The 110145-nt window shown below is 39.2% G+C and overlaps 7 protein-coding genes, 3 long non-coding RNA genes, 1 other non-coding gene and 1 pseudogene across 15 annotated transcripts; 9 read left to right on the top strand and 3 right to left on the bottom strand.

The window, feature by feature from the left end:
- The first annotated feature begins 2157 nt into the window (after positions 1 to 2157).
- LOC115584606 (taste receptor type 1 member 1-like) lies at positions 2158 to 6561 on the top strand. Its single transcript, XM_030422145.1, has 6 exons — positions 2158 to 2339; positions 2665 to 2962; positions 3091 to 3816; positions 4768 to 4974; positions 5298 to 5418; positions 5633 to 6561. Exons 1-6 carry the CDS (start codon positions 2158 to 2160, stop codon positions 6559 to 6561), a joined length of 2463 nt encoding a protein of 820 aa, XP_030278005.1.
- Positions 6562 to 11395: 4834 nt separating this feature from the next.
- On the top strand, positions 11396 to 15228 carry LOC115584607 (taste receptor type 1 member 1-like). Its single transcript, XM_030422146.1, has 6 exons — positions 11396 to 11568; positions 11880 to 12186; positions 12311 to 13036; positions 13344 to 13550; positions 13940 to 14060; positions 14300 to 15228. Exons 1-6 carry the CDS (start codon positions 11396 to 11398, stop codon positions 15226 to 15228), a joined length of 2463 nt encoding a protein of 820 aa, XP_030278006.1.
- A 4918-nt stretch (positions 15229 to 20146) lies between these two features.
- On the top strand, positions 20147 to 24181 carry LOC115584605 (taste receptor type 1 member 1-like). Its single transcript, XM_030422144.1, has 6 exons — positions 20147 to 20328; positions 20639 to 20945; positions 21079 to 21804; positions 22353 to 22559; positions 22892 to 23012; positions 23253 to 24181. Exons 1-6 carry the CDS (start codon positions 20147 to 20149, stop codon positions 24179 to 24181), a joined length of 2472 nt encoding a protein of 823 aa, XP_030278004.1.
- Positions 24182 to 28491: 4310 nt separating this feature from the next.
- LOC115584313 (taste receptor type 1 member 2-like) lies at positions 28492 to 31183 on the top strand (annotated as a pseudogene).
- A 6272-nt stretch (positions 31184 to 37455) lies between these two features.
- LOC115584610 (taste receptor type 1 member 1-like) lies at positions 37456 to 43515 on the top strand. Its single transcript, XM_030422154.1, has 5 exons — positions 37456 to 37755; positions 38284 to 39009; positions 39153 to 39359; positions 42180 to 42300; positions 42587 to 43515. The coding sequence occupies exons 1-5, from the start codon at positions 37471 to 37473 to the stop codon at positions 43513 to 43515; spliced, it is 2268 nt and encodes a 755-aa protein (XP_030278014.1). The 5' UTR covers positions 37456 to 37470.
- A 4886-nt stretch (positions 43516 to 48401) lies between these two features.
- Positions 48402 to 54800, top strand: LOC115584604 (taste receptor type 1 member 1-like). The gene is made up of 6 exons (XM_030422143.1): positions 48402 to 48583; positions 48907 to 49219; positions 49823 to 50548; positions 50694 to 50900; positions 53346 to 53466; positions 53751 to 54800. The coding sequence occupies exons 1-6, from the start codon at positions 48402 to 48404 to the stop codon at positions 54677 to 54679; spliced, it is 2478 nt and encodes an 825-aa protein (XP_030278003.1). The 3' UTR covers positions 54680 to 54800.
- A 1869-nt stretch (positions 54801 to 56669) lies between these two features.
- Positions 56670 to 63704, top strand: her3 (hairy-related 3). Its single transcript, XM_030422157.1, has 5 exons — positions 56670 to 56823; positions 62418 to 62538; positions 62677 to 62772; positions 62919 to 63000; positions 63153 to 63704. The coding sequence occupies exons 2-5, from the start codon at positions 62485 to 62487 to the stop codon at positions 63629 to 63631; spliced, it is 711 nt and encodes a 236-aa protein (XP_030278017.1). The 5' UTR covers positions 56670 to 56823; positions 62418 to 62484; the 3' UTR covers positions 63632 to 63704.
- LOC115584614 (uncharacterized) lies at positions 62793 to 66862 on the bottom strand. 2 transcript variants are annotated; one of them, XR_003984568.1, is made up of 4 exons: positions 66793 to 66862; positions 65709 to 65833; positions 63126 to 63398; positions 62793 to 62972 (listed from the first exon to the last, which is right to left on the bottom strand). It is a non-coding gene; the product is annotated as an uncharacterized LOC115584614 (long non-coding RNA). The 2 variants fall into 2 exon arrangements; XR_003984567.1 differs by having other exon boundaries at positions 62793 to 62981.
- On the bottom strand, positions 66169 to 66240 carry trnam-cau (transfer RNA methionine (anticodon CAU)). The gene has a single exon. It is a non-coding gene; the product is annotated as a tRNA-Met (tRNA).
- On the top strand, positions 66815 to 68067 carry LOC115584615 (uncharacterized). The gene is made up of 3 exons (XR_003984569.1): positions 66815 to 66937; positions 67024 to 67165; positions 67975 to 68067. It is a non-coding gene; the product is annotated as an uncharacterized LOC115584615 (long non-coding RNA).
- Positions 68068 to 68212: 145 nt separating this feature from the next.
- Positions 68213 to 109601, bottom strand: gpr153 (G protein-coupled receptor 153). Of its 4 annotated transcripts, none has more exons than XM_030422206.1 (7): positions 109351 to 109601; positions 108991 to 109227; positions 87646 to 88275; positions 83176 to 83605; positions 77474 to 77663; positions 73410 to 73594; positions 68213 to 71284 (listed from the first exon to the last, which is right to left on the bottom strand). In XM_030422206.1, exons 3-7 carry the CDS (start codon positions 88017 to 88019, stop codon positions 70439 to 70441), a joined length of 2025 nt encoding a protein of 674 aa, XP_030278066.1. In that variant the 5' UTR covers positions 88020 to 88275; positions 108991 to 109227; positions 109351 to 109601; the 3' UTR covers positions 68213 to 70438. The 4 variants fall into 4 exon arrangements, with proteins under 4 accessions (XP_030278066.1, XP_030278067.1, XP_030278065.1 ...); XM_030422207.1 differs by lacking the exon at positions 73410 to 73594 and adding exons at positions 71795 to 71814; positions 74139 to 74168 and having other exon boundaries at positions 108991 to 109601; XM_030422205.1 differs by adding an exon at positions 104335 to 104423 and having other exon boundaries at positions 108991 to 109601.
- LOC115584654 (uncharacterized) lies at positions 73588 to 81692 on the top strand. The gene is made up of 2 exons (XR_003984588.1): positions 73588 to 75006; positions 77414 to 81692. It is a non-coding gene; the product is annotated as an uncharacterized LOC115584654 (long non-coding RNA).
- Positions 109602 to 110145: the final 544 nt, after the last annotated feature.

The following is a 110145-nucleotide window of genomic DNA, read 5'->3' on the forward strand; positions in this document are numbered from 1 at the left end:
AGTTTTCTTCACACAATATTGTTCAAATATGAATTAAACAGTATCCTACGATAAAGACAAACATTGCTTGGCCCTACTGTATATTCCAATTTTTCTCAGTTCCTGTATGAGTGTGTTTCTGTATCTTGAAGGACACATAAAATCTAAATTTTAAAAAATGTATCATGTGATTATTTGAGCGAAATCTTATTATTGTAACCCTTAACCATATGTCTGTAGTCTGCATGGATGTCAATTGTCTCTTATACAACTGGTGACAGTTTGTGTACCTGAGAGATACAGGTATAATATTACCAAATTTGAATTTTCCCAATCATTATTGATAGACACAATGTTGTTTTTTTGGGCCTTTGTATGGCTTTACTGACAGGGCAGCTTCAGTGATGACAGGAAACAGGATGAGATAGAAAGGGTGACATGCAGCAAAGGGCCCCAGGCTGGGACTCAAACCCGGGGCCACTGCAGCGAGGACAAGGCCTCTGTTCGCCTGCTCTACCAACTGTGTTAATGGGCACTTGATGCACATGTTGACACCAGATTCTGTATAGCTCCACACTATACATGGTACATTTAATCCTTAACCAATGTGCCTGTGGTTTTTTGGACGAATTATGTCTCAGTATCTTGAGTTTGAACCAGGAAGACATTGACATTGTTTCCACGTGGATGTAAATGTTCATGCCCTATTTGTTTTGTCATCTCTCCTTGTGACTACTTTTAACATACAACACTAATTATTAGTAGGAGAAAAGAAGCAGATACTGAATACATTATTACTAATTAGCATCGATGAGGTCTCCTTAAAAAGTACAGGAAGTGATTTTTGTCATTGATGGCCAATTTCTTCCAGTAATACAGGGGTAACACATGGTGTTACCTATTGTAACCTTTTTTTATGAGAGCACTACACCAAAAAAGTAAAAACAGTACTGACCACTCTAGTGGTTAGAACGTGATCTTATGGAAGTGAAATGCTCACATTTCACAGCAACTGATTTGAAAAACTTTTACAGTGAAATCTAACACCAGCACTTTAAGACATGTCGACATGACAGTTTGTGTGAAAGCCTGCCTGACTGTCAGGTGTTTATGCAAACTCTGTCTGTTTGTGTGCTAAAGCAGGAAGAGAGGAAACAGGTTTTGCATTGGCCAACATACCAATAGGTTTGTCATTTGCCTACAATCTTTACAATCAACACATTTTGGTTCCCCTTTCCATGTTGTCCATCTCTGCATCTATATACATACATACATACATACATACATATACATACAATGAAATAAAAATGAAATGGCAACTGAATCTGTGTATACTACCTGATTCTCAGTAGCATATTCAGGGGAGCAAGATCAATATGGTTGACGATCAGTGAGTTCATTTGAAGCTTGAGCCACCCACCACATCACCTAATGCATTCAAAGCACCACAAGTGTCACAAACTCAATCCATTTAGTCACCTGTTGCCTGTATGTCTGCTTCTTTGGCACCTTTGTACAATGTACTATAACAGATCAGATACTGTGTCATTGACCACATTTTGTGAAAATGAATCTAAAGGGCATCTTGAATAGCAATTTGCTTATCCTCATTTTTTTTTAAAACTATGTTGTGGATAATTAGTGATGAGTGAACTAGCATATCTACATTTTAGTTTTTTATAACATACTTGTGTTCTGACACTGACACTGACACCATTAACTTCTTTCCTACATAGTTTATTTTGGGATATATAATATTGTGTAATATGCTGGTGTGGTTTAGATTCCACAAATTGTTTACATAAGCAATCACAAAATTCCACTTTGGTTGACTCTTCTTGCCAGTCACTAGACCTATTGTGGTTTGAAACCAGTCAGCATTTTCCTTTTGTGACATTTTACTTTGATGTTCCTGACTAAGAAAGGCTTTTCAAGCATATGCTCAAAGCATATGTTTTGTCTATTCGTCACGGGGAGCACACAGGAGCAGTTTAAATGATTTTTGCATGCTGATTTGTGTATCGTTTTTAATCCATGTATAGCAATCTGCATCTATACCCTCCCAATTTCATGGAAATGATCATAGAGCCTCAGCCTTCTTCAGTCTCTCATGACATTTAAAAGGCAAAGGCAGTCCCATTAGAGCAAACTTCTGATTGGTAAAAAACAAAAACAACAATGAAATATTTTTTTGCTTCTCTGTGTCTCCTGGGATCTTTTCTACATGCCTTGGCTCAATGCACTGTCCCAGCCTCTGAGTTTCAGCTGGAAGGAGATTATTTGATTGGTGGACTTTTTGACATTCATCATGTCGACAGCCCCGACTATCACGACAGACCAAAAATGACTGACTGCTCCAGGTGAGTTCTAAAATAAATCTGGGTGGATATTTTCTTGAGGTGAAAGTATTGTGTAAGCAAAGATTGCCTGATATAATAGATGTTGTTATACATTCAAGAATTTTGCCTCAAACTTCTTTTCAATGGATATAGCTAAAAACAAAATTCCCCCCCAAATCAAGTAAATTAAGTGCTATATTATCAAAGTTAAAGGACATTACAGCTGAATTTCTGATCTCAGTTCTTCTACAATGAATAAGTAATATCCGTGTTTGTAAGGCCTCGACAAACACCTTAATCAAGCACCTTGTTCCTACACTCTCTCTCCCTGCCCCTCTGTCCACAGTAAACCCTTCATTCTGTCAAGCTATCGAAGGTTTCAGTTGATGAGATTTTCTGTAGAGGAAATCAATAACTTGACCAACCTACTGCCAAATGTATCTCTCGGCTATGAAATATTTGACCACTGCTCAGATACACAGAACTTCCCAGGAATTTTGAAACTCATCTCATCCAATGGCATGATCCAACCATGGGGTGAATCACACAAGGATCTGTCTAAAATAATAGCAGTGGTCGGCACTTATACAAGCACTAACACGCTGACTTTAGCTCCACTGCTTATGATGAATCTCATTCCTATGGTAAATTTGCCAATTGCTGTTTTTTTTAACATCTTTTTTACCTGATTGATCAAGTAATAAAAACAGTTTAGATTAGGCCTGACATTATTGAGACTTTACTGAATTGTCTCTATTTGCTTTTCTAACAGGTCAGTTACGGAGCTGCTAGTTCAGTCTTTTCAAGAAAACAGAATTTCCCCTCTTTCCTGCGAACAGTGCATCCAAATAAAGACATCATAGAAGTGATTGTTAGGATTCTGCAGCACTTCAACTGGCGCTGGGTTGCATTCCTTAACATCAATGATGATTATGGCAATGACGGACGGGAATTGTTCATAAAGATGATTAAGGACACTGAGATTTGCCTGGCATACACCAAAGGACTCAATCATGAAACAGATTATTCGCTAATATTTAAACAGATAGAGGCACAGAGGATACGTATTCTTATAGTTTTTGCTGCTGAATGGACTGCTGAAGCTCTCATTGAGTCTGCAATAGAACTTAATATCACAGACAAGGTGTGGATAGCAGGAGATGCATGGTCCCTAAACAAGAGGCTCCCCAAGGTGAAAGGAATCAAAAATATTGGAACTGTACTCGGGGTGTCTCAGCCAGTAGTGAAAATACCTGGTTTCAATGATTTTATCTACGCTTCCAAAAGCAAGAATCCTTGTGAAAATTCAGAACAACAGATGTTTTGCAATCAGGTTTGCAACTGCAGTAGCCTGACGGCAAAAGATGTCATTCTTGCAGACCCATCTTTTAATTTTCCTGTTTATTCAGCTGTATATGCTGTTGCTCATGCCTTACACAATGTCTTGCAATGTGGATCTGGCAGATGTAATGGCAATATCACAGTGTTTCCATACATGGTAAGTATAGAAGTTATTATAAAAAATGTATTTGATTCTTTGTTAGTGTGTTACTGTGTTATTCTTGGACAATTATGTTTCCGACAATATTTTCTTACATAAAAACTTATTTGAAAGTGACCTATAATACCATAAAACTCTGGTCTGTGTTGCTATCACATATAAGAGATATACAAATATTTTAAGTCCTCACACTACAATCTAAACTGATTTTTCATTTGAAACATTAGTACATTTGAATGTACAGATAATAGATCTGTACATTCTACAGTGGGCTTCTAGTAGGATACTTAGAGCAGTGTTCTAGTCTTAAAAAGATATTTTTTTCTTACTTCATGCTGTGTCACTAAAGCTGGGTTTATACTACAGAGGTGTTAATTGCAAATCAGTTTTGAATTCTGGTTGCATCACACACACAAGGAGAATCTTCACAGATGTTCTTTCCTCAAATCTCAAACATGTGCACACTTTGAAAATAATAGTGCATCACATACTAAATATTATCAGGGTTGTCATGCCAGAAGAAGTGACACATTACCTCACATGATCTCATGGGGGAACTGATGCAAACAAATGGAGACTGTTGCGCAACAACTTGCTGTAGTAATGTTAATACGCTGCAGTGAGAGAAAACAAAAGTAGAAAAAACAATGCAGTCAACATTGGTTGTCTATTCTGGATGTAACTGTTGTTATCGTGAAGTGATTTGGTCTATACTGGCCCAGATTTTTAATGCCCTGTCATGTAGAATGCTTCGCCTCACTCTCCAGCATTACTGTAATCAGGCTTTTTTGTTCAGATCTATCTCAAGTATTTACAGTAAGTCTTGGTCAAGCCTTGAGAGACAATGTCATTAAATCTCTTTGATGGTGAAAATTGATATCTAATCAATGCCTCATAAATTAATTGTGAACACATGTAAGTAATCTGAACTTTGTGTACCCTCATCAGGTTCTAGCAGAGCTGAAAAAGTCAAACTTTACACTTCTAAACCAGAGTATTGAGTTTGATGAAAATGGTGACCCCAAGCATGGATCCTATTCTATACTATTCTGGAACCATAGTGGGGATGCAGAGGTGGTCGGTTTTTATAATTTTCGCCCAGCGTTACATTTCTTCATCAACAACAGCAAAATTCAGTGGTACACAAAGGACAAAGTGAGTGGTTTGATCTTACCAAAACTTTATACAGTACATTTCAATTTGAAAATACTGTTTTGTTTTCCACTTCTGTGTGTATTGACAAGTGCACAAGTGCACAAAGATATGTATGATGAATAATAGCTGTGACATGGAACAAACCCAACATCAGCAACATAAACCAGTGGTTCATCCTGTCATTTGCTGGGACTTCTGGATATCATACTTAATGTTGATTACATATAACAATTACTGTTTAGAATGTGAATTACTGCTACCATCCCTTACATTAAAATAATGCATTTACATTTACTTTTCTGCTAAATAATTTTCTTGTACAGGTGCCTACTTCAGTGTGCTCCCAGGAATGTCCTACAGGACATGCAAAAAAGTATGATGGAATCCATGAATGCTGCTTCAAGTGTGAAATCTGTCCAAATGGAACTTATGTCAACAGCTCAGGTAAATTATGATATATGAGAGAAAGAAAATAAGCGAAGGCAGTGCTGTCAGTTTTACTTGATGGGGGATAATCTTGCTTATTAGCATATTTATGGGAAAGAGGGTTTCATTTTATGCTGATTGGACAAATCTTTATGCTTGAAGTAGAAGCTCATCTTAGGAGAACATACACAATAACTTTATTGACAAATTGTATGTCTTTGTTGTAAAACAGCGGATCCCTACAAATGCTTCAAATGTAAGGAGACAGAGTGGTCTGAAGAAGCAAGCACATCATGCAGTCTGCGGGTGGTGGAATACATCCCATTCACAGACAGTGGAGCTATAGTGATCATGGTCTTGGCCTGTGTCTTGGTGGGTCTCACAGCAGCCATGTCTGTTCTCTTTGCCATCAACTACAACACACCTATTGTCAGATCTGCTGGGGGACCAATGTGCTTCTTAATTTTAGGCTGTCTCAGTCTGTGTAGTATAAGTGTGTTCTTTTACTTTGATAAGCCAACAACTTCCTTTTGTATCTTAAGGTTCTTGCCATTTCTTTTGTTCTACAATGTTTGTTTGGCATGTTTTGTTGTGCGTTCTTTTCAGATTGTCTGCATTTTCAAAATAGGTGCCAAATTCCCCAAGCTCCACATTTGGTGGAGAAAATATCATGGACAATGGCTGGTCATCACTGTGGCATTTCTCACTCAGGCACTCTTACTTCTTATTGGCTATTCTTGTGCCCCACCAAAGCCCTACAATGAAACAGTTTGGTACCCAGACAAAATAATACTTAGTTGTGACATTAATCTCACAGCAACCTCTAGTCCTGTGGTTTTACTTTTGTCCTTGTGTTGCTTTTGCTTCATTTTCTCCTACATGGGAAAAGATCTCCCAAAAAATTATAATGAGGCCAAAGCAATAACCTTCTGCCTGCTCCTGCTGATCTTCACCTGGATCATCTTTGCCACTGTGCGTGTACTTTATCGTGGCAAGTACATTGAAACTCTTAACGCTCTGGCAGTACTCTCCAGTCTCTACTCCTTTCTGTTGTGGTATTTCTTCCCAAAATGTTACATCATCATTTTTCAATCGTACAAAAACACCCAGCAGTACTTCCAAGGTATCATTCAGGATTATACCAAAACAATGAGCCAGTAGCAGCTTATCATAAATATGTTACGGTATACATAATAACTGATGCACTTCGAGCACCATACTACTAAAGTGTCCATATAAAATGTTGGTATGAGTGAGTCTCAGAATTGTTTTCTAAGAATTTTGCCTTAAAGTTAAGACTTGATCCTGGTAGAGATATAAGTTATTCACAAAGAACAAAAGCCCTTCAGGTGAAAATCGGTCAATATTAGAGAGGAGGACTTTTAAGAGCCATAAGAGTGTCTTAAGCAAAGGAGAGAGTGGTGGAAAGACAAAGATGAAGAAGAAAAATTCTCCAAATGCTGAATTAGAATGAGTTAATGAAATTCTATGGTTTAGGTCTTCTCACATCTCCCACCAATTGTAATGATGTTATAATGCCAGAAATAACAATCCCCATTTCTCCTCCTTTCAGGCTGCATTTTAGACCAAAGCCAATGTTGCAGCGATAACGCAGGTCCTCCCATTTATTTGAATGAGAGAAGCGATTAGGCTGCAGCAGTGCGGACTGCAGGGGTTTCCGGAAAAAAATGCCGGCTGTCATTGCCTAACTGTCTATTATATGCCCATAATCACTTAGAGTGCATTTTTTTCTTTTTTGATCAATCAGTTACTGCGTATTAAAGAATGTGTCTTACCAAACAATGGAGTCAAGATAAAGGTTTCTGGCTCTTCCTTGCTCAGAGTTGCTCTTAGAAGTTTCCTCTGAAGCTACACTCCTGGCTAGAAAGATTTAGGCTAAATAAGGAGCTGTTTGAGAGTATTTCCAGAATGCTTGTGAATATGGATCAGCAGTTCTTTCAATAAAATAATGATTTTATTTTGAAAATAATTCTGATAATTTTAGTGGACGGTCATAAAATGTAAGCAGTTGTTGTGTAACAGGTTTTTGTGCAGGTGTTGTACAGGTTCAGCTTCTGTAGAGTTTGTGTGCACAGTTTGGTTAAATATAAATTATGAATTAATCAGGATTAACTCATCACTGATACAGTCTCCCTTTTTGAAAATATAATGTGATAATATCTTAGTTGAATGGCAACTGTTTGATTATTGTTGCATTGTTTTAAATATTTGTTTTTTTTTTTTAAATATAATTTCATTAAAGAGCATACAGCTTTGAAATTGATTTCTCCAGTAAGATTCAGTCCATTACCACTATCGATCCACCTCAGATCACTTCATTTATATCTCAGCTACAAACATGTTAAATTTCATGAGAGCATCTTGCATGGTTGGGACACTATCACACCGACAAAAGTCAGGCCACATAGAGATAGACAGTCAGACAAATAAACACTTGGGAAAAATACTCAAAACTATCCTCTCTTTTGTTGGAAGGAGGACTTGAACTGTCAAAATAAAACAAAAGAAATAAATGGCTCACGAACAACAGCCCCCCCCCCCCCCCCCCCCCCCCACACACACACACAATTTTTTTTTTTCCATTAAATATGATTCATATCAAAGTTATGAACCCTCCCCTACCACCACTGTAGGGGAGGGTAAGGCAACGTTTTCATTCCACCTTCAACCTCATCACTACACACTGGACCTTTTGTTCAAATTACATTGTTAAGGGTAGAGACAGTACAGATTGCATGTCCCTCCAGTGCTGTTGTGGGTTTCCTCCAGGTTCTCCGGTTTCCTCCCACATTCAAACACATGCATTTCCATTAAGCCCCTAATTTGCCGACAAATCTGGTCTTAATCTGCCGTTCAATAAATGCTGATTAAATGTTATTAATGTTTGTGCATCTTTTTTGTCACCATTTCCTATCAAGTGTGGAATCAGAGTCAGTCAGAACATTTTCACTAGAACATTTTTTAGGGTAAATTAGCAAATTGATCTTCAGCAAATCAGTAACACTTTTCAAGAACGTACACAAACATTTGAGTAGTCACTGAGGAATGAGTGAGGGACGAATCAGGAATTGTTTGATAATAAATTAGTCATTAATACGTAATTCCTGAATAATTGTGATTGTGGGAAGACAATACGCCTGATAAAGACGAGTTACTAGAGAACATACTGGGTGATACTACATTAATGAATCATAAGGTAAGGATTAGTTACTAAATATATGTGAATCAACACTTTCTTTATGAGTTGTTCCTGATTAACGATCAACCACCCGCTTGCTTGATTGCCGGCACAAACCAGTGATGACTCATGAAATACTAATTACTTAATTCTTTTTTTACTCTTTTTGTATACCTTTGAGTGGGTTCAAGTACAGTGAAACATCATGCTGAGAGGTTACCCACTAGACTCATTAAATACTAATTATTTAATTAATAATTACTGTTTCATGTACCTTCAAGCATAGTGAGACACCATACTGAGTAGTAACCCAATAGACTAATTAAATACTGTTTGTGTACCTTACATATACATGTTATGCAGTTCCCTGTCTGAGTTTACCAAATCACAACTGAAAGACAACTTTACACAAAGCTGACACCACATACTTTATAGCTCCAAACTCTTGGCTGTTGTTCGTGAGTGCTTCTCAGTTCTCTGCATCTATTGCTGTCATCCACAGAGTCATTGCAAATGATGTCCTTTCAAAAGACCTCTGTGACCTCTGTGGCCAAGTCATGCAGAGCTCATTTGTAAGAGGATGTAGCATTTTAGCATAAACCAAAGATACCTGGTTGAATTAATTGATTAATTTGTGTGTATTTGCTTGTGACCTCAAGCGATCTTCTAACCTCATCTGTACTTCACCTCAACTCATCCCTAGCATCCATAGAAATCCCTGTAGCAAAAGTTTCATTCAATTTTGAAACATTTCGTTAAGCTTCTAAAACTTTCCCTCTCTCTATAGAATCGTATGTGGTTTAGGCATTGCAAAAAAAAAAAACGCATTGTCTCTGGTGTACAAAAGCAGAAAGAAAGGAAAGTGGTTAACAAGCAGTGGGTATTTGCCTAGTGAATGAAAAAAATCTATTCTTTGGTTGTTCTTCCTTTTTCATATGTGCACAAAGTAGCTACATGATTGGTAAGAAGAGTTGAGGATGCTGTTGACTTGTGTTTCCTCAATGTTACAAATATACAGTTTTAACTGAAGTTAAGTGACTTTTGTTGACAGGCATTCAGCATCATTATTTAGCTTTAACTTGACAGTGTTCTGGCCTAAACTATAATTGAAAGGTTCCTTCTGGAATACAGTGAGAAAACAGATCAAGGTAAACTTTAAACTTGGATGTACTGTCATCGCAGTGTTACACAAACATTACAGTTAAAGGTACCCCGTGGAGTTTTACAGTACTACTAGCACTATGGAGTAACGTTTTCAAAAGCGCATGTGGGCAATTATTTCTGGTAGCTAGCAGAAATGTATACAATACTGGGGCGCTGTTTAGCTCAGTTGGTAGAGTGGGCGTCCCATTGCTGAGGCTCTTGAGCGGAACCGGTTCAACTCCCGGCCTGGTTCCCTTTGCTGCGTGTCACTACCCCTCTCTCTCCCTGTTTCCTGTCATTCTCTTCAGCTGCACTATCAGTTAAGTCATAAAAAGGCCAAAAAAATACCTAAAAAAAAAAAAAAATGTATACAATCCTGCTGGGTGGTTCACACTATACTACTAGTTGACAGCTGGTGGTGGTAATACACAAATAAGCTGAGCAATGTGCCCTCAAAATTTTCTACAAGGAAAGAAATTAAGGGTGCACTCAATATGTTTTGGTGAGAAACACAGAATATAAACATAACTTTTGTTTGATTTGAAGAAAACTCAACAGGGTCTTAGAATGAAAAACTGCTCTTTGGATTATATGAATTATTCAGCAGTTAGAAGAGAATAAATCTGACAAAGCCATATCCAAAACATCATCAACACTTTAGATTTACTTCATTCAATTAAACTTTTTGACACATGTGGTCTGTAATTATATAGCCTTCCCCTTATTACACAGCTAGACATCCTGAAACACTTACTTCCTGGACTGATTTTTTTTTTAAAAATGGCGAATATAATCACAACGTTGCAACGTTTATTCACAAAACTCTGCAATTGTGTTGTTGAGATCAAAAATCAAGTTTGAAGATGGGTGTCATCCGAGCAATGGCAACAGAAGAAAGGGGGGAAAGAAATAGGGAAAGGGAGTATTGGACATGAGGTTGTGCATGGTTTGGATTTCAACAATTTGGATTTGAATTCTGCTTATCAATTCCGGTTCTTATTGATTACGACTCTTTGAGCGGCATGGTCAAAACAGGTCACGTGGTTATTTCACTGTTGCAGCTGGTAGCAATACCAGTGACAGTGTTGCAGCCGGTAAAAACAGAATAATGAGAACTCATGGCTCGGAACGTCAACATGTTAATGGTGTCATGGCTGCTGCTATCCGAACGCAAGATGGTCTGTAGTTCTGGTCTGCAAACTAATTAATTAAGTCTTTCCCTGTCCATGTTCCCTGCAGAGGTCACTCAATTAATGCACCTCCTCATTTTAACATGATGTCAGCTTTGTTATTTTAACAACTAACTTTCCATTCAGTCTAGGCAGTTTTCTGCAGGTAAGACAAAACTTGCCCTGTAAACTTCTCTTAAACCATTAGGGAGTACTGCTTACATGAGGGATAAGCATGGATAACCAGGTTAACTCATGGTAGTTGACTATTGTTTGGACTCTGTAAACATTCAACAGATAGTGGGTGCAGTTAAGATGCTTTTTGCATACTGATTTGAGTATTCTCCTCCAACCATTTACAGGCATGTATTTATGATAATACATGACACTGGAGGTTTGCCGTTACTAGCATGACATTGCTTAATAAAGGTAGAGCCTAATCTAATAAGAGTTCAAATTAGATTGGTAAATGGTAACTACAGCAATGAAAACATTTCTTGCTTCTCTGTGTCTCCTGGGATCTCTTCTACATACCTTGGCTCAATGCACCTCGGAGTTCCACCTGGAAGGAGATTATCTAATAGGTGGACTTTTTGATATTCATCATGTCAGAGACAGTGTTTATCTTTACAGACCAGAAGCCATCGACTGCTCCAGGTGAGTAAGGAGTAAATCCCCTCTTGAGATGAAATTAATGACAAGTTTAGTGTATCAGATTAGACCCTTTTAAAAAACACTGAAGAGCTTCAATAGCTGCTGCTTAGCAGCACATTGAACCCTAAACCATTCCAGTTAATTGCTACATTAAAGCTACATTATCAAAGTTGCTGTATATCATTAAATCTGACCCCTGTTCTTGATCCATAAAACCCACTTTTGCAACATCCATATCTGTGTAGAGGTCTCAAGACTAATAATATTAACTGAAATGTTATCCTTCTCTCCTGCTGTGTTTTCTCTGTTCACAGTCAACTCTTCATTCTGTCGAGTTATCGGCGATTTCAGTTGATGAGATTCTCTGTAGAGGAAATCAATAACTCTACCAACCTACTGCCAAATGTATCTCTCGGCTATGACATATTTGACCACTGCTCTGATACACAGATTTTTCCTGCAATTTTGAAACTGGTCTCATTCAGCGGTACGATTCAATCTTGGGGTGAACCACACAAGAACCTGTCCAAAGTGTCTAAAGTAACAGCAGTTGTCGGCCCTTTTTCAAGCACAAACACCCTGACTATAGCCCCACTGTTCATGCCGGACCTCATTCCTGTGGTAAGTTTGCCAGCTACTTTGTTTTTCCCAGTTATAAAATCAGTCAGTTAATATATGTAGTAAAATTGTAAAACTTAAATTGCAACAGTTTTTAATGTCAATTTCTTTATTATTATTTTATCAGGTCAGTTATGGAGCTGCTTCATCCACTTTTACAAAGAAACTGAAATATCCTTCTTTCCTACGAACTGTGCATTCCAATAAAGAAATCATAGGAGTGATTGTTGAGATCATTCTGCACTTCAATTGGCGCTGGGTTGCTTTCCTTAACAGTGACAATGATTTTGGCAAAGATGGCCTGGAATTGTTCATAAAGAGGATTGAGAACACTAACATCTGCCTAGCATACACCAAAGGCATCAACGATAATACGAATACTTTCCAAATGTTCAAACAAATACAGGCACAGAAGATCGGTGTCATTATTGTTTTTACTACAAAATTGACTGCTGAAGCTCTCATTGAGTCAGCAATACAAGTTAATATCACAGACAAGGTGTGGATAGCTGGGGACACATGGTCCTTAAACAAGAGGCTCCCCAAGGTGAAAGGAATAAAAAATATTGGAACTGTAATTGGCGTGTCTCAGCCAGTTGTGACAATACCCGGTTTCGATGATTTCATATATGATTCCAAAAGCCAGACTCACTGTGAAAAAAAAGAACAGAATATGTTTTGTAATCAGGTTTGCAACTGCAGTAGCCTGACCCCAGAAGATATCCTTGCTGTGGACCCATCTTTCTCTTTTTCTGTCTATTCTGCTGTATATGCCATCGCTCATGCCTTACACAATACATTGCAATGCGGATCTGGCAGATGTAATGGAAATATTACAGTGTACCCATATATGGTAAGTATACAAATTCAATAATAATAATGATTAGATCAAATCCACTATCTGATTTTCACATTTACTATTGTGACAGCTTTAACCCTTTAGATAATCCTGTAATGACTCAAAACACTGGTCTAACGTGTTTTGTCATCACAGAAATATCATCTTTAACATGTCATACAAAACAATTTCTGATACAAAGTCTACTATGTTAAAAAAGAAAAAAAGTTGCATCATACAGCAATGTTTCCCTCCCAATAGTAATATTTTAAGTAAGTAAGAAGTAAGAAGAACTGGTCTGAACTTTGTGTTCCCCCACCAGGTTCTAGCAGAGCTGAAGAAGTCAAACTTCACACTTTTAAACCGGAGTATCAAATTTGATGAGAATGGTGAGCCCAAGTTTGGATCCTATTCTATTGTTTTCTGGAACCACAGTGGTGATGCAGAGGAGATTGGGTTTTATCATTTTTACCCACAGCGAAATTTTTTCATCAATGGCACCAAAATTCAGTGGTACACAAAGGGACAAGTAAGTTGTTTTTTGTTTTTTTTTCATAAAACTGTGTGGTTTAAAGCAGTATATTAATACCTAAAACAGTATGTTCATCAAAAATGCCTTCTTTTTTCTTCTTTTGTTTGTATGCGTTTATAAAGAGACATTGCTTTGGTAATAGCAGTGGCAGTGACACACATTAGTAGGAAAATAAACCGATGTTGAATGTTTTTGGTGTCATTTCAGGGGATATCTGAACATAATAGTCAGTGTTATATAGAATGTTTACATTTTGCAAATCTTGTTGTAAAATTTGACAGCAGTATATGCTATAATGACCTCCTTCCCATTTGCCTTCCAGCCCTGAAAGTATTGCCCTTGTTTCACTTACATTTTATTTTATGCTAAATAATTGTCTTCTACAGGTGCCTACTTCAATATGTTCAAAGGAATGTACTATAGGACATGCAAAGAAGCAAAATGGGATCCATGAATGCTGCTTCAATTGTATTATCTGTCCAAGTGGAACTTACATCAACAGCTCAGGTAAATTATTACCCAACTAGTAAAATAAATCCTGCGCTTCTGGCTTTTTTCAGATCTTAGAATGTTTTTAAGCATTGTTTCATGTTTGCATGGGTTTAACAGTCACTTTGTGTTGACTGGACACAGCTACAAAGCTAGCTTCCAACTTCCACAATTAATTTGATTGGTTATCGACATTCTGTTCCTTTCTCGTGTAAAACACATGTTCCCTAAATAATCTATTTTTTTGTGTAAAACAGTGGATCCTTACAAATGCCTCAAATGTAAGGAGACAGAGTGGTCTGAAGAAGCAAGCACATCATGCAGTCTGCGGGTGGTGGAATACATCCAATTCACAGACAGTGGAGCTATAGTGATCATGGTCGGGGCCTGGTTCTTGGTGGGTCTCACAGCAGCCATGTCTGTTCTCTTTGCCATCAACTACAACACACCTATTGTCAGATCTGCTGGGGGACCAATGTGCTTCTTAATTCTAGGCTGTCTCAGTCTGTGTAGTATAAGTGTGTTCTTTCAGTTCGACAAGCCAACAACTTCCTTTTGTATCTTAAGGTTCTTGCCGTTTTTTTTGTTCTACACTGTTTGTTTGGCATGTTTTGTTGTGCGCTCATTTCAAATTGTCTGCATTTTCAAAATAGCTGCCAAGTTCCCAAATCTGCACAGTTGGTGGATGAAATATCATGGACAATGGCTGGTCATCACTGTGGCATTTCTCACTCAGGCACTCTTACTTCTTATTGGCTATTCTTGTGCCCCACCAAAGCCCTACAATGAAACAGTTTGGTACCCAGACAAAATAATACTTAGTTGTGACATTAATCTCACAGCAACCTCTAGTCCTGTGGTTTTACTTTTGTCCTTGTGCTGCTTTTGCTTCATTTTCTCCTACATGGGAAAAGATCTCCCAAAAAATTATAATGAGGCCAAAGCAATAACCTTCTGCCTGCTTCTGCTGATCTTCACCTGGATCATCTTTGCCACTGAGTACATGCTTTACCGTGGCAAGCATATCCAAACTCTTAACGCTCTGGCAGTACTCTCCAGTCTCTACTCCTTTCTGTTGTGGTATTTCCTCCCAAAATGTTACATAATAATTCTCCAACCCCACAAAAACACGCAGCAGTACTTTCAAGGTCTAATTCAGAATTATACCAAAACAATTAGCCAGTAGTAGCTTCAGGTAAATATGTGGATCTGCAGGCAGGAAAGATGATGTGCCGCAGGCCTTTTGCTAATTACTCTTTGAATAACTTTTAGAGAACATTGGAATCTAAACAATTGTATGTTCGCTTGCCTTTTTTCAAAAGTTCTGAATTAATGTTTTATGCATCTTTGTACTTTAGTTTGTTTATTTTTGTGGAATATAACAATAATCAAACAATATCACCTTTTGTCAAAGAGAGGCTTTTGCTAAAAAAGAAATTGAGATTTTCTTGCCTTCCAATGATTGTGACACTTTTTTTTTTTTTTTTAAGTATTTTTTGGGCCTTTTATGGCTTTATTGATAGTACAGCTGAAGATTGACAGGAAACAGGGGGAGAGAGAGGGGGAGTGACATGCAGCATGGGGACCTGGGCTGGGAGTCGAACCCGGGTCTGTGCAGGGCCTCAGCACATGGGATGCGCGCTCTACCAACTGAGCTAAACGGCGCCCCCCAATGATTGTGACACTTATTCTGATATTATAAGTCACATTTGATGACACACTTGTGCTTATTGAAGGAATTATTTGACATTTTGGGGAGTACGCTTCTTTGTTCTCCTGTGGAGGGTTATCAATACAACTTTCACATGTCTTTTAAATATGACACTGGAGATCATATTACCCTTATGAACTCACTTGTGTGCTTCTGAGGTGCTGGTTGGCCATTCTTTTGTGCTTTTTATCAGAACCAGGCTAGCTGTTTCCCCCTGCTTTAAGTCTTTATGCTAAACTAAGCTACCTATCTATTGGCTGTATTCTCATACTTAATCAACAGATGGGAGAGTAGCCCTCTCATCTAACTCGCATCAAGAAAATAACAAGCACTTTGAGTGCTGAGTGGATAGTATGCGAAATAGTTTTCTTTGAAATTATTTAGACAATTATTTAGCTAAATTAGCGAATATATTACAGATACAAAAACATGAATAAATTAATAAATAAAACAAAACATACTTCATACAACTCTAAGATTCATTGGACACTATACTCCATATCAGGTTGTGCTATTTAACAGCCTCAAGACATTAAATGGAAAATCACATGTGTTTACTCATTCAAAATGCCAAATCAATAAAGATATATTATAGAATGTGTGTTTTTGGGTGTTACACAGATCTCAACACATGACGGTAACAATAAACTGTGGTGCTGTCTACATGAGAGACCACTGCTGGACTTTGAATATACTTTAACTTTAATACTTTAATCCCTCAAATGTCAATACTGATTAATGTATTACTACTGGAGCTAAGAATAAGATCTTGAAATAAGAGCAAAGTATAAAGTGATGATTAACTGCCAAATACATTTTGGAAAAATGTTGCATAAGAATTGTGTTTGTGACAAATAAAGATTGATTTGATTTACTTTTTTGTCTTAATGTCGATTCATGGTAAAGGGTTATAGCTGATTCACCTTTCATATTCACTGTTTTTCACATCATGGAGGCCAATCCTATCCTACCAACAGAATGACAAGTTCGGCCCAGGTTGCTTGAATTCAGCTCGTGCTGGCCATTTATCATTTCATCTGCTGATAATGACAAATGTTCCTGTTTAAATTACCTGTGTTATCCTTTGTAAGGTAAATGGTCTTTAAGAATAAATCCAAAGATACTGGGTTGAATAATTTAATAAAATGATGAAACAGTTACGAATATACACTACTCACAATAAGTTAGGGATATTGTTATTTACATGAGTGCTTTTCCTATTTGGTCTGAATTTTAATGAAATAAGTAAAAGTTCCCTTTGATATTACTAATAATGAATGAGAAGAAACACCATTTTCATTAGTTTAATATTTATTACCCCAAAAATTTTGACAATAACAAGGAATACCCCAAAAAACAAAAATTGACAATGTCAATAGCGGGTATTTCCACCATTTGCCGCAACGACAGCTTGACAGCGACGTCTCATGCTCCTCACTAGCCTCATGATGTTGTTCTGAGGCAATGCATTCCACTCCTCCACAAGTGCTACACGCAGTTCTGCCAGGTCACGTGGGGGTGGGGTACGATCATCCAGTCTCTGCTTCAGCTGGTCCCAGACGTGCTCTATGGGGTTCAGGTCAGGGGACATTGCTGGCCATACCATATGAGGCGCTCCGACTTCCTGAAGTCGAGCTGTGACAATTCTGGCACGATGTGGTGGAGCATTATCATCCATGAACGGAAAGTTGGGGGTGTGCTGGCGGAATTGGGGGATGATGATGGGTTCTATGATGTCTCTGAGGTAAGAACGTGCAGTGACTGAGCCATCTACAATAACCAAATCTGTTTTGCGCTGACTAGTGATGCCTGCCCAGACTGTTGCACCTCCTCCACCAAAGGGAACCTTGGGGACCATGTTGACCTCGGCGTATCGCTCACCTCGCCTTCTCCAGCAACGCTGACGACCATCATTTCTGTGCAGGGTGACCCGACACTCATCAGTGAACAGGACGGTAGACCACTGCTGCATTGTCCAGGTCACATGGTCTTGTGCCCACTGCAAACGTTCACAGCGGTGTCTTGGTGTCAGTGGAGTCACCTGCAACGGTCGTCTGGCATTCAAGCCAAAGCGGTGGAGTCGGTTTCGAATGGTTTGTCTGGAAACCCTAGTACCCCTAACATCTCGTAACTGGGCCTGCAGCTGTGTGGCAGTTGCATAACGATGTCTGAGTGCATAGGTCGTTAGGTACTGGTCATCGTTGCGGTCTGTCACTCGTGGGGCTCCACTCCTGGGTCTGTCACGAACTCTGCCAGGAGTTCTGTGTCTTGATGCAAGTCTGCTGATGACACTTTGAGATACACCAAGTTCACGAGCAACATCTGACTGCCTGCCACCGAGCCGAAGGCGCTCTATGGCCAGGTGGCGCTGCTCGTCCGTTAAGTGACGTCGCGTGTTCATGGCTGTTTAAATGATGAACTTGGAATGACTTGCTGACAATACCAGCTTTTTACACCCACAGAATGTTGAACTTGATGCCACATTGAAAAGGGTTGTCTTTTAGTTTTTTGGTATTGGCCCCAATATGTAAGGCACACTGTACACAGTGAGACCATTACATGGAAAACACAAAATGAGGTGTGTCTATCACCCCAATACAATTGTCTCCCTATCCCAAAACTCTCTGAAGTGAAACAAACACCGTATGTATGAAATCCACTGAGTCTCTCACAATATCCCTAACTTATTGTGAGTAGTGTATATATAATAATGCCATCAGGGAAATTGGCAATATACCTAAACAATGTCTTACTTAAAGATTCAAGTTCATCCTTTTATCCACAATGTATTTGCTTTGCACTAACCACTATTGTCAAGCGCTTCACCCAACTTATTGACCGTTACCCCTTCCAAACAACAAAACAATCTAGTTAAGATTGTGAGCATTGTCAGACTGAAGTCAAGTTTACAGTAATTGGTTATTTTCTAGAGCATAAAACATTAACTCACATACTTTTTATGAAATTGTTTATTGTGGTCTTAATGTGGTGATTTAGACCACAAAACACAATTTCATAAAAAGTGGTGATTTAGTGAGATTACCAAATACAATGTGTCAATGCTGATTCAGGTTAAAAGTCATAGCTGATTAACCATTTATATTCACTGTGTCTCAGTCTGCCTCACTTTATGGAGGCCTATCCCTTGCAACCAAATGGAACACCAAGTTCCGTCCTTACACCAGCAGGATGCCTAGATTCAAATCTGTTCCTGTTTCAAATGATTTGTGTGGTCCAATGTTCATTCATGCAGGGATCATTTGTAAGAGGAGGTGGTCTTTTACCATAAACCAAAGACTTGGTTGAATTGATTTAATTTGTGTAAATTTGCTTGTGACTCTGTCATGTGTAACCATTAAGCTTATCTCATGTGATTGCTGACAGCGTAATAATAATAATAATAAATGTAATTTATATAGCGCCTTTCAGGGTACCCAAGGACGCTTAACAGAGTGGAACAAAGAAAACAAAGAATAGATGGAGAAACAAAAATACATATAAGATAAAGAACTAGAAAAGTTTATTTTTGGGGCTGGACCTAGAGCTGATAGGCCTTAAAGAGATGGGTTTTTAAGTCTTTTTTGAAAGTCTCTAGATAAGTCTGTTTGTGTATTTCAGCTGGGAGAGTGTTCCAGACAGTGGGGGCTGTCACACAGAAGGCTCTGTCGCAGAGGGTTTGCAGTTTGGTGTGAGGGTTGGAGAGCTGGTGTAGGCTGATGAGCGCAGCTTCCGAGACTGGGTGTAGGGGTGGAGGAGGTCAGACAGATATTGGGGGGCGAGGGAATGGAGAGATTTATAGGTCCGGAGGAGAATTTTGTAAGTTATGCGTGATTTGACTGGGAGCCAGTGAAGGCGGATGAGAGTGGGGTGATGTGTTGCCAGGGCTTGGTGCAGGTAAGGACCCTAGTAGCAGGGTTCTGGAGCCTGTCCAGGGTTTTGGAAGGAAGCCCAGACAGGACTTCATTACATCTTAAATAACAGCATACACCTATAACAGCATCAAAGTAATTTTGATGATACAGTATCTTGTTGTAGTTAGCACCCACTTTACATCTGACAAATATGGGATTTGTATTTATGACTGTGGTGTCATGAACTGTGGGGGGCGCCAAATTGTACCAAATGACAACATCTACTTTTTTTTTTTTAAGAATACCACGTTTGAGGCATTCACTTGCTTGCCAATGATGATTGGCAAACCCTGTTCATATACATCACAGGGAGTATGTGCAGCAGCAGCTTTTGCATACTGATTTGTGAATACTCCTCCAACCATTTGACGGCATGTATTTCTCTCTCTTGTGAATGGAACAGATCACTGTCTCATAACTTTTGCAGGGACAAATCCCATTTGGAGTTCATGTAGATTGGTAAAAGATAGGTTAACTACAAAATGGGGCATTGTCTTGCTTTTCTGTGTCTCCTGGGATCTTTTCTACATGCCTTTGCTCAATGCACTGTCCCAGCCTCAGAGTTTCGACTGGAAGGATATTATTTGATAGGTGGACTGTTTGATATTCATCATGCCACTGACCCTGTTCATAATGACAGACCAGAAGCCATCAACTGCTCCAGGTGAGTGGATATCTGCTGAAGTAAAAAAAGAAAAACACACACACACACACACACACACACACACACTGAACTAGTCTAACAGATTATTTGTACATTCAAAATATTACCTTAAACATGAGAAAAAAATTTATGGCAAAGTGACACACATGTTAAGTCGGACCTTCATCCTTGTACCATGAAATTTGTTTTGTAACATCCAAATCTGTACAGGGGTCCCAACTAGGATTTTATTTCAACTTTCAGTAACAACATTGATACTTTAAAGTAATTCTTAATCCTTTTTTTGCTGTTGTTCTGTCTCTTTCCTCAGTCAGCCCTTCCTTCTCCCAAATTACCGAAGGTTTCAGTTGATGAGATTCTCAGTGGAGGAAATCAATAATTCTACCGAGCTACTGCCAAATGTCTCTCTTGGCTATGAAATATTTGACCACTGCTCAGATACACAGAGTTTTCCAGGCATTTTAAACCTCATCTTAGCCAATGGCATGATTCAACCTTGGGGTGAAGCACACAAAAATCTGTCCAAAGTGTCCAAAGTCATAGCAGTGGTCGGTCCTTTCACAAGCACTCAGGCCCTGACTGCAGCCCCACTGTTCATGGCCGATTTCATTCCCATGGTAAATTGGATTTTACTTTTTATGTTTTAACATTTATTTCAGACAGAGCGAATAATTTATAATAAACGTATGTAATTATGTTATAACAATTGTTTCATCTAAGATTAGTTTTGATTTTTTTTTTTCTTAACAGGTCAGTTATGGAGCTTCTAGTTCAGTCTTTTCATCAAAAGCACAATTTCCATCTTTCCTGCGAACAGTGCATCCCAATAAAGTGGTCATAGAGGTGATTGTTAGCATCATACAGCACTTCAACTGGCACTGGGTTGCATTCCTTTACATTGAAAATGATTTTGGCATTGATGGACGGGATTTGTTCATTAAGAGGATTAAGGACACTGAGATCTGCCTGGCGTACACCAAAAGCCTTGGTCATGATACAGATTACTCTCAAATATTCAAACTGATAGAGGCACAGAGGATACATATTATTATTATTCTTGCTCCAAAAACGACTGCTGAAGCTGTCATTGAGTCAGCAATACAACTGAATATCACAAACAAGGTGTGGATTGCAGATGATGGATGGTCCCTAAACAAGAGGCTCCCCAAGACAAAAGGCATCAAGAATATTGGAACTGTACTCGGGGTGTCTCAGCCATTAATCACAATACCCAGATTCAATGATTTTATCAGTTCTTCAAAAAGCCAGACTCATTGTGAAAATGCAGAGCAAAGTATGTTTTGTAGTCAGGTTTGCAACTGCAGTACCCTGAGTACAGAAGCCATCCTCGCTGCGGACCCATCTTTCTCTTTTCCTGTTTATTCTGCTGTATATGCCATCGCTCATGCCTTACACAATGTCTTGCAATGTGGATCTGGCAGATGTAATGGGAATATTACATTGTACCCACACATGGTAAGTCCATGGAAGAGCTCACTGTCTTAATGTGCTTGTTTATGTTCCCGAGTTAACTTCAACAAAAGGTTAGTTATAACATAAAAAGAAAGTAAACATGAACTTTAAAGCAGATTTTTTCAACTTCAATTAAATAAAAGCTGACAAGAGAGCCACACAACCAACTGTTAACTCCTGATAAATTAAATCAAAGCATTTTTTTTCAATATCTTATACTGCTGCTTGGCAGGCATTGTTAATATCAAGGTACCAATCTCTGTAATTTATCTTATTGAGAGCTATTGGCATAGTGTGCAAATGTTTGGTCCAATTTCCATCTTAAGCCTGTGAAAGATTTAGCCACTCTGCTTACCTTGCACTGCCATTAAAATCTTAGACAAAAGCTTAAGTGTATAATGAGATAAATCACTTCCTAATGCCTCTGAAGGGGGCATCACACTGAAATTACTCACTACCTGGGGATGTTTTTTAAAAACTATTCATTCAAATCTCATATCCTCATTGTAAACACATGCAAGTAATGGTCTTCCTTTGTTTGCCCAAATCAGGTTCTAGCCAAATTGAAGAAGTCCAATTTTAAACTTTTAAACCAGCGTATTCAGTTTGATGAGAATGGTGACCCCAAGTATGGATCCTATTCTATTGTTTTCTGGAACCACAGTGGTGATGCAGAGGAGATCGGCTTTTATAATTTTTACCCACGGGTCAATTTTTTCATCAACAGCACCAAACTTCAGTGGTACACAAAGGGACAAGTAAGTTTTTTTTTTTAGTTTGCTAATTATAGTATTGCAGTATGTAGTAGAAAAGTTTAGTATTTTTCCATGAAAGAATGAGTTTGGTTTTGGTTGAGCGACATTCAGAATCAACTCTGACAGGCTTAACATAGATCAACCGATGGTGGTTGTTAATCGTGTCATTTGCAGTGACGTCTGAATATGAAGTGTTTGTAGGCATGTTTCCATTTCACAAAAGCTCCTAATCAATTTAAAAACACCTCTTCCCGATTTTTTCGGTAAGAAGAGGTATTATTCTTCTTTTTGCTTCACTTACATTTCATTTGTTGCTAAACAATTTTCTTGCACAGGTGCCTACATCACAATGTTCCCCAGAATGTCCTGTGGGACATGCAAAAAAGCAAGATGGGATCCACAAATGCTGCTTCAATTGTGAAATCTGTCCAAATGGAACTTATATCAACAGCACAGGTAAATTATCATACATGAGATGAAGAAAATGAGAATAGTCTTAATACAGGATGACTCTGGATTCTTGCAAAGCTTTATTCCATGGTAAAGAAGAATGACAGGTTTCCATTTCCATCCTGATGACTGAACAAGCTTTTTAACTCTTCAAAGAGAGAATGTACAATGTAAACGACAATAGTGCAGAATGGGTTCTCTATTTCAACCTTAACTTTATTGATAATTTGTATGTCTTAGAAACAGCAGATCCCTACACATGCATCCACTGTAAGGAGACAGAATGGTCTGCAGAAGGAAGCACATCATGCAGCCTGCGGGTGGTGGAGTACATCCCATTCACAGACAGTGGAGCTATAGTGATCATGGTCTTGGCCTGTGTCTTGGTGGGTCTCACAGCAGCCATGTCTGTTCTCTTTGCCATCAACTACAACACACCTATTGTCAGATCTGCTGGAGGACCAATGTGCTTCTTAATTTTAGTCTGTCTCAGTTTTTGTAGTATAAGTGTGTTCTTTTACTTTGATAAGCCAACAACTTCCTTTTGTATCTTAAGGTTCTTGCCATTTCTTTTGTTCTACACTGTTTGTTTGGCATGTTTTGTTGTGCGCTCATTTCAAATTGTTTGCATTTTCAAAATAGCTGCCAAATTCCCCGATCTGCACAGTTGGTGGATGAAATGTCATGGACAATGGCTAGTCATCACTGTGGCATTTGGCATTCAGGTGCTCTTACTTCTTATTAGCTATTCCTTTGACCCATCCAATCCCTACAATGAAACAGTTTGGTACCCAGACAAAATAATACTTAGTTGTGACTTTAATCTTAAAACATTTTCTGGTTCGATGATTTTACTGTTATCTTTGTGCTCTCTTTGCTTCATTTTCTCCTACATGGGCAAAGATCTCCCAAAAAACTACAATGAGGCCAAAGCAATAACTTTCTGCCTGCTCCTGCTGATCCTCACCTGGATCATCTTTGCCACTGTAGCCGTACTTTACCGTGGCAAGTACATCGAAATTCTTAACGCTCTGGCAGTACTCTCCAGTCTCTACTCCTTTCTGTTGTGGTATTTTCTCCCAAAATGTTACATCATCGTATTTCAACCCCACAAAAACACAAAGCAGTACTTCCAAGGTATCATTCAGGATTATACCAAAACAATGAGCCAATAGCAGCTTCTCATAAATATGTGGAGTAGTAATCTCTACATTTCAGCCTTCTAAAGCATTTCACTGCTGTTGTTTCTATAACATATGACCCAATGAGCAATAAGTCTTTTACTAAGATACAACAATCTAACTACAGGCACACATTTCTGAAATTTTCTAAATGGGTGGCAACATTTTCTATAACTATGAACATTTTGAGTAGCAGCCTTTTTGCAGAGGAACTTTTGCCTTGCTCTGATTTCAATGTAATTTGTAGTGATAATGCTCATGAAAGAGAAGTTGTACACTAACGTTGATGGTTTCCATTCAAATAATCCACCAAATCCTTTTGCCAGATTAAAAAACAATACTTAACTACTCATCAGTTCATGAATACTACCCCGTCAGAAATGTGTCTCACTTACACTTGAGAAAGAGCTGTTTTTATATGTTCAACCTTTGTTCTTAAATAACTAAATCCAAGAGACTATGTGCTTATGATGTTTTTTGCATATGGACTGACAGTCTTTTGAATGTGCACTATACTTTAGGGGAACACAATAAAAATCTAATTATCTCCTGTGTGAAGGCAATTCGAAATGGGATTTGTGTGTTTTCTCTGTTCAACTGTTGTGACTGCTGTAACACTGATCTCACCACACGATGGCACCACTTCAATGTGATACTGTCTACGGGACAACAGGCACACTTGATACAGTATGTGTCAATCCTTAGCCCTGTGTTTAGCTATTTCTAAAACTGTACTCAAACAAAGGCTGAGAATGAACGTACAATATGTTACTTATGGTGTTACAGTTTAAGGGCGGCATGGACTTGGAAGTTTGTGAAAATCCTGATGACTTATGTATATGCATTGACAATGTTCCACAAAGCTTCTTGTGATGTCACAGACTGAGTAGAGGGGCGGTTGAACTAACTTCAAGCTAGCAGTAGCATATGTCAAAACAGGGATACCTAGTTGCCGTTAGCTAGTCTACTTGGCAGAAGTGTTCTTTGCAGGGTGTGTACAGTGTAAGAACTGGGAGATGATGGTGATGATGGATATTTAGACTAGATTTAAGAATCAGACTTTATCAGCCCAAGAGGAAATTAATTTTCACAGCACCGAACCCGTCAGAGAGACAGAACATATAACAGACAACAAACCATACTCTTACATACTTTTAGGCTAGTTATAGCTGAGGGTATCAGGCGTTTCCCAAAGCGAGTACTTCAGCCCGTCAGTTCTGTGCTTGAAACAGACTTTATAAAGTAATTCACGACTGAGGATCAAAACAATCAAAAAATCATAATGTATAAATGCCCCTTTGATTGAAGTTGCACAGTTTCTAGTATGGATTGCAAAAAAAACTAAATCAGGGAAATTGGCAGAAAATAGTAAAAAAAAATAAAAAATCTGTAAAAAGATTTACTGTAAGATTACGTCTGTTATTTCATATTTAAGCTCATCCTCATCACATTGCCCACAGTTGGCTCTGGAAAATTATTTAAGTCTGGCTGGATGTGTGTGTGAAGTGCACACTGTCTCAAGAGACATTCTTATATAAGTACCAGTGCATGTGCATGGTTTTAGTGGGAATGCATCATTTATACCTTGGGCCCCTGGACTACCTTGCTCAAAATGCCGCCAACCCTCGGGACAACTGACCCTGGATAAGTGGTGGTAAATCAATAGATGCATGGAGGGAAAAACACATTTATACATATAACATACAAAAATCCAGATAACTGAATTGTTGACTCTAAAAAGTGGAGTAATACCATTTGGATTTGACGGACTATGAGGTGTTGTAATGGTAGGGAAGGGTCTGATTAATATTAATATGTTTTAGGAGACATTTATTTGTATGAATATAACTTGCTGTTACATGGGTTTTATAATTCACCAGTATAATCATGCAGCTATCACATTACCAGAGCATGTGTACATAAAGGAATCTCTGTAGGTTTATCTAAGTCTGAAGAAGAACATTGCTTGAAAAGTTACTTGAGGGAAGAAAAGGACATTTTACAGTAGAGCCACATTGTGGATGAACCAATGATTTACCTCTTGATATTAAAGTGCAGATATATCATAGCAATGACTGCTCTGCACCAAACACTGTTGTTATGTGCTTGAGCCACCTTATTGTCCATTAATCTAAAAACCAGTTTGCATAGATTGTGAACATTGTTAGATTACGCCAGTTCAATAATAATTGGGTCATTTTTAGAAAATAAAACATAAACTTCTGTACTTTTTATGACACGATGTTTTGGGTATTAATGTGGTGACTCGTGTCTTAATGCTGAGTCATGGTTAAATGTCATAGATGTCTCACTTCCTGGATACCTATCTCTTGCAACCAAGCAAAACGATGAGTCCCGCCCTTACACCAGCAGGTTGCCTGAATTCAAATTCTGGTGAGAGCCCTGGCCATTTATCATTTCATTTTGTGAGTGATGGCAAATTTTCCTCTTTCAAATTACCTCTGTGGTCTAACATTCAATCCTGCAGCGATCATTTGTAAGAGGAAGTGGTCTGGTTTAAGCCTAAACCAGAGATGCTGGGTTGAATTAATCTAATTTGTGTAAATTTGCTTGTGACACTATGTAGTGTGATGTTACAAGGTCAGCTGTACTTCTGTAGAACATTCTTACAGTCTAAATTTCTTCCAAAGGGCCATTAAATTATGAAACGTGCCCTGCAACAGGACTAATTGATTAACAGTCTTTTGTGTTTTAGTTGTTATAAAACAAAGACAAAACAGTTTGCTGAACATCAGCCATGCTGATGTTAGTGAAAGGGAGACAGTGTGTGGAACAGTCTGAGTTTGTGACCATTTGAATTTTTTTTTTTTAAATGTATGTATAATCTGTTGGATTTTCAAATGCAATGCCTCAGCACATCATGATCCAAATTAAGTAATAGTTAATATTTCTAAATACGGACATTGTGGATACACTTGTTAATTAGACAGCATGACACCATATGATTTGCATATACAACAATGCATTATAATATGTTACATTTTCATTATCTAAAATCCTTTATCACTGCAATTGTGTAATCATGTTTCCTTTGAATCTGATTGTTGGTTCATTATGTGATGAATGTGAGAATGATGTTTATCTCAATTATTCTCTATATAAAAACGTGTTTGCAGGTTGAAACTGGTTGGCAATATTTAACTATTATTATTAAAACATTTTACTCTTTGGTCAAGTGCCTAAAGCCTAGTTTTTTTTTCTGAAATCAATGTCAGTCCTTGAAATCCGGGAATGGTAAAAAGGAAAGTATGCCACATGTTGTAGCAAAAGGAACATGTAATGCAGAATTTTTAAACATATCTAATTTCTGTTTTCGCCATCATCATATTTATCAAACAGGTATATATAATCAATAAGGACAACAGCTTCTTTTTTTAAATTTACATTACTGGCAAACTGTTGAGCAGCAGATGAGATGTTTTTGCATGTTGGTTTGTTAATTCCCCTCCAACCATTTATAGTTATTTGCCACACTTCATGCACTCCCACATGCATGGAAATGACCACTAGTGTCTCGTAACCTTTTAAAGGCAGAGGCAAATTGCATTAGAGTTCACATCAGACCTGTAAACAATAACTGAAACAATGAAACGCCGTCTAGGTTTTCTGTGTCTCTGTCTGGGATTTGTTTTACATGCCTTGGCTCAATGCACTGTCCCAACCTCAGAGTTCCAGCTGGAAGGAGATTATTTGATAGGTGGACTGTTTGATATTCATCAAACCAGTGCATCCTTTTATCATGACAGACCAGAAGCAATTGACTGCTTAAGGTGAGTTTTTCCAAATATATCTTGGTTGATGCCTTCTCATACTTAAATTAAGAAGATCAAAATAATACTCTAAAATGTCTTTTTTTAAACATCTATGTCTATGACTTATTTTAGCCTTTAAAACAGTACTGTTTAAAAGCACTTTGGCAAAACTCTAAATAAGGGATTTTGAAGCTGCAATTTGACTTCTTAATACTTTTCTCCTGTTGTTCTTTCTCTGTCCTCAGTCAACCCTTTTTTCTTTCACATTATCGAATGTTTCAGTTGATGAGATTCTCTGTGGAAGAAATCAATAATTCTACCAACCTACTGCCAAATGTATCTCTAGGCTATGAAATATTTGACCACTGCTCAGATACACAGAGTTTTCCAGGCATTTTAAAGCTCTTCTTAGCCAATGGCATGATTCAACCTTGGGGTGAACCGCATGAGCAACACACACATAAGTCCAAGGTCATTGCAGTGGTCGGCCCTTTTTCAAGCACTCACACCCTGACAGTAGCCCCATTGTTCATGGCGGATCTCATTCCTATGGTAAGTGTTTTTTTTCAGACTTATATCAATACTGCACCGTATAAGATTATGTTATTATCATTTTGTTCATTTGAAACAGCTAATATTGCGAATTGTCATTGAAAATGATAAATAATGATAGAAACTGATTATCTTATCGCTCTACTTACAGGTCACTTATGGATCATCTAGTTCTGTCTTTTCAAAAAAAGCTAAATTCCCCTCTTTTCTGCGAACAGTGCATCCCAGTACAGAATCCATAGAAGTGATTTTTAACATTGTGCAGCACTTCAACTGGCGCTGGATTGCTTTTCTTAACAGTGATAATGATTATGGCATTGATGGACGGGAATTGTTCATAAAGAGGATTAAGGACACTGAGATTTGCCTGGCATACACCAAAGGCCTCAATGACAATCCAGATTACCCTCAAATATTCAAACAGATAGAGACACAGAGGATATACATCATTATTGTTTTTACCCCTGAAATGATTGCTGAAGCTCTCATTGAGTCAGCAATACAACTGAATATCACAAACAAGGTGTGGATAGCTGGAGAAAGCTGGTCCTTAAACAAGAGGCTCCCCAAGACACAAGGAATCAAAAATATTGGAACTGTAATTGGCGTGTCTCAGCCAGTTGTGACAATACCTGGTTTCAATGATTTTATCTATGCTTCCAAAAGCCAGAACAACTGTCTTAATGCAGAACAAAATATGTTTTGTAATCAGGTTTGCAACTGCAGTAGCGTGAGCGCAGAAGATGTACTTGCTGCAGACCCATCCTTTTCTTTTCCTGTTTATTCTGCTGTATATGCCATCGCTCATGCATTACATAACACTATGCAATGTGGATCTGGCAGATGTGATGGAAATATTAAAGTGTACCCATATATTGTAAGTATACATATCATTTAAGATATAAACTTATTTGAATTTTGCTGGAGGTTGTCAAAAATTAGAAGGAAACTGTTCAGTTTTTTTGTTTTTTACCCTGTACAACTGATATAAATAATGTTATAATCTGTGAGCATATAATCGTTTCTATTGTGAACACAAAGAAGTAATGATCATTTGAACTTTGTACCCACATCAGGTATTAACAGAGCTGAAGAAGTCCAATTTTACACTTTTAAACCAGAATATTCAGTTTGATGAGAATGGTGACCCGAAGTATGGATCCTATTCTATAGTTTTCTGGAACCATAGTGGTGATGCACAGGAGATCGGCTTTTATGAATTGTATCCGAGAGTCAATTTCTTAATCAACAACAGCAAAATACAGTGGTACATGAATGGAGAAGTAAGTTGTTTTCCCTTATTACAATATGTTTTACAATATGTTCTGTATAATGTGTATCTTTTAATACAATATCCGGAAAATTGTGGTGATATGGTTGTAAAAATGTTTTCATTTCCATTACCAGTTTAACCGCAGAGAGAAATGCCTAAAAACAAAATGGATGGTAGTGAATGGAGGGGGACAAATAATTTGTTGGTTCCGTTTGAATGAATTACACATATGATATTTAGAATTAAAACAATAAAACTAATTAAATATAAGGCTATGAAAATGATAAAATATACAGACTACACACCCAGCAGTCACATTAGTGATGTTGTCTCATTGCACAGTCACCAAAACCTGTATGTGAAAATTGTAGATTTGGTTCTGTATATAAGTAGCTCCCATGGTGCATGGGCTATCTAAATGTAATTTGTCATTGTCTAATAGAGTTGTTCCATTTTACATAAAATCTTCAAACTTTTTAAATGCTGGATATGTGTGATATCTGATACCCCACCATTATTTGTCCAAACCCATTACAGTTGCCTTTGGCTTAACTGATATTTGATGTGCTGCTAAATAATTGTCTTGTACAGGTGCCTACTTCAGTGTGTTCCCCTGAATGTCCTGTAGGACATGCAAAAAAGTATGATCGAATCCACAAATGCTGCTTCACTTGTGAAATCTGTCCAAATGGAACTCATGTAAACAGCACAGGTAATTTATTATATATTAAAGGATGTGCAATGAATTGTGTTTCCTGTCAATCTCGAATACATTCATAGCCGTGTTGCAGTCACCTCTTGGGCAGTTGTTACTACAAACAGCTAAAATCAATTTAACATTAAATAAAATATTGTCTTGTCCTTCTTTTGTGTTTTTTATAATACAGTGGATCCTTACAAGTGCATCCAATGTAAGAAGACAGAATGGTCTGCAGAAGGAAGTACATCATGCAGCCTGCGGGTGGTGGAGTACATCCCATTCACAGACAGTGGAGCTATAGTGAACATGGTCTTGGCCTGTGTCTTGGTGGGTATCACAGCAGCCATGTCTGTTCTCTTTGCCATCAACTACAACACACCTATTGTCAGATCTGCTGGGGGACCAATGTGCTTCTTAATTTTAGGCTGCCTCAGTCTGTCTAGTATTAGTGTGTTCTTTTACTTTGATAAGCCAACAACTTCCTTTTGTATCTTAAGGTTCTTGCCATTTGTTTTGTTCTACAATGTTTGTCTGGCATGTTTTGTTGTGCGCTCGTTTCAAATTGTTTGCATTTTCAAAATTGCTGCCAAATTCCCCAAGCTTCAAACATGGTGGTTGAAATATCATGGAAATTGGCTGGTCATCACAGTGGCATTTGGTACTCAGGCGCTCTTACTTCTTATAAGCTATTCTTTTGACCCACCCAAGCCCTACAATGAAACAGTTTGGTACCCAGACAAAATAATACTTAGTTGTACTCTTAATCTTGCAGCATTTTCTGGTTCCATACTTTTACTGTTATCTTTGTGTTCTCTTTGCTTCATTTTCTCCTACATGGGAAAAGATCTCCCAAAAAATTACAATGAGGCCAAAGCAATAACCTTTTGCCTGCTCCTGCTGATCCTCACCTGGATCATCTTTGCCACTGTAGTTATGCTTTACCGTGGCAAGTACATCGAAATTCTTAATGCTCTGGCAGTACTCTCCAGTCTCTACTCCTTTCTGTTGTGGTATTTTCTCCCAAAATGTTACATCATCATATTTCAACCCCACAAAAACACAAAGCAGTACTTTCAAGGTATCATTCAGGATTATACCAAAACAATGAGCCAGTAGAGGCTTCTACAGACAGAGGACCTGATGTGCCTCAGGTTGTCTTATTTTCTGTTCAATTTTAGTAATCCTGCCATTTTAGCTTTCTGAAGCATCTAGCTGTTATTGTTTTATGAGATATAAATCAATGAGCATAAGTCTTGAAATTAGTTAAGATACAACATTCAAACAACAAGCACAGAGACAAGCACAACATTTTCTATAACAGAAGTTGTTCCTTAAAATACGGTGTAGCAACCTTTTGGAGACTTGACATTTGACTAACCTGCTTTAATAGACTTTTATGTGAAATCATCCTTTATTCCTTTTCATTTATTCCTTTTACTGCTCTTAGACTATTTATCTATTTTAAATTCTTCCCTTGTTTTACTTTTTGCTACCGTCCTTGCCGCTCTTATTTGTTTTCTTTAATCTATTTGTTGTGCTTTACTTTATTTTTTACTGATCATTATCTTTTAATCTCTTCTTAATTGTGATGTGATGTCGTCTTGTAATCGGCCTTTACTGTTTTTATTATTTTATTTATCTATATTTTTGAATGTATAATATTTTCAATTATTTATTTATTTGTATTTATTAAAATGTTATTTTTCTATCTCTCTGTATTTATTCCTTTTACTTGACTCATATTGACTTTTTGTGTTTTACATTTTCTGTTCAGCTCTCTTGTATAACTCATCTTGGACTAGACTTCCTTGTGTTTGGTTTGACTGTTTATCCTGTAAACCAGGTTACCACTTTTGCTTGATTGTCACTGCACTTTGTAGACTCTGTTTTTAAAGGTGTTCTAAAAATATAAAAAAAGTGGTTTATAAAAACTCCATTCAATGTACACTACTATACTTTATTTAGAAAAAAAAATCAGTGTAGGTTATGTGTAAAAGTGGTTAAGTAGAGATATGAAATTGGATGTGTGTGCGTGCGTGCGTGCATGCATGCGTGCGTGTGTTTTCTCTGTCCAACCGTTTTTTGACTGCTGTAACATATCTCACCACACAATGGCACCAATACGCTGATACTACGTGATACTAGCTTAGGATGACAGGCAGTGTGTGTGTCAAGCCTCTGTTAGATTGAGCTATTTCTTAAAACTGTACTCAAACACTCAAACAAAGGCAGAGAGTGAACATACATATGTTACCTTAGATTCTCCATGGGGGGTTGTTGAGCTTGCAATTAGGATGCAGGACATTAAGGCTTTTATGCTGTGTTTTCAAAAGTTTAAAATTGTGTAGGATTTGTTTACACAACTTTGTTCAAGTATAAATTCAACATAAATTAATATAAAACACATACCTTGGGGTAATATAGAGATGATGGCGGACGCTGGCGCACATTTGCTACCCAGGGGCGCCGCCAGGGATTTTAGGCCCGATGAAAAGAAATCTAGTTGGGCGCTTTTATCGGCCTGCGAAAATTTTTTATGCAGTTTAACATAAAACTATGCATTTCAATGATATTTTTGACTATCATTCCCATATTTGTGAAAAGAACCTTGTAGTCCCACATGCAGGTCTAATTTATCTCCACAACTGTAGACTCACAGGTGGTGGCATTGAATTTGGGGTGAAAAAATACATATATGAGGCTATGTGGTCGTTGCGATTTAATCTTCTAATTTCCAGAAAATTTAAACATTTCTCTGATTGTACTGAGAGTTCTATTGAGTCACACAGTTCTCCTTTGTTCCTACTGCAAAGCAAGGGGGTGAAAGTCCCAAACATTCTACTTTAGTGATAGCTGAATTTGGACTTATCATATATGAACATGCATATGCTCTTTTTATTTAAAAACTGTTTTTAATACATGAAAATCATTCTGAAATAAATATGGATTAGAGGCTATTATTATTTTATAGGGGGCTGACAGACAGCTGCTGCTGCTGATGCCCTAGACGTATCTGTTCGAACAACATGTTTATTTTAATAATAATTTAATTATTAAATCATTTATTTAATAATGTATTAAATAATTTATTTAATAATTTAATATGAATACCTTGCTAAATGTTTCCTTGCACTGATTAAATGTTGATGAAATGTAGGCTAACACTAGGTTGTAGCTAGCTAGCTTATTTCGCTATGGACATTAAGCCAACAGGTTAATACCACACACAGACTATAGGTTACCGACCTTTCTTGGTGAAAAACTGGGTTACGGATTGACACCCTTTCCTTTGTCTTTTCTCTCTTTCTTTCCTCTCTTTCCTTTTTTGAAAACCAGGTTTCAATGTAGGCAACACTGTGATCACTGTAGTTCTGGCGCATCTACTGACTGCCAGTGTTGCCAGATATCGCGAGAGAAACAAGCAAGCGGGCCTATGAAAACAAGCCCAAAACAAGCGACTTCTCTGTGGTAAAAAAAAAAAAAAAAAAGAGAGAGATTATTACACTTTGCACAAACACAAATATCACCCTGAAACCAGAAATATCATTGTATTTATTATTGTTTTTATATGTTATGATCCGTTTTTGTTTTAGTTCCAGGACTTCAAAACAATATGATATGCAATACAATAGGAAGAGGAACACTTTAACAACAAGCCCAAAAACCCGCAACCCGCGACTACCAATATTTATAAGCGACTTTACAGAAGAACAACCCCAAAGTCACTTATAATAAGCGGACTTGGCAACTGTGTTGACTGCCACTAAACACAGTCACTGATAAGTGAGCTAAGGCAGGACCAAACCATTTCATGCAGATACAGGGAGGTGGTCGGTCAATATGGATGTTTACTTTTTGGTCAATGGGGATATTTAACTTTTACTGCCAAAAACAAGTAAAAACAAAGAGATCATTAATTTTATTATTAGATTTGAAATATATTCTCAGTGATGATGGTTTAATGATTTTATATTAGGTTTTTTTTTTACCTATTTTTTTGGGGTCCCTGTCAGTCATCATCATCTGTACTATGAAGGAGTATCTTGCCTGTGGGTGGCCTGATTGAAGACACATTACATACCCTTAAGTCAGAGGACCTGTGATGTATGTATATAAAACCTCAAGAGCTCAAAGCCATAGAGTTATAGGCTGTGAATCTTTGGTTTAACTGCAGTCAACCTGCTTTGCAGAGGTCAAAAAGATAAGCAGTGCAGTCTTACATGAAAGTTATATCTGCTGACTCAATGGCCTCAAATGGGGGACCACAAAGAGCCTCATCAAGCATCTAAGCAAAATCCAGTGAGAGGACACAAAACGTATTGTAAGGTGGTGAGCGCCATCAAAGCCAACATGACCTCATAATTATGAAAAGGAGAGATCCAGTAAATCCTCAAGGAATGCCATATACAATAGAGCACTGATATGGGAGTATGTTTTGGTTCTGACAAGACTGCTTGAATACCTGCCATTTATAGGAACATATGCCTCTAGTGGATGATGCTCTTACTTCTGTGGACTGACTCTTAGCTATTAAATTGGACCTCTTAACTGGTCCCTGTAGACATGAAACTTTCAGGGCCTCACAAACAGCAAGCCTTACCACCATTCAGACAGAATCAGGCAAAATAATGGAACATTCAAGAAATACTATGGATTCTAAACTAAAGATGCACATGGAGATGAGGTGTCTAGAATAAGACCCAAACATCCCAGGGTTGAAAGATGGAAGTGGTATTGCATGCCCTTGATAAGAGAAGAAGAAGAAGAAGGCATCTTTGTCAAATGTTTAGGATTGGTGCTCTTTTCTAAATACAAAGCTGGTGGACAGCTAGCTCAAGCTAGCTAGCCTGCTCTGCAGAGGTGTTTTTAGTGAGGTTTCAGATTTTTTTTTCTGCACCTGCCTTAAACTGCACTTGGACATGTGTAACTATTATGCATTACGTGGAAAGAGCATTAAGTCTAATAATGAAAATGTAATCATCCAAGAAAATGAAATTTCACAGTAGGGCGCCACGGTTGATTATCCAATGATTAACTTCTTGTTAAAGTGCAAATATGATAGCAATGACTGCTCTGCACCACACACTATTGTCCACAGCCTTACACACCATCCACAACAATTTTCAGAATAATGTAACTTTAACAGTAATTGGTGTAAAAAACACCATACAGTTCTATACTTTTTATGAAACATGTTTCTGTGGTTTTGATGTGGTGTTTTGGAGACAACATTTGGTCTTAATGCTGCGTCATAGTTAAAGGAAAAAGCTGATTACATTTGTATATTAATTTCAATGAGTTTCAGTCTGTCTCACTTCATGGAGGCCTATCCCTTCCTACCATGCAGAACGAGGAGTTCCGCACTTACACCAGCAGGCTGCCTGAATTCAAATTCTGGTGAGAGCCCTGGACATTTATCACTTTCATCTGCTGACTGATTGCAAATTTTCCTATTTCAAATGACCTGTACATTCCAACATTAAATTGTGCAGGGATGATTTGTATGAGGAGGTGGTCGTTCAGCCTAAACCAAAGACACTGGGTTTCAAGTAATTTGTGTAAATTTGCCTGTGACACATCTCATATGATTTTACAAGCTCATCTGTACCGAGAACATTCTTATAGTATAACTTTCTTTTGAAGGACTATTCAATTATGAAACATGCATCTGAAAGTCATGCATGAAGTGACAGATTGTCATCTGAACGGCATATCACCATGTGATTTGTATTGATGGAACTTATCAGTTTGCATTATTTAATACTACATCACTGACATAGTGAGTTTCTTTTAAATCTGTTTGTTATTTATCAATGTGATAGAATAATGTTTACATATCATCATTTGTTTTCATTATCTGCACCATGATGGTTACTGTTAAAGCCATTCAAATGTTTTTCATTATTAATATACTTTTACTCTTCGGTCGAGTGCTTAGAGACATTTTCCCATATATTCTTTTACCCAAATCAATGCCAGTCCTTGAAACCTGGGAATGGTACAGAGGAAAGTATACCACATGTGGTAGCAAAGGGAACATGTCAGCAACATTTTATACATAGATATATTTTCTAGGCTATCGTAATTTTTTTGTCAACATCATTTCTGTGCCACAGAGCTGGAAAACTAAAGGGAATTTGCCATTGTATTAAAAGAACATCTGTATCTTCTTAGAGGATTGTCATATTCATTGATGAAAGTAGTGTTAAACTTGCTTGCTCATGGTGATTGTAACACTCAGGATGTAGTCATCACAAAGGTTCTGTGCAGCAGCAGTTTAGATGCTTTTGCATGTGGATTTGCGAATTTTCCTCCCACAATTTGTAGTAATGCATTTGTCACACTTCATGCACTCCCACATGCATGGAAATGATATTGGGTGATTGATATAACAAGGCAAAGGGAAATTGTTCCACATCAGTTTCACATCAGATCTGTGACCAACTGCAACAATGAAACACTGCCTGGCTTTTCTGTGTCTCTCAGGATTCGTTTTTCGTGCCTTGGCTCAATGCACTGCCCCAGCTTCAGAGTTCCATCTAGATGGAGATTTTCTGATAGGTGGACTGTTTGATATTCATCAAGCCAGTGCCCCTATTTACCATGACAGACCAGAAGCCATCGACTGCTCCAAGTAAGTTTTAAACTTAATCTTGGTCGATGCCTTCTCAAGATGAAACAAAGAATATCAAATGAAACTGTTTTTTAAAAAGCATTTAAAATCGGTCCAGTTAACTGCTACATGATCAAAAAAATTGTTGACCATTACATCTTACTTCAGTCTCTGTTCATTACAAAATGTTTTATAACATCCATGTTTGGTCCTAAGAATGATAGTGATATTTCAGCCTCCACAAACAGAAGTGCTTAAAGCACTGTGGCAAAATTTGCAAGTGAAAAGTTTAATAATTCTCAAGAACTAATCCCTTGCTCCTGTTGTTCTTTCTCTGTCCTCAGTCAACCCTTCAGTCTTAGACATTATCGAATGTTTCAGTTGATGAGATTCTCTGTGGAGGAAATCAATAATTCTACCAACCTACTGCCAAATATATCTCTGGGCTATGAAATATTTGACCACTGCTCTGATACACAGAGTTTTCCAGACATTTTAAACTTAATCTCATCAAATGGCATGATTCAACCTTGGCATGAACCACATGAGCAACAAACAAGTCCATACAAGTCCAAAGTCATTGCAGTGGTTGGCCCTCGTTCAAGCACTCAAACCTTGACAGTTGCCCCATTGTTCATGGTGGATCTCATTCCTATGGTAAGTTTTTCATACTTATATCAGTGCAGCATAGTACAGTCCAGGGTTGCCACAAGTGTATTGCAAGATCAGCAGCTGGTGCAGCCCAAGCATTTTTTTGCATTTAAAAAAAAATCATATTTAAGGCATTTCTTGAACTAAAATGTTGTACAAATATCGCACTTTCAAATAATATCTCAGTGTTGTGCATAATGTCAATCTCTCAACTTCACACAGTAATGTTATAGATATGAACATAGCAATGTAGTGTGTCTACAGTTGAGGCTATTTGTCGGGGAATGAATGCTCTGGCAAAAACCATGCCAAGTTCCTGTGTATTGCTTTCCACCTGCCAATTAAAGTCAAGTATTCCTGGAGAAATGGCAGCCTCAACTCAGGCTCACTTAAGGTGGACTTTCCCTAAAGGTGGAAATACAGTGTATTGCAAGATCAGCAGCACAGTAATGTTATAGATATTAACATAGCAATGCAGTGTTATTTTTGATAGTCACTAAAAAAAAGTTAACTTCTCTATCACTCTATCTGCAGGTCAACTATGGATCTTCTAGTTCTGTCTTTTCAATAAAAGCTCAATTCCCCTCTTTTCTGCGAACAGTGCATCCCAATACAGACTCCATAGAAGTGATTTATCACATTGTGCAGCACTTCAACTGGCGCTGGGTTGCTTTCCTTTACATCAATAATGATTATGGCATCGATGGACGGGAATTGTTCATAAAGAGGATTAAGGACACTGAGATCTGCCTGGCATACACCAAAGGCCTCAATGACAATCCAGATTATTCTCAAATATTCAAACAGATAGAGACACAGAGGATATACATCATTATTGTTTTTACGCCTGAAATGACTGCTGAAGCTCTCATTGAGTCAGCAATACAACTGAATATTACAAACAAGGTGTGGATAGCCGGAGAAAGCTGGTCCTTAAACAAGAGGCTCCCCAAGACACAAGGAATCAAAAATATTGGAACTGTAATTGGCATGTCTCAGCCAGTACAGACAATACCTGGTTTCAATGATTTTATCTATACTTCCAAAAACCGGAACGATTGTCTTAATGCAGAACAAAATATGTTTTGTAATCAGGTTTGCAACTGCAGCAGCCTGAGCGCAGAAGATGTAATCGCAACAAATCCATCTTTCTCTTTTACTATTTATTCTGCTGTATATGCCATCGCTCATGCCTTACATAACACCTTGCAATGTGGATCTGGCAGATGTAATGAGTATATTAAAGTATACCCACATGTGGTGAGTATGAAATATATATTCTTTAAATGTAATAAGAGTATTTAAATGTGTCTCCTTTCTTTATGCTAATAGGAAATTAACATATATCTTTTTATTATGAACAGAAAGAAATTATGGTCATTTGAACTTTGTACCCACACCAGGTTCTAGCAGAGCTGAGGAAGTCCAATTTTACACTTTTAAACCAGAGTATTCAGTTTGATGAGAATGGTGACCCGAAGTATGGATCCTACTCTATAGTTTTCTGGAACCACAGTGGTGATGCAGAGGAGACCGGCTTTTATGAATTATACCCAACAAACACTTTCTTCATCAACAACAGCAAAATACAGTGGTACATGAATGGAGACGTAAGTTGTTTTCCCTTATTACAGTATGTGTACTATAATAGGTGTTTTTTAACAGGATATCAAACGTTTTTAATCATTAGTAATTTTTCTCTTTCTACAAGGATATGTGCATGTCATATAGGATGTTTTCATTGTTTCATTAATTTAATCAGAGCTTCCTGTTTTATTTTTTTATTTAGTGTGTGTGTGTTCCCAAATTCATCTTGCTTACTCTCTTTTTTATCTTTGCTTTGCTTTTCTGGACCTGCTCTTTTGGAACGCCGTCTACGGAATTGACCCTATCCTGCCTCACCATCCTGGGAACTTTCATACTGTTTTTGTGTGCAACAAATCAATTGACCTGCTTTAGCTCGGCCTCAGGTGGGTCCATGTATCATTTGATCATTCAATTATTACATTTAATCGAAAAAAGAAAAAACTAGTCAATATTTCGTTTTTCAGTTTTTCTGTATGCACCAAACATTAAAACTGGTGTGTGTTTTCCTATTTACAACCCAATACAAAAGATTCAATAAACAAGGAAACGGAAACAAAATAATGAATCTAATTTCCATTTTCCGTTATTGTTTAATCATTTCCCACGGTACAATTCTGCTGTGTGGCCACGCTTTGCGCATACTCAATGTATAGTCTGGTATCTCTGGTCGCTAATTACGTTTTCAATAAAGCATTCGGGGAAAAAAAAATTCTGGTCGCTAAATATACCTCAGTCAAGCCAGCCGTGGTTCGTGTTTGCTTGGGCAAATCAGCTGCACCTTTTTTTCCAGTGCGTGAATCTACTAACATTTACGGTAATCTCTGACTATGGGTCAGACTGCAGTCTCCCAATAAGACCCATGAAAGACTTTTGCTATTCCAGGTAATAAACTGAAGGTATCACTAAGGTATCCTTCAGGATTTCGAAGTAAAGGACTACTTGAGAAAAAAACAAAAGAAACAAAAAAAAAAACGTTGTTTCCATAAGTATACTTATTACCGGGAATAATGACTGTAAAAGTAACGTATGTTTCATGGGTGTGATGTGAGACTGCAGTCTGACCCACAGTCAGAGCGGGTTCATTACGATTGCCTTAAATGTTAGTAGATTCGTGCACTGGAAAAAACAGGTGCGGCTGATTTGACCAAGCAAACGCGAACCATGGCTGGCTTGACCGCAGTATATTTAGCAACCAGATTCCCCCCCCACCCCATGCCTTAATGAAAACGTAATTAGCGACCAGAGATACTAGACTATACATTGAGCATGCGCAAAGCGTGGCCACACAGCAGAATTGTACTGTGGGAAATGGCATAATAATAACAGAAAATCTTAATTAGATTCATTATTTCGTTTTGGTTTCCTTGTTTATTATATATTTTGTTTTGGATTAAAAATAGGAAATCACACACCGGTTTTCCATGTTTGGTGCATACAGAAAAACAGAAAAAGGAAATATTGACTAGTTTTTTTTGTTTGCCAGATTAAATGGAATAATTGAATAATCAAATGATACTGGGATCAAAATGGGAGTCATGGACTCAGCCGACACTTTATCAGATTAACCATATGCGGTGATATCGACCCTCATGTCCCTCTATTTTGAAAGACATCTTGTAATGAACACAGAAAGGAAGGGAAGTGACTTCTAAGCCTGTAGCTTGGAGCTATTACCTGCTCCTGGCCCCTACTCAGCAGTGCAGCTTTGTCTTCTTTTTGGCCAGTTTAATGTAGCAGCTATGCATTCAAATGCACTGAAATACGGGTCTGCTTCAGACTCTCTGAACGATGGAACTAGTGCAAAGTGTCTGCTACCATCAAAGCTGTCTTGGGGCGCCAGGGAGGGTGATTGTGTAGTTGAGGGACTCACCGCTGCAGCAGCTTCCCGCTCTATCTCATGAGCTTTAAACCTTAAATGCATGGCTTCCACCTCCAAATCCAGGTTTCACACCTTTATCTTATGTGCAGGAATACCAGCCAGTACACCTCGTTCAGCTACCACTATAGAAGCTGACTCACCAATCAAGCAGCTTTCACTTAACTTATCACACAGATGCTCCTTTAACTCCTGCCTTTTAGCATTTATTGGCACAAACACATTTAAAAAAAGTCAGCTATCAAAATTAGATCAGTTTTCTTACATCTTTTCAATCTATCAATTGACAGACTAATAGTAAAGTCTTCTAATCTAAACTCCATATTTGCCACCCCCACAAAAGAAAAAAAATGCAAAACGAACAAGCGGAGATGTGGACAAAAAGATCAACCAAACTCACCCAATTCACGACAACAATTGACAAGCCAAGACATAGCATGATGTGCATCTCCCCATTCTTTTCACTCCCAAGAAAGCCAGTGTCACAGAGGAGTTATATAGCATTTATTTTGCTTTCGGAAATCTGTTACCCTACCTTCCTGCCACAAATCAAAAATATAAAAAACAAGACAAAATCTTACCTACAGGATAAAACAGAATAAACAGGAGAAAAGCGTTATAAAAGAAAAAGGCCTCTCACTACTATGCTACCACTTTCTTTCTATTTATCAATGTTTCCTCCGCAGTCTAATTTGTCCCGAAAATATCTTTTAATTGTCAAAATAGCATTATTGATCCCTATCATGCTTTGTGCCCTTGCGTCCACAAAGCATCTTTCATTGCTAATTGTCCATTGTGCAGTCTGCAGGCATGTCTAAATGTAACACTCAACATTTAAGTCTTTCAATTGTTTAAATGTTAAATATGCCCTGTAACTGATACTTCACCATTATTTGTCTCCACCCATGACATTTTTAAATTGGCTTAACTGATATCTGATGTGTTGCTAAATAATTGTCTTGTACAGGTGCCTACTTCAGTGTGTTCCCCTGAATGTCCTGTAGGACATGCAAAAAAGTATGATGGAATCCACAAATGCTGCTTCACTTGTGAAATCTGTCTGAATGGAACTTATATCAACAGTACAGGTGAATTTTAATTATGAGGGGTTGTGGAATGAATTGTCTTTTTATGGGTTCACTGCTATCTTCAACAGCAAAATAAACATATTTCCTTTCAATCAGCAATACATTCTTAGACTTGTTACAGTTACTTCCTGGGTAGCTATTACTATAAACGATTATGGCAAATCAGACATAAAATCTTGCTCTTTCTTTACACTAAGGATTTTCCAAAAGTTGACCTCAACTTACACTCTTACTAATTTTCATCTTCTCATATATTGAAATTCTTTTCCTTTTTTGTGTAAAACAGTGGATCCCTACAAGTGCATCCACTGTAAGAAGACAGAATGGTCTGCAGAAGGAAGCACATCATGCAGCCTACGGGTGGTGGAGTACATCCCATTCACAGACAGTGGAGCTATAGTGATCATGGTCTTGGCCTGTGTCTTGGTGGGTCTCACAGCAGCCATGTCTGTTCTCTTTGCCATCAACTACAACACACCTATTGTCAGATCTGCTGGGGGACCAATGTGCTTCTTAATTTTAGGCTGCCTCAGTCTGTCTAGTATTAGTGTGTTCTTTTACTTTGATAAGCCAACGACTTCCTTTTGTATCTTAAGGTTCTTGCCATTTGTTTTGTTCTACAATGTTTGTCTGGCATGTTTTGTTGTGCGCTCGTTTCAAATTGTTTGCATTTTCAAAATTGCTGCCAAATTCCCCAAGCTTCAAACATGGTGGTTGAAATATCATGGAAATTGGCTGGTCATCACTGTGGCATTTTGTACTCAGGCGCTCTTACTTCTTATAAGCTATTCTTTTGACCCATCCAAGCCCTACAATGAAACAGTTTGGTACCCAGACAAAATAATACTTAGTTGTACTCTTAATCTTGCAGCAGCTTCTGGTTCCATGATTTTATTTTTATCTTTGTGCTCTCTTTGCTTCATTTTTTCCTACATGGGAAAAGATCTCCCAAAAAATTACAATGAGGCCAAAGCAATAACCTTTTGCCTGCTCCTGCTGATCCTCACCTGGATCATCTTTGCCACTGTAGTTATGCTTTACCGTGGCAAGTACATCGAAATTCTAAACGCTCTGGCAGTACTCTCCAGTCTCTACTCCTTTCTGTTGTGGTATTTTCTCCCAAAATGTTACATCATCATATTTCAACCCCACAAAAACACAAAGCAGTACTTCCAAGGTATCATTCAGGATTATACCAAAACAATGAGCCAGTAGAGGATTCCAGTAAATATGTGGATCTACAGACACAGGACCTGATGTGCCACAGGTTGTCTTAATATTTTCCGTTCAATTTTAGTAATACTGCCATTTTTGCCTTCTGAAGCATCTAGCTGTTATTATTTTATGAGATATAAATCAATGAGCAATAAGTCTTGAAATCAGTTAAGATACAACATTCAAACAACAAGCACAACATTTTTTATAACAGAAGTTGTTCCTTAAAATCCTGTGCAGCAACCTTTTGGAGACTTGACATTTGGCTAACCTGCTTTTATAGACTTCTATGTGAAGTCATCCTTTTTAAAGGTACAATATGTAAGAAATCTAAAGCAACTGGCCGTAAAATCATCCTAATATGTCACAGAGACTCAGGAATAATGTTCATATAACATACTGAACTCACCAACAACAACAGTACAGCCAAAATATTCTCATTAAAAAAAATCTTTTGCAGACCGCAAATCATGTTGATGTTTTGAAATCATGTTTTGGCATGTGGCGTCACCCACCGCCGTCTACAAATCATTGCAGTCAGTAGAGTCTCAGCTGCCGAGCAACCACAGGTTGCCAGTTACGACTGAGCTACAATGGCGGAGGCAACGAAATCTAAAAGACCTCGTTATGAATCACAAAAACGGCAAGATAAAATTTGAGGCAAAGCGAGGGTCTATATAGGAGAAGCATTTGAACGGTGGAGACAGTTGAAAGCTGAGAGGAATTTGAAAACGGATGCAGAATTGGCTACTCTTCTCCTAGACAGGTAAGTTAAGCTTGGCTAACTAAGTTAGCATCATAGCTTGACGGGGATGGACATTTTGAATACTTTGAACTGTCGGGTAATAACGTTATTCATTTCGATCATAGAAACAAACGTTAGCAGCACAGCTAACGCTGGCAGCATTAGCACTGTCCTGGTACAGGCATCCGATCTCCAGCGTGCTGCTGTCCAGTTGATGTCCAGCCGCTGTCAGCACGTTTGCCAGCAGGTGGAGGGGGAGGCGGATACGACTCGCCGCAGTATTTTGAATTTGAGTGTAGTAACCGTTTTTTGGCCACATTCTTACATATGGCGCCTTTAAACTTAATTTCTATTCTTCCATCATTTATTCCTTTTACTGCTCTTAAGACTTTTTCTCTATTTTAAATTCCTCCCTTGTTTTCCTTTTCCTTACCGTCCTTTGCTGCTCTTATTTGTTTTCTTTAAATTATCTATTGTGCTTTACTTTATTTTACTGATCATTATCTTTTAATCTCTTCTTAATTGTGATGTGATGGTCATCTTGTAATCGGCCTTTACTGTTTTCATTATTTTATTTATTTATATTTTTGAAAGTATAATTTTTTTGAATTCTTTATTTATTTTTATTTATCAAAATCTTATTTTTCTATCTCTCTGCTTGATTGTCACTGCACTTTGTAGACTCTGTTTTTAAAGGTGTTCTAAAAATATTTAAAAAGTGTATTATTAAAACTCTATTCAATGTACACTATTATTTATTTCGATTAAAATCATTGTAGGTTACATGTAAGAGTGGTTAAATAAAGATATGAAATGGGGTGTGTGTGTGTGTGTGTTTGTGTGTGTGTGTGTGTGTGTGTGTGTGTGTGTGTGTGTGTATGTGTGTGTGTGTGTGTGTTTTTTGGCACCAATACGCTGTGATACTGGCTTAGGATGACAGACACACTTGACGCAGTGTGTGTCAAGCCTCTGTTAGATTGAGCTATTTCTTAAAACTGTACTCAAACACTCAAACAAAGGCAGAGAGTGAACATACAGTATGTTACCTTAGATTCTCCATGGGGGGTTGTTGAGCTTGCTATTAGGATGCAGGACATTAAGGCTTTTGTGCTGTTTTTCAAAAGTTTCAAATTGTGTAGGATTTGTTTACAAAACTTTGTTCAAGTATAAATTCGACAAAAAAAATAATATTAAACTCATACCTTGGGGTAATAAAGAGCTGATGGCGGACACTGGCACACACTGGCTACCGCTCCATCTCTGAAGCAATGTTTTAGCCCTTTCAATGTATAATTCTTTTTTATGTTTTTAGTATCCTGCTTTTTACCCTGTAATGTGTTTTGCGCACCTTGAAAAGAGCTATGTAATATAAATGTATTATTATTATTATTATTATTATTATTATCATCAACATCATCATCGTCATCATCGTCATCATCATCATCATTGTTATTATCATTATTATCAAAATATGCCAAGGTTGACATGTATGAAGTCATGGTGAATGAAAAGTGATGACCATAACTTCTGTACCATGAAGGAGTATCTTGCCTCTGAGTGGCTTGATTGAAGACACATTACATACCCTTAAGTCAGAAGACCTGTGATGTATGTATATAAAACCTCAAGAGCTCAAAGCCATAGAGTTATAGGCTGTGAATCTTTGGTTTAACTGCAGTCAACCTGCTTTGCAGAGGTCAAAAAGAGAAGCAGTGCAGTCTTACATGAAAGTTATATCTGCTGACTCAATGGGCTCAAATGGGGGGCCACAAAGAGCCTCATCAAGCACCTAAGCAAAATCCAGTGAGAGGAAACAAAACGTATTGTAAGGTGGTGAGCGCCATCAAAGCCAAGATGACTTTATTATTATGAAAAAGGAGACATCCAGTAAATCCTCAAGGCACGCCATGTACAATAGAGCACTGATATGGGAGTATGTTTTGGTTCTGACAAGACTGCTTGAATACCTGCCATTTATAGGAACATATGCCTCTAGTGGATGATGCTCTTACTTCTGTGGACTGACTCTTAGCTATTAAATTGGACCTCTTAACTGGTCCCTGTAGACATGAAACTTTCAGGGCCTCACAAACAGCAAGCCTTACCACCATTCAGACAGAATCAGGCAAAATAATGGAACATTCAAGAAATACTATGGATTCTAAACTAAAGATGCACATGGAGATGAGGTGTCTAGAATAAGACCCAAACATCCCAGGGTTGAAAGATGGAAGTGGTATTACATGCCCTTGATAAGAGAAGAAGAAGAAGAAGAAGGCATCTTTGTCACCTGTTTAGGATTGGTGCTCTTTTCTAAATACAAAGCTGGTGGACAGCTAGCTCAAGCTAGCTAGCCTGCTCTGCAGAGGTGTTTTTAGTGAGGTTTCAGAATTTTTTTCTGCACCTGCCTTAAACTGCACTTAGACATGTGTAACTATTATGCATTGCGTGGAAAGAGCATTAAGTCTAGTAATGAAAATGTAATCATCCAAGAAAATGAAATTTCACAGTAGGGCGCCACGGTTGATTATCCAATGATTAACTTCTTGTTAAAGTGCAAATATGATAGCAGTGACTGCTCTGCACCACACACTATTGTCCACAGCCTTACACACCATCCACAACAATTTTCAGAATAATGTAACTTTAACAGTAATTGAGTTTCATGTAAAAAACATACATTTCTATACTTTTTATGAAACATGTTTCTGTGGTCTTGATGTGGTGTTTTGGAGATAACATTTGGTCTTAATGCTGAGTCATAGTTAAAGGAAAAAGCTGATTACATTTGTATATTAATTTCAATGAGTTTCAGTCTGTCTCACTTCATGGAGGCCTATCCCTTCCTACCATGCAGAACGAGGAGTTCCGCACTTACACCAGCAGGCTGCCTGAATTCAAATTCTGGTGAGAGCCCTGGACATTTATCACTTTCATCTGCTGACTGATTGCAAATGTTCCTATTTCAAATGACCTGTACAGTCCAACATTAAATCGTGCAGGGATGATTTGTAAGAGGAGGTAGTCTTTTAGCTTAAACCAAAGACACTGGGTTTCAAGTAGTTTGTGTAAATTTGCTTGTGACACATCCAGTATGATTTTACAAGCTCATCTGTACCGAGAACATTCTTATAGTATAACTTTCTTTTGAAGGGCCATTCAATTATGAAACATGCATCTGAAAGTCATGCATGCAGTTACAGATTTTTGAGGGTGGAAGGAAGACAATGTATTTGATAGTCTGAGTTAGTGACCATTTTTAAAATTAAAAAAAGGTTTTTAAAGGATTCAAATCCTGTTCACATCCTGGTCTTAATTTAGAAATAGGTTATAACCACTTCTTGATGGACATTGTGGATGTAGCTGTCAACTGAACAGCATATCACCATGTGATTTATATTGATGGAACTTATCAGTTCGCATTATTTAATACTACATCACTGACATAGTGAGTTTCTTTTAAATCTGTTTGTTATTTATCAATGTGATAGAATAATGTTTACCTATCATCATTTGTTTTCATTATCTGCACCATGATGGTTACTGTTAAAGCCATTCAAATGTTTTTCATTATTAATATACTTTTACTCTTCGGTCGAGTGCTTAGAGACATTTTCCCATATATTCTTTTACCCAAATCAATGCCAGTCCTTGAAACCTGGGAATGGTACAGAGGAAAGTATACCACATGTGGTAGCAAAGGGAACATGTCAGCAACAATTTATACATAGATATATTTTCTAGGCTATCGTAATTTCTTTGTCATCGTCATTTCTGTCCCACAGAGCTGGAAAACTAAAGGGAATTTGCCATTGTATTAAAAGAACCTCTGTATCTTCTTAGAGGATTGTCATATTCATAAATGAAAGAAGTGTTAAACTTGCTTGCTCATGGTGATTGTAACACTCAGGATGTAGTCATCACAAAGGTTCTGTGCAGCAGCAGTTTAGATGCTTTTGCATGTGGATTTGTGAATTTCCCTCCCACAATTTGTAGTAATGCATTTGTCACACTTCATGCACTCCCACATGCATGGAAATGATATTGGGTGATTGATATAGCCATCACCTGTGTCTCATAACAAGGCAAAGGCAAATTGTTCCACATCAGTTTCACATCAGATCTGTGACCAACTGCAACAATGAAACACTGCCTGGCTTTTCTGTGTCTCTCAGGATTCGTTTTACGTGCCTTGGCTCAATGCACTGCCCCAGCCTCAGAGTTCCATCTAGATGGAGATTTTCTGATAGGTGGACTGTTTGATATTCATCAAGCCAGTGCCCCTATTTACCATGACAGACCAGAAGCCATCGACTGCTCCAGGTAAGTTTAAAACTTAATCTTGGTCGAATCCTTCTCAAGATGAAACAAAGAATATCAAATGAAACTGTTTTTTAAAAAGCATTTAAAATCGGTCCAGTTAACTGCTACATGATCAAAAAAATGTTTAACATTACATCTTACTTCAGTCTCTGTTCATTAGAAAATGTTCTATAACATCCATGTTGGGTCCTAAGAATGATAGTGATATTTTAGCCTCCACAAACGGAAGTGCTTAAAGCAGTGTGGCAAAACTTGCAAGTGAAAAGTTTAAATAATTCTCAAGAACTAATCCCTTGCTCCTGTTGTTCTTTCTCTGTCCTCAGTCAACCATTCAGTCTTAGACATTATCGAATGTTTCAGTTGATGAGATTCTCTGTGGAGGAAATCAATAATTCTACCAACCTACTGCCAAATATATCTCTGGGCTATGAAATATTTGACCACTGCTCTGATACACAGAGTTTTCCAGACATTTTAAACTTAATCTCATCAAATGGCATGATTCAACCTTGGCATGAACCACATGAGCAACAAACAAGTCCATACAAGTCCAAAGTCATTGCAGTGGTTGGCCCTCGTTCAAGCACTCACACCTTGACAGTTGCCCCATTGTTCATGGTGGATCTCATTCCTATGGTAAGTTTTTCATACTTATATCAGTGCAGCATAGTACAGTCCAGGGTTGCCACAAGTGTATTGCAAGATCAGCAGCTGGTGCAGCCCAAGCATTTTTTTGCATTTAAAAAAAAATCATATTTAAGGCATTTCTTGAACTAAAATGTTGTACAAATATCGCACTTTCAAATAATATCTCAGTGTTGTGCATAATGTCAATCTCTCAACTTCACACAGTAATGTTATAGATATGAACATAGCAATGCAGTGTGTCTACAGTTGAGGCTATTTGTCGGGGAATAAATGCTCTGGCAAAAACCATGCCAAGTTCCTGTGTATTGCTTTCCACCTGCCAATTAAAGTCAAGTATTCCTGGAGAAATGGCAGCCTCAACTCAGGCTCACTTAAGGTGGACTTTCCCTAAAGGTGGAAATACAGTGTAGAGTATCTGTTCTCCTTTTAGTGAGAAGCTGCTCCTACGACTTCCCGCCCACCTAGCCTAACAACTTTTCTGTGGAAAACCCTGGTGTAGGCCAATGTTATTGTAATTTTTTTAAATTTGAAGCAGCTTTTATTTTAGATTTTAACCAGAAAAAGTTAACTTCTCTATAACTCTTTTTGCAGGTCAACTACGGATCTTCTAGTTCTGTCTTTTCAATAAAAGCTCAATTCCCCTCTTTTCTGCGAACAGTGCATCCCAATACAGACTCCATAGAGGTGATTTATCACATTGTGCAGCACTTCAACTGGCGCTGGGTTGCTTTCCTTTACATCAATAATGATTATGGCATCGATGGACGGGAATTGTTCATAAAGAGGATTAAGGACACTGAGATCTGCCTGGCATACACCAAAGGCCTCAATGACAATCCAGATTATTCTCAAATATTCAAACAGATAGAGACACAGAGGATATACATCATTATTGTTTTTACGCCTGAAATGACTGCTGAAGCTCTCATTGAGTCAGCAATACAACTGAATATTACAAACAAGGTGTGGATAGCCGGAGAAAGCTGGTCCTTAAACAAGAGGCTCCCCAAGACACAAGGAATCAAAAATATTGGAACTGTAATTGGCATGTCTCAGCCAGTTGTGACAATACCTGGTTTCAATGATTTTATCTATGCTTCCAAAAGCCAGAACAATTGTCTTAATGCAGAACAAAATATGTTTTGTAATCAGGTTTGCAACTGCAGCAGCCTGAGCGCAGAAGATGTAATCGCAACAAATCCATCTTTCTCTTTTACTATTTATTCTGCTGTATATGCCATCGCTCATGCCTTACATAACACCTTGCTATGTGGATCTGGCAGATGTAATGGGAATATTAAAGTATACCCACATGTGGTGAGTATAAAATATATATATTCTTTGAATGAAATAAGAGTATTTCAGTTTGTCTCCTTCCTTTATGCTAATAGGAAATTAGCATATATCTTTTTATTATGAACACAAAGAAGTAATGGTCATTTGAACTTTGTACCCACACCAGGTTCTAGCAGAGCTGAGGAAGTCCAATTTTACACTTTTAAACCAGAGTATTCAGTTTGATGAGAATGGTGACCCGAAGTATGGATCCTACTCTATAGTTTTCTGGAACCACAGTGGTGATGCAGAGGAGATCGGCTTTTATGAATTATACCCAACAATCACTTTCTTCATCAACAACAGCAAAATACAGTGGTACATGAATGGAGAAGTAAGTTGTTTTCCCTTATTACAGGATATGTGCATGCGTGTCGGGATTGGATTTGTTTGCTCCTTTGGAACACCGTCTACGGAATTGACCCTAGCCTGCTTGATCATCCTGGGAACTTTCGTACTGTTTTTGTGTGCAACAAATCAATTGACCTACTTCAGCTCGGCCTGCCTAACCAGCTGGGTTCCACCATGCAAACCTGGAGCCTGTTAGCCTCCGGAATGCTAGATCCCAGCCTGCATCCAAGCTTGCTGGCCACATAAGATGAAGCCACATTGCAAGTCTCAGCAGCCCAGCACCCTAGATCTTTCACCGGCCGGCGCCACAGGGCTGCTAACAGCCCTCCCAGATCTCCAGTTGGTGATCCAGCTATCAGCAGCTCCTGGCCCCTACTCAGCAGTGCAGCCTTGTCTTTTTTTTGGGCCAGTTTAATGTAGCAGCTATGCATTCAAATGCACTAAAATACAAGTACATCAGACTCTCTGAACGATGGAACTAGTGCAAAGTGCCTGCTAACATCAAAGCTGTCTTGGGCGCCAAGGAGGGTGATTATGTAGTTCAGGGACTCACTGCTGAACCAGCTCCCTGCTCTATCTCATGAGCTTTCAACCTTAAATGCATGGCTTCCACCTCCAAATCCAGGTTTCGCACATTTACGTTATGTGCAGGAATACCAGCCAGTACACCTGGCTCAGCTCCCACTATAGAGGCTGCCTCACCAAACAAGCCCCTTTCACTTAACTTATCACACAGAAGCTCCTTTAACTCCTGCCTCTTAGCATTAGTTGGCACAAACAAATAAAAAAAAGTCAGCTATCAAAATTAGATCCGCTTTCTTACATCATACATTATGTATACATTTAAAGATTTATAGTAAAGTCTTCTAATTTAAACTCCATATTTGCCACCCCTACAAATGAAAAAACTGCAAAATGAACAAGCGGAGATGTGGACAAAAAGATCAACCATACTCACCCAATTCACGACAACAATCGACAAAGAAAAGAATGGACGAGTCCCCGAATCATGTTACGCCCCCGCTCTAGGGGAACCCAACAGCATGATGTACATCTACCCAATCTTTTTACTCCCAAGAAAGCCAGTGTCACAAAGGAGTTACATAGCATTTATTTTGCTTCAGATAATCAGTCACTTCCTGCCACAAATCAAAAATATAAAACACAAGACAAAATTTTACCCAACTCCTAAAATCAGAATAAACAGGATCAAAGGGTTATCAAAGGCTAAAAAGTCTTGTCCTTCTACTATGCTATTTATTTTCTATTCAGAAATTACCAAGTACTAGATTGTACTGAGGCTGAGTTATCAGTTAGTCAGTGGTTCAAAAAGAGCTGCTCTCCTCCCTCTGACCAATCCCCTGTAAGCAATCAAGCTGAGCAAGCCAATCAGCAGGTCCAACCTGCTATCGATCACACACAGCAAGCAGGAGGAGAGAGAGTTTTGCAAATATTAACACATTAATGACTCAGGGTCATAACAGCTGTGTCTTGGCAGCTTCCTATTTCCCTGGCTCCACCAGCTTAACTGACTATCTCCCAGCTGCTGGCCTCCAGTCCTGCAGTCCTGTCACTGGCCTCCTGCACAGCTCTACTTTTACCAGCCTCCAGCTCAGATCTCTAGCCATAGGTCTCCAATCCCATACTCCAGCTGCTGGACCTTGTCTAGCTTTTCAGCAAGCTTCCAGAGCAGCTTAGCCTAAATTTCAGTGACCTCTTGAGTGTTCCTGCTTATGCTGCTGCTGGCAATAGCTCAGTCCGTAGGGACTTGGCTTTTGGACTTAAAGGTCTCCAGTTCAAGTCCCACCCAGACCAAAAAAAGAACGATGTGGACCGGCAGTTGGAGAATGCCGTTTCACATCCTGGGCATTGCCGAGGTGCCCCTGAGCAAGGCACCGACCCCTAACACTGCTCATTGGGCGCCGTGGCATGTGTGGCAGCCCCTTTGCTCATCTCCTCTACACGTCATGTGTGTGCGCACCTGTGTGTAATGTGAGTGGAAAAAAGAATTTCCGAATTTGGGATTAGAATAGTATATAAAAATTAAATTAAATTGAGGTGTTGCACCTAATCAGCTTGGGAGGGCGTCTGGAATTGGATCTGTGTGTCTGTGTATGAGCAATGTTTCCTCCACAGTCTAATTTGTCCCAAAAATGTCTTTTAATTGTCATAATAGCATTATTGATCCCTATCATGCTTTGTGCCCTTGCGTCCACAAAGCATCTTTCATTACTAATTGTCCATTGTGCAGTCTGCAGGCATGTCTAAATGTAACACTCAACGTCTAATTTTAGAAAAAGTCTTTCAACTGTTTAAATGTTAAATATGCCCTGTAACTGATACTTCACCATAATTTGTCTCCACCCATGACATTTTTAAATTGGCTTAACTGATATCTGATGTGTTGCTAAATAATTGTCTTGTACAGGTGCCTACTTCAGTGTGTTCCCCTGAATGTCCTGTAGGACATGCAAAAAAGTATGATGGAATCCACAAATGCTGCTTCACTTGTGAAATCTGTCTGAATGGAACTTATATCAACAGTACAGGTGAATTTTAATTATGAGGGGTTGTGGAATGAATTGTCTTTTTATGGGTTCACTGCTATCTTCAACAGCAAAATAAACATATTTCCTTTCAATCAGCAATACATTCTTAGACTTGTTACAGTTACTTCCTGGGTAGCTATTACTATAAACGATTATGGCAAATCAGACATAAAATCTTGCTCTTTCTTTACACCAACGATTTTCTAAAAGTTGACCTCAACTTACACTCTTACTAATTTTCATCTTCTCATATATTGAAATTCTTTCCTTTTTGTGTAAAACAGTGGATCCCTACAAGTGCATCCACTGTAAGAAGACAGAATGGTCTGCAGAAGGAAGTACATCATGCAGCCTGCGAGTGGTGGAGTACATCCCATTTACAGACAGTGGAGCTTTAGTGATCATGGTCTTGGCCTGTGTCTTGGTGGGTCTCACAGCAGCCATGTCTGTTCTCTTTGCCATAAACAACAACACACCTATTGTCAGATCTGCTGGGGGACCAATGTGCTTCTTAATTTTAGGCTGTCTCAGTCTGTCTAGTATTAGTGTGTTCTTTTACTTTGATAAGCCAACAACTTCCTTTTGTATCTTAAGGTTCTTGCCATTTGTTTTGTTCTACAATGTTTGTCTGGCATGTTTTGTTGTGCGCTCGTTTCAAATTGTTTGCATTTTCAAAATTGCTGCCAAATTCCCCAAGCTTCAAACATGGTGGTTGAAATATCATGGAAATTGGCTGGTCATCACTGTGGCATTTGGTACTCAGGCGCTCTTACTTCTTGTAAGCTATTCTTTTGACCCACCCAAGCCCTACAATGAAACAGTTTGGTACCCAGAGAAAATAATACTTAGTTGTAGTCTAAATCTTGCAGTAGCTTCTGGTTCGATGATTTTACTGTTATCTTGGTGCTCTCTTTGCTTCATTTTCTCCTACATGGGAAAAGATCTCCCAAAAAATTACAATGAGGCCAAAGCAATAACTTTCTGCCTGCTCATGCTGATCCTCACCTGGATCATCTTTGCCACTGTAGCAATGCTTTACCGTGGCAAGTACATCGAAATGTTTAATGCTCTGGCAGTACTCTCCAGTCTCTACTCCTTTCTGTTGTGGTATTTCCTCCCAAAATGTTACATCATCATATTTCAACCCCACAAAAACACAAAGCAGTACTTCCAAGGTATCATTCAGGATTATACCAAAACAATGAGCCAGTAGAAGCTTCAAAAATGTGTGAATTCATACACAGGTGACTTGATGTGCCTCAGATTTTTATGAATTTTGGAAATGCAATGCTAATAATTTAACATTTTTACTGTAACTACTGAATATTAATCATTTTGACTTGTAGGGAACATAGACTATCTATAATGGTTTCCCTACAAATTGTTCAGCCACTTTTAACAGGGGTAAACGGGTAAAAGGGGTATAAACGCTAGAACTAAATTCTGTATTGAGTAGAAGATATCTTAGCACTTTGCAATCTTTGGAAGGTCTTATTTCTGAGAACATGTGCCTTGAATGTATTTTGTTGGATTACATTTTTTTTTCCATTAGAATTCAAATACTTATACTTCTAATACACTGGTTATATTCCCTGGTCTGTATGTCAAAGTGTCCTTGGGAGAGGTACTGAATCCCAAACTGCTCCTGATGTGCTGGTCAACATCGTGCATGACAGCCATCGGTGTATGAATTACTGTAAATTGCTTTGGACATAAGCATCTGCTAAATGTAATGTACAAAGATGGAAGATTATTATGTAAAGTGATTGCATTTAAATTTTACAAGTAAAATGTATTTATTTAATTTTTTTAGGTAGGCTACTACTCATTTTCTAAGTTATTTTATGGACGATATGAATAGGCAAAATAAAATATTGGCCCTATGCCTATTCCTTTTTCCATTATCAAATGTATGAGAAAATATTTTTTGTTTATTATAACGTATGTAAAATCATCAATTTATTCAAACAGTTCATTTACATGTACAGCAGTTATACAATTCGACAGTAAGAGTGATTCAATAAAAAAAACATAATGGAATGTGTGTTTTATTTATTCATTATCATCATTTTCGAGGTTGTTGTAACACCAGTGTCACCACATCATGGAACCACTTCACAATGATGCTGTCTACAGGCTGTCAAAGTGATCCAGTAAAGGGCCGTGTGGCTGCAGGTTTTCATTCCAACCAAGCAAGAACACACCTGATCCAAATCAGGTGTGTTTCATTCCAACCAAGCAAGAACACACCTGATTTGGATCAGGTGTGTTCTTGCTTGGTTGGAATGAAAACCTGCAGCCACACGGCCCTTTACTGGATCAGTTTGACACCACTGGGCTAGACTATGGTTCCATCACACACTTGTATGACTTAATCTTCCTCTGTCAGTATTCACCAGCATCAAATCCAGATAATAAACCCACAGTTTATTTACCCCTCCTCCATATTCAAGCCACATTCATTGCCTAACTAAATAAGATTGGAACTTTCAGCCTAATTGAAACTGGATGGTGTGAATTAAAGCTTAACTCAAGGGAAAATCAGCTCAAATGAAGTCTCTGCTTGAAGAAGTATGAAGTGATGTTAAACTACCTTTCAAGGTTTTATGCTACTGCAAGTGCAGTTATCTGTGGGTTTTTCTCATTCCAGTGTTTGAATAGATTTGATACTTCTCGGGAAATGTATATGGACATACACCCCTGTGGTAACGGGTACCATTTGCTCTCAGCACAGTTAATTAAAAAAAATAATAATTTACAATAAAGGGGGAATCAAATCACCAATCCTATCTGCCCACCTGAACTTAACAATGCCCCAACTCACTGGGAAAACACAACAGCAACTATTATCTTCTTGTACAGCCTTGGAACTGCATTAGTTCTGTAATCAATTACACCTTCATTGTACAATGGTAAGTCCATTAGACCCCCTGTCCCTCTATAGGGCACATTAAATATAATCATTTATTTCTTCTTATTTTTACATTTCGTTTTGAATATGTTTGTATTTGTTGTATTTATGTGTTTGTTTTATTAAGTTCATTATTCCTTCTTTCTTTCCTTTTCTTTGGGGATGCATCCTTGCAACAACACAAATTGACTTAAGCTGTGCTGCAATGTGGGTCGTCTACTTCCTGGGTCTGCTTTAAATCCTTCTCTCTAAGATGAGGCCCAATGTACCTTCTGGTTGCTTTGACAGGTTGACCTCATACTGACAAAATGAGTGATGAGTCAACAACGCTGACCTGAGTACTGACCATTTTCTGTCTTCATTTAAAAGTCAAAGTTTCACGCCGCGACGCTCAGCAAGGATGGGGTGCCCCACAAAGTGAAACGGAAAGCGCCTTACCGCAGGGGGTATGTGACAATTCCAGAGGGTAAATTGCCATTTTGTTGTGGCTATTCAGTTTCCTGGCAAGGAGAAGGGGAGGATGGACCGTGAAACTAGGAACGAATTGGTAAATAGTGCCACTTAGCATGGCATATGGCGCGTTTGGAAAGCCGAACGCTGACACCAACAAATTGACGATTTCATACCAATTTCAGAGTTACATTTGCCACACACGTTGTCACACAGACTTTTAGCGTGATCATCCTTATGTGAGAAGTTCGAGACTTCCGCAGCATGCTATGGGACGATTCACCGTTTAGAGTTACAGGGTGATAAGCAGTTTAATCTTGAATTAGTCTAAATATGTTTTAATAAGCAGTAGAAAGTTGCTGCTGCCATAGCAAGGGCTAACGTGCCTTGATTAATTTCATCTGACAGATTTTTCATTATCATTATTTTGTTCAAGTCGAGTGAAGCAGCATTTCTGCTGAGGGACACATATTTCTGGTTCACAAAATATGGAGCGAGGAAAATCGGAGGAACGCCCCGCGGCCTTTCACTTGTACCTTTCAATGTTCCACTTTGGTCAGATAAAGAGAAAACCCTGGGAAAACTTGGCCGGCATTTGGTCATTCCTATTGCGCCCGGAGCAAAAACAAAACGCACTTTAAGTAGAGGCCATTTGCGTCTGGTTGGCCATATGGGATTTGCCTTAAAATGTTTTTCTTTTGAATCAGAGTGCAGGTCCCTCGCCGGTCAGTGAGACTGATGTTGACAGATCTGCTCCTGTATTTCCCCGAACTTTAGAAAATCCGCATTATGCCGATGTCTGCATGTAATGATCAGTTATTGGATATAGGCTATAGAATTAAGCGCAATTTGTTTTAAACACGTCTAAAACACTGTTGGTCCTGTCTTTGAGAATATAGAAGTAATTATTAACGGGGAAGAGTTAATGACTAAATGAATTCATGTTTAAGTGGACATCTACTCACTGTCAATACAGTCGGGTTTCTTTCAGCGATGACAATTAGTTGGAGTTAATTTTTAGTCCGCGCGCTATTGTTGAACACTGTGTGGGTTTAATCTGCAGAGGCTGGCGTTGCGCGTAAAGACACGCATCTCACCGATAGGACTTTATCTGTACGTCACATGTTAACAACAAACCATAGAGCATACATCACCTCCAAGGTTTATATTTATATGCTTTTTAATCTTTTAATCAAACGCTTCATCTCCACGTTGGTCATATGCCTGGTAACTGTTGTTTTACGCACGGCTAAATACTGCCTTAAAGGACGCTTGGTTATTCTCATTCAAATCTTGCTCAAGTGGTTCAGAGTAAATGGCAGATGTTTTGCAATTCAAGGCGCATCAATACCCATGCGCTTTAGTGTTTAACAATGGCTCTCCTCTTTTGTTAGGTACTTGTGTCTTTGAGCTCAGAAATCGACAAAGGCTTCATCCTCCAGCGAGTTATAAAGTTACTTTCCAGTCAGTTCATTTCGGCCCTTGAGAAAACCTTAAGCGATGTTAATGTGCACCTCTCGTCTTTTCATGCGGTAACCCCGGCACACACAGGCATACAGCGGCCATTGTGTCCCCAAACCAAAGTAAGAAGTCTTTAAATAACCCGAGGACCAGTCTATAGAAATTCATGATGCGATTTCTATTTGATGTTTGATCAGAGCTTCGTCAACAGGTCCGTCGCGTGGCTTTTCAGAAAGTCCTGTATATTTCTAATATTTTTCCAGTGCACCTGTCCATGTACCTGCTCCTTTTACTGTGACCTTGTTACTCACAATGAGCGTTTTGGTCACACCATTGCTGCCTCGGGTCCATCTGAATAGAAGGCGGTTCATCGATTTGCTCCGCTCATGGTGCGCCAAATTATGGCCCTGTGTTTTGCATATTTTAACAGCGCTCTGCTGTGGCACGCAGACATGCTATAGTCTGATAGTGCATGCGTTTGGCTACAATATACACTGACCAAATTAATTTCAACTTTGGTCATTTTTAAATATTGCTCTACACAATACGACGACCTGCATCCTATAATACCTATTTAATTGTTATAGTATTTACGTGTAGGTGATAACATCGGAATGCATATGGTTAATTTATTATATTCTAGCCAGTGATTGAAATAATTGAGTTTTTATGTTGCTCAAACACAGTTCTCTTTGTTATCTATTGTCATGCGCAAACATACTTAGGATTAACATATTGTATTCTTGAGAAGTAGCCTAAATGGAAGATAACCTGCACTTCAGCTTCTATTATAGGCTACCCACCGTTTGGGTATAGGCCTAACCATTGGCTTGCAAATGTCTCAGTTTCCTTCTAAGAAGAAAATAGTTTATTGCAGTAATTGCATAATTGCTTCACTAATTGTTGTTAACAAGTTCCCCAATAGTCCAATTATTACTGCAGCATTGTCAGGTCTCCGCCAGCAGGCATCCATGACAAAGGTCCGCTACGGTTAATGAATGACCTGGGGCTGAAAAGTGAAAGTGGAGCGAGAGCCCGAGCCCTTTTATAAACATACACTTAACTTGTCATTTAATGGCACTTGCATTATTATGTCCACTCGGGAAACAAGTTTCTCGTTGCGCTATTCTTATGGATAGATGATGACATTAAGACTTTTGTGAGGATTGAGGAGGTATTGGGGGGAAACAGTTTTAAAGGATGGCTGCATTGCCTCACTGCAGACCAGTTGTTATTTAAAGAAAAAAGAAAAACACCACCAACCCCTCCTTTCATTTTGCAAATCTGAGTTCCCGTTTTTGACCCCAGGCAGAAAACACTAATTGAAATGATACCGAATAATCAGCGGTGAAATCTCTACACCGTGGCGCAGAATAACAAGACAGGCGACGGTTGTGATGCCACGGCTCCATGCTGAAATCAACGCTCCACGGTCTTGTGTTAAAACCAAGCGTGAAAGAAGCAGATAATGTGGCGTCCAGGGGGACAAAAGCCCACTTACATCGGAGCACCTCGGCCGAATTTCATACCAATTAAATGCTTCAGTATATAACACCACAATAGTGGTCCGCAAGTTTTCGGTACATTTTACGCAATTAGTGTCCTCTGACACAAACCTGACATGACTGTGCTTCGATTGTCTCTTTGAATTATCAGCTGCCACGCGAAACTGATTTAGTTGCGAAAGGCGAATTAATCTCATTTTAACGCACGGAAAATGCATCGATTGTAGATCTATGATCTAGGATATATATAGTAGGTTTCAGCAGACAGATTGGGCTACGGGATTTTAAAAAAATAAATCTGTTAGCGCCTTGGTAGCAATCAACATAAATTTGAACATTTGAAAAATGTTTATAAAAGTTCACACGAGGCAGCAGATTGTAAAAAGACTTGTTTATCTTGTCAAAACGGAATGAAGAGAAGAGTGATTCACTTCAGAAGTGGAGGGAAAATCTTTTGATGCCCACACGTTTGTGGTCACAAAGCAGACGAAGAGAAAAGATCAATGGCGCACTATCCTCAATAAACTGGCCTCCTTTGACGCGCGCTCTCTCTCCACAGACTGAATACTGATGCCCCTCCTTCACCCGGACCCGCAGTCGTCTCAACGCACGCATTGTGTCCCGGATCAGGCAAGAAGACCTGGGCAGTTTAAGAAAGCTTCTCTCAGCATTGTCGCGTGTCTTTCAAAACGCTCCATCTAAACCAACTTTCTTTTGTTCCGGAAAATTCTCAAGTGAGCCCAAATATCTAAAAGAACAAAACGCAATGAACACCTTTACCTTTAGAACGACAGTCATAAGGCATAGCATTCCATAGGTGAATATTATCATATACTTATTTACTTTATTTTATGTGAACATTTTTTTTAACCAGGATGGGTCCCTCTGAGATTAAAAATCTCTTTTTCAAGGGAGTTCTGGCCAAGACAGACAGCAGCACAAATAAAGACTTACAAAGAAACAGTTGTGGAAGAAGTACTCAGATTTTTCAATTAAGTTAAAGTAGCAATGTCATAGTGTATCTGTTACAAGTTAAAGTTCTGCATTCAACAAATGACATAAGTTAATATATGTAAGTATCAGCATCAAAATATAGTTCAAGTATACCAAAAGTCCCTATGCTGTGCATTTCTGAATAATATATCTTTGATTACAATAATTTGTGACACATCAGTGTGTAAGCAGTGTTGCATTTGATAAAGTGGGGGTGAATTCCAGCTACTATATATTCTGTCAAGTAGTTTAATAATACATAACCATCCATCATAATAATATATTGGTTTGTATTGCCACATAACTAAAGTTGTCAAATCAATGTGGTGGAGTAACATGCAATATTGTCGCCCAAAATATAGTGGAGTAGAAGTGTAAAGTAGCACAAAATAGAAATAATATCAACATTTTAGTATATTAAGTATAATATTTGAGTAAATGTATTTAGTTACTTTCCACCGCTGCTGCAAACCATACCTATAGCTTTAATTCCCCCATTTAGTATTGTCAGATGGTCTGTGAGAACAAGATGCGCAGTGGACTTTAGTGCGCCTATAGTCAATACATTGTTTCAGCTGGTCTGACTTTCCCAAGCCTTCGCCCTTTTCAGGGAGCAGTGTGGAAAATCGGGAGGCGAGGGACCGAGGACAAGGGGCGGCCCGCGATTCTCCTCGGTGCCTCACCGCGCCTGGTATGAAGACAAAAACTGGTGACGCACAATGGCCAAAGACTCCTAAAGTGTTAAGTTTGTAAAAATCTGGTTTGGTATTCGTGCGTTACGTGTTTGTTTGGTGATATGTGTAAACATAAGCGCAGCTGCACCTTATGCCTACAAAAACGGGAGGCTAGCTGCTGGTCTGCCTATTTGCAGGTGTGACACTTTTACAACAAGTGGCCACCAGAAAATCGAAATGTTGTGGGGACACGCAGGGAATTACCACGGTGCTGCCTTCGAACTGGTGGCGTGAAACTCACATATAAAAGATTGAATACAGGAGTGAATAGTGCCCACACCATGCTCACCGAGCAGAACCATTATGATTAGCCATTATGTTTATCATTTTTACGCTTCTCTGTAGGTTTTTTGCCCCACACGTTGTTTCTTGGGTATCTGCACTTAAAACATCCATGGCGCAGTAGGCCACGTCCTGTACCTGATTTACTGTCTGTGTATGTCTTGTGCTTTAGATAGATAGATAGATAGATAGATAGATAGATAGATAGATAGATAGATAGATAGATAGATAGACAGATAGACAGATAGATAGATAGATAGATAGATAGATTTTCACAACATATTTAAGATAAATATAAACTCTGTCTGATTATAGCCTACCTCTGCATTCTGTAGGTCCTGCATATCTTAACAGTAGGTTGATGAAAACTGACTCAGACTAAGCTTACATTTAGGCGGATTTGTGATAAAAATCGAATTTGAGTAGAAATTACATTCAACCATTTTAAATATATTATCAAACAGCATAAAATCATTCGCTTTTCAATGGTGCGTCTCAGCATTTCGCTGGTTTTGGCTGTCAAACAACGCCAGCGTTGCTCACTTGAGCGCAAGAGACAGGCGGGACTGTTTGCATTGAGATGTTAAGTGGGTGTCTCTATATAAATCCACTCAGGGTGACCTCCTTCATTCGTGCGCCAGAGAGGGAAAGAGATTAACTTCAAGGGAACCAGACAAACAGAATGGTGGCATCGACAGACTGCGCAGAAAAGTCCAAACCCGTTGCTGGAAACAAGGTGTGTACAGTAACTAATAAAGAGGAACTGGATAACCAAAAGACATAAAAAAAAAATGATAAAAAAAAAACAATAACAGAATTATCCAAGTTTGTTTGATGCAGTATTCATTTTTACCCGCCCTTTCTTTCTTTATAGGTGTCCAAACCACTCATGGAAAAGAAACGAAGAGCTCGCATAAACAAATGTTTGGACCAGTTGAAATCACTTCTGGAGAGCTACTACAGCACAAGTGTAAGTGTGCAGGCCGTAACTTTAAAACTTAAAACACGATTTATTTATTTATTAATTTGGTTTAACTTCAGGACAGTTTGCAATTGGTGCTTCAGTGATGATCATTTGCTTGAGTTATAATCATTTGATGGTATTTCTTTCCTCAGATTCGAAAGCGCAAACTGGAAAAGGCCGATATCTTGGAGCTCACCGTGAAACATCTGAGGAACCTCCAAAAGATTCAGAGCTGTGAGTTATTATCTCACATCTTACAACAGATCAAGCCATCAAATATACAAATAATCGGCTGATTAATCGTGATTTTATGGATGCTTTGCGCACAACTTTACGCTTAGAGTCTGCGTGTTTCTCACCTTATGTTGTCTTTTCATTGCTTTCAGGCACCGCCACTGCTTCCGAGTTTCCTGATTACCAAATTGGCTTCCGCAGTTGCTTGGCAAACGTCAACCAATACCTCATGATGGCAGACAACTTGAACGGGAGCGACCGCTGGATGTTATCGCAGCTTTCCAGTAAACTCTGCCGCTCCAGGGGGCGAGAGGAAGTCTTCAGCACCATGGACAGCGGCCCGGGCCAAGCTGAGGCACAGGAGGAGGTGCGGAGACTTCTTCCATCTGCAGCTGGACCTGAGGAGAGAAAATCTGCTAAACCTAAAGCTGTGAAACGCGACAGCGCAATACCAACTCTTTCCTTAAAGAGTGAAGACGCACGACAGCCACCTGGAAACAAACAGGCTTCCCTTGTTGTGGCGCCCACACAAAACACTCATGACAAAAGTCCAAGTCACAAGAAGTTTCACTTCGTCAGTCACAGGAATGAGGTTGCAAACACTGAGCAGCACATGTGGCGGCCTTGGTAGGGACACAGTTGTCATTGCTTGAGTACTTGTTTATAATTGCACTGTATAGATTTACACAATATGCTATAAATTGTATATGTTTTATTTTTTTTTTAATAAAATTGGTGAAATAACGAATATGTTGTCTCTTTTATTAAGCTGCATACATCTTAACCCTAAACGTAGGTGGAGAGGGTCGTGTGTTTCGTACATGAACATGTGATAGATTTATGGTGGTTGATCTGTAGAATCAATATTGATTTTTCGACATAATTTCGGTAAAAAGAGAGCGTAGGTGGGTGAAAACATGATGGATTTTTGGGTAGCTGCGAGGAAGGCCTCAGAAGCTAACTCGATCACGTGCTTATATCTTCCAAACTGAAAGAAAAGGACACGAGCAGACTCTTGAGTCTCAAACAACTAGGTGCATTTTAGTATTTTGTAAGCCCAAAATGAAGATTGAAATAACATCTGCCTATATATCTACATAATTTTGTGTTAAAGATTTGGTTAGTTGATTATGAACTCTATAATTTGTGGGGTTGACATAGGGAAAAGAAAAAGGTCCAGGAGAGTGGGGGTTGACCATGGCTTCCTCCATTCTTCTCTGGTTTCACGCGTAAGTACCGCAACAGTAGCGGGCAAATCAGATGCTTGTCGGACAGCACAACAATTTTCTGCTATAAGGTACTGATTACACGCCATGCTCTGTTCTCTGTCTTCTCTAGGCATTGGAGACGGTGAGACTATCATTTCAGAAGAGTTAAGAGAGTAAACATTTATGCTCAAGGCTGAAATTTAAATTTCTGTCAGTTTAATAGTTACCAGCTTTTCTGGATGATCGTTTAGATTTGCTCTCTACCAGCAGTGTCAGATGTAACCCTTTTTCATAATGTCCCCGAGGACTGTTGACTCTCTGGAGTGCAAGACCCAATTATTAAAAGTTTGATCTCCATTAATCCTTTATCTCCTTTTTAAAATTTAACAAAAGACATGCATTCACCCTCAGAAAACTATTATCCAATGTCTCATCAGAAAATGACTCACTTTCTGAAAACGACCTGACAGATTGGAGTATGGGCTTTCTTGTATTTGTTTTAGGTACACAGAATACAGTATAACGTGCAGTACCAAACAACGTGATGCACAACAGCAATTGCAATTGTATAGGCCATATGTCCAAGACAGCAAACCTGCGTGTCAGTCAGCTCCTTCACAGTGCCCCATAGTTTTCTTCCGCTGCTTTGGCAGGGATGTCATAAAGTGTCTTTAAGGAGCAGCGGAGGAAAGGATGGCACCTTACAGCGAGGAGAATCGCTGGAACGCCCACAGCTCTTTCAGGGTGGTACAAGCTGAAAAGACACTGCTGCCCCATAGAAAAGGGGTGCGCAACGCAAAACGCAAAAAAAGTACACACTGCCTGGTTCGAGGTTTGTTTGTTTTTTTTGTACCATCGAAAATAACAACTGAACTCAGCTCCAGACACCCTTCTGGCAAGTATTTGTTATTCCAGCTTTTTGTTTCATTTGACTAGCTCATAAATCCCGTCTATAAATCTTTCTCTACATTCTCTCCCTACAAAGTCAAAGCTGCTCTTTGATGAGGCGCACAGAGGCCCGGGCACAAGAAGAGTTTGTTTTATCCAAGAAAGGAAATGCCACGTGACTTCCACACTGAATGCCCTTAAACTTTTTCTGAGAATTTCTATGAACTCTTCTCGGCATTGTTTAAGTAACCTAGTTTGGTTTGCCACTATAATGGCGACGTATATTAGAGCTGAGAACCGCAGGGAGAGAGATAATGCGTCATTAGCATCAGACTGGACCCAGTCAAGCGCTCTTAAGAGAGCGGACGTAGATGAAGTGCGCTGCAGACCCCTCTGTCCTCGCTCACTTTGCTGGTAGATATGTCCTTACTAGGGCAGGTTCAGCACAAGTGTTGAGCATTGCCTGCCGCATGCAGTGTTATCACTTATTGGCGTGTGCAATTGAAACATACAGTATGCGACTCGCACAAATTAAGCGTGAAGCTTATACAATAGAGCTGGCTTTGGTTCCAGGCTGTGTACAGCGAAACCTACAGCACACCGTGGAATTACCTTTTGGCACGTCAAAGGAGCCGTGTCCATGCTCACTGTTGCGGGCAACTCGGGCATGTGACAGCTCCGACCTCTTTACAAAGCTAGGGCCAGGGGCTGCGGAGCAGAATCAGCCGATTACACACCTGCATCAGATAAAATAGAAAACCGTGCTCTCAGTTTAAACGTGACAATTTCTTTTACGCAGAACTGAATATGTTTTATTTAGTTTGGGGAGTAATTTGCCTCGCATAACTAAAAGGCGAGTAGAACACGTAATTAAATGTGTTGATTTAAAGTATGTGGTCTAATGAGACTATTGTAATACACGGCTGCGTACACCTTTAATGAGTTAGCCAGTGCAGAAATGACTAACTAAGTGTCTATGATGGCTAACAGTATTATCAGTTACACAGACAACAACATCAATTCGTTATCGAGTGACAGTGAAAAGGTAGTTCAGAATGAAAATATCCCCTTCTAGCAGAGGATGGTTTCGATCCATCGACCTCTGGGTTATGGGCCCAGCACGCTTCCGCTGCGCCACTCTGCTCTGTAAAAAGCAACACCAACCTGGTAGGTTTACAGCTGTTATTTGGCCTATTTTCATCAAGCCACGTCAGTGTAAAAGTCCATTTGTTTGGCAAGACAGACATGGAGACAGGTCGAGCGTTGTTGCTAAGTGTTTTTTAACCAATAAAAAATGTACAACTAATCCTAATAGTGGTTTTTTATGGGATGAACACAAATTCATTCAAACGAAGTTAACCTAGGGCGAAGTCAACGCCGTTGTCCTATGTACAAGCAGTTCTTACTGATTTCTCTTATATGGCAAAAATATATACGTGCCAATCATTATTAGCCTATGTGTATGACTTGTTGCTGACTAGCCAAACGCAAATTATTTTTATGTTAGCTAATACACCCTGGGCGAGTTAACGTTACCGTCACCACTGCGTCAATTCTATGAGGGAAAACTGCACTGAATAATGACGCTGACCTAAATAGAACTTAATAAAAATAAACGTAACACAATACTAAACAGTGTACCTCAGTATAGAAGGGAAATGACGAAATTAAACGCAGTAACAAGCTAGCTACGTACCGTTTTTTGTGTTTTGTTTACAAAACTACGCACTTGTGAAAAGATGAGACGGTTGAGACACGTTTGTCACCATAGCAACCGCCTCGTTGACGGCGGCTGACAGACTTTAGGAATCATGATGGGGGACCATTATGATGATCTTAAGGTTTGTAGCGGAGGACAAAGTCTTCTAGGATTGTGTGTTCGTTTTCTTTCACTCTTTTTTTATGCGTTTATGCTTAATTTTGATAGACACAGCTAGGAAGAGACAGGGAAAGCAGTAGGGAGAGAGATTGTACGACATGACGCAAAGCGTCCAGGCTGGATGGTACCACTGCGGCAGGGACTCCGCTTTCCGGCTCGTCCAGTTGAGGTGACGGGGCAGCACCTTCAGGTAAGTTTTTATTGACTGGACATTCACTTCCATCTTTGTGCTCAACTTACAATCTCTCTGTCCGTCTAACTTAGTGTGTAGGTAAGGCTTTACCTTATTCAAGCTTTGTTAAATTAATTGGAGGGAATAAGAGCACATTGCAGTTTAAGGTTTTACCAAACTCTGACATAATGTTTAAAGCTACCCTCCGCAGACATCCATAAAACTTGTTTAATGTGCTTTTAATTTGCATTTTGCAGAAAAAGCATAATTTCCACGTTATCAAATTAAAACTGCAAAACAAATCCCTCATTTAAAAATTCTACAGTATATGAATGTGCAAATGTTTTTAAATTCACAAGCTTACCTGCTGAACACAAGGTGTCTCCATTTTTCACTGTAAAGGCCATCCTCTTCCATTCATTCAGGTTTCCACATGATTCTTGTGTATGCTGAATATAGTCTATAGTCCTAAAAGCTAGTCCCTCTCAACAGGTGGACTTCAATCACAGACTATTCTAACTTTACAACTTACAGCTTGATCAATTTATAATTGTGTAGTAAGAGCTTAGTGGGGACTTCTAATTTGTGGCTGCAAGATTAGCTTTTTACTTCTTGAAATTTTAATCAACACTTGGAAAATCACAAAAGTCGTGTTCATCTACGAATATTATCTTGCTGAACAAAACCTGTGAATCTCATAAAATTGTGTGTGTCACAGAGTGTATTATCGGCGATATTTCAACCAATATTTAGATTTGTTTCTCGTAATATCCTACTGAAAGCTGGATATTGCCATAGAGGCTGGTCAATCATTTCTCATTTCATAGTGGAAGGCATCAAACCTTGGTCTTCTTCCGGGGACCTGCCTGTGCAACGCTTTCATGTGGCCACGAGTACAAGAAGGTTACTTCACTGTGCCTGTTATGGTGAGCTCAACCTCCTGTGAAAAAAAATCTGTATAAAGCAAAGAGAGACTATAAAGTGGATGCATACTGCTGTTCCACAATAAACATATAACAGTACCAAATAAGGTGAATCTGCAACAAAATTCTGAAAAACACACTCTGAAGCATCATCTTGTGAATTTAATCAGTCATATCTTTTTAACAAAGTTATCACCTGAACAAGAAAAATCATAACATTTAACATCATTCATATTTGAGTCATAAATCTTTGTATATGTTACAAAATTATATTTTAATATTGTAAACACAACAAAATGCAAAAACTCTATGACATAGCAAAGTTTGACAGGGGAATGTGATGTTCTGCCTCCAACTAAAGATACATTTCAGCTAGTTTGTCCAATTGAAAAGGCTGCACTTGTGCGAGGTACACTAATACATGAGAATTCAAACTAAACATTTAAATGACCGCAGACGAGTGAAAACATGTGCGCAACTTTATTACTTGAATGTAACAGCAAAAAAGTTCCACAACTAATAAGGCTGTCAAAGAGGATATTTCCATTTCATATTGTCCTCTCAGTCTTGTCTTTTATAGGTTACACCTAATAAGTGCAAGTACATTCATGTTAGTTGTGACTGTCCATGAGAGCTCAAAGCCCAAAGATGGTTCTGCTATTATTTGTGAGTAGAAGAGTTTTCACTTCTTTCAGTCAGATAATTGTCACATGAAAAGTTACTTGATCATTTAAGAGAGTACTTCGTAAAGTTAGCTCCATTGTTAAATTCACTGTTCATCGTCCATTTCGTGTGATTGTACTGAATGGCAATTATGGGACATTTATAGGGCATTTCACTGATAATTTAGTAACACAGTTTGTGTTCTCCAACTTTTACACTTTGCTATAATGTGAAATAATCACATTCTCTCTCCAAATATATATTTATGAATACATTAATGCACCTAATTTAAACTTCCCACAGTATCCCTTACTGAGGCTCCGGAAATGCTAACAATTTAATTGACATTAGGCTACTTCATGGGACTTCGATACATCAGGCACAAAAAAGTCACTTCACACTTGAATAACCTCACAGAATAGGACCAGTCTTGGTACATATGATGAGATCACAAACAGGAGGAATTATATTACATTTTCATTCAAATTACAATGTTCCTAATTCATGGTATTGTTTTGTGGGTTTAGGTGTTACACCAGCTACGTATAGTCAGCCTGAAAGTCTAGGATTATTCTATTTTTGGAACAGTTAGATTTTTTAGAGTTTTAGAAAAATCTTTAAAAAACAAATAAACTTTATTGGTGCTTCTAACACGTTGCTCACCAAAATAAAGGATGAGGTCAGGCTGGCATACTCATTTGATGAGGATGAAGCACCATTACCTGCTGTATTGGTCTGTTGTTCTGTGTGTATATATCCAGTGTGGTAAGCAACTGTTGTGCCTGATGATGCCCAAGATAACACAAACATTGGAATAATAAAAACTGGGAGAAAATGTTCTGAGCAAAGGTCTCATTAAACTGAAAAGTACACCAAACCCATAAATCCATTATCCTTCATATATACATGAGATGTCAATCTTTAAAACTGACTGCACATTTTCAATAAGAATTTAGGGGTCTTCACATAATATCTCAATATCGCACACAGTAACTGTAAAACTAGGCATTAAAGAGTTTGGGATTTACCACTCTCAGTTTACTTCAACATGGGGTGCTTGAAAAAAAGTGTTTCACGTGTTGTGAATAACAATGTTAAGAGAAAAGTTGTACATCATGATTAAAATAAAACAAATATGTATAATGTGTCAATCTCAAGGTGAAAGGGCAGTATTCAGGAAAGTTTGGTTTGAAAGCAAATGTGTCCATACAACAAAACACACAGTCATTACAGGCCAAATAAAAACTTCAAGTTCTTAAGTGCCAAAGAAAGAAAGAAACACCGCCCTAACAACTACTTCCTCCAATTCTTTGAGCATTTCATTAGAAACAACATCAAACAGCAAAAAACAAGGTGTGGGAATGTTCACCCTATTTAAAAACAGGTTATTTGTGCCAGTGCTGGAAAAAAAAGTATCAGTGGATATCTTGTGATGTGAAAGCTGAATAACAGGACCACCCAACCCTTTCACCAGCCAACATATGAAATCAAAGTTAGGCCCATTCAGAAATGATGTCCAAAGCTCCCAAAGCCATTTAGCATAGCAGATATTGGTGGTATTTATAGTAAAACAGAAAAATTGGCACATGTAAAAAGGCCAAATAATCCAGTAGGTCACTTTCCCATAACCAAGAAAATTCCAGTGATTTTCATGTCGATAATTACTCCAGTCATAATGTTGATATTATCTAGGAAAAGCTTGCTTTTAGGTTGTGGAGCCGACAGAATCAGAGTGAAACGTGATGTATCCCGAGGACGATACCGAAGGCGTGCTTACAAAACTGTTTGTGCTTCCTTTACTCTCGCCTTTATTCAGGTGCTTCTGAGACCCCCAGTTAGCTCCAGCTCCAGCACCAGCCCCGGCTCCACCGCCTGTCCTTGGCCTAGAGTGCCCCGGAGTCTGCTGGCTGCGCCCAGGTGAGCCACCTTCACACTGATGTTTCCCATCTCGCGGGTGCTCCCGGCAGCCTTTACCAGAGCCACCAGCCCCGGGGCTCTTCTTTCCAACAGGTCTGTCTGGTTTGGGGGAACCTTCAGGCGAGTTGCCCCGACTGCTGTTCCTTTTGTGTTCTGAGAGCCGCCTGAGCGCCTGAGGCTCACGCTCAAAGTCTGTGAGAGGGAAGTGAGGAAGGATGACTGTCTGCTGTTCATAAACATTGGGGATAAGTGAGATGGTGGATGTGCGCCGTGGGCTCTTCCTGGGGCTCGGCAGCGGCGTCTCATCTATAAAGTTTATCACCTCGTCGCGGCTGAAACACCGCAGTTCGTCCTCGTAGCGCTCCCCGCCACAGACCACACGTGGCAGGTGCTTGAGGGAGTGCATACTATCCTCAGAGCGTCGCCGCTTGCGGTGTGGGTGATGGTGATGGTGGCTCTCCTCGTGGTAGGAGACCAGGCTGCTCCTGCGCCTCTCGTGGCGCGGCAAGGTGGAGCTGTAGTGGGCACTCACTATCATGTCCTCGGTGGAGCCCCATCGGTGAAGGTATGAGGGGATCCGGTCGCTGGTCCACATGTCGGTTTCGTCGTGGGAGTATCTTCTTGTAGGGGGCACCTGGACGCAACACACAGACCAAACCCTTCAGTCTATCGGTCATTTTGACATTCATTCACCTAGAACTCTACAACAACACATAATCAGTTAGCATTGTGCCACTGAATATTATATAAATAACATTATAGATTTTAATACATCTACATTATCAATTAGAAAAAGTATTACATGTAGGATTCTTCAAGATTATATAACACTGTTTTGAAGTAGTCCCAATCAACTGCTCTGCTTAAGTATTCGGGCTGATGACGTAAAGCTCAGTGAATACAGTACAACAGGCTAAGTTCAGAAGTCTTTCTACTTTTGATTTCAGCCATTATTTTTGTGTAAAATCCTACATGTCCAACAAGTTGAGTGCAATTTTAACTTATTTTTTAATATAATCCCTCAGACATGAAGGTTTTAACACTCTAACATGCATCAATAAGGTTGTAAATGGTCTACTATTCACCTCCGTTATTTGGAGATGAAAAATGCAAAGATTGATAGGTCCCTACATGTTATACTCACATGCCATTCTGTTCTGACAACTATGCAAGAGAGAGAGGGTTTGTCACAGTGACGTCAAGAGCCACAAGATTGATATCAGTCTGCCCCCCTGTGGTGGGTTTTAGTAAATGCAGAGAAATGAGACAGCAGACGATACAGTAGCGTTGAGTGGGTTAGGTGGGAGAGCTGAACAGCAGAGGGCAGCACGGGCATTAGAATGAGTTAGGATGCAGGACAGACTTGGCAGGATGTAGAGAGAGAGAGAGAGAGAGACCAACACACAACGGCCAATAAAGCCAAAGAGGCTTTATTCTGCAATTAAGCCACTTGAGAAGTGCCGTAGCATTTCTCAAATGGAGGTGCTACTTGATAATGATTTGAAGGGTTTTGTTGATTCAGGGTCTAACTGGGCCTTCACCCTTGGAGCAGCAACAAAAGTAGTGTGACCGTAACACAGTTCAGCCAGTCTTCCTGTAACTGAAATCAAAAATGCACCTTATTTGTCTTTACCACCACACATACACAGCAAGGAGTAACACAGCTAACTATCACTAAATATATATCTACATATCACAATCAACTGAATCCACTGTCATGCGAAGAGGTGTATCGGACACAAAAACAATGGGTGGAATAATGGTTTGGTCTCATGAAGTGATAGCTACTGTATACATCTCTGTTTCAAGGCTTCTTAAAAAAGTCAAATTGAATAGAGATCCAATCCTGTAGGAGTACTGGTCTTCAAATGTCCATTATAATATCATACTTTTGGGTTATTTTTATTCAAGTAAAAGTAAATGTTTTGGGCTGCAGGCTATACTGAGAAAACTGAAGCCCTTGTTAGGTTGTTTCTGACAAAGATGACACAGCGTTAAGATGTTTTTATTAACATTGTGTTGGTTGCATCAGTTGATTCTAAAGATACATATTCTCACCACAGTCTTCCAGGCCAAGACCAGTAAGATTTTTTTGATCATCATCACTGATTTAATCAATTAATTTAATCAAAATTGATTTGATATCTGATTCCGGGTCAGAATTTGCACTTTACAGAGTAAAGCCAGTACCATAATCAAAGTAGAAAAAAAATGTTTTATTGAATTGCCCTAGAAGGCTGCATGTTAGAACACATTTTGGTGTTAATGCAGGCTGAAAAGGAGCATTTCAGAGCTCTGCATCTGTCTGTGATGGATGCTGGATACAATGGACACAATGCTTTTGGGTAGAACATGAGCAGATGTTTATAGTGCTTTCCTGAAACCTTGAGGGATTCCTGAAAGGTAGAAGGTAAGTCAGTTACTTAAGTCTTACCCTCTTACAAAATAAAAATGTAGTCAACTGCATGACTAGGACACACTAGTCGATAAATGAAGCACATCTAATATGTTGATGGGACTGCCGATGGTCATATTTACCGAACATTAGTCAGCAGGAGTATTTTTTTTGTATTCATGTCATGAGGACAGGATCTCTCGGAGAGATAGCTGCACAAAATTCTGATGATTCCAGAAAACTCAAGCAAGATATTGTCAGGGCCCACAAGGCCATTTCACCATGCACATAAGCAATGAAGTGTCATTTGAAAATAGTTCAATTGATCAAGTAAAAGAAATGAAGAAAATCAATGAAAATATACCTGCAAATACTGCATTTTATCTTCCTGTTGTTCCCTCAATGGATACCCTTGCGGAACCCCCCTTTCTAAGGTTGAGAACTCATACTTGGCATTACGGTCTACCGTCACGATTTCAGGCGCCGAGCTATAGTCATATGGTCTGTCATATATTAAGTCAGCATGAATTCCTCCATCTTGGCTGTTTTCTGCAAAGTGCAGAAAAGCACGAGCGTCAGGATTAGAGAGCAACGAACTCAATACACAAGACAGACAGACAGACAGACGAATAGATAACAGAGACAAGTTCAATCGTTCTCTGATTTGTTGACTTTTCCTATAGGTCTGCTCAGGAATATAAGGTTTAGATCAAATAATGTTTTGCTTAAAAAATTACCAATAATTCAATTGTAGTGTTTAGTAAGGGCATCAAAAAGGCCCCAGATTGGTTCTGAATTCAGAAAACTTGTCAAATGGTTGCATAGAGAATCTTTGAAGGAACAGGGCTTACATTCTGAAGAATATTTAGAAAAAACAACACAATGCGTATGTGTGTGTAAATACCAGTCTACCTATTTTTGCAATTACTGCATTCATGTTCATTAAAGATCAATTGGAGATGGGTGTTAAATGCTGATCTTGAGGAAAATGTTGGCCAAAAAGATGAAAGATGAAAAGTAGCTATTTTGCACAGGCAGCTTGGCATGCAAGTCAGAGGCTTTGGAATAAACAGGAAACAATCCTTATACATACAACTGTGATGAGTTATACATGGCAAGCCCTCTGGAAAAAAGCAGAGAACTGGCAGTGTTAATTGTCACACAGAATATGGACTGCCCTGTGTTGTTTTATGCCTCCTGCTGGACAATGAGCAGTTATCAGGGAGGGTGTCAGGAGGGAGAGGATCAGAAGGTTTGGAGGGTTAGAAACAGGAGAGAAGGGGTTCAGATCGGGTGGAGTTTAAACAGTGCCAATAGAAAAGAAAGACAGATGGTTCATACTGTCATCAGTTTGCATGAATTGTGGAAATTTGTTTGTGGACTCGTCCACAAGCCTTTCTGTGATTATCATGTGACCTAATTTTGGGACCAAATTTTGTTGAAGTGTCTGTGTTTTTTGGTGAAATGTTTCATTTTCAGCGCTCTTGGAGTACATTTACATTAGTGTGATGGAAGACGAAAGTCTTGGACCACTTTCTTTCATTTTTATCTATTAGTCACATATTTACTGAATGCATTTTAGAATCTGCCTTTCAATAGATTTTGCTCTAAGTCACTATAATCTGACCAGTAGGTGCAAGTCCTCAAATAAAAATAAATTAAAACAACAAAAGAGAGAAAACAAAATTAACATGTTTAAAAATAATTCATTTTTTATCTATTTCAGTTGTATTTTCTCAGAAAAAAAATGGGTGCATCCCTTTGTGACTTGAGGGAAATATGACCATCATAATGACATGAAAGTGCTTTTCAGCTTTACTGCAATCGTTCCAGGTTCACTCCGGATCCAAACAAATAAATGGGGAACCATTTATTTTGCTGTTCTCTCATGCCAGGGAATTGTAGAGGAAGATTGCCCAGATTAAATGCATTGGAGTGAAAAAAGAAAACAGTGCTGCAAGGTAAATATGTCCTTTGTCCTTTTTTTGTTTTGTTTTTTTACATCAATCTCATAGTAGGGTACAGTAAAGCATTTTATAAAGCACACACCACAAACAAAAACACAGAAAAATATATTTTAGTATAGAAAGTTATGTTACACAGACACTTGTCACTTCAGTTACATTTCCTGACAACAAAGGTCACATGATAGGTCACATGATAACATTTGACCACTGATTTCAGACCTCAAACTACAACAGAATATAACGTAAGAAATAATGGCCATTCAAAAGAGACCACCTAACATCATTCTTTATTCATCAACATGTACAAACACTATAATCATGATTGATATAATAAAAATGTATTAACCCCTCTGTAATCATCTCATCAAATGTAAAAAATGTCCCATTAAATACACTAAAATGTAACTGATCATGCTAGTTTTTTGATTATTTATATCGATTTTATACATTATTTTGAGCCAGAAAGGTGTCCATAGTCCCCCCAAAAAGGGATAAATACAGTAAATAAATCACTTCAAAAAGATATATTTGCTGTTTTAATAATGACCAATTTTAATGAACAGATTCATAGCAAATTTTATATCATATCAATATATTTTGGTAATCCTGAATCATACCTTGAAGCCAGTTCAGATCAAAGATTGGGGACAAGCCAAGATTATTGACACTAGCACAGACTGTAGCATCACTATTTCTAGTGTCTTTATTTTGTAGCTTGACTGGTCAGACAGAAAATACCAACGACAGAGTCACTGCACTGTTTAATATTTGGAACACCAAGCAAAGCAGCCACAGAGGTTGAGGGTGTGAAGCAGCAGTAATCATGGGTGCTCCAGAATCAAGGAGCAATTTAAACTAGCATCATAAAGTAGAAATCTTCCTTAAATTTCTCCTTTCTCTTTTAGAGGTGTCACGATTCTCGAAATCCACATTTCAGTTTGACTTTTGATTTAAAGGTCAATCCTGATTTGGATTGGTTTTCAATTTAAACATTTATTTCTGCACTGATGGCTCTGTTTTTTGTTGAACTACCGCATTTGGATTTGTAAAGCTAAAAAAAAAACATTGCTTTTACCGCCCTAACAACTGTCGTTTACGTTTTCTTTCTTCTTTTAAAAGACATGGGTAAGCCCATGGTGACATTTTGCATGTTAGGTTTTGGCAAGGTCAAATAATATTCACTAACAACAAAGATGAAAAAAAATACCACTGTTCTGGGATTAACAATAAACAAAATATAAAACTTTAGTTTGTTACAAAGTTTGGTTATTGATCTCAGTGTGTCTACTGCCATGTGTTCTGAGTGAACTCCCTTCCCAAACAAACTATAAAGGATGTCTGAAAAATAAAGAAACCCCCATCAGTCAGTTGGTCGTCTTCATGCACTCACGAAAACTGACTAGACGTGCATCTGCAGGCTACCAAAAAGCTAGCTGTGTCGTCACCCTAACCCTGTGAGAATCTTGAAATTGAAAGCTCATTTTTATCGATTTCTTAGACTGTGACACTCCTTATCTGTTATCTATGATAAACCTGAGATTCTTGAGAATTCTAGATGACATTCAACTTTCCCAAGATAAGCCTGTCACTATCATAAGCTTTTCCTCACCAAAAATCTATCTATCATTGTCATTTCATTTCTATGCTGAAAAGTGGCTGCTCAAACCACTTCTCATCTGTTCAAACTACATTCATATTTGTGTATATTGTGCTATGTCATAATGTTACCATGCTACTGACTAAAGTATGTACTTCCTGTCAAATCCTGTGAATTTACAGCATCAGTTATCTTCACACAAAAAAGCTATTTTTAGAGAACAGCACCTTTACTCTACAACATTAGGAAAAAAGGCTTTTCTTGTCACAAATCGTTGATGTTAACTGGCTCAGATGGATGTCTGATCATTTATTCTCTTGTCCACTGGATTCTCAGTCATAGTGTAATAAGAAAGTGGTATCGTAAATGAATCACTGAGGATTGTAAATCGAAGAGATGACACCATGCTTTACCAAGGTCAGAGGAGATCTTTATCAAATAATCAGGCCAATTACTAAATATTTGTTTAGCTAGATACTAACCTCTGTTCCCTTCCTTCAATATTGCTGCTCTCAATTTTCCCAGTACAACTACTCCTTAGGCTAAGAGACAAAACTATTTTGGTTGATAAATCACATTTGTCACTGTGATTCCTGTGGCCAAAGACAGCTCAGAACACTTCTCAACACAAACAAGTGTGTGTTTCCAAACCAGTCTTTAACTGTTAATTGGATTTTGTGAACTCAGGCAAATTATCTGCAATTTCACTTCAGAGTTTCTCTGCAAAAGCATACCAAATTGTCTTTGGAAGCACTATGAGCTGTCTTAGGACATAGGAATTACCATCCTTATTGTCATTATCAGGTGAAGAGGAGGGAAAAAAAAGAGGTACGACAGGGAGGGAGACGCATGACTGTTGCTTACCCTCGTCCACGTCGTCGTTGGACATGATGGCAACGCACTTCTCCCACACCATGCGGATGTCAGCCCGATAGCGGTCGCAAGCCCAGAGGAACATGGGCAGCAGGATGGACTGGGCGATGGAGCACCACAGCACACACAGCACCATCCAGTTGTAGGAGCGGTCAAACTTCAGACTGGCAAAGCTCACCACCTTGGCAGAGTCAGCAAAGGGTTGGAGAAGATACAATCAGATTTTATACTGTGTAGCGAAGTATTACTTTAAACTCTGTAGACGCATCACAATCAATTCACCTCAATTAGGTGGACAGGTCAGTAGACAGTACGCAGTATTGCTTTCCAAAGTTAGCAATAATAAATTTCATCAATTTGCCAAAAGACAAAATTGACATTGATCTTATTTATTTTATTATTTGTGTATTTCATGTAAATAGGTGTATGTATGTATGTATAAAACCACAATTTCAGACATTCCTGACAATAAAGTATTGTGATACAGTCATGACTTGAGAGGACTTATCCCACAGGATCACCAGAAAGTATCATGGATTAGGTTAAAGGAGATATTGATTTAGCACACCTACTCTGTTGTTGTTGGTGGTACTGGCTCAGGTGTGTGTGTGAGCTGACCAATCTGAGGAGACTGGGTATTCATGAGGGGGGGGACTTAAAGAGAGAGGAGCTAAAACAGAGTGTTTCAGACAGAGTGGGACTACAGTGCTACAGAATGACAAAAACGAATATTTTTTTGAGCAATATAGCATTTAAACCTATTCTAGCAGTAACCCAAAATAAAATTATGAATGTGAAAATTAACAAAATATGTCGTGTAACAGCTTATAGTTGCCGATTGAACCAACAGTTCAAAGTCCAAACGACAATATAGAACATTTCTGTGAATAGATATGATGGACAAAACATGGTGTAACTACCTACTCTTAGAATATGAAACAACAGAATCAGATAACTACATACAAATACTGCTGTGGAAATGATGTGGGTTCAGATTAACATGACAGCCCCTGCTTCACAGAACCTTTTCTGAAACTCGTGTAGTTTTTGGCCTCAATTCAGTGAAAGACCTGACATGAGACATGTCTCTGTTAAAACTTTTACGAGGTACTTGCCTTAATTGCACACCACACAATTTCTAATATTCGAGCCATAGTTGTCTCAGAATGCACTCGCTACAAAGAGGCTGAGTGTCCTCGGAGAGTACAAAATACTGAAAGTCATCCCTCAGATCCAGTCCTATCCAGTATATTAGTAATTTACCAATTCTACAAGCAGCTTTAAACATACTGTGACATACAGTATACAGTACACATATGAACTAGTGCTGTAACTAATGATCATTTACTTCAACTGGAATAGTAGAGAAAAACAACAGATGAAAGTAGTTGCATCTAATTGTCTTATTCATTCATTTCATCCCTGCATTCATCCACTGCTCTGCTCCTCAGTGTAGGGAAAAGTGACCTCGTTTCGGGCACGACCCCTTTTAGCACCAGAGATAATGTGGGTTCTGTACCTCAGTGAAGTAACAGAGAGCATTATCTGATCATAAAAGTCGACAGGATCAGCGTCTAATCCTCATCTCTACTGCATCGGGGGCCGAGACACTGATCAGATTGATTAACTCAAACTCATTATCACCTCCTCTGGTCACACCTTGAACTCGAGCGGCGGCCACACACAGCAGCGTCACAGCAAGATTTAATTAAGCTATGAAGTCCCAACCTGTTATTGATCTCAGTGTGTCTACTGCCAGGAAACCACAGGACAGTGGATACGACAGAATACTCGTGTTTTGTCTTCCTGTCAGAACACATGCACTTCTGATTTTAACACACTTTCATCCAGAGAGCTGAATAATTGAATGCAGACCCAGCATAACACTTGAAACACTCATCCTGACATCACAAAATGTCATGATGTTTCCAAGTGTGAAATAACTAGCTTATTGTTTTGTTACGGTTAATGTATTTTCCACTGGTGTGCACTTATTTTGTTCTCTGAAAAGTTCAAAGTGGTGAGTTCTTATCAGTGTACCACAGTCTTTTAAACTCTAAATATAAGCTCCAACAACCCATGAAAGTAAATAGGATCAAATGACTTTTACAAACTTTACTATGAGACTATTGGCAGAGGTAATGATGCAACCACTAGTATTACCAGCAGTTATATAATAAGCGCTGGTGTTGCATAATGGTAATTTCTTAAGTAAACAGCTTTCCGATGGCCTTATGATAACACTTTGGAGATGCAGCGCTGGGAGTAAGTAGTACATCGACTCACTGGCCAGCTCTTGAGAACGTGATCAAATAATTCTATTTTTGTTTTGTTATTTTTTTGCTTTCCCACATTGGTGATCCTATTATGGTCTGTTCATATATCTGCACCTCAGTATTCCTCTGTGTAACACCATATGTGTCTGTGTGTGTTTCAGCTTTCCATGCATTTAAATAGCTCATTACAAAAGAGTAACAACGACAGCAAGCACAACGTGTTGTTGTTTCTACCACAGCACTGGAAATATGAGCTTCCATTGGTGCTATGCTCCCTACTCTGTCATGCACACACATCCAGAAACCTAATAGGAAGTTGTTGTAAAAGTGATACCTCACTCTCTTTTCTTATCCACTACAAGAGGGCAGTTTCACCCCCGGTCCTGTGTGGAGGAGTGATGTTGACAAGTAATAATTTGAAACACACACTAATTAACAGAAGCATTATACAAAGACATAGTGGCATCTCTACTATTCATGTTTCTTCATACACTGATATCCACTATTCACTAATTCATAAAAAGCATTTCCCCGTGTGTTCTGTCTCTTTTTGAATAACAAACAGCAGCTGTGGTGCCTAAAGACCTGTGAGCTCATCGCTGTTGCGTAATTGCGCTTCCCAGCAAGGATTCATTCAGTCTCTGTACCTTTATTCACATTCCCCTTTTGGTGTAAACTCCGATGTGCTACCATCTCCACAAACCTTAAGTAAGGACCCTACTTGATGTAGGACAAGAGCTAATATGAGTGAAATAAGTATTTTTTATGGTATGAAACATTGAGGCGTTTTGTGGAAGCAAATACATGCAAATTAATCAATTTGTCAGCTGATTAAATTAAAAGACCATTTTTGTGAGAGTAGATTTGTATAACTCTACAGAAACATGACTTAAAGGCGTTATTTAAGATCACTTTAGAAGCCAAGACCTGCAAGTTGTTATTATTTTCCCACTGAGTCTTTTTTCTTGGAGAGGATTCATGTATTAAGAACATTGGAAAGATTATTCTAGCCCGAGGCTTTAGTGTAACCTGACGTACCAGATGGTTTGTTAAACAGAACCATCTGGGAGGGAGCCGCCCCTTAAAAAAGCACTTGGCAGACGATTGGATGAAATGCCAGTATATCACAGGCAAACTTTAACCAATCGGTCTGTTGGTAAATCAAACTCTCACCAAAGCTTGTTGAGAGAGGGGAGAAAACCTCTTTCCGACTGAGAGATGCCTTCAGATTTCAGATTCTCCTGCACTGCTGTTCTCACCCTCACAATAAATCAGTAAAACCTGTTATCATTACTCAAACTACCACATTTCCATTGAGGTTTGTAATTGGTCCACACAATAGTGCTGTTATTTGTTTAATTTTGATTTATTCATGATCTTTTATTTGTTTAACTCATCTGTTCTTAATTCCTCTGGTGTGATGTCTTCTTCTTATCATCCTTTATTGACTGTGTTGTTCTTCTCTCTTTGTTTGCATTGCTTTCTTAGGGATTTTGCCTGTTTTATTACTTTTATCCCTTTTACTTGTGAATACTCATACTGACATTTTATGTTTTGCATTTAGTGTTTAGCCTTTTTGTTTTAACGTCTCCTTAGATGAGGCTCGACTGTTGCGTATTTATTCTGTAATTTTGTCCTGATTTTCTCCTGCTGTTGCTTGTCTGTCGAAGCGTTTTGTAAACTCTGATTTGAGAGGTGCTATATAAATAAAGTTATCATTATTGTTATAACAGGATGTGTGGTAATATGGCTAAACATTAGCCGGAGTTGAACCAAACAGTGTATTGATCCTATGGTAATACGATAATGCGATATAGCTTCCTTGCTTAGTGTTTCATATTTCAGCATTAAAGGCTTGTGCAGATAGTGATGATTTGTGCTGGAGTTTCTGTTGGGCTTGCCTCAAGTGTACAATAAAGGTTTGTCTAATGTGACAATGACTCCTAACAGATGGCTGGTGCAAATGATAACAGAACTGAGGCAATGTATTATATATGAACTGACACTGAGGCACTTTGAGACACACAGTGTTCTTCCACTCAGAAGAGGCAGAGTGAAAGAACTCAAACCTCATTTCACAAAAGTTCTACTATTAAAATATCCACAATTAAATGGCTCAGCTGTGTGGGTTAAACGTGAGCAGAGGTTTCTTGCTTTAGAAATGATAAAAAACTACCAAAGGACATTTTCCCTTTAGAGAAAGCTCTATCCCGGTGACTTTCTTTCAAGATGACAGGACAGCTTCTTTGGCTGCTACAAAAGCAATAATCCTTGAGCTTTCTACAGGCTCTCAAGTCCTCATAGAAAACCAATGAATTGACTTGTTTAAAAATGGATGAGAACCTGAGGCTGGAATTTGCAAACCAAAGGGCAACACACTGAAAAAGAGCTCACTCCTTCACTCATTGATAATGCACTTCAAGGATCACGTTTCCTGGGAAGTAGAAGAAAGTTACGCTCTGTTTTCAAAGTCTGGATTTCCTAGAAGATGATACCAGTGTTTAAATGTAACCTGGGACTCCTTCTAACCTGCAGCTTCTTCCAGTGTTGGCCAACATATTCATGTTGATATTCTTATAGACCGCATGCAATCAGTACCCCTTACCCCTGCTCCAGTAGTCACACACTATAGACTGTATATATAGACACACACTGTCCATATTGTACACTTAGCCTGACCTACTTAGGGGCCCAGATGAGCAGAAACATTTAAGTTCTTGTAAATAATAAAACAGTATGGGATGGTTACAGGAGCTGCAGTGGATAAACTCCACCCTCCAAATGCTTTCATCTTAATTTAAAATGTTTATCCCCAACCAACAGTGTCCACTGTCTCTCTCTCCAGTGTGTCTCAATTAACCTCCCTTACCCTTACAAGTATGAGTTATGACGAGGACACAAGAAACCTGACCTCACTGTGTGTTAGCGTGTCTTGTTTTCAAAGAGGACGGCAGCATTTTGCTACCACATCATCTGAAAAAATTTCCATTTCAGTATTTTTAATCTACTCACAAGTTTCTTACTGCGAGTTATATATACCCATAAAATGCTTGTTATTGTTATATGTATTACCAACACTGGAAGTTTCTTATGTGGAAGAATTATTTATAATAACTCTATTTCCAGTATTTTATATTGGCATATATGATCCTTCTTATATTTGTTATGTCAAATGAAATAAGCACGGAGATGTGTTTCCTGCAGCTGTCATGCAGATCAGAAGATTCTCTGAGAGTTCTGGAAATACCTTTAAACTAGCAGGCAGTGTTGTTAAACAACCTTCTGGGTTTTTTAAAAGATCATGGTAATACACAAATGACTTCAATTGGAATTTTTTGCCTTATCAACCAGGTCTTTTAACTGGTTGGTGCTCCAACCAGACCCATCATAAACTGCAATCATGTTCAGGTAACTCACCAGTATGGGGAAGCCAGTCAGGAAGTCATAGATGAAGACGATCCCACTGATCAGGTAGGTGATCTGCAGTGACGTCTTGAGAGGCTCCGATCCATCGATAGACGATCTGCGCTTCCCCTGGGCGTCCTCCACCACTATGGTCGGGACGTTGAACTTGTTCTTGTCTGCTTTGTGGCCCGCCTGAATGGAGAAGGTCTGAAAGAGAGCGATCCCGATGCAAATCACACCCATGGCCACGCTGCCGCCGATCAGTAGCAGAAAGCACACGCCAAAGCCCAGTCCTATCTCAGTCACAATGAATCGGCAGTCAGAGGTGTAGAAGCGGTCGAAAGTGTCGTGCCAGCCCACTGCTGGAAGCGTGGACAGGATGAAGGAGACCATCCAGATGCCCATCACTGTGTGCACCGCCTGCTTCTTGGTGTTACTCAACCTGGAAAAAGAACCGCAGATTTTAGCATTAGGTAAACTATGTCAGGTCTTCAAGTATAATGTGCTTTGGCTTTTTTTTTTCCTGCTGTGTATGTCCCACAATTTAGTCTGGAACTGGGCGACTGGATAAGGGGTTTCCTTTGTCCGATAATGAGCTTTTGTTCCAGTGAAAATGTGACATATTTAAATCCCTGTGGTCATAATGTCCAGTGAAAATAACTGAATGATAACAAAGGTGGAGTTAGCGATTCTGGCAAAAGATAGCTGATCGTTGACTCTCATTCCCCGATCATCAAATACCGATGCTTTGGGACCGAGCCAGCCTCGGAGTGAGACTCAAGAATTAACCACCTTTCTACACTTTCTACTATAGCTGATTGTTGAGTAATAAAAAAAAGAATCCTATTTTAAGTCAAAATAGTTGGCAATTATTTATTTATTTCATCCACCAATTGATTAATCAACTATTCATTTCAGCTCTATTATAATGTACAGTTGTGCTTTGTATGGAGAACACTGATACTGAAGAAATATGTGTGACTGACAAAGTCAGTGTAAAGAACCTTTGTGAAGCTACAGCTTTGGTAAAATACTGCAAAATACCACAAAATGGCAGATCTGCACCTGGGACATCTAAGCTGAATCTCTCACACCACCATCACTTAGATAAGCTTGAGATGAATGGAGGGAAATCAATGCTTTGCTGATGGCTAAAGATTGCTTTTCACGTCCCTCGGTCTATTTGTCATCTAGGTCTATTTCAAGGCGGTGGGATTTCTATTTCCTCTCACCTCCAAGTAATTGTTACAGTCGAGCAATTTGCTGAATGTGTTTGTGTCCTCTGGCGGTGTGGCACTTCTCAAGGTTTGTACACGTACGGCTAAAAATACGGCAGGCAGTTAGTGGTGTTCTCAAACTTGACAAAGACTGTGCTATCCTGCCAAAACATTTGCACCTAAAGCACTGCATCAGCAACAAATCATACACAGCGGCCAATCCTTTTTAATTTTGTAGAATACTGAGGTATGGTTCATTATGTGGCTTTTATAACTTTCTAACCGTACTGTCTACGTATTGGCCTCCTTTAAAAGTGGATATAATAACAGGTGATGTGTGGACAGAATTTGCAAAAATGGTACCTCTCCTCCTTCATTTGTGTTGGAAAGGAATACAGTAAATTCTCAGTTAAGCGTCACTTGCCCTGGAGCAGTTTTGGCAGGAAAATCAATCTATCTCCCTCTAGAGAGCCGGAGCCGGAGCCCATGTCGCCTATCCTCCTCTTCCTCTCATTAAAATCCCCTGGAAGAGCACTGAGAATGAAACCCCTCACATACAAAACACGTCAAAAATATAGTCAAAATAGCCATGTGTTAGACTACATGCACTGAAACAACATGAGTGGCACAGAGGGGGCAGCGGCTGCCTCTTTCTTTGCACTATGGCTTTGTGCAAAGACGAGTAGGTTCTTGTTGTCACTGTGAGTAATTATGCTAGCCTTTCCTGAATGTGCCTGGGGTACACATGATGGGGAGGGTTACGTCACGAAGCTGCTTGAATCTATTACCAGAGAGAGAGCGTTGCGAGGGGCAGGGCAGCTAAGAGATAGCGAGCGCCGGGTGATGAGAACAGCTGCCGAAGTACAAGGTTGGAATTCATAATTCAGGCCTTCGGTGTGTGTTAATGTCAGAGACAAGGCAGTCATGCTACCTCAGCAGGGCGAACGTGGAGCGATTTAAATGAAAGATGAACAGCAATTACACGGTGCATCGCCTGAGCTATCACTCTGCCATATCGCTGTTAAAAGTGACTTCAGGAAAAAAAAAAAAGAAGGAGACGCTGAGTGGAAAGTCAATGTTTCCAGGCAGGAGAGAACGTAGTCGGACGAGCGAGGGAGCAGGCGAGGGAGATAAAAGTGTAAAGCCTGATATCTGTGCGAGGACATCAGCCAATAATGACAGCTGCGCGAGCAATATAGATAGCAAGATTGAGCAAAGATTTAAAAGGAAGTTTGCATATCTTATTTGGACGTCTGCTTATCAGCAATGTTGGCCAAGCTGACTGCAGGCTGAGCATCTGCAGGCCTGATGCCACAGGAAGTACAGTCTCTTTGTTTTTTAAGCAGGGGAGGAAGAGCGCCGCAACACAATGCTGATCTTCACCACATGAACCACAGCACCAGCTTCTGCACCATTTCAATCACCCACACAGAGGAGCTTGCATGTACTGTGCAAGAACTGCAGATTGCAGATGTCAGATGTAGGCCTGCATTTAGCTTCAAATGATTGATCTGTACGTGATGACCAGAAATTCTCCATAGATCAGAAATCCAAGGCTGCAGAGGTGAGAGTCGAGGTGAGGTCACCTTAAACTGCGAATGACAAACTAGTGTATAAGCCGTTGTATGTGATTTATATGTTTTTTTATGGTGTTTTCCAATTGCAGATAAAAATACCAAGCTTAAAGGGGCTCTACGTAACAATTTACGTGTATTATAATCACTTTTTTATTGGCAATAGGTGAGCCAGTTGTAACACGACGTGAAAAATAAGACCTTCCCATCTCTCTCGGTTGCCTATACAAGCCTGTGGAAGATCTGTTTAAGTTGTTGACTGCTGCTCTGCTGTGGATATCTCTGTGAAGAACTTGGATCGGAAGTCCAAAGACCGTTCTCAAGTGTCTGGTTTCAGTGCCTCTCTCTGCTTCACCAACAGAGAGCAACAGATGCTAACATTGAGTTAGAAATGGAGTCCGCCAACATAAACTAACAGCCGGCTTCCAGAGCAACACAGAAGTTCCACAGGGCCCCTTCAAATCAAAGACTTCCATTAACAAATCCCTGGTTTTGAAATGAGAAACATTTTAACATTATAGAAATCAAAGCAACCGAAACACGTGTCCTCCTTTCTGATAATGACGCAAGATAAATCCCAACCTAACAACATGTCTTCTTAAAAGTGTAATATTCAAATCAAACATTAGCCAAAAGCCCTGGATCTCATCACCAATCATCACAACAGGTCATGTTAAAGAAGCAGTTGTACGTCCCAGAATACAGACGAAAATAGCTTTAAAATCGTGTTTCAAAAGGAAGCAGAAATGTTGCTCAGAACATCTGATTACGTGTGAACAGCAGATGTCTAACAAGACCAAAATGGTGTTACTGCAGCCGGGCGCTGACTGGTAATGTGAGGTGAACCTGATTTTTATTATTCAGAGTTACTTCACAATTTCACTTGTTGTGAGAAGCCAAATGAAGCTGGAAGCTAGAGCTGGCAGATGCTCTGTCTAGAGGGTTTTACACGGTGTTACCCCAAATAACTGCAACCAGCAGATGTGTTGGCAGCAGAGGGAGATTTCACCTGATGCAGAGCGTTCCCAAAAAACGATGTAAACAGGTTGTCAATTTGCACCAATCTGAATACCGTCCCCATCCAGTCTGAGGAAGGTGCACAGAGGTGGAGCGAGGTGCCAGAAAATTTGCAGCTTGAATGCCAGAATGCTGTGTTTTCACGGAGGATATGGCGAATGTTGCTTTTATGGAATCTGCAGGATGGTAGAATTCAAAGTGTCTTTACCAAATTAGTAAAAAACAGATTCATGTTCTTTACTTACATAATTACAGAAAATACTGTATGTTGAAATGACACATCTTTAACCATTCCCCTTTAATTAGAAGTAAACATATTTTCTCACTTGTCTCGAGTGGTGTGAAGTCATGGACATAATCCAAGAACACACTGTCAATATTTTTTATGTGGACTATTTATTCAGCAGAAAGTGCCACCATAAAAACCGTTTGCAGCGAGGTCGAGAGCAGTCGGGACATTTTTTCTGGAAAATAAATTCACTTTGAATGGGGGTGAAGGCAGAAATCTCAGAGACATATATCTCAACACCAGAGTGCAAGCAAACGTATCTGTAGAGGTATGATACCTTGCTGGGCACTACAAGTCACAAATATGTAATTTGGCAAAAACTACTCTTTCTAAACTGACAGGCATAAACAGAGACAGCTTTTGATAACCGACTTGGGTGTCTCACCTGTAGTTTACAGGCCAGCGTACCATCCACATGCGGTGATAAGAGAGCGAGGTGACGGAGAAGCAGGTGACCAACGTGAGAGTGTAGAAGGTGGACACAAACACCTTGCACAGACCCTCGTTCCACTCGTAGTTGGAGTGCTGCCGGCGAAGTGTTATCACGCAGTACATGGTGATGGGGATGGCCATGTTGAGGATGTGTGTGCCCGCCAGTGTGCAGATGAGGAACTCCAGCGGCTTCCACTTTTTCTGCTTGGCGCTGACGCTAAGGATGCTCCAAGTGTTGGCCAGGATGGATACCCCCGAGCAGACCAGCCAAGCCAGCGTGTTGGCGTTGATGATGTCATCCTTCATGGTGGTTACCTCATCCACCATGTTGGAGCGGGGAAGGGCAGAGCCTGGGGGGCCGCAAGGAACTGTTGGCAAGAGCAGGTACACACGAGGATAAGGAAGAGGTGATGACGGGCAGGAGGGGATGCAGGGTGTCAGGCAAGGCAGGCATCCTATCTTGGTGGGCGTGCACTCTCCATGGGGTGGCCACAGCAGGGAAAGGACACGGTAGCGGTGCGACGCAGTGGGATGTTAGAGGGGAGGATGGAAGAGCCGAGCCAGTTCCCTTACAAGGCCGAGGCTGGAGAGGGGGAGAGAGAAAAGAGGGATTCAGAGACAGTCAGAGACAGTCCAATTCAAAATAATCCCTCATTCCAGTGAACTAATAGGGTTATGTTAATCACAACAGTGAACTATTACTATTAATAAAGAAAGACAGAACAGTAATTGGTCAGCAGGGCTTATTTAAAAAAGCTGTAAGTAAAGAGAAAAAAGCGTAAAGGCACAATCATATGTAGCTGTTGTTTTACACAAACCGCTGCTAATGGTCACACTGCTTCATGCTACTCAAATGAACTCAAATGGCATTGAGTAAAGTGCATACCTCCACCCAAGGCCCAACAGTCCACTTTAATTCAATCAATCATATAATTATTTGGATCGCCATCAAATTGTACTCACTCACAGACACCTAAATATGACTGATTAAAAAAACAAAAAAAACAAGTTCCACGTATTATTCCCTGAGAAATTAGAAATTAACTCCCAGTGTTGAAGGAAGTGACAAAGAAAATTCTTGGATGCGTCCCTTTATAAGCATCCACACCAAAAGTTAATGGGGTCTAGTCTGGGAAAGAAAAAACAGCAATTAGATGAACATTTTGATGATCATTTGACAAATTGTAGACTAAATAATTCATCTTGATGAAAGTCCATGGCATGTCTTAAGGTAACAGTTTCTAGTGTTGGATGTTCAGGGCTTATTCATATTAGGGGTTGTTCCTGTTATTTTCTCCCACCCCTGTAACATCCTTAAAAAAAAACGGTGACATTACAAAAACTGAATCTTTTGCAATCCTGTTACAAGGAGCCATCGAAAGGATGAAGTCATAGCTGGCTACAGGTTTGGTACATGTTCAAGGGCCACTTCCGGCATATCACAGCTCCTGCTCGAGAGTCATCAGAAGAGGATGACTTTGGTCTCCCCACTGTGGAGTGAAAAATGCTTGGCACAGCTGGAGCGTGTTGTCACATTTATTTCCTGTCTTTTGGCTTGTCCAAACACTGATGTGCTGCAGGCAAGACCCCTGAGAGGGGACACTGGAAATGACAAGAGCCACGTCATCGTCACCCTGCTCTCTCCTCCACTGATCTAATCCTCCTCTCTCTGCGTCTTTCCTCCGGTGGCACCCTAAACATCTGCCAGCCAATCAGATTCAGTCATGCTAATGCTATTTAAGACGCAGCATGTATATGCCCCCTGGGACCTGTGTAACCATATGGATAAGGAAATGTTCACAGGGCTTAAGAAGCCGTGACAAGGCATTAGACTCCTGCCTTTACAACTATAGTTGATCAGGGGAGAGCTGCGGCAATTAGGTTCAAAGTAGCAATTAAAATTTAAAGTCTGTGTGTGGCACAGTTCGTTTGGAGTGAGGTAATGGAACGACATCACCACGCATACTACTGGAAATGAGGTCACAGTGACATCAGACAGCCAGCAGTGTCTCATTCTTGGAAATCAGAGAATAATAAATAGAATAGAGGGCAACTAACGCCTGGAGTGAGTCTTATGTTCAGCTTTATCTTAAAGTCCAACAATAACTTTTAACCCTATAAAAATGGACCTCACACGGGCAGCTCTAGACATAAACAGATTTGGATGTTTTGATTAGTGTATTTAGTAGTTATTATGACAGTGTATTTCTAGGTTGTGAGCATATTAAGCAAATGAAGATAGTCCAAGTTATTTCACCACACTACGCAAAATTACCAATGTGGTGTCATGGTTTGAGTTATTGATTTAATTATTTCCTGTTTTATTTTGGTGGATTCATTATCATGCCTCATGTTTTACTTTGTACTTCCTGTCATTGTCTGTTCTCCAGCCATTTTTTGATTGCTTAGTTTCACCTTTCTCTTCCCCGTTTTTCGAATGCCTCCCTGTGTTTCCCAGAGCTGCTGGTTTTTTCTTATTTTGGTTCATGTATTTCTCTTTGGTTCTTTTTGGATATGCCCCAGCCTGTTTCTGTTAGTATTGTTGCTTTCATTTTGGTCTTTGGATTACTTTAAAGCTTAAATAATTAAATAAAGTTTACCTTTTGTTCTTTTACCTGCCTGCCGCTGATCGTTTTGCTTTTATGTCCCATTTTATATTGACCTGATCAACCTTTGAGCTTAGGTTGTACAGATTTTAGGGACACAGTCGAAGTTAGAGGAATCAGACATGGATTTGTTATGCTCACCCCTCTGCAACATCAGGTTACCAGCTCTGCCTTGTAAAAAAAAAAGTGACTCAAGGTCCATGTGACTTTTGTTTACAGGTTATTCAACTGTTATATTGTGGTGTGAATCTAAACACAGCAAACCAAATAACAAAGCAACTGTTTCACGAACACTGCACCTTGAAACGATCAATGAAAACACACTGGGTTAAGAAGTGTCATCACACCTTCAAAAACCATAAATACACAGCACATTAAACCAGGCTGGGATATGAAGAGAGTGATTCATAGCTTTGATCCAGGAATCCCCAGGTGGTTGGGATGGACTAAGCAGCAGTCTGTCTGTTTGCTGTAGACCTCGCCTGAGTCAAACGAGAAACACAGAAACGGTGCCACCGCAGCATGAACCAAATCTCTCCAAAATGCACCTAAACTGCGGAAAACACAGCTAATCTGTTTTTGTGGTGCCAAGAAGAACACGTACACTATGTCCAAGTTTGAGAACCATTTTCAATTATGACTAAACAAACAGTTATGCAGTCAGGGAGTCTCAGCCAGTCAGAAAAAGAGTTGTGAGACTTTTTGAGGTCTTTGACCCAGAGTGGATCGTGGGCTCCCTCACAGCCTTCGGTATCATTTGATAAAACATGATTTCACCTTCTCGTATGTTGCACAACCAGACAGCTGCTGCCAATATCTTGGCACCTGTGTTTTCTCTGTCAATTACGCCACCCCTCCTCTCCATCTTTCCCACAGCAGGAATACGCTTTACTGTGTCACCCTAACCCTTTTCTTTTAATGCATTTATTGCATCTATGTCCGGGGTAACTATCAAGTGTAGACACAAGGGAAACATAATGGTTGCAGGTATAAATGGTCATAACAAGACTAGCTGTTTGGGTTTTGTACAAACTTTCAGCTTATTGTTTTAGTCCTACAATCCCAAAGTGTTCTGTTTTGATTCACTGTCATCGCTCTCATAATGTCACAGCAGCAGGCAGCTGTTTTCAATGAAACAGCTCTTAAAACCAGTGGTGGGTAGTAACAAAGATAATTTACTCAAGTGCAAATTACAGGTACTTGCACCTTACTTGAGTCTTGAAAGACTTTTAGTGCAGCTATAGTTACATGTCATTACTTTGCAAATTAAGATTTTTTACATGCAAAACATAGGGACCTCAGCAAAAACGTTTTGTTAAAACTGTAACTGTTTAATATTTGACGAATTTTAATGCTGAAACAAAAACCCTGCTTTTGCTTTAATGCATTAGAAGTAATAATTCAATGAGATAATATGAAATACTATAGAGTCACAGTCACAGGTGACACTTTTCTGCAATCAGTACCTTTAATTTGTACACATATAACACAGTCATGAAAATGTACTTAAGTACTAGGTATATTAAGTATTAGGTATATAAAAGGTATTTTTACTCAACTAACATTTTCAATGCAAGACTCAAACTTATTATACTGTGGTATTAGTCATTGTAGAACAGGGATGTGAATATTTCCTCTAACATTGCAAAAAAACCCACTAACCCAAACAGCAGTCGTATACCATTTTCAAGGTATAACGTGGTATGAAAATTGATTATTAGCATTATTCTGTGTAGATTTGCTATCTACAGTAAATATCTGTGGGGGTTTTTTCGTGTTTGTATAAAGTTTCATGTCTATAAGGACATAATATTTTGTCAGATTCTAATAAAATGTTTGTTCAACCAAAAAAAACTATTTTTGCTCAAAGGTCATTGCAAGTGATAATAATTATAACTGTGTAATACTGTTTACGATGATACTATGTTATATTTAACTGTGATATTTTCTGAGATGTTGAGTTAGGTGAGTCAGTTTGGTCCTCTTGTATGGTGCATGTTCATGCTCACTCCCTGATATATTACTGTGAACTGTGATACTTAATGGAATGAAACCACAGTTAATATTAATAGTTACACCTGTGTTTTTCCTGTCTTTGCTTAAGGGGTCTGTACGCCAAATTTAAAGTAAAAATGTGGCAGAGGGGAGTTGATTTTCAGTGTGTTCGTCAGTGCGAGCATCCCTTTCAAATAATGGGTTCTTGTCATTGATTTAAATTAACATTTTAACATTTAACATGGAAACAGCTGAGATAAGCCCAACCAAAGAGTAAAAGCTCACGACAAACCAACCATTTAGCAAGATCGAATCTTCTTAATACAATTACATAGGGGTGGGGTTTCAAGGTTTGTTAGAGAGCTAATTAATTGTTTTCTAAAATATGCTAAATTACATTCTCAAGCAGACAGAAATACCGGCCTCAACCTTATTAACCCCTGCAGCCCCCTCATCTTTCTCCCTTTAAATCCCACCCAACAACCGCACTTCCAACCCACCCTGAACCTCATGTATGAGCAACAGGTCGACAGCAGCACATCATATCAAATATTTTCTGTGGGGTTTAACATCAAACTTGGATTTTGGTTGGCCTTCCTTACAATCACAAAATGAACTAGAAAGAAGAAAACAACACTTCAGTCAAAGTGAAGGAATTGGCCCCCCGGCATATTTTGAGTCATGCTCAATTGAAAAAAGTCACGTTCGTCATTCTGGAATTGCTCAGAAAATGTCACATAATACCTCTTGCAGCCACTGAGACACTACAGCGAAGACCACTTAACAAACAGTGTGCTCCAAGTCATGTTTCAACTTAGACACGACATACAAAACAATTCCCCTCTCCGTCTGTCCAGCTGTGTTTGTAATTTGCCAACGCAGCCAGAGAGCAGCAGAAAATACACTCTAAGTCCTTCTGCCTGGGTGACTCATGAGGCTCCAGAGGGACAATGGCAGCTTTCAATTAATACAAGAAATTGCAATAAAGTCTAACAAGGTTATTCCAGGATGTTTACGAGCAACTGCAGTTTTCCTACCTCTGGGAGCAGCTAGGGGTACTGTGGAGATTTAAAACGAACAATACATGGGAGATATTTTTAGCTAGTGATGTCAACTTTAATCCAATTTTGGCCTCTTTTTTATTTTGATCATTCCAGCCTTTAACTTGCTCTCCACCTCAGTTTGAGCTACTAAGCATCCACGGTTTGTTCACATATTCAGAAATAAGACGTGTTGAGGGGTATTATGTGTTGCTGTATATGACGCAAAACTCCAGTGAGAATTCACAGATGACTTTGAGATGTCTGTGAGCCTATTAATACCACTGTTGATACAGAGCATGAGCACAACTTGCCAGCACCTTACCACTTCTACCTTACCAAATTTGTCATTCTGACTGAAATTCAATTAGGCCAGCCAAGTCTCCTCGAGTGGCACGGAACCAGACCAAAACATGTGAGAAAAGTCGATTATCACCGTGCTGTGCTACACTGCCTTCAAAATGATTCTGTCACGGTGCATATTCAGGGATCAGAGAGGGAGAAATGCTCAGTTAATTATGTCTACAATGTGGTTAAATCTGCAACACAACCTGAAGGACAACACCAGCTTGGACAACGAATTACACACAGAGAATCATATTTCATGGTGCCAAAATCTGCAAGAAAAACTGGCTGATGAAATAGAAACCTATGACATGTACTATTCAACACACCAACACCTATGAAACCAGCCCTATCACCAGACATTAAATTGGAATTCCTGTATTTTAAAACCTGGGCACTATATCTACATGTTTGGGTGTGTAAATGATTCAAACTTTCCAAAAGTTTGGGAATTAGTCCAGTAGATCACTTTCTCAGCTGGCAGCCGTGACACGTTTTCAATGGCTACAATGTAATCCTTTTGGCCAACTCTGGTTGTCAGTCCACTTAACGCACTAGTATTCCCCCCCGACAGGGTGAGTATGTTATTTTCAGTATCTGACAACACAAACACAATTCCTACAGAGAGAAACCTTTTTGTTTAATATTAAGATCAATTTTATAACCAGACACACAAGTCTTGTGTTGAAATCTCACAAGATGTGCGTTGTTGCAGAAAGATGACAGTGGACACATGAGTCAGAGTTTACGGAGAGGAACTGCCAGCAAGAATTCGTTTCCAAAGACATGGCTGATTACCTAACTGATTTTAACACTCCACAAATGTAGCCGCCCATCTCAATCAGACTCATTGAGATTTCACAGCGCAACTTTTCCTCGAACCAGACTTGTGTCCTGGTAACAAAACAAATCTTATTATTTAACAAAACAAGTCCATCTCTGGAGGAATCATTTCCGTAATGTTGTCAGACACTCAGAATAGCAACCTCAGCCTGTCAGATACAAATACAAGCAGTGGACGTGACTCTGACAGTCCGAGTTGCCTCAGAGGATTACGTTGCAGCCATTGAGGTGATCTACTGGACCTACTCCAAAATATTTGGTAAGTTTGAATCATTTACACACCAAAAGATAGAAATAAGACCCAGGTTTAAAAATACCAGAATTCCCCTTTAAAGGGAACCCCAGATTACATTCAGTGACATCTTTAATAAATCTTGCTCTCTACACGATCTGGGCCATGGAAACTAAGTTAATATTTAGTTCAGGAAAAGATCATATAAAGTTGATAAAAAGGCAAATGTTAGTTTGAGGTGGAACTCACTACATACACACCCACTACAATCCCCCTTACAACATAAAGGGCACACTATTTCACACATCGGCACTGAACACTGACAATGGACGTAAATCATGAGGGTAATTCCTGGGATAGGAGCTGAATTAAACATGCTCAATGGACTGGACCACTGAAAACTATTCCAGCTATAGGAGGAAAAAGCATAGGTGAGGATGGAAGTAAAAGGTCAACTGAAGGATCCCTGAAATATTCAGAAAGACTCAAAAAATAAAAAAGGTCAAGAAGCTGATATAGCCGTTGGATATGGCTGAACAAATATATCTTTGACAAATACAACATGCATGAGTCCCGTTCATTATAGTACCTCTCATCCAAATGTTAGATCTTACACTTAAGATCTCCACATCACCTGTACGAACACTGGGAAAATGTCCCGGACCATTATAATGATGTGAAACCTAAAAACTGCCTTTAATACAAGCCTCCCGGCTTAAAGTTGCACAGTATTTAATAACGTTGGTCGCAGCAGCTTTAACTGTGAACAAGTGCACAAACACTGGCAGTAACGACTTGGGAGACTTTGTTCAGACTCAGTGACATTATAAAACCACACTCACTAAAATCTTTGCAATTTGCTCACTCCCAACTCATTATAGAAAAAATTCTCTGCTGTTTCGACGTTGACTGCCCATTTGCATTTTATCTCCATATTCCTCTTCACTTTGTCTCAATGTGAGCACACCATGAGCTGACTTTAAAGGGAAATAAACTGTTTACTGTAACCTGCCATGGACAGGAAATGCAACAACTTGTTGGACACAAAATCTGTCTGGAAATCAGGTTAAATTAACTACTTTTCATGAAAACAATTATGCTTAATTATAGAAATCACATACGACACTGCAAATGTCTGGTGGTGGTTGTCCTAGGAGTATTAGTGGTAGTAACAAGAATAGCAGTGGTAGTAGTTGTAGCACTGGTTTTATTTAAACACTTGACTGACGGGCTTGCTAACCATAGTGGAACTAACAGCTCGATCACCCACAATCCCCTGGGCCTCCGAGCCAAATCTGTCCTCTACACAGGGGAAATCAGCGCTGACAATAACACTCGCTGTAAGGACTCTCTCTGAAAATGAGATACTGAGTGTTAACAGAGTGGCAGGGATTCACTGGGGTGGTTCATACAAGGCAGATCTGGAGACACAAACATGTCATGGTAGCCTCAAATGTGTTTTAGAATTATGTATTTTGCACTTTGCCTAGCTTACATAGCTTTACAACCAAAGGTGAAGAATCGCTTGGTGGTAGATTTCCTATACTTTTGCAATCAAACAATGATAACAACAGAGCTAAAGACTTTGTTCCAAACAGTCTGGTTACAGGCTCATTAAATCAACTTTGCTTAAAATTCTAAATAATAGAAATACTGCCTTTGGGTGTAACAAGCTATTATGGCAAAGGTAGAGAACAGTCTTCCAAGTTGCTCATGCAGTGTTCTGCAAATGTTTTAGTGAGATGATGATTTAGCTGCAGAAGATATTAGAAAACACCAAAATGATTTCTAATAGGCTTCCCTTTTGTACTAGAATCAGAAAGGTTATAAGAGAGGAGACAAATGACTTAAAGCACTCTGAATACATGATGGTTGTATGACACATGTCCCGCCATTTCCCCAAAAAGTCAACTGTCTGCTTTATCACAGCTGTAGATTAGCGTGTAGGATGAGGATATTCAAACATTAGATATCAAACTCTTTGACTGAGCTATAAAGGAAGTTGGTGCATGTATAGTAGAAGAATAACCTGTGTGAAAAAAGCCATTTAGGCCTTATTTTGGGGCAAACATTTTAAGCATTTTCTTAATCAGATTTGACCACATTTTAATGTCCCATTGACCACTGAAAGTTAAGTTTTGGTTCTCATTTTCTCCCTGTTCATCAAGACTGGAGCCTGGTCTTGCTCAAAATAACTTCCCAGTGGTGTTGCCAAGATGGTTGTTTATTAGATTTTTTATGTGCTTTTCAATACAGATTACTCTGCATTTCTTTTTTCCATCTCTAAACACAGTTTAAGCCATTCACTACCATAATGTATCTGTCTATGCAAAGACTGACAGTCTGTACTGACGCATTTAGAGAAATGCCATCGGCACTGAGGTGCTGCAAAAGGAACTGTGCTTTTCGTCTCCTGGATGACAAACATATCACTTTGCACATTAGTCACATTTTGGACTGCTAGGAAAATGGGACCAAACACTTCTTCACTCATTCTTCATCTCAAACTATAATCAGCTGAGATAAAGAGAGGAAGAGACAAGTGTGCCTGCACAGAATCTGGCAGGCATAAAGACTGATTTATCTGTTAAAACAAAGGCCAAAATGGATGACTGTGTGTCTGCATGAGATCAGACCAGTAATTAATAAAAAACCTATTCCAAGGAACATGATCATTTATTAAGGCTCTATCTGACCATGCTCATCGGCACGATGAGTGTGTTGGGCGTGGTACAGAGTGAGAGCTGGCGTAAATGTGTGGCACTGACCAAAATCTCTCAGCTTCAAATCGGCAGGAGCTGGAGTAGACGGAGGGAGTGGACCTCTCTTATAAGCCCCTGCTGACAGGTGTGATGTATTGGGTCTTATTGCCCGACCAGCCACTCGCTCCTGGAGCTGTCAGAGAGGAAAATACTCTGCCCCTGGAGGCTGCACAGCTTTCCCCCACGAGCACAGCCCCAGTGTTTAATATTACATCCCTCATGCTTACGTATGACAGGTGCTTTACTTTGAAAGTCAAGTCAGCAGGTACACGTTTTGCAGCAGCACTTAACATTTACACAGTTACAAACACTCATGCAAGTAAGCTGCCCAGTACAAGTACAGTCCTCTGCAGCTTTGAGGGTTAAGTGCCTTGCACAGGAAATGTCAGAGGCAGTCATTCACTTCCCTGTCCCGCTTAAAAGCACTTATACCATAATACATCTAAAATGTCTAAAAGGACCTGCAGTGCTGTCTGACCTATAGTTATATAAATTCTGTTTCTTGTCTGTGAACATTAGGGGTGGGAAGAATATTCAGAATGATATAGAATGATTATGTCTCGATGCAGATAAGTTAATAATCAGAATTTTAAAACTGAAATTAGTTCGCCCGCTGCAACATTCAGGTCACCTGCTGCAGAGCGCTACAGAAAGCACCTGCTGAATCTCTGCTGTACACGCATGCGCACCGAACACACATGTGCGAGTTGTTTTTGTTGTGGCGACAAAATGGCTGCAATGGCTAGCACCAAGCCTATAAGACCGGCACCGACTTCTTTGAAAGCTACTGTATGGCAGCATTTTGAGTTCCTTGAAGTTGAGGGGAGAACTGACAAGACCTACATAGTTTGTAAGGTGTGTGGAACTTAACTTATATACTTCGGCAACACAACTAATTTGAGAAACCACCTTGTGCGATACCACCCAGAGTTGGGAGAGAAGCAGCAATCTGTTGCAGATGCCAGCCAGAGAACGATCGAGCAGGTGGGGGCACAGCTTCAACCAAACTCTGAGAGAGCGAAGCAGAACACCAAATCCATTGCAAGTTTTTTTGCATTGGATTTAAGGCCGTATTCAGTTGTGGAGAACGTGGGTTTTCGAACGATGGTGTACACCATACAGCCAAGATACAAAATACCATCTCAGCGTTACTTCACTGACACAGCCATAACGACGCTCTACAGTGAAACTAAAACAGAAGTTTTGGACACTTTGATGAAAGCGGGTAGTTAAGTAGCCATGTTTTAGTATGGGAGCTGATACATAGGTCCATAATGTAATGCAAGCTGCATTGATTATTGCATTGAAAGCTTTTTTTATTTTTATATAGGCTACAGTATACTGTTTTTCTATCAGGGATATGCTCATTGCCTGTAACAGGAGGACTCTGTGTTCATAGAAAGTCATATCTATTAGTGACAAAGAAAAGCCTTTTCTTTAATAAAACTAGTGCAGTGCCCGTAAGAAAAAGGTATTCCTATAGAAAAGTGGGAGGTTAAGTAGCTTTTTCATGGATGGCCAAATGAGGCTGTGTTTGAAGGTGGGACATCAGGGATATTTAGGTTTGATGTCAAATCCGATATTCCAGGGTATAATTGGCCGTTTTTGACTATTCTTGATTTTGCCATTATATTTCACCTTAAAAACTATTTACTTGGTGTCATTATTTTTTTAGCACAACCTCACATGTGACTGTACAGTACACAATGGACCTAAAATCACAAAAAAACCCATAAAATCCAAGTAGAAAAAGTTAGATTTTTTTACTGTGAAAACCACAAATATGTTTAATAAACCATTTTTTATTACTTATAATGCAAATATAAATTGTTGTTTGCAAAATATGTGCATACATTTTAAAAATTTACAAAGTTACATGTAACTATTTACATTTAAATGCAGGCAATGCTCATTCAGCAGTCTACTAATTGTTTCGACTCATTAAACAAAAAACCGACTCCACTACACACTAAACACTACATAACACACTAACTATACACTCCAAACACGCTAAATGTCACAAATCTCTCAACTCTCAGTATCGCTGTCTGTCATTCATCTGCCTACGTCCCTCCCACAACTTCCTGTTCCTCAACAACCAAACTTGCTGCTTGGACACTTTCGTGACAAAAGCCCGTTTTTACCGTTTCTTCCTGCACCAGACACAAAGCAAACGTGATGGCAATGTTTGCGAAAAAGCATGTTGGACATTATTTACCCCAAGTCCAGTTTTGGACGTGCCGGTGAGTCCGGTCCGTCGCCTCAATCGGGAGGTGGGCCATGTAGCTAGCGGCTAGCAGCTAGCTACACACGAACATCCACAGATCTGATTCCACTTTGTTGTCCGCGCGTCTCCGGATCTCCTCAGACACAAACAGACTTGGTCCGGACACTTTTAGTCTCATAAATAAACAACAGTCAGTTTAGATGCAACGAACAGAACGGGACCGAACCGCCGGCAAAATCCTGGTCCAGCTCACGCCGCAGCAGGTATAAATCTGCTTGTTTCTTAATGTGGGGGGTCGCGGTGGGCTCTGCAGTGATTGGCTCTGGTGCGCACGTGACTGTAGTGGCTCCAGTGGACAATGCTCGTGGAATTTGTAAAGCATTTATGAAATAATTTATTAACGGTATCATTGCAGTCCAAACAAATGCGAAATCGCACACCCTTGAACCACGCAGCAGCCATGTTGAAACTCTCAAGTCAGTCTGATCCTGATCCGCAGAGATATTTGAGGAATACACACACACACAGAGAGACAGACAGACAGAGATTCCTTGCTTTTATAGAGAGATATTAGAGAAGGTAATTAATCTGTTGATTTTTTTTTAATGATCATCACATAGAAGGTGTTTAGCAAACTCTGAGTAGCAAACTCAGATTTAATTATTATAATATATTTTTTAAAATCATGCATGGAAATGTATACAAAAAAAATGGTGCAATAAATAAATTTGACTTTGACTTTAAAGGGGATCCTAATGAGTTAAAAACCTGATCCATAGATTATAAAAGGTAATTTTGTTGCTAAATTATTGATCTGGTGATCATCATTGACCCCTTTGAACAAAAGATCCTGATTGCCTCAGTCCTGCCTGTGTCCCTCTTTTCAGCCACATCCCCCCTTCATCAGGTCCCTGCATTTATGTGATGCTTTGCAGTCACAGCCTTTCTCCCTCCATCCACCAGTTGACTGCAGATGTTCCCACCCCACCTGCAGTTTGGACATTTGCTATACAAGACCACGTATCATTATTTTACTAATAAATCTACTGAGCTTTTCCTGCCTGCATTTGAGGTCTTTGCCCTTGCCGCCTCGTACGAACCCTGTGACATTAACAACATGACTGGGCGAAAAAACTGCAGCTGAATGAACCTCAGCTGCCCGTTACAAAATGCGACCTTTTTTTTCAAATGTCCCACCAGAAAAATCTTTCAGTGGCAGGGAGGCTACATTCATGCTTAATACTTCTTGAGTGTCATCAGTTCTCCTATAGGGTAAGGTATTGATTTAATTAAATATTCACAATGACGTCTTTGGTATTCAACAGAGATGCATTGATTGCAGTTTTCTTGCCCAATTCTGATTTCTGATTTCTGAAAAGTCTGACCTGTCGCTTCCAACTCTATACAATCCTACAACTATAATCAACATCATACACGAAAATTTGTGTTTTCAGAATAAATCGCTGACCATTAAATAGGCCTAACTCTCACATTTTCTCCAAATCTGCACAGGGTTATAAGACCTCCTCTCTCTCTCACTCAAAATAATGTGCACTGTTACTGGACAGAGCTTTTTCATACAAATAACCGAAGTATATCCCACTTTATCTTACATGTTGTAAGTTATTGTATTCAGTGGCCTGTTACTGAAATGGTCTAAAGTGAATTTAAGTTGTCCCTGAAAGTATTTGCACAGTGGTATATACTGGTATCCAGGACTCTTATTGTGAAAGGTAAACATGGAGGGAGTCCCTCTAATGTGCTGCAGTCAAAGGTTTCTTGCTCTGGTTGAGAAAATGGAGCCTCATTCATAACTTTTGACTACAATGTTTTACTTTCCCAAAAGAAACCCAGTGCATGAGTAAACAACACAACGTGTCATCAAGTCGAGTAATGTCCCTGTCTTTGGGTTGTAAATGTTTTCACAGGCCTGGTGGACTGGTGAAATGCCATTAAGGAATATCCTGACCAGTGAAGTTTCCATTCTCCCCCTGTGTGGCCCAAAGGATCATTTAGCCAGGAAGATGATTTACCAGAGGCACTTTAAGACGGGGTCGTTGGCTATCAAAATGTTTGGAGATATGGCCTTCTAGTGAGAGGAAATGAGGATTATGAAAGCATAAATAAGAGAATTTTACAGTAGTTAAAACAAGAGTAGGAAATGCACTTTAGAAGCACTTTTTGTCATATTCTAGAAATTCTCTTTGAACCACGCCTGCAATCAAATGAAATGCTCTGACTAAAATAAAAATGGAAAGTGATCTATGTGGAAAAGGACATAATTTAGACGATTGGATTCAGATGATTAGAATTAAAACACATATTTATATTCTAACAACTGATACATTCATACAGGACAAGACGGTTATTTCACATTTTTATACTTCTACACACAACAACATAGTAAAGTAGAAACCCCTTGAAACCCTTTTTAATCATATTTTTAATATACTATCATTGATGCTGCCAGTTTACACGCGGTGCAGGTGGTGAGCTCTCCTTCACCCCATGAGGGATTACAATGGCCCGCTGAGGCCAAAACACTATCAATCTTGCTCATCTCCCATGAGTGCTCATTATCCAGTTATCAATGAGAGTCCAGGAGATGCTCCTCCTTGCATGACAAATGATAAGCAGGACCGACTTTAACCTGCTATCCTGCAGAGAGAGGCTCCGCTGACAACAGAGGTGATTAACCTCTTTAAGACACAGGAGGTTAATATTTGTGAGCACAGTGGTTTATATTTTTTTAACAAGAAATGTTCCTGAAAGGATGAAAAGCTAGATGACAGTTCCCACTCGTGATCGGCTGAGAGTCATTTCCAGGATTGCCTACCTGCTGTATGACCTCACTCACTGAACTGTCTGCCTGTTTTATTATGTGCTGAAAATGCAAATATAAGGCCCGAAATGGGCCAATGCTTAATCAAGATGTATCAAGACTTCTGTAACCTAGGAAGGAAGCACAGCAGATCACAAACCTTATAATGTAGCCAGCACTGCAACTCAACAGAGTGCATACCTCTATGCACTTAATTCAATAAAGCCTAATCGAATGTCAAATAAAACAGATTTAAATGAACTAGATTCAGTTTCCTACTTGGATCTGTATCAGATTATACTAACTATCATAGATACCAGCAAATTAAACATGACTGATTATTTTTTTCCATCAAGATTCATGCATTATTACAAATTAACAAAAATGTCAAAAAACACCCTATCACACATCAGGGTCGAGACCCACCATCCACCTAAGTTTGATGAAAATATGCTCAGTAGTTTTTGTGTGATCCTGCTGACAAACCAACCAACCAACCAACCAGCCAATCAACCAACAGACAGACACGTTGGCAGGGGTAATAAAACCTTCCCACCATAGTCAAAGTCAGTTAGTAAAGGACAGTTTTTCACTGACAGCCAGAGGGCTTACTGCGTCACCAATAACTGACATGTTATTATCACCCTTTCATAAGATGGGCCATTGGTAACAACTATCACAGAAGGCGCTCTGCTCCGCTGTACTGGAACCAAACTGGATCTCTTATTGTGTATGTTGCATAGCAACTGCATCAGTCTTGGAAGGAAACATTCAGCAAAGAAAGGACTCAACATTTGGATCACATTAACTCCATGTTTCCTCAAGAATTGTCAAAATAAAGTCGATGTAATAAGTTGAAGTGAATTAAACTTATACTGAAATAGTGTTCAAATCATGCTAAACCATTAACCTGTCCCTGCTGTGCTGTTCTATTAGCAATCCTCCGTGTGGAGAATCAAGTCCATGTATCTCCAAATGTATCCCAATGTGGTGATTACTGGATAATGGCACATTAAATTTCCCTGCATTTCCCCAGCTTCTCTTGAGTCAGCTGCTTCACAGTAATGGCATGATCATTAGGTGACCTAGCTGAGCAGAGCTGACACAGCCCGAATCAAACAAAATCAAAAACAGGAAACAACACATTTCCCTCCAACTCAGGTACAGTCTGTTTACTTCAATCTGTACTCTTATTATAAATGTATGAATGGACAGGGACAGACTGTCAGTCTGTAAGGTCCTTGTTCCAAAAAATATGTTCCACACCAATTTTCATTCATATCTCAGGCTGTTTCTGAAGTCAGTCCATTCCCAATCATCTGCATTCAATTTTGTATGTTGTATATATAATTAACAACTATAAACTTAATTATTTTGCTATTTTTTATAGTTATCTACAGTTGGCATCAGATCAAATAACTACAATAGCTTTTTTCCTTAATTAGGAATGCTGAGATGCTGTGTAGGAGGTTCATTTGCCCAAATATTGCCCAAACCCACCTCATTAGAAGATGAATACTTCAGCTACAGCTTATTAACAGCCTGTCTGGTCTTGTCAAACCTCGTGAATGAGTAAAAACATTCATCTGTTGCATGCTGCAAAAATAAAAGCTGCTTGAATCAATTTTTTCCTAATTGCCATTTTACTCAGAGCCAAAGTTCAGTTTGCAGACACTGTTATATTTTCAGCTATGCTATTAAACATTGTCTTGGACGCAGGTTATTTAAGCAGGATGACATTCCTGACTGTTAATTAGGGAAGACAACCTACCTTTCATATTCTGTGTAATGATCATCCAGTAGCCACTTATAGAATATGACACCAGACAGCAAATATGCACAGGCACTCATACTCGAGGACTGCAACAACAACAAAAACATGTTGTGAGCGGATGCCCCTTCCATTTAATCACAGCATTTCACTAATGCACAGCAGGAAGGCAGAGTGAGCTGGCAGCTCCAAACAGAGGGCTGAGATTCAAGCCCCTGTGTCAGCTCTGCTCCCCCAAAGTCCCTAAACCAAGTCAGTGTAACACTATCAGCTCCAGTCATCAGAAAATAATAAGCACCAGAGGTGCTCATGCGACCTTGACCTCTGACCTTTCTGTCAAGAGAGGTAAGCTGACACATTTTCTTTCCCGAATCCGTTTCCTTCTTCTGCAGATTGTACATCTAACCAGTAAATGATTGAATGCCAAGCAACCTCCCTGATCAATACACCAAAAGGGTCACTATTGAAACTCAATATGGTTTGAGTGTGTGAACAGTCTCCCTAGATCCAAGCCACGGTGGAGAAAGTACTATAGAGTAGACTCTTTACTTCAGAAAATAAACTGAAAGTACTCCTACCACACTGTAAACATACTGTTGAGATGGTTAATGTGCAATAAGAAATTCTGGATAAGGTTAAATGTTTGTTGAGTCCCATTCCCAGGTCATTAAATACCAACGTGTTTGTGACGTGCTGGTAATGACACTGAACGATCAACTAACTTTCTCCAGAGTTGCTAACATGCGCACATGAGCCGTCCGGCTGTCAAAATAAAGAACAGAGAAGATAAGATTACAGCACACACACAGGGCGCGTGACTTTCTTTGCTCAGGACACCATTACTTCACTCTGTCTTTACACAGCAAATAGCTGTAGCAGCTGTAATTCCCAAAATGTCACCTTTAATTATTTCATACGGGGCTGCAATGTTTTTCTTATGGAATAATCTGATAGTTATTATCTTGATCAGTTCATTTGTTCTTTTTTAGTCAAAATTAAACAAAGTGACACCTTCAAATGTCTTGTTTGGTCCAACAAAGAGTCCAAACCTCAAAACAAACAACAAGAAAAGCAGCAAATCGTCACATTTGATTAGCTGGAACCATAACATGTTCAACAAATAAGCAGTTCATTTTTTGATAATTCATATGTTGTTGGGTAGTTTGATCTTTCTTTTATTCATCATGTTTTTAAAAGGTCTTAATTTGTATGTAAACAGCTGGTGTAAATATAGCTGTAAAGTAACTGCAGTGGTGTCATGCAATGGAAATAATCAAATACTTCACAATACAAAATTTGTGCAGTACTTACAGTACTTACAGTAGACAGTTATTTTCCACCAGTGGAACCAGCAAAACCACAAAAGGCAAAGAATATCAGTCAGTTAAGCCTGTTCTTTATCACTCATTTTTGAATCAAAGCCTCTTGAAAAAAAAAGGGCTGTAAATAAAGGTATCAAGAAAAGCATTGTGTTTAAGTATCCATTTTGAAACTGATGTAGCATATGTGTGCCCATTATTATTTACATTTGAAAGGTCACAGAAGTGTTAATCAGTCATTAATAAATCAGGTTGGATTAGGCTAAGATGTCAGAGAACCTCTTATGAGCAGAGCTGCCATAAGGCTGCAATCGCTGATTCAATCACTCTGGTGCAGCATTTAATATATATTACGCCATTGGCTTTCATACCACTGATTAAATACCCATCAAATGATATCAATCGTATTATGCACTGAGGTGCTTTAACCATTGAAGGAGCCATAACCACAAATAGGAATTCAAAGACTGCAGCTCTAATTGGCTTTCACAGTGCAGTAAAATAGAGCCTGTTGTTATCGAGACGTCCTCAATGTTTATTTGCTTCCAGAGGTAAAACATCGAAAACTCACAGCTAATTAGAGCAACTTCTGAATGGGGTGTAATTCACTAGACTATTGAAAAGCTAGGTAAGTTTAGACTACTTTACTCAAATCTGACACAGAGAGAGCTTAATATTTTGCTGAACCTGTGAAGATGCATTTACAAAATAATTATTTTGTAAATGCATCTTCACAGCATTTAAGAAATGATGGTGACATAATTTCTTAAATTTAAGAAATGATGTCAACATAATTTCTTAAATACTGTGTGCAGTCATTAGAAAACAAGTGAGCTCCCAGAACTGACACCCTCCCTGCATTTGAGCTGCAGCAAGTACGTCAGATTACCAGCCAAACGGGTGAAATCAGTGTCAATAGGATGCCACAAATCCGCTAATAAGATACAACAAGTTATTAAAAGGTCACAAGCCGGAATCCAGCATGCTATTTGATGTTCCCCAGGCACACTGTGAGCACTTCTCTTAGCTGTGCGGCATGTCACATGAGTAAGGAGTTGAATTTTCCATCACAAATGTAACCCTAGAGGCTCTCTTCCTGTTTATGTTAAGCTACCTCCAGCTATGACTGTAGCTGGATCGCTGGGCACCATATGGCAGGAGGTTTGTCTCAGAAACAGGCAGGCAATGTAGGTGTGTTCAGGTGGTACAAATAATACTATTTAAAAAAATTATCATCCAATCCAAACTGGCTGACTTAAAGCACCTTAAATTATTATAATCTTAATTAATATACATAGCATTGTTACAGATGCAACATTACCAATCAATGCTGTCTAAGGGATGGCAGAAGCTGGTCAATGAGCTGTGTGTGCGTGAAAAATATAATAGTGTGAAGACAGGCTAACGCGGTCACAAAATGACAGAGCCAAACGTGTGACAAACAAAATGTCACATATGCCCCGCGAAACACTGAGATCTGTGCTGAGCCTTTGTGGTGTAGCAGCAACTGTCACATGTAGGCTACAGCACTCTCTCTGAGCAGTGAATGCAGATCATTGGTTTGCACAGCCACTCTCTGACCTGTGACTGCTTGAGCCACTCTATCATCTGTTTATACAGTGAATTCTCTAATGGGAAATGTAATAAACGGTCTTGAAAGAATGCCAAGATCAACTGCCTGCTCGTCCTCTGAGTTTTGTCATTAACATGAGCTGATGTTGCTACCGGTGCACATGGAACAATTAAGCAAGGAATTTGCATATCTAAACTTCACACTTGTTGCAAAAGACCTGGGAGAGTGCAGTGTCGAATTTGGTGCAATTTGGACATGTGATATGTTTGATATTAATACATTTTGAATAAACACTGAACACTCTGGCTCCAAGGCTCTGTAGCGGGGCTCACGCTTGATTCCTATCGCATGATCTCATGGGGAAGCAGACGTAAACAAAATTGAGATTAGCTTTGCATCAACTGCATCAGGAGTATATGATGAAGCAACATACACAATGCGTAATTTGCCCTCTGTTGTAATGTATTAGTAGTATGCAATAATAGTGTCATCACATCCTTGTGTGCACTGGAACATAGATTTTTCTTTAGGTCCACACAAGTTTTCTATTTTTTAGCAAGAGCTGTCAACAGTAATATGCAAGCTAACGTTAGCCTCAAGGGCTACGAAACAAAATGCAGATTAGTGTGGAGCAACAACAAAAGAAGAACGTTTAACAAGTCCAAGTGAAGAAATGCTTACATTTTAACAGCTGTATACTTGCTTACATTAGCCTGAGAGTGTTTTGGACCGTCAGCTGCTGTAGTATGCCTCTCTAATTGGAGCAACTCGGGACAGTATTGATGTAGGCCTTATCATACAGATTAAAAATCGTGAATATCAAACAGGTTTGGGGAGGCCCAATGAGTCTGTACGCAGCTCAGGAGGCTTAAGACTGGATCTGTACATCCTTTACAGCACCAGATAGTGCGTGCAGAACAGCATGTTTTGCAAGCACTGCTCTAGTACTGTATAAATTAACTCACTCTCTCTGAGCCAGCCATCAGCTGATTGGTTGGAGGTGAATAATGTCAGTTAAGGCTGGTCCTTTGCACCATCACTGTATTGTAATGGATGGTGTCCCAAACGTATATATGTTTTCTTTTAAGAATCCTGATATTCCAAATAAAATGCTTAGAGTATCTCATGCACCTTGATATAGAGGAAACACAAAAAGTTGCATTGATTTAAAACAAAAGTGGAGGTGAGAATCTCTGCTGAAACTGCTCAACACGTTGCAGAAATTGCCTACATTCAGGGTGCATGTGCCTCTAGTGTGTGTGCCTATAATCAGCATAGTGGCTGATGTATTCCAATTAATGGTGCGTTTTTCTGTCTATCACAGAGTATTAAATCAGTGTCTAATTGTGGTTATTTCTAGTAATCCCACACCTAGCAGCTGTGTGTGATAACCATTCTTCATCCTGCACGCAGATGTAACGTAGGAGACGCTCCTCGCTCAGTTAAATTCGATGTTTAACAGAGCCTACGGTGTGCAACATCTGTAATTCAGTCTTATAATTAGGCCACTTCCTCATCCGCGTTTGCCTTTGCACGCATTTTGATTATTACTCCCTCAAAATAGGTCACATCTGCACGGTGGCTCCACAGGAATGTCTCATTATAATTCAAATATCTGACTCTTCTCCATCAGCTGAGCTGCTCGTGCCACAGGACACCACCTGTTTGGACGAAGACTCGTCGTCGTTGTTGTTTTGTTGTTGTTATTGTTTTGTTGTTATCAAAATGAGCCAATCATGCGGCTCGTGCGAGGCTCGATCTTACCTTTCACGGCACGTTTCAGGCTCCTAGCGGGCTCATTGTTCCGGGGGAGGGGATGAAAACACTCTCGTTGAGTCACATCGGCTCAGGTCCGTGAACGTGTCTTCCCAGCGTCTACATCCCCGAACTGAGCAAGTTAAAGGAATGACCTGCGAGCTGAGGGATGAGCCCCTAAACACTTCATCACCACAGCTGTACTCCTGTGTCTTCTTGTCCTTTTAGACTCACTGGCGAGAAGGACTGGAGAAAAAGACAAATCGTCGAGTTTGAATTTGTTAATCTTACAAAGAAAATGTGAGCCTGTTCAGCACGAAGCAAGCGGTCGCGCGACAGCAGGAGCGCTGAAAGAGCGCGCAATTGTACCTAAAGGCTGGATTTCTTCTTCGTCTCTCCTCCGACACCGGCGACGCGAGCGACGGATGAGGCATGATTGGCGCGCGCCCCCGATAGCACGGGCGCGCTCGCGGGTCAGACGCTCCGTGGCCGTGGGAGTGAACCGCAATAAGAAATAATTCATGGAGAAGACGTCGGCTTTTTTTTTCTCTTCTTCTTCATCTTCTTTCTTTCTTCTTTTTTTCAGAGCGAGAACTGCTCCTGCGTGTTGCACATAATCACTGAAAAAAGACCACATGCATTTATCCCCGCAGCCTTGAACGAACACGACGCACATTCTTTCATTAAAAGATCTCATTTAAATGATCACAACCTGACTTCATTATGGTGGCTCTGGCAGCCTATTGCAGTTGGCTGTACGTGTCCAAATTGCGCAAATTCTTTATGATCCAAACAGTTTTTTTTTTTAATTTTATTTTTTTTATGAAAAGGACTTTTGCATAAGTATCAATCGCATTAAGGCGCATTATTTTCTCATGTTATTCATGCTCCTTTAAATGGGCCCTTTTTCATTGACATTATACGACTTGTTATGTAAGGCTCCTTCCCTGGATGATTCTGTAAGAGCGGCTTTCCTCCCTCAGGGCTTAGATTGTACCCAGTGAGAAAACTAATAGGGCCTACATGAGAGCAGAGACACACAGAGGTCCCTTGTGCCTTGGCTTTTTTTTTTTTTTTTTTTTTTTTTTTTGCCACTATTATAAGGATTATTTTAATCTACTCTGTGGATGGTCTGATGAGCGGCGCATACTCTGCCTTCCATTC

This window comes from Sparus aurata, chromosome 7, assembly GCF_900880675.1.
Source record: "Sparus aurata chromosome 7, fSpaAur1.1, whole genome shotgun sequence".
Lineage (NCBI taxonomy): Eukaryota > Metazoa > Chordata > Actinopteri > Spariformes > Sparidae > Sparus > Sparus aurata.

Coding starts and splice junctions, on each gene's coding strand:
- LOC115584607 (XM_030422146.1), top strand. CDS start 11,396: ATGAAAACATTTCTTGCTTCTCTGTGTCTCCTGGGATCTCTTCTACAT. Junction 12,187..12,310: donor TGCCGGACCTCATTCCTGTG/GTAAGTTTGCCA, acceptor TTATTTTATCAG/GTCAGTTATGGAGCTGCTTC. Junction 14,061..14,299: donor AACTTACATCAACAGCTCAG/GTAAATTATTAC, acceptor TGTGTAAAACAG/TGGATCCTTACAAATGCCTC.
- her3 (XM_030422157.1), top strand. CDS start 62,485: ATGGTGGCATCGACAGACTGCGCAGAAAAGTCCAAACCCGTTGCTGGA. Junction 62,539..62,676: donor AACCCGTTGCTGGAAACAAG/GTGTGTACAGTA, acceptor CTTTCTTTATAG/GTGTCCAAACCACTCATGGA. Junction 63,001..63,152: donor CCTCCAAAAGATTCAGAGCT/GTGAGTTATTAT, acceptor CATTGCTTTCAG/GCACCGCCACTGCTTCCGAG.
- LOC115584605 (XM_030422144.1), top strand. CDS start 20,147: ATGGGGCATTGTCTTGCTTTTCTGTGTCTCCTGGGATCTTTTCTACAT. Junction 20,329..20,638: donor GAAGCCATCAACTGCTCCAG/GTGAGTGGATAT, acceptor CTCTTTCCTCAG/TCAGCCCTTCCTTCTCCCAA. Junction 23,013..23,252: donor AACTTATATCAACAGCACAG/GTAAATTATCAT, acceptor TCTTAGAAACAG/CAGATCCCTACACATGCATC.
- gpr153 (XM_030422206.1), bottom strand. CDS start 88,019: ATGGTGGATGAGGTAACCACCATGAAGGATGACATCATCAACGCCAAC. Junction 83,606..87,645: donor CGCTGGCCTGTAAACTACAG/GTGAGACACCCA, acceptor TTCTTTTTCCAG/GTTGAGTAACACCAAGAAGC. Junction 73,595..77,473: donor CAACGACGACGTGGACGAGG/GTAAGCAACAGT, acceptor TGCACTTTGCAG/AAAACAGCCAAGATGGAGGA.
- LOC115584610 (XM_030422154.1), top strand. CDS start 37,471: ATGTTTCAGTTGATGAGATTCTCTGTGGAGGAAATCAATAATTCTACC. Junction 39,010..39,152: donor TTAAAGTATACCCACATGTG/GTGAGTATGAAA, acceptor TACCCACACCAG/GTTCTAGCAGAGCTGAGGAA. Junction 42,301..42,586: donor AACTTATATCAACAGTACAG/GTGAATTTTAAT, acceptor TGTGTAAAACAG/TGGATCCCTACAAGTGCATC.
- LOC115584604 (XM_030422143.1), top strand. CDS start 48,402: ATGAAACACTGCCTGGCTTTTCTGTGTCTCTCAGGATTCGTTTTACGT. Junction 49,220..49,822: donor TGGTGGATCTCATTCCTATG/GTAAGTTTTTCA, acceptor CTCTTTTTGCAG/GTCAACTACGGATCTTCTAG. Junction 53,467..53,750: donor AACTTATATCAACAGTACAG/GTGAATTTTAAT, acceptor TGTGTAAAACAG/TGGATCCCTACAAGTGCATC.
- LOC115584606 (XM_030422145.1), top strand. CDS start 2,158: ATGAAATATTTTTTTGCTTCTCTGTGTCTCCTGGGATCTTTTCTACAT. Junction 2,963..3,090: donor TGATGAATCTCATTCCTATG/GTAAATTTGCCA, acceptor CTTTTCTAACAG/GTCAGTTACGGAGCTGCTAG. Junction 3,817..4,767: donor TCACAGTGTTTCCATACATG/GTAAGTATAGAA, acceptor TACCCTCATCAG/GTTCTAGCAGAGCTGAAAAA.